At 40.9% G+C, this 144179-nt stretch overlaps 1 protein-coding gene across 1 annotated transcript; it reads left to right on the plus strand.

Annotated features, from left to right (window-relative positions):
* The first annotated feature begins 5621 nt into the window (after positions 1-5621).
* Positions 5622-103602, plus strand: LOC134214014 (homeobox protein 5). Its single transcript, XM_062693467.1, has 5 exons — positions 5622-6554; positions 53873-54364; positions 54442-54546; positions 67107-67210; positions 102376-103602. Exons 1-5 carry the CDS (start codon positions 5945-5947, stop codon positions 103018-103020), a joined length of 1956 nt encoding a protein of 651 aa, XP_062549451.1. The 5' UTR covers positions 5622-5944; the 3' UTR covers positions 103021-103602.
* Positions 103603-144179: the final 40577 nt, after the last annotated feature.

Raw genomic sequence — 144179 nt, forward strand, 5'->3', positions numbered from 1 at the left:
GACATAATGCCATTTGGCCGAATGCCGTTTGGCCGTATAGGTAAAATTGATTTTCTGATTAAGTGGAGTGATGAGTGAGATGTTCGAAATGAAAATTAAAAATTGAGAAGTGTGTTGTTCGGAATCAGCTCACCTTTACTTTACAATTAATTCCCTTCTTTTTTCTCAAGGGAAGCAGAAAGGATGGAGAAGGAAGAAATATCAAGTTAAAAAGTTTTAATTTTCACCTCCCTTCTTACTTCTCACTACTTGGTCCTCTCACTTCTCACTTCTCACTTCACTCTTATCATTTTTCACTTCACACTTCTCACTACTCACTTTGTACTTCTCATTTCTCATCATTCACTTCGCACTTCTCCCTCCTCACTTCTCCCATCACACTTTTCACTTATCACTTCGCGTTTCTCACTTCTTACTTTTCACTTCTCGCTCCGTACATCTCACTTTTCTATTCTCGTTTTTTACCTTTCACTACTTACTTTTCACCTCTCAGTTCTCAAACTTTTCACTCCTAATTTCTGACCTCTCACTTCTCACATCTCAATTCTTACTTTTTACTTCACACTTCTTCCTCCTAACTTTTCACTTTTTGCTTTTCTTTTCTCACTTCATTTCTCATATCTCACTTCCCAGTTCGTACTTCGAATTTATCACTTCTTATCTTCTACTTCTTACTTCTCACTTTTGGCTTCTTACTTTTTACTTCTCTTTTTCACTTTCACTTTCCACTTTCCATTTATCACTTTTTACCTCTCACTCCACAGTTCTCACTTCTTACTTCTCACTTTTTACTTCTCAATTCTCACTTCTCACTTCTAACTTTTCTAACACTTCTCACTTTTCAATTCTTACTTCATACTTCTAATTTTTCCCTTTTTACTTTTTTTTTCACGTATTATTTCTCACTTTGAATAAATCACTTTTCAATTCTTACGTCTTACTTCTCATTTTTCCCTTTCTTTTCTCACTTTTTATTTCTGATATCTCACTCCACAGTTCTCACTTCTTACTTCTCACTTTTTACTTCTCAATTCTCACTTTCAACTTTTAACTTCTCACTTTTCAATTCGTACTTCATACTTCTAATTTTTCCCATTTTAATTTTCTTTTCTCACGTATCATTTCTCACTTCGAATTAATCACTTCTCAATTCTTACGTCTTACTTCACACTTCTTTCTTCTCGCTTTGCCTTTCTTTTCTCACTTTTCATTTCTGATATCTCACTTCACAGTTCTCACTTCGAATTTGTCACTTCTCACTTCTTATCTTTAACTTCTTACTTCTCACTTCTGACTTCTTACTTTTCACTTCTCATTTTTCACTTTCACTTCCCACTGTTCACTTCTCACTTTTTCATTCTCACTCCACAGCTCTCACTTCTAACTTCTCACTTTTTACTTCTCAATTCTTACTTCTCACTTTTCAATTCTTACTTCATACTTCTCACTTTTCCCTTTTTATTTTTCTTTTCTCACGTTTCATTTCTCACTTCTCACTTCAAACTTCTCCGTTCGAATTGATCACTTTTCACTTCTTACGTTTCGCTTCTCACTTTTTACTTCTCACTTTTCACTTCTAATTTTTTACTTTTCACTTCTCACTTTCCACTTCCCTTCCCTCGACAGAGCCGCCTCGCAGCTTAGTGTTCATTAAGCACTTCCACAGTTATTAACTGCGAGGTTTCTAAGCCAAAGTTACCATTTTTGCATTCGTATATCATGAGGCTAGCACGATGATACTTTTATGCCCAGGGAAGTCGAGACAATTTCCTATCCGAAAATTGCCTAGACCGGAACCGGGAATCGAACCCAGCCACCCTCAGCATGGTCTTGCTTTGTAGCCGAGCGTCTTACTGCACGGCTAAGGAGGGCCCCTGTTCTCACTTCTTAAATTTCTCTTTTCTAACTTCTCACTTTTCTCTTCTCAATTCTTACTTCTCACTTCTCCCTTTTCCCTTATCACTTTTCACTATTCACTTCCTATTTCCTATTATGAGATGTGCGAAATGTCCCATTCCAAACCTCTTGCTGCACACTTCCTGTAATTCCTGTAATGTACGAAACACGTTGCTGATACCTGTTGCTTGTCATCTGGTGCAGCAGAACTACAATTTATCGAGAAATTTCAGTCGTCAAGGGGTTCATTACTAGCACTCACTCCCTACTCATTACTTATTGCTCACAATATAAGGCATTCGACCAAACGACATTCGGCCAAATGGCCCGACATCGTATATATTGTGAATGTGAACTGATTCTGACAACATCGAGTTAGCGAGGTGAAAATGCTTTGGAAAATTACTTCGAGTTAGAGAATATCGAGTAAGGGAGGTATCGACTTACGGAGGTAACGCAGTATGCAAAATTCAAGGGACTTCGAATTTCATCGAGTAAGAGAAAATATCGAGTTACAGAATATCGAGTTAGAGAGAGTTCACTGTATTCACTTCTTACTTCTCACTTTTCACATTTTTTACTCTGCACTATTCACTTTTACTTCTCACTTCTTCAAATTCCTCATTTATATTTTCGCACTTCTCACTTTTCACTACCCGCTTCTAATTCCTCAATTTTCACTTCTCCGTTCACTATTACTAATTGTTTTTCAACTATTCGGCCAAATGTTATTCGCACAAATGACCCGTTCGGCCGAATGGCGTTCGATATATTGTGCATGTGAAGTGAACTGATTCTGACAACATCGAGAGGCGGGTGCGTAGCGAGGTCGTTTAGCCGAAACTCATTCGGCCGAAAGCCATTTGGCCGAATGCCACTAGGCCGAACAAACCAATAGGCTGAAACCCATCTGGCCGAAAGTCATTTGGCCGTAAGGGTCATTTGGACGAAAGGGTCATTTGGTTGAAAAGGTTTTTCGACCGAAAGGGTCGTTTGGCCAAAAGAGTCCTTTGGCCGAAAGGGTGAGACGTCTCACTACTCACTTCACGCTCCTAATTTGTTTTACAGTGAGAAGTGAGAAATGAGGAATGATAATTGAGACGTCTCTCTTCTTACTCTTAATTTCTCACTTTTCAAATGACCTATTCGGACAAATGTCCTATTCAGCCAAATGTCATATTCGGACATTTTTTCAGACTAATGACATTTTCGGACTAATGAAATTTTGGGCCAAATGTCCTATTCGGTCAGACAACCCTTTCGACCAAATGGCCCTTTCGGCCAAATGACCCTTCCTGCCAAATGACCCTTTCGGCCAAACGACCTTTTCGGCCAAACTACCCTTTCGGCCCAATGACCCTTTCGGCCTAATGACCCTTTCGGCCAAACGACCCTTTCGACCAAACGAACCTTTCGACCAAACGAACCTTTCGACCAAACGAACCTTTCGACCAAACGAACATTTCGGCCAAACGACCTTATCGGCCAAAGACCCTTTCGGCCTAATGGTCTATTCGGCCAAACAACTTTCAGCCTAGTGGAATTCGGCCAAATGGCTTTCGGCCGAATGGGTTTTGGCCAAACGACCCTTTCTCTGATTATCTAAACAAAAATGCCATTTGGCCGAAAGGGTCGTTCGGTCGAACATATGATTTGGCTGAAATACCAGAAAATGTCGACTAATCAAACAGGCTGAAAATGACGTTAAGCCAAGCAATAGTGAATGGGAACAGTTTGAAGTGATTAAAATGATGATTGAAAAGTTAGAAATAAAAAAAATTAAATGGGAACTTGAATTAAGAAATTAGTTTCGCTTCTTATTTCGCCCTCCTCATCTCTCACTTTTCACTTTGAAAAGAGCGAAATGAGAAAAGAAAAGTGAAAAGTGAGAGACGTCTCACTTATAACATCTCATTCCTATATTTCTCTCTCCTAACTTCTTATTATAAAAATGAGAAAAAATGAGAAGTGACAAATGAGGAATGAGAAGGCGCCTTACTTTAGAAAAGGAGTGAGAACTGAAAAAAAAGAAGTGAGTAGTAAAAGTCTTTCTCATTTATCATTTCTTACTACTCATTTCTTAATTCCCATTAATCATTTCTTACTTTTCACATTCATAATTGTTTGGCCAAATGACATCATCAGTCATATGATCCGTACAACGAACGACATTTACGGTCGTATTACGCATTCAGTCAAACGGGATTTTCGGGTAAATGACCTATTCGATCAAACGACTCTTTCGGCCAAATGACCAGTTCCGACGAGCAACATTTTTGCCCGAATGTCCATTCCTGCTAAATGGGTTTCAATCCAATGGTTTGTTCAACCATATTACATATTCGGTTAAGCTACTTCAGGTCAAGCACGATGTCAAGGATGGATGAAACTATGGTTGATGAGAATATTGTTGGTGATTCGAAGTGGAGTCTTCTCTTGAGTCCGCATGCTCAGCATGATACTGCCATTCTTGTTGTTCTGGGAATTACAGCAAAGCGTGACTCGAATTTCGTTGAATGTCTGACTTCAGTCAGTCAACCTCCGGATGTCATTCTTCAGGCGCATGGTGTTACGGTTGGAAGAGTATTATGCCGGGCAGTATGTATCGGAGGCCAGCCAAACACCTTCAGCTTCGATCATGGCTAGTCGCAAGTTTGGCAGTACGCTGTACTTCAGACTTGGCGTAGACAGGTACCTGACCGCCTTTCGATGGAGTACTTTTGATATTTTTTTTGTAATTTTCTATTGCTTAGATTTCAAAAAGCTTTTAATGTTGATCAATAAAATAATCTTCAATGCATGATTTAATGTGATTTAAAGTTAATTTTACCGATTCAAACTTATTTAAAATTGAGTAATTTTATGATCCACCGTATTTTTGCTAGTATATCTAGTATATAGTATATATGAAGAGTATCCGCGAGAGTTGCTAAAACCACGGAGGAATGGTCGAAGGAATTCCGATAAAAAATTTCCAAAGAATTCCTGAAGATCTGTAGAAAAAACCTGAAGCAAATTTTGAAGAAATTCCAAGAGTTTCCAAAGGGATTTCTTTAGGGAGTGAGGCAGAATTATTAAAATAACTTCTGATTTTTTTGTAACGTAGCTGAGGTTGTCAAAGTATACTGCATTTCAAATAGATTTAGTGTGGAGACTACTATTTAGTACTCTGGAATTTTAAATTCGGACTAATTCTCAATACCATATGATTTTAGGTTACGATGAACCAATTAAATTAAATGTGGGTCAAGTTTCACAACCCGTTCTTTAGCTAATAATGAGCTATGAAATTAAAAGGACATCGTTCATGTGTACATGTTTATTGCACACTGGCAACTCGGTCGACAGTCTATTTTCGGTAAAGGATATGAATAAATCTCATTCTAGTTAGAACTCCTCGTCCTCCTCGACGATCGTTCCAACAACCCAATCCTGCATCATCGACATCATCATCATCATCATCATTATCATCAAACAAGGAGGAGGGTTTGAGCAATCGCACCCCTTTGCAACTTAACAAAGCCAAAATGCTTTTGCTTTTGTGTTGCTTCCTGCCGTTTATCCTGGCGGCGCCGTCCTCCTTATGTGTTTACGTTACCCTCCACAGCCAGCGGTGGCCGTGCTGTGATTTTGGGCAAGGAACCGTATGCTACTCCGATGAAGCTGCTGCTGCTGCTGCTCGACTTTCGACCCTTGCCAGTGGAATCGATGCAACCAGTGTGAGATCAGCGATTCCCGAGACTACAACAGAAGAGGTCGTATCCTGGTCGCTGGATTGAATTGCGTGCGTTATTCGCTCTTGCGATAGTTGTGTGCGGGTGCACCATCGTCGTTATCGGTTATGGTGTAAAGTGCCCGGTGCTTTGAATAACATTAAACGATTATCGTTCCTATTGATGAGTTGCGACCTGTTGAAATTGGGTTTCATCGTTTGAGCGGAAAGTCTACCGGAAGTATGATAATAGGTGAATTGTATCTTTTGAAACGTGCGGCAGGGAAATGCTGTTGATGTGAAGTGATTAAAGTGTTGAATCCCCCCTAAATCATAATGTCAACCGCCTTCATGGTCGACAGTATACTGAAGGAGAAAGACCTGGAGCGGTGTCCGATCCGGCATCACCACACCTCGAGTAGAATCAGCGCCGGCGGGGACTCTTCGGTGGCGTCCGTGTCCGGGTCGGATAGTGAGTTCGAAGAACATGCCTCCGACATGAAGGATTCTAACAGTTTGTGCGATTCGCCGAAGAGCTTCAACAGTTGTCACAATGTGAACAATTCGTCCTTTTCGGACGATGAGATGGGTCCAGCATCGGTCATCCGGTCCTACAACAATGGGGTAAACGATGAAAACAATGCCATGCTGATGGGTTATTGCTGCGGCAAGTGCGGTCACTATCAGTCGGAGGCGAATCCTTTGGAACAGCAGCGACGAACGAGGGCCGGCAGTGGGGTTCTCGGTGGGGACGTTGGTGACGTGGCGAACGAGAGGAACTTCTCCTCCGGTGAGGGTGAATATGAGTTTCGGTGTGAAAAGTGTGGTTTTAGTGAATTTATTGCTTCGAAACAAACGATACTGAAGGAGGTGACGAAGCCGGTGCTGAAGTTTAGTGTGTCAGCGATATTGGGAGATAAAAAAGAGTGCGTGAAAGTGAGAAATGGTAAGTAGTGCAACTTTTCGATTATCGTGGGAGGCAAGTGAATATATTTCATTTTATTTATAAAGTTAATTTTAAAAAATCGGTTCAGAATATTAGGACCACTAAGAGAACGGTGATCCATTATCGACCCATGTGAATGGAACATAAATGCTGTATAAGTAATTATTGTTTCAAAAGCTTCTAATGTCTATTACATACATAAAATTGTCCTTCCTCTTAGCTTTGAAATTAAAAATGGTGTAGAACGGTCATGTGATATAATGTTGACTAATCACTTCATCGGGAGCACACGCATACTCGCCGATGTGCTCAAGGACCGTGGATTCGGCATCGTAGCGCTGCAGGAGGTTTGTTGGAAGGGATCAATGGTGCGAACGTTTAGAGGTAATCATACCATCTACCAGAGCTGCGGCAACACACACGAGCTGGGAACAGCTTTCATAGTGATGGGCGATATGCAAAGGCGCGTGATCGGGTGGTGGCCGATCAATGAAAGAATGTGCAAGTTGAGGATCAAAGGCCGGTTCTTCAACTTCAGCATAATCAACGTCCATAGCCCACACTCCGGAAGCACTGATGATGATGATAAGGACGCATTCTACGCGCAGCTGGAACGTGAGTACGACAGCTGTCCAAGCCACGACGTCAAAATCATCATAGGAGACTTGAACGCTCAGGTTGGTCAAGAGGAGGAGTTTAGACCGACTATTGGAAAGTTCAGCGCTCACCGGCTGACGAACGAAAACGGCCTACGACTAATTGACTTCGCCGCCTCCAAGAATATGGCCATTCGCAGCACCTACTTCCAACACAGCCTCCCGTATCGGTACACCTGGAGATCACCACTGCAGACAGAATCACAAATCGACCACGTTCTGATTGATGGACGGCACTTCTCCGACATTATCGACGTCAGGACATATCGTGGCGCTAACATCGACTCTGACCACTATCTGGTGATGGTTAAACTGCGCCCAAAACTATCCGTCATCAACAATGTTCGGTACCGACGACCGCCGCGGTACGACCTAGAGCGACTGAAGCAACCTGATGTCGCCACTGCATACGCGCAGCATCTCGAGGCAGCGTTGCCGGAAGAGGGTGAGCTCGATGGGGCCCCTCTTGAGGACTGCTGGAATACAGTCAAAGCAGCCATTAACGACGCAGCGGAGAACAACGTCGGGTATATGGGTCGAAGTCGACGGAACGATTGGTTCGACGAAGAGTGCAGACAGATTCTGGAGGAGAAGGACGCAGCGCGGGCTGTCGCGCTGCAGCAAGGTACCCGGCAGAACGTGGAACGTTATAGACGGAAGCGGAGACAGCAGACCCGCCTTTTCAGGAGAAGAAACGCCGCCTGGAAGAAGCGGAGTGCGAGGAGATGGAACAGCTGTGCCGTTCTCAAGATACACGCAAGTTCTATCAGAAGCTCAACGCATCCCGCAAAGGCTTCGTGCCGCGAGCCGAAATGTGCCGGGATAAGGATGGGAGCATCTTGACGGACGAACGTGTAGTGATCGAAAGGTGGAAGCAGCACTACGAGGAACATCTGAATGGCGCTGAGAGTACAGGCAATGAAAGTCAAGGCAGCGGAGGAGATGACTACGTCAGTTCAGCGGACGATGGAAGCTAACCAGCCCCAACTTGAGGGAAGTTAAGGATGCCATTCAACAGCTAAAGACCAATAAAGCAGCTGGTAAGGATGGTATCGGAGCTGAGCTCATCAAGATGGGCCCGGAAAAAGCTGGCCACTTGCCTGCACAAACTGATAGTCAGAATCTGGGAAAACGAACAGCTACCGGAGGAGTGGAAGGAAGGGGTTATATGCCCCATTTACAAGAAAGGTGACAAACTGGAGTGTGAGAACTTTCGAGCGATCACCATCCTTAATGCCGCCTACAAAGTGATATCCCAGATTATCTTCCGTCGTCTGTCACCATTAGTGAACGAGTTCGTGGGAAGTTATCAAGCCGGCTTCGTTGACGGCCGCTCGACAACGGACCAGATCTTTACTGTACGGCGGCAAATCCTTCAAAAATGCCGTGAATACCAGGTCCCAACGCACCATCTGTTCGTTGATTTCAAGGCGGCATACGACAGTATAGACCGCGTAGAGCTATGGAAAATTATGGACGAGAACAGCTTCCCTGGAAAGCTTACCAGACTGATCAAAGCAACGGTGGATGGCGTGCAAAACTGTGTGAAGATCTCGGGCGAACACTCCAGTTCGCTCGAATCGCGCCGGGGACTAAGACAAGGTGATGGACTTTCGTGCCTGTTGTTCAACATTGCGCTAGAAGGCGTCATGCGGAGAGCCGGGTGTAACAGCCGGGGAACGATTTTCAACAGATCCAGTCAATTTATTTGCTTCGCGGATGACATGGACATTGTCGGCCGAACATTTGCAAAGGTGGCAGAACTGTACACCCGCCTGAAACGTGAAGCAACAAAAGTTGGACTGGTGGTGAATGCGTCAAAGACAAAGTACATGCTTGTGGGTGGAACCGAGCGCGACAGGGTCCGCCTGGGAAGCAGTGTTACGATAGACGGGGATACCTTCGAGGTGGTCGAGGAATCGTCTACCTCGGATCCTTGCTAACGGCTGACAACAACGTTAGTCGTGAAATACGAGCGCATCATCTGTGGAAGTCGGGCCTACTACGGGCTCCAGAAGAAACTGCGGTCGAAAAGATTCGCCACCGCACCAAATGTGTCATGTACAAGACGTTAATAAGACCGGTAGTCCTCTACGGACATGAAACATGGACAATGCTCGAGGAGGACTTGCAAGCACTCGGAGTATTCGAGAGACGGGTGCTTAGGACCATCTTTGGCGGTGTGCAAGAAGACGGTGTGTGGCGGCGAAGAATGAACCATGAGCTCGCCCAGCTCTACGGCGAACCAAGCGGCGAACCCAGTATCCAGAAGGTAGCTAAAGCCGGAAGGGTACGATGGGCAGGGCATGTTGCAAGAATGCCGGACAGCAACCCTGCAAAGATGGTGTTCGCTTCCGATCCGGCAGGTACGAGACGACGTGGAGCGCAGCGAGCGAGATGGGCAGACCAGGTGCAGAACGACTTGGCGAGCGTGGGGCGTATTCGAGGATGGAGAGATGCGGCCTCGAACCGTGTATTGTGGCGTCAAATTGTTGATTCAGTGTTATCTGTATAGATGTAGACTAAATAAATGAATGAAATGAATCACGATTATAGAACAATTCACAAGTTCTCATTAAAGTAAAACATAGGATAGTGGAGTTCAAGACTACGGATTAAGACAAATTCAATTATGAAGTATAGGTCTGTCGGTGGTTTTGAGGAGCTTCGGCGCATAACTGAGACAATGAAATTCAACCCTAAAGTGGGTTGGTCGATATGGTTGGGGTCACCATCGGACACAAAACGTCAACAGAATAAAAACAAATTTGTACTAATCTGGGTATGACTATTATAAAAAAGTAAGAAAAATCAGAAAAAAAATTCTTTTTAGCTCTTTTTAGTGGAATGTATTCAACCGTCTAAGACGAGTTTAGTACTCTCCATTAGTACTCCTCAACTGTGAGGTCGAAATACGTATCTGCAAAGATAACAAAACGTAGTGAAATTAAATGGAGAGTAAACTAAGTAAGAGTAAAGAAGAAATTAAATGGAGAGTAAACTTCAGAGAGTAAACTCGTCTTAGACGGTTGAAGAAAAATCAAACAAATTTACAAAGCAGATGCATTTGCATCTTTTTTTTTCTTTTAGCAAAATTTATCTTTCATTTTGCAAAATTGTCAAATGTGTAACATCATTCCAAATACGCTCCTCGTTTAAAGGTTATTGACTCTTGTAGACCCCAGCCAAAAATGTCAAAACTCGAATTACCGTTGCTCATCTTTGCTTTTCCACCATTGCACTGGTTCAAGTTTCTGGTTTGCTGGAATCGGGAATGTCTTAAGCAAACTACTAAGGAAAGCTGAATCATTTCAAATCAATGACATTGAGGGTAAATTGTCCTCACTGTTGCAATGCATTAAAGTTTCAGAAGCGTCTCGGTAACCGTAATAGTAAATGGAACTTATTCAGTCTGTGCACTATGGATATCAAACTTCATTATTTTTAAATAAGGTTTCGATACTTTTGAATTTTTTAAAACTGGCACCTTGTAACCGGCCCCGTAAATGGCTTAGCAACCCGAATGGATTTCAAAACTAAGACAAACCCATTGACATACCGATGTTGTAAAAACGAAATATTTTTTGTTTGTTCTAGATTATCCAACATCCCATCTATGGGATATCACTACCATAGACCTTTGAACTTCGAAGTCGATTTGTTAAGTATCGGAGGCCAACCCGGTCCACCGCTACGGCGCTGAATACATGCGCTAACACATTTAGCGTTTGAACAGTCACTTTAGGTTTCGAAGCAAATTTTTGCATTCATTAAATCAATTCTTATTTGCGCAAATTCTCCCTTTTTCCGGTGAATTTCATTCACAGATGACCATTATAATACAATCAAACAAATCACATCATCTCAATACGTTAAAGTGAGTCGATTAGTTTATAACACTGTAGGTCCCATTCTTTCTAAATGTAATCTTTGGGGCATATAGACTTTACATACACTTAGACCTATTCCCATAATCCAATGGAATTATTGAACAAACCGTTTTGATTTTGCAGTGGACTCTCCCCAACTCGATGTTCTATATCTCGATATTTTCCATTACACGCACCCTCCGTAGATCGATACCTCTCGAGAATACCTAGGGACACGGCAGGTATTTCCGTCCTTCGTCGTAGGGGCTAAAACGAACGAAAGCAACGTACATTTGCTAAAACTCCACTATAGTAGAACGTTGTTGTTCACTTGCACGATATACACGATCTCGGGCCATTTGGCCGAATACCGTTTGGCAGAATAGCTAAAAATATGTAAGTTTATTGTGAGTAGTAAAACGTGAGAAATGATAAGTTGGACTGAGAAATTCGAAGTGAACTGTGCGAAGTGAGAAGTAGAAAGTAACTGAAACGAAAAGTGTGTATTGAAAATGAAAAGTGAAAAGAATAAAGCTATACGTGAGAAGTAAGAAGTAAGATGTGAGAAGTAAGAATTAAAAAGTAAGAAGTGAGAATTGAGAAAAGAGAAGTGAGAAGTGCTAAGCGATAAGTGCATAATAAGGAAACAATTTTAGCTAAACGGCATTCGATCAAAAAACCCTTTTTCCCTCATTTGACACTTTTGGTCAAATGGCATTCGGCCACAAAATTGACTGTTTTTGATAGCCCATAATTATTGGTTGCATTCAGATTATTTGAACTGGTTTTACACTTATTTGAACATGAGCTATCGATTTTTCCTTCTCACTTCCCCTCATTGCACTATCATCGGAATCTATTTTCAGAAAAAAAAAATCTGTCTGTCTGACCCTTACAGACTCAGAAACTATTGAAACGATCGTTTTTTTTTAATGAATCGAGTGGTGTAAATAATGTTATACTGACCCCACATATATGGGTCCCTTTGTAACTATTATTAGTTACTTCATTTTGCACGTTGATCAAATGGAAATGACCCATATCAGTGTGTGACCCATGATTGTGGGGCCAGTGTATACAGGGTTTTTTGGGGCCGGCACAGTTTCCTATGAAGGTTAGAGACCCCTCCCGCAACACAAATTTCTGCATAACTTGAGAATTATTCAAACAAATGGTACCAAATTGGACAAGCAGGGCACCGTCTAAAATAAGTTGCACCAATTTTATTAATTCTTTTGGCCGACAAACAACATATTTCACAGCTAATCAAATTAATCGTTTTTTTTAGGATTAGAAAACTATTCTCACTGCACATACTTTGGAGTTTCATTAATTTAAGACCAATAACGATGCCGGTCACGTCCTCAAAATCAATTTGAGATTAGGTAAGGAAAATTGGAGGAATCTTCTGCATCTTTGTAAACAACACTAAATAGGAATAGTGGGTTAGTTGGGAAGGTAATATATTGGAAGTCTTGGCAAGCGACTGAATTCTTCTTTTCAACCATACATATTTCATTTCCCCATTTTTCAAACGCACTGGAGGGCCTGGCGATCTGCGAATTATTTTCCTCTGCTATGCAAAGCTGATTAAATCATCTTATTGTAAGCTCAATTTCAAAATTTTCTACCGCTGGTAATTTTCCATACAATTTTAGGGGGGGCAAACCGGCTATCATTCAAGATTTATATGGAGTTTGCACTAAAAACAGCGCAAAAAAATATGTTCTAAATCCCCCGACAGAAAATTTTATTCCATCAACGACATGAAAAAGCATATATTCAACGATGTTATCGATCATTTAGTAATCTGGATTCGATCATTTAGTAGTTTGTTAATAACTCATTTCAGAGGCTGAATTTCAAAACGTGGTGGACTTCTAGTGCGAACGTTTTTCTACTACTCTGTTCAATGGTTTGTTGTTTGAATTCCACCAATAACGTAGTTATAATGCTAGTTGAAGTGGCTTGGACTAAATGATTGAAATTTTGTTATCAATTCCCGATTAATAATGCGAAACAAAATTATAACAAGGGGAATTATTAATTTCAGGAAAATATTGTAACAAAATGTGTTATAAATTTGGCTGGTTAGTTGTTAAAATAACTAAAATTATAATCCCACTAGCCGTAACACAATTATTACAGAAGCTGATACCTTCATATCAACCTTATAACAAACGTTGATATAATTATTGGGTACAAAAATCTACATCAAAGGTAATTGTTACATTACTTATAAAAATCCGGTACGCTACAAAAGACTGATTGTTAAACATAATGTATGCAATAAACTTTGTTCCAGTTTTTTATATTGAACGTAGTTCAAGTAATAATGAAGGTGGTTACTTTCCATTTTTCCCCAATATCTACGAACAAAAAAATGTAGGTTACACCCGATTCTTTTTTTACACGGGGGATGCGTTCCGTGTAAAAAAAATTTCAGTTCAAAATTTGAAAATCCGTGTAAAAAAAGTTTTATGATTTCTCGACAAATCATGCAAAATGGAGAAACTTTGCAAAAAAAATTGTATGGGATTTTTTTACACGGCCTTGTAAAAAAAATCCGTTTAAAAACAGAATCGGGTGTATTTTGTTATAATTTTGATATGATTATTTCCTATCGAATCATCTAATTCAGTGGTCCTCATCATGCTTATTATTGAGGGCCGTATTGCAATTTTGAACTGTTGAAGCGGGCTGCAGTAGTGCAGTATGTTTGCAATATTGCTTTTTTTTTTATTTAAAACTAGCGAAAGAAGCCCAGCGTTGCCCGGGTGTTGCAAATGTCACAATGTGCTATTTGCAGCACCGCACTCTAGATCAATTTCCGTGCGTTTGTTTTGTTTTCCTCAACAGCTGACCCAAAATTGTATTCTAATGTTTTTTTTACATCGACGAAAGAAAAAAAATAATAATAGCATAATTACCCGGTGACATATCAAAACTATGAAGGATCGTGCTTTGGACGGTCGAAACGACGACGCGCAGCACTCTGTACTTACTTGCTCGATGGCTACTGCAAACTATTGAAGATCGCGCTGGTTACGACCACAACAGCGCAATACATGCGCATGAGCCACCGAACACCATAGGGTAAGACACCTAGAAATCGCCCTCCCCCCAGTTTTCGCCCACCTATTTTAAAACCTTCATTACTCGAAAACTAGTTGTTGGAAACAGTTAAAGTTCAGGTTTTTTCATAATTGACTGATGCTTGTATGGAAAAACTGTAACTGTTTTCAACAACTAGTTTACGAGAAATGAAGATTTTAAAATAGGTGGGCGAAAACTGGGGGGAGGGCGATTTCTTGGGTGTCTTACCCTATAGATAATCTACCATTTTTGCGACGACTCCAACTAATCATTAAGCAGGGTTGTAGAAAAACCTTCGCACTACACTCAACCAGCGGATGGCAGATTTTAATACAGTTCTGCATAAGAACCTAACAGAAACTGTATAATAATTGGGCATATACAATTTTTGGAAGATTTTAATACAATCGTTGTATTGAAATTATACAGATTTGACTCTCTGACCTTACAGATTTGTATATGCCACGTTTTTATACAATAATTGTAAGATCTGTTTTTTGGGTGTAGAAGTCCACCATACATCACATTTTGAAATCCAGGTTCTGGAAAGAGTTATTGATAAACTCCTAAATGATCAAACCCAAACATACTAAATGATGTCGGTAATTCTCTGGGAATGGTTCCCGACAACGATCGATCATGTCGAGGATGGTTTGCGGTCCCTCCGTAGACTGGGTGGTTGGCGACGACCAGTCGTCGACCGAGCTGAATGGAAAAGACTTTTATATAGGGGAAGGTGGGTAGACTTCATCCCCGGGGAGACTTGATCACCCCCTGTTTTATCGAGAACTAAAGTAGTTTTGTTCTAGCGTATTTTTAGTATAGATCCTCTAGACAAATGACCTTTATGTGGTGAGTTATTTTTTGGATTGACAGCCTTGTTCATTCTGCAGGGCGGTTTGTATGTTTTGACCTTCCTGAAGATTTTTTTATTGTCCACGCAATATTTGAATAACTTTTCATAACAATAACCAAATGCTTTCGATTTTTCACAGCACAAAGCCATAAATGTGCTTAATGATTTGTACTGATGAAAATGTCAACATTCCATCAAAGTTTTAGGATATTTGGATTTGAAGTTATTGCCTCAATATGGGGACACTTGATCCCCCATTAGTCACCCATACAAAAATTTGGCGAAAAAATTCAAAAAATATAAATCTGTTCTCAGGCTTCTAATTTTTTGTAGATTTGACAGATTTGATGAAGGGTTGGCAGGAAAAAATATTTATTGCGTAGATATCATAGAAAGGGGATCAAGTCTCCCCAAATTTTAAAATTGCATGTGCTGTCGAATTCAATAACAAAAATCGTTCATGTATACGCACAGCAATTCGAAAATTCCGCGTATTTTGAAGGAAAAATATTTTTAAAAATCTGAGGGCACCTTTCTAATTTTATCAAAGCAAGTTCTTCAATTTCCCCCGAATATTTTAAAAGTAGATTTTTGACAGCACTGCAAAAAATCGATTGTGTATCAATAACAACAATAATTTAAGGACTGTTATACTGTAACTGTAAAGTTAAAAACTATATTTCTTAGAGAGTCTGTGTGGAAATCGCGTATGAATAAATGAATAAACATTTTTGGCTGTGATACATCTGAAATCAGAAAAGGGGATCAAGTCTACCCAGTCTCCCCTACTGCATAAGCCACTCCGGCCTTAGTCTGAGCAAATAAAAATAATTGTATTTACGCGAATGTGCTCACAATGGCTCTGTAATACTACCCGAAATGAAAACTACCTTAAATCGGACACAATTTCGATGGTAAAAAGAGTTCAATAATAAAACTTTTGTTTAATATTTGTTTAATTGCGGAACAGCATTTAGTCAATACCATTTTGCAGGTGCATGTTTTTGAAGAATGAGCATAATTTCTCTGCTTGTTTTTGGAAAACAGATTCTTCAAAAAAATCATTTTCTGTTTTGCTCTATGGCTATGAACTGCACTTACACTACCGAAAAAAAAAAAACAAAAATAAGAAAGAAAACAAATTACGCTCCAATTTTTTGTTTCTGATTTTAATTGATATTGGTAGGGGGATGTCTCTGATTGAGAGCCACCCTGAATAATTTTTGACACTTGAATTTGAGCAATGTGAAACTTGTAGTTTGATAGCATATTCAATCAGAGTTTCTTGCCGCGAGCAAACAAAAAAAATCGTGAAAATTTGTTTGTGATTCACAGAAAAAAATAATGAAAAATAAACAGCGCGTAAAACTTTACATTCGAAAATTTACGCTATTCTACGCTGAAATGGTCCTCTTCCTAACAAGATTGCTTACAACTTGTATACAATATTGACGATTCACGTCAAATATTGTATACATTTAGGCTATATCCCGTGAGGAATTACGCTAATAATGGCGTTCCATTTATGTGCATGATTTTTAGCGTAAATTTCAGTGGATTTTTCTATCTGTGTTCAGAATTTTGTCATTGTTAAAGTGCGATAAATCGAAGCAATACATTGGAAAGAGTTTAGTGTTTTATAGTTTAGTACGTTACGTGTATTTTGTGATGTGATATCAAATTCCATTATTTTGTGGATTTTGGCCAATACATGAGCATTTTGCTTCATATTTTTTCCATTTTTAGTATAGATTTTTTGGCCAAATCAACACTTTATATAAGTAGCCGTAAACATTTTTCCATTTGGGTAACACAATATAGTTACTTCAATGAAAAGTTAGCTAAGGTCTGTAGCTTTCCATTATGATGTTAATATTACTGCATTATGTTAACTAGATAAAATCAGAAGGGTTATGTACAAGGCACTAGCGCAGGGTAGACGTTGGACAACGTAAGGATATTATTGTTACACAATACGAACTGTAGTTTATTATGGTGTTAACTAAAGTATTATTGTTTTGTTGGTTAAAATATGAGTATGGTTAAGTATCTGAGACAAATTTTGAACAAACATGTTGTAGATTGTGGAAACTTGAGAGAAAATTTTCTTGGCTGCCACTGATGCCATCCATGAGCATAAATATTTGTAGCACCTTCTTACGATGCGCGCTCCTGATTCTGCTACAGACGGACGTCGTACATTGAACAAATTTGTCTCGCCCAATCTTTCTTTGTATAGAATGGTAGCCCTGAGAAGAACCGATTATTTTTTAATAAAGCATCTTTCGAATCACTAACAGCTGTCGACGACGACCACACGACCCACGCCATGGGCTGGAATCAAATTTGCTTCAGCAACTCCGCCGATTCTGGGACCTAGCTATCTGCTCTGCGCGACATGTCAAATGAAATGCCATGCACGCGGCAGAAAACAGTTTTCTTATAACCAATAAAGAAGGCCCATTAGTCCTACCTCTTTATTAATCGGTATGAGTGCCAATATTATGTAACCGAAACACTCACCAAAGAGGCGTGGCTACAGGGTTAACTTTATTGATTACAAGAAACCAGCTTTTCAGCGTCTGCAAGCCATTTCGTTCGAGATGTCGCGAAAAACAGACCGCTATCCCACCATCGGCATCGGCTGAGCTCCTGCCGGAAATTTTATCCCCACCGATGGCCTTCAGACGCCACCGTTGCAGAAATGTGCTCCACCGCGCTGCTACCATAGTAGCGAAAAAGGCAAGAAAATTGTATCTGGGTGCTGCTGATGCCGACGTCAACGGTACCCACACCATCGGTGGGGATAAATTTTCCGGCAGGAGCTCAGCTGATGGCAGCTCTTAAGCCATAATTTAAAAAAATGATTCGCTCGGCGATGGATAATTATTTCCATCGGTAGCAGAATCACAAGGGCGCGTCAGAGAGAGACGCTGCAGAAAATTATCCGCATGGATAGCAGCAGTAGCAGTCAAGTAAAAATTCACCCTCTAGATTGTAATTTTAGTAGTCTGCTACTTGTTTCAGGTTTTATCTCTATTCATGCGAATACACTTTCTGCTGTTACCAAGCGATTATTATTTGCATTTCAAACAAAATTCGCGCTAAACCTTCGCTTCCATAAAATAGTTAAAATAACCGATTAATTTTCAATAATTCGCCTTCCCAATTACAATCAGTAACAAAATCAAATCAGAATCTTGAGAAAATTTCACTTGGCTGCCATTGATGCCATCCATGCAAATAAATATTTGTAGCATCTCCCTCCGACGCGCCTGATTCTGCTACCTTCCCTTGTATAAAATGGTGGTCCTGAAAAGAACCAATTTATTGGTCTTGTTACAGGACCAGATCTAGATCTAGAATCATGCAAGAAAATTTCACTGGGGTGCTACTGACGCCAACGATAGCCACTCGATAGTTTGTCGCTAAAACCGCTACAGATGCATAAACCAACGCCATCATTCTGTTCGCTCTCCGTGACCACTCACCGTGGATCATCGTACAGAAATGACGAGCAAGCGTGAATCATGGGCCTTTTTATACCCGGAAAAAAATAAACTGTGGGTCACAAGGTCCGGAACTTACATCATTCTGATGTCCGTGTTGGGAATGGATGAATGGGATTGATTGGTTCTGATATGTTTACTGGGTAGGACAAGAATTGAAATTTTCAATAGTTTATCGTAAATTATCAAAAGTTTCAATGAAAAAGACATATTTCTGGAGAGTTTCCTAGTCGATATATTAAGATAAAGGCTCTATTAACGTTCAAAATCTTACATGATTTCGTGACGGTCCCCAATTATAGATTCTGATTTGACACCCAGTACCTTCTGGTAAAACGTTTTTTTTATTCCTTTATTTATTTGGTAGGCACTCTGTGTTACTTAACCGCTACAACATCTTACCGATCGGGTAGAACGTTGTCCAACGCCAAACAAGTTGTGAGCGAAACACGCAACTAGGCCCACAACCAAAGACACTCCCTTACATGTTATAAATTGAAGGTACAATAACCCTATTTGCATGACGTAGTATTGTTTTGAATCAAGGTATCAGAAGTTATCAAGTGGGCAAATAGGGAGTGAGTGCTAGTAATGAACCCCTTAACGACTTAAATTTACTTCAGTCGCTCCGCTAGGGCGAGCCTCTTGACAAATTCTAGTTCGGTGCACCAGATGACAAGCAACAGGTACCAGCATCGTGTTACGTACATAAAACTAGCCTAAACATTTGTGTAATAAAGAAAATTAGAAAAAAAAGAAAGCATTTTATAATTATGTAGCTTGCATGCCTATTATGACCACCCCCGGGTCCATAATACGCAACGTCGAGTTTGTTTGTATACGTATTATGGTCCTCCCATTTGATTTACATGTTCCATTCCCACATGTTCCTTATGCCTATAATGGACTCTCCCATGTGTGCTAGTAGTGGACCCTTAAGCATATTTACATTTACAAATTAGTTAATATAACTAAATTTCTGTTGCTCTGTTCATAATAAATGTGTGGAACTGCTGTCCTGTTACATGAAGCTTCACTTCACCCGACGGAAGTTTGCAGAAAACAGTTGATTCAAGCGTTTAATTTGAGATTTGGCTCAGGGGGTCCATTATACGCACGGGGTCCCCTACTAGCACTCACTCCTGCGTATATGTGGATACACAGAATTATTAAGTAATGGAAGGAAGCGGAACAATCTCTAACATCCTAGAACTACAAAAAATACTATTGAAGTTTTCAGATCAAACATTCGTTATTATTTTTCCCAATGTTGGAGAAATAAATTGAATTGCAACAAGTGTGGAACAGTCCAGTTAAATGAGATTATTAATGATTTTTTTTTTCTATTCTATTCATTTTTTTCAATAAGTCGTATGAGGTCCGACAGTGAGTGCTTCATAAATCCATGCAGATGTTTCGACTTTCAACACTCTTTAAAATTTCTCGTTCTACCTCCGCCTAACTAAAACATCGAGAATCACGAACGATTTCTTCGGTAAAATATCACCACCCTACCAAAAAGAGGAACGTTTTGCATACAAGTGTAACACATTTCCGACGAATCAACCCTTTCCATTCAGAACGACACAAACGGCAACGACATCGTACATGGCTCCTTTTTATGAACCGTTGCTTTTCGGAAAATTTCGCTTCGCCCAAGAACATGTCCCAAACCCGAAGTGACAAAATGGGCCCCCGGACAGACGCCCATAATCATAAACGAGTTCACTTTTCTCCGTGGTTGGCTCCTCGTTTGGAAATTGAAAATTGCGCGCGCCATGAGGAAAACCATAACGTCGTCGCCGACTCTTTTTTTGTGCCATAGCTCCATTCGATCTTTTCGTAAGCGTCATCTGGGCGTTCCAAGAACTCCACTGAATTTGACGTGGCGGGTGATGGAAACGAATAATGAGAGAACGGCGAAGGTCGGGGAGGTGGAGGTGTACGAAACAGAAATCAAAACGATATAAATTGGATTTTCCCCCTCGTGGAGTTCGCAGCAAGCTGGCATCAGCCCGGTCGGATCGATTACCAAGTTGCTCGTTCTTCTGCTCCGGCCATGGCTGGATTATTGATTCCTTCCGATTTGACTTGCCAGCGAGGAGGAAAGTTTGTCCGGGGAAAAGTGATTTTTCTACGAGGTTCTAATAATCCCATTTGCCAGTGGGCAAAGTGTCGCATAAATTATCCCCCGGCCGATGGACCACCCGAACTGGCACATAATCAATTGAATCGTTTTCCGGACGGAAGCGTCGGGAGTGGGGCTAATAATCTGTGCAATGTGGGCAAGTGATTTTGTTCCGTTTTCCATCGGACTTTCATGGGCTATAAACTGGCGATTCATTGCAATTTGTGGAGTGTATTATTTTGGAATAACATAATTCAGCCGTCGCGAAGAAAAGGACGGTAACTTTTCAAATTATTGGGTACGCTTTATCACCTTAAATAAAATCGCTATCTGGCACGTCACTCAAATGGCCGGGGAACGGTAGAGTTGAGTTTGTTTAATCTTAATTGGGGAGAAACTTTTCGTAAGAAAGACGTCAGCAGAACACCTCATGTGTGATAAACTTCATCGTCTTGTCGTATTCGTAGGAAACGGAGGCTCACTTATGGCTTTTATTCATCGCTATAAACAGTGCTCGCTCGTTTTGCATAATATATGTTGATGGGTTTCTCACTTGTCTTATCATGCTTCGAAGTGCTTCATGACAAATCTTTGAAAACGTATTTTAAATGGAGCACTTAAAGCCCTTTCACGATTTAAACGTTGTCGTCTGCTTAATACTGGAATTCATTTGATCAGCAATGAAGAATAATTAAGGTCGACCATTCAAAAAACCAGGTTATTTATTGAACAAAAGATGTAAAATAAACAATAACATTATTTTAACTAAAAATCACTGAACAAAACAAGTTGTACGAGTTCCTAACATAGACGTGGGACATTAGCGTCGCAACTGCGACCTGAGGTTTAATTCGATGGTTTTCAACTGTAAGCATAATAAAATCATTATTTAAAATTTTTAAAACTATTGGCTCCTCTGCATGAAATGGATATTTTCCACTTTCACGGCATATTCAGTAGTACTCACCTATGCTGGAATGTATCTCGACTATAAATAAATACCCATAGAGGACAAAAGAGCACTGTGAGAACGAAGAAATTTGAACATACTTCGAACAAGCCACCATATGGTCACCGGACATGGTTTTGGGGGAAAACGATGCCGAAACACACATCCTCGTGTTCACCTATGTCCAGATACTCTCGCTGCCAGCTGGCGGTTGTCCTACATACTAATCACTAGTTCCGCAGGATCCAGCTCAACACAGTTGATAGTCTGAGCCATGCATAAACGCCCACATCATCTGCAGTTCGCCACCGTATCCATCCGTGACTTGCAATTATAATATGCGGTCTCCATCGTTCCTGATAGCGCATCGGACAAGCCCAGAGCTGGGATCGCCGTTCTTCATCGTCGTTGTCACAAACAAAACACACTCCAACATGCGACATGATGCTCGCAGTATGAATTATCGAGATAATCATATCACTGTACGGATTCTCGCTTCTTGCCATGATTACGACGACGACGCAGAGTGCGCTTGTGGCGGCGATGGCCACCCGGTCAATTGTTATACCATGTTGAATTATTATTATTATGATCCGATTTAACCCACCAATAAAGGCACTGGACTTCATCGAGTGCGCTCCCATGGCGTCCGCTGTTGCGTTGTGTGTGCTTTTGCTGGCATGAATCCGTTACGGAAGTGGAGTAAATTGTTACCAAGTGCAGAATGACGATAATTGTTGACAACACCGCGTCGTCGCATCACATCTCGAACCGAACAAATTGAAGTGCAATTATAAATACCTACCTTTGGTGTGGGGGATGAACCGAACCGGCGGCGATGATTGCTGGAGCCGTGCTGTGCAGTACACAAATATTTCACGTGCGATTAACACCTCGTTTAGTGCAAACAAATGGGCAACGTGTTCAATAAATCAATGCATTACGTGGGGGATTGGAAGAGCGCAGTGTTAATTACGTTGTACTTTGTGCAGTTCATCCAGTAGAATTGGTTACATGGAAAGTAACCAAAACAAGTTAAGAAAGAGAAAAAGCTTTCCAGCGTAGAATGTAATTTTTGCCGTTGATAAAGTGACAAAATTTTTTATCAAATTTTCAAAAGTAAACAACTGCAATTTAGCAGTGAACAAAGAGGATTTCCAGATCTGGATTGAAACGAAATAAATCAAAATGTGAACATAATATCCTTAATAATGGAAGTAACTTAAAAGACTAAAGTTCACTTGTCATAAGACGAGTTTGTACAATCCCATTGAATTCCACCACTTAATTGTTTCTTGACAGATACGTATTTCGACCTCAACAGTAAGGCCGTCTTCAGTGTTTCGTACTTGACTCGACTATGAAGACGGCCTTACTGTTGAGGTCGAAATACGTATCTGTAAAGATACAATTAAGTGATGGAATTCAATGGGATTGTACAAACTCGTCTTATGACAAGTGAAGACATTCCACTAAAAAGCTCAAAATAATTTTCTTAACAGACTAAAGTTGTCTATGATGCAGTGCAGTGCTCTTTGAACTATGTGTTAAATATGTGCGAGTTATTGTTTAGAATGTTTGCAATTTATGATGCTTCTGTTTGATTTAAACCTCGAACAGCAGTCGGCATTGAAATCACATATCGGACACTTGGTTACACAGGATCCAGCTTGCACAGTACCGGAATCAGTAGGAAAGGAAGAGAACTTACGGTGCTTAATTAATTACAATACTGATGTTCACATAGTTAACATCCTTGGCAATGTTTCACATCTGTAACGGGACAAACATTTTTGGGAGACATCAACGAAAGGAAGACATACGAATGAGATTTAACGGAAGACAACCAGAGGAAGAGATTAAGGGATTACGACAGCAAAAGGGATGGGTGGACGACGATCACAGTCTAACATCAGCAACTTTAAAACATTGGTGGACAAAGGACATGTATTCGATATCAAGACCCGCCAACGCTTCCCTAATAAGCTTTGGCTGCTTTCCTCGGACGCGGAGATATTCAGGTTGCGCAGATTTGGGGCCACTATGCTTCTCCCATGCCCACACGACATGGTCAATGACCTGATGATCTGCGCCGCAAACACATAATGAGAGCCCAACTCGAAAAGGGTGTGCATGTAAAGAGTAAAACTTGTTGGCGAATTGAATACAACCATCTACCCATTTCCCCATTTGTCCATTTTTGTTGGCAGCTGATCAAGGTTTCCTGACGAACTAAAGAAAAATTCATCAAAGGTGATTTGCCGATCTTAAATAACACCTTCCATAGCGCCCACCTGAGCCAAAGAGTCCACTTTCTCATTTCCCGGAATCGAGCAATGAAGAGGGACCCAAGCCATCACGATTGTGTAAGGTCGTTCTGGTATGCTTTCCGTATCCCATTCAGAAGAGCTTGAAGTAGGCGCTATTAAAAATAAGGGCATGCGATAACACACTTTTTCTTGGCGAAACGAAATGGAACGAAATTTGAAATGTCTATGTTGATTTGAAATAAAACAAAAAATAGATAATTTCCGTGACTTCAAAACGGGCCGAGATCAAGGCTCAAATTCCGATGAAAATCTTATATTACTTAAAAATAAAGATTATTATGCTAAAGCCCCAAGTAACAATGAAGGCTGAATAGCGTGAGAGATGACTGGATATTGATTGGTTAAAAGCGCCTCAAAGACAAGTATCCCGGAATCCAAAACAAAAACAATTTTTCAAGGGAACCCCACTCAATTTGGAAACAACGTACAACATGGTACAACGGTTATTTTTATTACTAGTTTTGCTGCGTCGCAGCATGTGTGGAATAATAAAAATGACAGCTGTCCGATACTTCCGTTTTGTATAAGGTGCCCTTTTTGTTTTGGATTCCGAGAGTCCTGTTCTTAAGCTGGTTAAGGTGGAAGCTAATTGCATGAGCAACAGGTTATTTCAGATCCTTTGTACGCTAATCCATTGATTGCTGTATGCTAAGCCTAATAGAAGTCTACCTTCTAATTCTAAAATCCTTAATATAGCTTGACTGTAAATAGTTGAATAAAGATTAGTGTATATTGTTATATTGAACGGCTCCTGGATTCCATCTCATGGCTCCGATATTCATCCCATCAAAAACAAAGCAATAATGGAAAGGTATTTGAATTGTTTCTTATTTTTGTGATTTTTTCAGCAGTGAGCATGCATGTTTACAAAAAGAAGTGACGAAATTGGTGCCGTATTCCTTTGTTTCGCGATGAGATGAATATATATGTTCAGTGAGATGGAGATCGGAACAGTTCCCCTTGTAATTGTTCGGGGAATGTTCTCAAGTTTGGGTAAAACGGTGGCTTAAGCGACACTCTCTAAGAGAGACCACCGGTCTTGTTTGGTTTGCCCGACTTTTGGAGACCAGGGAAAGGGAAACTTCTCCAACGGTTCGCGGAATAATAGGAATCATTTTCATAACGCATGCACTGTTTCTGACTCTCTCTTAACGAGACGAAACTTAGGGAACGTAGAAGGAGTGTTCACTCATTCGAGCAATAACGAAACGTAATTGGAATACAGTGTCGACCTGATATTGTCACTCCTCGATTTTGTCTGCCTCCGATTTTGTCTACCCCCGATTTTATCACGTTTTCGACCCGATTTTATCATGTCCCGATTTTGTCACGTTTTCAACCCGATTTTGTCACCCCAAAAATTTTAGTCGTTCTTTTTATTTTCGTAAATAAAACCGCAAACAACAAAGATTTTCAAGAAATAAATTTTTCCGCGTGGAATTTTCTATGAATAACTTTTCAGTACCTGCGAAGGATTTTGTAAGCATTTTCAACAAGAAATAACGAGTACCGTTCACGCATTTTGCCTTTCCTAGGAATAAACTAATTCATATTTTTTAAATAAATTAAAAAATCGAAAATAATTTTTTTCCCGATTTTGCCACATGCCCTATTTTATCACTCCAAAATTCACCAGGGGGGTGATAAAATCGGGATATAACTGTATTCGCTACGATGAGCTAGCGACCTCACTCACCTCCGTTTGGCTACCTGCTTGAGGCGGGTCTTCGCTGGACACACGGGTCGGACGGTCCTCGGACGGTCAACGGACGAAGACGTGGTAGAATACCACAAACGGAATCTCGATGAGACGATGAATGCCGCTGATTAGCGACAGAAAATCCAGCCGTACGAAAAAAAAAACGCAGGGCACATCTCGATGAGACGATGAAGGGCCGATGCCCACGTATCGTTTTTTTCAACGCTGCGTACACGTGGCGTTGAAAAAACGAAGGTGTGCATCGGTGTGGCGACGCTGCGTTACCGCTTTTTCCCGATGCACACATGCGTCCTTTTATCGCCGTGTGCACGCAGCGTTGAAAAGACGCTACGTGGGCATCGGGCCGAATGCCGCCGATTAGCGACAGAAAATCCAGCCGTACGAAAAAAAAAAACGCAGGGCACTTTTTTCGTTTTAATTTACTTTAATAAAACTATCTGAGTAGAAAACGGAATCCATAGGACCTCGGTCCACTAAGCTTCAAATTAAACTAAAATTACTCAAGCAAAATATTAAACTTTCAAGAACTGAACGTAAGTATTTAATCGCGCAGTTCTGCTCTCCAGCCGATTCGTAGAGGAAAATGAGCGAGTCTGAGTTGTACTTGCGCCAAGAAATTTTGAATCTTTTGAAATCATTTTACTATTCAACTATTCAAATCTGAGCTATCATTCAATTTGATTCTAAAGCATATTCAAATAAAATTACGCCAACCAATTAGCATGGCAATCGGAGGCATGGCGCCTGTTTGCCGTCTATTTGCAGCTCACATGCGTGCCATAATGAGTTGAGCTTTTACAAAAAATACTATAAACTTGAAATTGATACCGGAACGAACAGATTTTATGAACGCAAACGAAACACGACACACGATCACAAATTAAAACAAAATTCAAAATTAATTTTTGTTTAATTAGAACCGGTGTGGTAAAATTCAAGTTATATCTGAGCTCTGGTCAAATTTTCAGCAAAATTGGTTCACACGCAATCGAGATATAGATCTCCAAAGTTGACCATTTTGTATGAAAAACGGCAAGTGAGCTTTTTATTATGCAGGTCACTGTAGTTCAACGTGTCGATGTTTTTCCATTTCGGTAAAGCTTCACAATACTAATGCACATTGGTAAAGGAGTGCCTGAAAAGCGTGATATCATCATCTTAATATCTTTTTCTGTCATATTTTTGTCAATGTTTGATAGATATAAACTGAATTTGTTCCTTCCATTCTCGTTGGGGCCCTCATTGGCCGTGCAGTAAAATGCGCGGCTACAAAGCAAGATTATGCTGAGGGTGACTGGGTTCGATTCCCGGTGCCAGTCTAGGCAATTTTTGGATTGAAAATTGTCTCGACTTCCCTGGGCATAAAAGTATCATCGTGTTAGCCTCAGAATATACAAATGCAGAAATGGTAACTTGGCGTAGAAACCTCGCAGTTAATAACTGTGGAAGTGCTTAATGAATTTGCTCAACTATGTCACGTAGAATTCGACGTTCAAAACGGAGTGGCTAACAATACGGCAACTATAGCGGACAAGATTCAACAAATGTGTAAATCGTTTCAACCCGCAAACACTTAAATGAGACTACAAGCATCGTATTGATGTTACAGTGGTGGAACTATCTTAATAAACGTTTAATAAGTCAAATTCGCTGAAATTTTGAATGGTTGATTTGTCAACTATGAAATAGAAAGACAGGAACACCGTCTTAGACCAGAGGTCGTACAGACTGAACACTTAACAGCTAGCATTAGACAATGGACATGACACATAACACCCAGTGGACTAGTGGAGAATTTTTCGATCACGAAAAGTTTCCTCCTTACCGGGGCGGGAATTGAACCCGCACTCCCTAGCACATGCGTCTAGACGATTGACGTCGCTCACCACACGGCCGCGAAGCCTACATGGGCAGCACAGTCTTGCATCCGAATTTGGTTCTGTTTTCTGCAATAGATCACATCGAGTTTTAAAACATTGAAACGATGACCTTTTGAAAAATGGACATGTTTCCTTAGATATTGATGGGAGTACTGGGGTAACCTCCAGTCCCGAAAAAATGGCCACTTCTTGATCGACCCAGAAACACGACATCCGTCATGTAAAACATCATGATTTTTAAAGGTGTGCGCCACCGACATTTTTGCATCGGCGCGCCACCGTTTCACTCCGCTGATCTATAATTTTCCTCGCCGATTCAAATTTGCAGAAGTCCGTCGAATTTCCCGATTGATATCCCCAAAACATCCGGTTGACACTTCGGAGAATTTTTCGTGAATGTAATTCCTTCCAAATTCCACATCCCGTTGAAATTTCAAAAACTTTCCGTAAAAGTTGAGCCGAAGAATTTTTCGTTGAAATCCACAGATTTTATTTTTGGTATTCTAAAAATATTCCCGGTATGTCAACCCTGAAAAATTCCGTATTAATTTTGAAGAATTCTTTGTGTAGATTCTAAAAAAATTAAGTGTACATTCCAAAAAAAATCATGTAAATTCCAAAAAATTTCCCACGAAAATTACAAAAAAAAATCGAACCGCTTCTTCTGGAAACTCTAAAGAATTTCGTATGAAATTTACGAAGCTCCGCGAACTTTACCGAGGATTTTCTATTTAATTCTAAATTACTCGACGAAATCGAATTAACCAAACCAAACCCGAAAGTCATTTAGCTGAAGGCCACAAGTTCGAAAGTTGGATGGTTGAATAAAGTATAAGGTCGAAAGTCATTTGGCCGAAATTTCATACGGCTGAAATGAAACCGAAAGCCGGTGCCGAAATTTCATACGGCTGAAAAATTTTGCCGAAAAAGTCATTTGTTCGAATAATTCGGCTGAATAACAGTCAAACTCAGCTATATGACCAAGTCAAACGACGGAAATAGCCATCGGGCCGAAAGTTGTTTAGTCGAATATATTATTAGACCAAAACTCATCTGGCCAAAATTGTTACAGTCAAACCAATTGTCCCTTACTTTATACTTTTAACAAAATTAAACGGAATTTCGAAAAGATTTTCTAAAATTTTAAATTTTTATGTCATAAAAATGACGCTGAATAAAGGCTAACTCCATAGAAAAAAGCCATTTAACCATAACCAAAAAAAATGCTCGCCAACAGACCTCAGTAAAAAATTAGAAAAAGTCGAGTTTTCTACTGCAATCAACAGCTTTCATACTGTATACTTTCATATTTGTTGAAAAGACAATTATAGAAAGTTCTACAGGTTCAATATGTTGATTGGAATGGAGTGGTGGCACTTTGAATCTGTATTACTTTTCAAAATGGTGAACAGATCCAATCAATATTAGATCTGTTGATTGCATTCAAAGAATCGTTTATTTTTTATTTTTACTGATGTCTGTTGGAAATATTAAGCGATGAATATTTTTACGTTGTTTATGCTGAGGGGCATACTTTTGAAAACTGTGACCAGGTCCGAAACTGAGCTGTTACTTATGTCCTTTAGTAAAATTAAGCTAGATTCTCTTTATGGCATTTGGCTAACAATATTTTACTATAAAAATAATAAACAACATTAATTTTCCTCGCGGATTCTTTTTATTCGTCAAAACAAAACGTCGAACAGGACAAAAGGTCGAAAGGACAAAACGTCGAACGGGATAAAAGGTCGAAAGGGACATAAGTTTGAAATTGACAAGAAACTGAAACGGAGAGAATCAATCTCGCACCAGAGTTGCCCTACATAGTTAGCAAACACTCTGCCATTTTGTTTTTACAATTTTTAACAATTAAATGAAATTCATTCAATAAGTACCACTAATAGATGGATGTTTGAGTTTTCTAAATGTCACTTCGATCAAATACACCGGCGTGTACTATACGCCGGTGTATTTTCAATGCGTGCGCCTGCGTGGTATAGGACAACTCTGTCTCGCGAAATACAAGCTTTATTCATTTGTTATTAACAATCTTTTTTTTTATCTATTTCAGAACTATCTAGATATTCATAATATTGTCTTATAGTAATTACTCCTTCTTAGAAAATTGCTCATTCTTCAACTTTGATTGATTAGATGAGTGCGTTATTTCTGCTTAAAGTTATATGCATTTCATAAATTCTTTTGAAATACACCCAAATTGTCAAATGGTCGAAGGGTCAAAAGGTCGAAAGGACAAAAAGTCGAAAGAACAAAAGATTGAAAGGACTAAAGGTCGAAGGGTCAAAAGGTCGAAATAAAAAAAATCTGAGCCAAAAGGTCGAAGGTCAAAAGGTCGAAAAGACAAAAGGTCGAAAGGTAAAAAGGTCGAAACAAAAAAATCTGAGCCAAGAGGTCAAAAGGTCGAAAGATCAAATGTCGAAACAAAAACAATCTGAGCCAAAAGGTGAAAGGACAAAAGGTCGAATGTCAAAAGGTTGGAAGTAAAAACGTCGAAGGACAAAAGGTCGAAAGAAAAAATGTCGAAAGACAAAGGGTCGAAAGTGAAAAGGAAGAAAGACAAAAAGTTGAAAGAACAAAAGATAGAAATTGCGGTTGTTGGACAAAAGGTCGAAGATCAAAAAAAATGGGCAAAACGTCGAGTGTTGATCAACCATTCATTTGCACATTTATGTTTTACCTGATATATCATTGTTGATTTTTTCCTTCTTTTAGTCATAAGCCGTTCTTTCTTGATTCACATATTGATATTTATTTGTGTTTCGCCTAATTATATTTTATTGTTGAATTTTTCCTTCTTTTAATCAAAGGCTTGTCATTCGAGTTTCGCACATCAATTTTTTTTGTGTTTAACCTTATTTTCATTGTTGATTCTTTTAATTATTTTATTCATAACCTTTTCTTTCGAGTTTCGCATTTTTCTTCCGCATATGAAATACCAACACTTGAAAACATTTCATTCTAGAATTTTCTTTTTGTTGAAACATAGGGTATTCTTATTTTTATCAAAGTATTGCTAGGCTTTATTAACTTCAATTGAAGCTCATGAAAATAGTTCTTCACTTATTTTCATCAAAATGATTATTCAAAATATAGAATTTTAGCTTGACATACCATCTTCTATTGACAGAAATTCTATTTTTATGTGCTCAAAAGATTATACAAAAGAATGTACAAAATACATTTATTTTTATTATTAGAAACCGTTACGTTACGCTGTAAAGTTGTGAGGAGTATGGAATTGCCAAAATTTGCATTAAGGAAGATCCATTAATTACGTAACGCAAAAAAAGGGAATTTTCAACCCTCCCTCCCGCTCCCCCTATGTCTGACTTTTTGTAAGAAACATCTGAAAATTTTGTATAGATCGTCACACTTCGCTCAACCCCCTCCCTTACGTGATTTGTGAATGTTTGTGTTTCATTTTGAAGTCAACTAGTAACCCTCTAACGCCCAAGACCGCCTTCAGACGGGAAACTTTAATATTTTTTTGACCTGTTTTTCATTCAACCTTCTGTTATTTTTTCGACCCTCTTTTCCTTCGACATTTTGTCATTTTGACCTTTTGTACTTTCAATTTTTTGACTTTCGACCTTTATCTCTTCAATTTTTTGACTTTCGACGTTTTGACTATTCGACATTTTATCCTTTCGACCTTATGTTTTTGATCTTTTGTCCTTTCGAACTTTTATCCTTTCGACCTTCTATCCTTTCGGCCTTTTATCCTTTCGACCTTTTGTCCTTTTGATCTTTTGTCCTTTCGACCTTTTGTCCTTTCGACCTTTTGTTCTTTCGACCTTTTGTCCCTTCGACCTTTTGTCCTTTCGATCTTTTGTCCTTTCGACCATTTGTCCTTTCGACCTTTTGTCCTTTCGACCTTTTGTCTTTTCGACCTTTTGTCCTTTCGACCTTTTGTCCTCTCGACATTTTGTCCTTTCGACCTTTTGTCCTTTCGACCTTTTGTCCTTTCGACCTTTTGACCTTTCGACCTTTTGACCTTTTGACCTTTCGACCTTTTGTCCTTTCGACCTTTTGTCCTTCGACCTTATGACCTTCGACCTTTTGACACAGATTCGATTCCGGAGACTGGTTCGCCTCTTAATAGCTACATGAAAGGAGAGCAAGCAAGAATTCAATCATTGAAAAAGGGCAATCCATATCCATATCCTGTCAGTAAAATTATCACGTGACTCTTGTTTCACCGGCACCGAATTCGGACAAACTTTCTTTGCGAAGTCGAGTATCCACCGCGACGAGCTTTCACGATCTTCGTTTATGGACGACGCGTTGCGCATTCTTCTTCCGACGGTCCTCACAGTTTTCATAGAGGTCTCGTGCGATAAACTTTCAACAAAAGTGCGCCATTGTCCTCGATTCTTCACTTTGGCCAGCTACTTGAACTGGATTTCAAGTGCGATGTACAATTTGTGAAGTACGATCGAACCGTTTTTCCAAAATTCTTCAAACTCAATGGAAATCTATTGATAAAGTTGCGTACACTCGACATCTCACCAGGGACTAAGTACCGGAGCTCCTGGCACTGACCGGCGTTGTGCCTGAAGAGCGATGTCAAGGAACAACTGGGATAGAAATTTGTACTCTTCTCGCGGGGGGCATGCTTCTATCGATTGTACGCCATTATTGATGGCCTCCGCATATTTTTCCCAATCGATGTGCTTCGTGAGGTCATATGACAGGTCGATAGAAACAGATTGATTACGTCCATTCGGAATCGAGACTTCGATCGGCAAATGATCACTACCAAGGGGATCTCAGATAACGATAATGAGCTCGAACAAATGGAAAGATCCAGACGGCTATCTTTTGCTGGAGAAGACACTCGTGTAATTTCTCCTGTATTGGAAATTGATATATTAAAGACGTCGCAGAGGTCGTACCTATATAATTTTTGAACGGTTATCGTCGTACAGTTCCCCCAGCCTGTTCTGTGCTAGTTAAAGGCTCTCCCAAACCTAAACGATTTCATCACCGTGACGGCGACAACTAGTCGCCGCGATTCTATCGTTGGGTTGCTGCAGGCAATGTTCTATTTCATACCAACGGTGACAGAATCGCTGTCGCCAAGTGATAGAATCGCGTCGCTACTGTCGCGTCGCGTGTGTTTGGGGGAACCTTAAAATATCTCAAGAGCAACCGTGGCTAGGTCATAACCGAGCAGATGTGTGTCTGATCATCACCTCCTCATCAGCAAAAGTACGCCTGCGTACTGCGCGGATTCGTCGGCAGGAGCAGAGGGTTGGACGATGGTTCAACACACACCAGTTGGAAGATGCCACATTGAAGCAGAGAATAATCTCGGCGAACTGCGCACGCAGAGAATGCAATGGTTCTCGCCTACGAGACCTGGTGGAAGATGGAGGAGCGAAGAGAAGCCATAACCGCAACAAATTTTCAAATTACGGAAAATAATTTATAATTTCTATGAAAATCGCTTCCGACCTTCTTTATAAAATTTATTTGAATTTCTACGAGAAATTCTTTTAAGATTGTCAAAGAAAAATCATCTCAATACTGCTATCCTTGTATTTCTGTCGCTGTTCAAAACGCACCCAGAGTGCTTTCAGCGACAAGCGGACATCATTTAGCACACATCAAAACACAATTAATAAGCAATTAATTAAATGAACACGATACTGCGCCTGTAAAACATTCTCTGCATAAAAGCGCATTATGAACACGTAATTACACCCACTCCAAACTGCTCGCCCTTTCCTTTGATACCAAATGGTCCTCGTGGCAGCAACACTTTCGGAGTCATGCACACATTTTTTTATTCTTGTTGGGCACCCAACTACGCTCATTGTTCGCGAAAAAAAATTCTGCCAAAATTTATTGTTCACATCATAAACAGTTTCAGCGGACGTATAATAATTTTGGCCCTGCTCTCTCTCTTCCCTATAAAAACGATACAAAATACAAATATATTAAAACTGGTTGTTTTCGCAGTGTAACAATCTTCCGACATGAAATACCGAAATTAATTTGCAGAACCCCCACTCGAATACATTTATGCCAGCAAAAACATGCACTTTCTAATGGTGGGAAATATTACAACAACACCCATCAGCCCCGTCGAAAAAGTTTGAAGCAATTTATGATAACAATGCCGCAGCGAAAAACTACTCCTGTCGCTCCACTTCAACGCATTGCTTTCGGTTCATGAGTACAAAAATGACACAATTTGTTCGTTTTTATGCGCGCGGCAAATTGCTTCGGGTTTGGGGGTTTTTGATGCATTGTTACATGGCAAATAGGTTTGGGAAGTCGCAGCAAGCATTGCGCGTGGACGCATGCATCTTAAAGTTGCTGTCATTTTTTTCATTTTATGTTTCCGTTTTTCTTTTGATATGTTTTAGTTAATTTGAAAGTTTGTGTTAAATGTAGTTCGGCAAGTGAAGCAAAAAATAGTAGATTAGTAGGTTCAAGTGGTGCCGGTGAATATTTTTAAGTCATAAGTGTCGTGTGTGATTTGAAAAAAGAAGCCAAATTATATGAAGATCCCGTTACCAAGATAAGTTTTTACCTCTTAATATTTTCATTTTCTTTGCTCAATGAGATGCTTTGTATGAAATGATCAAAAATCCCATATTAATAACACCATAATGGAATACATTAGTTCACGAGATCCAAATTAAAAATATTACTACCTCTGAACTGTTGATCCGATTTTCTGCTTAATTATTACAAGCAGATACAATTCCATTTCCAGATAAAACATATGTATTCTGTTGAAATTTACTTCACAACAAATAAAGTAAATTCCATTTCACGATAAATCTATATCTATATGATTTTTTTAAAGTATAATTTAAAAAATTTCACATAGATTGATATAGGTTTGAAATTCACAACTTCTTAAATATTCCAAACTGTTTTCATGGCTTACAGTATTTTTATTTCTTAAGTGTTATCAACCTACAGTTTTATTTTAAAAAAAAGTTGAATACATTTCCTTTTGTAAAATTCACCTCATTTTTGTAAAATAAGGTGTTTCAAAAAGATAAGACATGGCGAACATAAAATTGAACGGTTAAGTAGAAAAACTACAACAAAATTTGGTATTGTATATTTTTATAATTCATTCAATAATACAAAATATTGAGGAATTCGGCAACACTGCAAAAATATCGTTGCATATACATACGAGTAATATTGTGCGGATTTTTTTGTAGAAAATAGTGTTATTAATATAGGTACAGGCATGGGATTAACTATTTTTTAATGTTATTAAAATATGTGCATGGTGGTGAAGGTGTTTTTTTTAGCTGAATTCTTAAAAAGTGTGAAATTAATGAAATTTTGGATGTCATAAAATGGTTTTCGATTCAAAATTAAGTTAGGTGAGCATAATTTTGTTCATGATTCTTGATGTTTGGGTGAGAAATCAATGTATTTCATGTACACATTGCCTTGTTACTGACATGGGAACAGATATAAGAACTGTGTTTGAACAATATTGGGCCATAAGATAACGAACAATATTTAGTGAGTTTGTATGAAATTCCATATTTTGTAATTTTAACGTCTAAAAGGCGTTTACAATAGATATATGTACAATAGGAAATTGGCGATCCATAATGAGCTGAGCAACATAACATCGTATGTTCAAGCCCAATCGTCAATCTATGTGTATCATTTAGTTAAAGGTTACCTATTATTGTACATTTTTACTAATAATTTTGAAATTGCATAACTCTAACGGGGATTTCATTTGCACAAAATGATCCACATTAACGCGTTGGAACTTTACGTAATCATTTTTAAACAACTGAATTATTGTTTGAATCAAGAATTCAATTCAAGCGTAGTGAATAGGTTTTTTGTAATCAGATTTAACCATTCAAAATTATATACTTATCATGAAACCTTATTGCTTATTAGACTATATTTATTAGAACTCAGTGGAATACGTATTACATTGATTGTGTTTATATTATACATTACATTTCACTGTTCCTATCTATGTGAGCTTTTATTGTAGCGGACTAAACTGGTCAATATACGTGTGATCCAACACATGCTGTCGATGTACATATTTAACAATTTTGTTATAGGAACCTTGTAGATAAGCTGAATCAGTAAATTAGGTTTATATGTTCCCTAGATCGGATTTTCTCGATGATCACCTATGTCAACCGTTACCGGTATACTCTATCGTCTCTCCTACTGAATTTTACATTCTGCAGCAATCTTCTACTGTTTTGTGCTATTTATAGAGTTAAAAATCATTATCATATCAGGGGGGAAGGGGAATTTAATTTCTTTTTGCTCTTTTTTCGTTTCAGAGAGCGAGCAAAGGCGCTTAAACCTAGGCTATTGGCCAGGGCAAGGCTAATACCTTCGCCCCATCCGAGGAAAATCATCGGCAAGGATAATGGAGTGACATAAATTTCTTAGCAAAGTCACTCCCAACGTATTTCCACAAATTTCCTATCATTTGCTTATAATGATACTCCTAAACCACATACCCTACCCACCATCCAATTCCTTGACATCTATGAGGGCGTCGGTGAGTCGCTGGCCTCTCGTTAAGTAGATGTCATATCATCATTTCCTTCCCTTTCCTAGTAACGGAGAAGATGGGCGTGGCCGGCAATGATAGCTTTCATGTTTTATCATTTTGGACCCCCAATTGGATTTCCATTGAATCCCAAATGGAAATCCATAAGCAATTGGGGTAAGAAAGGTAAAGAATATACATGACAACTATCAGTATGCAATCTACGAAATACTCCGTTACAACGCAACGCAACGCAACGCAACGCATTGTTACATGGCAAATAGGTTTGGTTTTTTGTGCTTCCGGGATGCGAGTAATATATGATCCGCCTGCCTTCTGCTGGGAAATCCATCGAACCGCGTAATAATTTCAATTTTTGGGCTGTTTTGTGCGCGCTCAAACCACGCCAGGACTCCTCGCCAGGAGCCGGCGAGATGCAACTGTGGAACGGGTAACCACGGATTGTGCGTGTGGCTGTGATTGTGTGCGGTTTGCGTTATTAAATATATGCAATGTTGTTCTTGCTTGCAAGTGGGTTGTTACACAAATTTGGATGAGTTTGTTTTCCGAACGTGCCGGGAAAGTGGGTTATAAATATTCATTTGTGAATATTTTTTACGAATGCTGTGGACTTTGGCTTTTGGTGGGGTTTTGGATATGCGAGAACTCGCGAGTGCGTTTATGCGAGAGCAGTGAAAACCGACGCCAATTATGGTTGACCAATGCGTGACAAATTGTACATAATTCATGGAAATAGGGCGCCCTATTCATTGAAATGATATTCCAACGCTATATGGACTTCAAATATTTTAATAGTACTACAGTTTACATATATACATATTAGAGTGGGGCGCAGTTGTATGGAAAAACGCAAACTTCGTCCGATCAAGTGAGATCAAGGTTTTTCTGAAACGTTTTGGGACCCCAATGCAAAATATGGGCTCGATTGGTTGCAACATCGCATGCCGCATCGCGTTTTAAATTTACATGGAGATTAGTATGGGAAAACGTACTTTTAAACATTTTTGCTCATAGCGGCTTCAATTTATCATCAATCACGTGACTCATTACGTTAGCATATAGTCTGGAAGATGCCGAAAGACTTTGCCGAAGAAGGTACGTAGCTGGAAGGTCTACAAAAAATGTTATTACGTTTCGAAAATTGATTGTTCAAACCATATGCAAGAAATCAATGTTTCTGCCAGCACTACCGGACAACCTATAATTATAGAAGGGCAACACTCATCTTCCTTCTTGTCGGATTTTTTTCTTTGTGAAATAATTCCGGATAGCTCCCATTAGCTCAATAGCCCTTGAAGATCAATTATTTTGAAGTAACACTCAGTTAAATTATTTGTCTACGTAGTACGGCAGTGCTGGCAGAATAAACGATTTTTTGCATATGGTTTGAAGACTCAATATTTGAAGCGTTATAACTTTTTTCGTAGACGTTCAAGCAACGCGCCTTCTTCAGCAAAGTTTTACTGCATCCTTTGGGTTATACTTCAACGTAATGTGCCTCTTGGTTTACGATGAACTGAAACCTCTAGTAGTAGAAATGCAAAAATACACGTTCTCCCATATTAATTTCAATACAAACTTCAAACGCGATGCGGAAAGCGAGGAAGCAACCAATCGGTCCCAAATTCAGCACAGTTGTTCAGGACCCAGAATGGCTTCGAAAAACCATTGATTTGAAAAAATGACCATGACGCCCCACTCTAATACATATGTGCTACCGTTTACTACGCTTGACACAAAATAACTCGAATTAGCAGATAGGGCCTTTAAAATCTTCAAAAAATACGGAGAATGAACAGAAAATTATTTAGGAAAAAACACTATTTCAGAAAAAAAAAATAATTTTTTTTCGGGAATAGCTACCCGATCAGGAATACATAACAAAATTATAACTCAATTCTATCAATAGTTGTTATTTAAAACAACGTGTGTTATAATTAGATAATTCGATACATTTTTATCGGCCAGTTTTATTTCATATCAAAATTATAACAACATTAGTTATGTATATTTACACAAAATAATTGCCTACATTTTTATATTGGAAAAAGCGTAGGTAAACACCTCAGTATAACTTGAATCTATGAATCGAAATAGCAAGTACAAAGTTAATTGCCTGCATTATGGATGGAAATTTTTAGGGCCCTCCTTAGCCGTACGGTAAGATGCGCGACTACAAAGGAAGACCATGCTGAGGGTGGCTGGGTTCGATTCCCAGTGCCGATCTAGACAATTTTGGAAATTGTCTCGACTTCCCTGGGCATAAAAGTATCATCGTGTTAGCCTCATGATATACGAATGCAAAAATGGTAACTTGGTTTAGAAATCTCGCAGTTAACAACTGTGGAAGTGTTAAATGAACACTAAGCTACGAGGCGGCAATGTCCCAGTGCGGATGTAATGGCAATAAGAAGAAGAAGATGGATGGAAATCCGGCGTTTTAGCATACCACATTTTCATACGTGATGTAGGTAATTACCATGAAAGTAGATTTTGTACCTCATAATCATATCAACGGTTGTTATAATGTTGAAATGAAGGTAACAACCTATGATATAATTATGTTACGGCTAGAAGGAATTTTGATATAATTTTTGTTATTTTAACAACTAACCAGCCAATTTTATAACACATTTTGTTACATTATTTTTCTGAAATAAATCACTCCCCTTGTTATAATTTTGTTATGCATCCTTGATCGGGTATCCTACCCTTGAAGTCTAGATTTTATTATAAGAGATCAAATTTCACTTTTGTAAGTGATACGACTTCAATTCAAAGTGATTTGGACTCATTTCCGTACATGGCTCTAAGTGAAAATTTATTTCACACTTTCAATTTGAATTAATATTTGCGATTGAAAGTAATTCAATTGATCCAGCATTAAAAACAATTTTCGGTTCCAGGACACTACTGTTAACATCTCTAAATTCTTTTATTTCTCTGTGATGATTGCTCAGATGCTCAGATATGATCGTCACCCTCGAACACATTGCTCGTCTAATGTATCTCCCTGTAATACCGTCGTTGTCGGAATGGTTGTTGTTGTCATCATCAATAGTGGTGACAATCTTTGCCTCTCACGTCCCATAACGGCTGTCGGGACTCCACTTCTAACACAAACACCATTTCTCTATCGATTACCGGTCCCCACCAACAAAACGGGTCTGACGTTTCTATCCTCGTTAGCCGTGCAAGAAACCGACTATATTTTTTGGCTATATACCAACAGAAATCGGCACCAAAAGAGATTCCCACCCAAAAATTTCACCCAGTCGCCGGATAGCCAAAATCGTGTCCCATGCCCTCGCAGATGAAGGTGGAAGTGGATGATTCTCTAAGTGAGCTGCCAGCTGACGCAAATTATATTATTTCCAAACCCAACAGCCGTCGTCGTAGTCGTCGGCTGATCCTGGCAAACGAAGGTGGAAACGAAATCGATTCCCTTTCTCCACCGCTGCCGGATTCAAATCTGCGTGACTCTGTGGTGTCGAAGAGAAAAGGAAAAAAGCGACTACGACCACGGCAGCGACGACGATGATGGTGAACGTTTTCTCACTATCCTCGGCGTCATCAGCGTCCCTTCGCTCCAGCCTCCTCAACAGAGCCAAAACCGACCCAACGTCTGGGTACTGCTTTTCCGAGAAAAGCTGGTAAATGATTCTTCCATTCCTGGCTGCCGTGATGTCGGAAGATGACGACGACATGCATACGTAGTCTGTCGTGCATTTTCGGCAGACCAGGCCCTACGCCCGATGGGCTCTATAGCAATATGGAACGACACTCTTCCAGCGACATTGGCTGCTCCTGGGCCTTCTCCGGAATATTTTGGCAACATCAGAAGCAGCAGTGCCAAGCCAGCACAGCCCCAAAATCGTGCTAAGTGTTTTTCCTCATTTAACTCAATTTAGGTGGTTCGTTGTTTTCGGGGAAAGTATGGTGACTCAAATGGGTCTGAGTCTGAGTTTCACCGGAGGGTGGCGGAGGGCACGGGTGGCGTGGAATGTAGGAACAGATTGAGATGGTTTTATGTGCCGGAAAAGTGTGCGTGAATGGAGAAAGATGAGCTGGAGGGTGAGTGAAAATTTTGGATCAGAAGCGAGAAAGTCCGTGACCAGGGAAATCGATATTTATGACAATTTGGCAGCATAATGCAAATAGCTAAAGTTTTGACTGTAAGCTATGTGTGAAAGACGTTTGTTCATCGTTTGAGAAGTTTTGAAATTCGATTGAGGTTTTGTTAAATAAATCCTCCTCGTGGTTGTAGAACTATAATTATCATGCTAGATTATTGACCAACGATTCCAGGGAATTTGAAAAAAACCTCCAGTTTATATATTTATGTTGCATTTATTACTGATTATCAATCCCTCATTTTACATCTCTTATCTTCCCACGGAAGTTTTACTCAATTTCCGTCAAAAGCAGAATTACTCATAGTTTTGAGTTACCCTGCTTTTAACGGAAATTGAGTAAAATTTCCGTGGGATAGAAGGAGAGAGCAATACAATTTTACTCAGTCACTGAGTAGGTGAAAGTTAGTGTGTATGCCATTTCGCGAAAAAAATATTTTTCAATCCAGCTTTCCACGGTTGCCAGCTTTTCTCCGTGGTGGTGGTACACAAATTTCTATAAATAATAAACAAGTCGTTAGATACACAAAATCATGGTGTGCTAGGAGTTACATTTCAGTTCAGTGTCTGGAAGCAGTTACTATCGAAAAAGTATTTATAGCAGACGCCATTATGGCAAGCGTGGAAATCTGGATAAAGAATAATATGAGTGATTTTTTCTTAGAATTCTGGCTGTTTGCCTTCCTTTGCGGGTGGTCGCCGAGCAACTTGATAATATCATCGAGTTCGCGAGCGCAAAGCAAAACATCTGTAAGGAACTGAAACAGAACCTTCGGATGCTCTGTCAGGTTGTTCGAGTCGCAAGACAAGAACAGAACGCTTTTATCAGGCGGGTGGTGGTAAGTGAGAAGACCGACAAAGATGCCCAAACCGAAAATACTGCGCTTAACCCGAAACGGCTCAGGCAGCAATCCAGCGAAGGCGCTCAGAGCAAAGTCAAACGACGTGCGGCCATAAAGGCCAAAACGTCGTCTGGACGAAACAGATCTGAGCAGCCCGAAGGCGACTTCTCGGCTCAAAAACAAAGGACCGGAAATCTCGAGCAGGTCAGTAGGGCAAAGCGGAAGTCGAGCGCATTTCGACCCGCAAAGAAAGCTCAGGACAGAGACGAGGCCTTGTTGGTGAAAGCTGACAAGGATAAGTACGCCGAATACCTTAACCCTTTCAGGTTTTTTTTACGAATATTTTACGTACAAATTTTGGTTTTTTTCACTGGATCCTGCCAGCGTTGAAATATTTTTTTTCGGATGTCCTAGGCCAAACTGTTCTGGAGTACATATCCTCAAATGTATCAGGAAATGTGTCTAGAAACAAAATGTTCTAGGCTGAAATATGTGTCCAAAAATATCCATGTGATCATAAGACATAAATTGATCGAGTTTTGAATAAACGTAAACTATTTCAGGGTCTTCAAAACGTCATGGTGTTCAGAATATGTGATCTACTCGACTATCCAAGTACTAGACGATGTATTCATGCATCGCTGAACATCCCAGTATATCCATTGAGCCGATAGGATTTCACTCATTATTTTTACAAGCTAGTAAGGGCCTGTTAGATCCTGCAAAACGTCCTGGAGTTCAGAACATCCGATTCACTCAATCAACCAAGTACTGAACGATGTATCCGTGCATCGCGGAACATCCCAGGCCTGTTTGGTTATCCAAAACGTCCTGAAGCTCAGAATATGCGATCAATCCGATCAACCAAGTCCTGAACATCCCAGCAGTTCCATTGAGCTAGTGAGATTTCACTGATTTCTTTTACAATCTACAGTGGACCCATGAGTCGATGTTCTCATGGAAACAAATGTGTCGACTCATGGAAACAAATGATGCCATACTAAAATATTTTCTCGTTCACTCTGATGCTCCTTCCGAACTATTTACCAAGGACTTCCGTTCATCATCTCAATATCGGTTGTATTACATCTCGAGGGTCGATTGTATTGCAGGCTTTTTTTGGTTTTTCGAAACGTCCTGGAGCTGAGATCATTTGACCTATCCAATGATCCAACTTATGAATGATGTTAGATATGATATTCTAAAAGATTCGTTGAGCTTATACGACTTCAGTCATCACTTGTCCTAGCCATTGCAGGCCTCAATGGTTGGCTTAAATATCCTTCTTAGCTATTGTACATATGGTAGATACCTCAATCTTAACTCAAGACGATTTTGGACATCTTATGTTCATGTAAATAAGGATCATAAGCTTTTTGAACTGAATTGGGTACATACTGACAAAAAGTACAGTGCAAAAGTCTTGATTGATCTGGTAGATACCTTGCGCTGAGCTCAAGAATGTTTTGGAGTACCTTGAATATCTCGATTTCAAGAAAATGATGTTTGCATGGTGCGCATATGCTTATGGAATCAGGTTGTGTCCATATCGATGTTGACGACATTGCAAAAATCTTGGTTGACTCGGTAGATATATTGGGCTGTACTTGAGAACGTTTTGGAATACTTTGAACATCTTGTTTTCAAGAAAATTGGGTTTACGTAATGTACATGTACCTATTGGACCAGATTGGGTGTATGCCGACGATGAGAACATTGCATAAGCCTTGGTTGATCTGGTAGATACCGTGGGGTGAACTCGAGAACGTTTTGGAGAGCCTTGAGCATCTCGTATTCCTGAAAATTGATCACTGTCTCAACTATCAAGATGACTAAACTGAATTGAGTGTTTATAATTATCAAACAATGTGGTATAGGATCCAAACATTTCAGATTCATCTGCATGCTCTCAGAAGCGAAATTATCCCGAGGTTTTGGATACCTGGGTCTTCAGTGTATAGTCAAACTTGAACTCCGATATTTTTCCTGTGAAGCCGACGTCCTGATGAACGTTTTTGCTGAAGAAAGTAGATACATTTTTTATCGCGATCCCGGTCCAGACAGTGTACTGTCTGGACCGGGATCGCGATAAAAAACTTTGGACAGGTTTGGAATTTCGTCGTTTCATACTAATAACTCGACAGTGATACCGAGGCTCAGTGGAGAGTTTCTCCAGACGAATGAGAGACGATCTCTCCTATTGCTCTACCTGACATCAGTGATAAGGAAAGGAATCTAAAGTGCCTCATCTGCGCCTGCAAAAAGCAAGCATTTAACCACGTTATGGGTGGACTGACGTAGCCCTTCTGTCCGACCCGTACTACGTCCCTGTCGATAACGGCAATTGGGTGTCGGACGGGTCTAGGATGGCGACTATTTGCATGACGGACCAGTGCCCGACCCAAGAAGCGGTACACTACTCCGCTGAGGGTGTCACGATAGCCAAGATCAATTATGTTTCCTACTGTAGCTGCTATGCCCCACCAAGGTGGCCATTAGAATAGTTCAACCAGATGATCGACAGACCTAGTGACGTTCAAGCTATTGCGTCGAATACCGTTAGTCATAGTAGGAGAATTTAACGCTTGGGCAGTGGAGTGGAGCGGCCGCTGCTCCAATCACAGGGGTCAAGCGTTATTAGAGGCGCTTGCGAAGCGTGACGCAGTGCTAGTCAATGATGGTTTCACTAGCACATTCCGTAGGAATGGGGTCGAGTCGTGTATTGACGTAACGTTTGTCAGTCCTGGTCTGGCAATAGACATGGACTGGATGGTGGATGAAGGCTGCACCCATAGTGACGCTCGCTTCGACAGCGAAGTTTTCACCGTAGCCTTGGGGCTGACAGCCAACACTAATAGTCTAAGCGGAATTGCGCTGGTAGCTGTCCTACCACAGGCGTTTGACGACACTATGCTGAGGAGCCCTCGCTTCTTTCTTTCTCACTTCGCACACTTAAGATGAAACTGTACAGAATTCGCAGGGACCAATTTCAGCAAAGAAGCAACGAACAACTGTCATCTTTTGACGTAAACTACATCTAAAGGGGAAGCTCGGATACAGGGTGCAAAATAAAAATTTTAAAATTAGGGAACCGTCACGAAATCATGTGAGATTTCAAACGTTAATAACGCCTTTATCTTTCGATATATTTTTGAAACTAATATATCAATTAATTCGCAAACTTCCTACCAATTTGCTTATTGTATTCAAGCTATTGATAATTAACGTAAAACTATTGGAAATATTAATTCTTTCACGCCCGGTAAAATTTTTAGAATTAACCAATCTCGTTCATGCATCCCCAACACGGACATCAAATTGATGTACGCACCTTTTGGCCCACCCCTTAACCCAAGCAACACCACTTGTTTCTCAGTGAGTAACAACAACAGTGGTGTGACTTACTAAAGGTCTAAGTTATGCACAACGCGTCGTATTTGGAACTCCTTTGTGACACAAAAAGCGCAAGAGGTGGAGCCTATTTGCAAAATCTTACGGCTACAATGAAAATAAAAACACAAAAACCATCCGGAAATCGAACCATAGACCTTGAGATTTGCAACTTTCTACTATAACCATCACATCATTGATTCTATTCGAAGATTCTGCTACAAGTGCACTACAGAATCAATAAAGTCATTTGTTACTTCATTGTACCTTATACGGAACATGCAGGGGACTGTTAAAAATAAAATACTGCTCAGCTGAGCTCAAAGCGTTTTGCAACATATCAGAAACATTATCGTAACAGCAATGAACCGAAGTGCTATTAATTCTGCTACTTATCTGTTTTGTTTCTGATATGAAACACATCGAATTTTTAACCACCCAAGAAGTCAGATGGGTAGAATATTGCGACGCCACTTAAACGGAAATGAAACATTGTGATTTTCTGAAACTGGGAAGTGGCTTTAATGTCACTCGATGTATTGCCAGTGTCTTCAGTGCAATTTATTAGGAACAAACACCTATTTGAAAGATGTTGCGCGTGCTGCTTGGGAATTTTCCTAATAGTACGCGCCTTTTGGCCCACCTCTTAATTTTCTCTGCGCATAAAAAGAACCGTGTCTTGCTCGCGCGCATCATTTTCGTTTAAGATTTCACGGCGAACGGACTGCTGCGCTGGAGCTGGACCGTTTGGTAGCGATCCCGGTGGCGTTGGCGGGAAGCGGTAGAAAATTTTTCGCTTCGGTGGCGTCTATGGCGGTCGTGGCAGCAGGAGCAGCGCGTCGTTTACGGTCGAGATTTCATGGAGCGTGCTCCAGCCGGCGTCCGTAGTAATGAATCATTGGATGGCGCTCGAGTGGTACAATTAAAATTAATCGATCCCTTTTCAGGACCACCATTATACACAGAAGAGGATTTCTTTTAATCGATTGAAATTTGCGCACATTGTAATTGCAAAGGCGCACAATTTTTAAAATCGGTTTTTTGTCAGGACCATTATTATATAAAGAAGAGGGTTTGATTTGCCGTATTTAAATTTGATGCTTGAATTTCAGAAAATATTTATGCTTATGCCGCTGAATGGCTACAGACGATAGAATGACAATTTTTTTTTGCTACAACCACCGCTGACGGACAGCTCTGATGCTAATAACACCGCTGCCGACGCTATAATCGCCACTTTCAATTTGAAGGAAATTGTCTCAAATTAACTATCTTCCGTTGAAAATAAGGGGCTAAGAAGGGAAGCGATATACGCGTTTTGATGCGCCTTCACAACCACTAACCACAACCTAACTAACCACTGAATGGCTGGAGAAAAAACTGCGGCTAATATATATTCTACATCAACCTTCACCGACGTCGACTGATTCTACCAAATTTTCTGATCATATAAAGAATATGCATCAAACATCCATTGTCTTCCATTTAAAATGCTGATCACATTCACTGACAGTTGTTTCCGATGGCCACTCGATGCTTCACCACGATTAACAGAAAACTTTACTTGAGTACTGCTGATGAAAGCCACTCGACGATGATTCTGCAGCAAATAATCTGTAAATAATCGTGCGGCAGTCGTCAGCAACATCATCAAGATTTCGAAATTCATTCAGGCTTCCGAGCCTCTTGAAAGGAGGCTTCCGAGCCTCTTGAAAGGAGGCTTCCGAGCCTCTTGAAGGGAGGCTTCCGAGCCTCTTGAAAGGAGGCTTCCGAGCCTCTTGAAAGGAGGCTTCGAGCCTCTTGAAAGGAGGCTTCTGAGCCTCTTGAAGGGAGGCTTCTGAGCCTCTTGAAGGGAGGCTTGAGCCTCTTGAAGGGAGGCTTCTGAGGCCTCTTGAAGGAGGCTTCTGAGCCTCTTGAAGGGAGGCTTCTGAGCCTCTTGAAAGGAGGCTTCTGAGGCCCCTTGAAAGGAGGCTTCCTGAGCCTCTTGAAGGGAGGCTCTGAGCCTCTTGAAGGGAGGCTTCTGAGCCTCTTGAAGGGAGGCTTCGAGGCCTCTTGAAGGGAGGCTTCTGAGCCTCTTGAAGGGAGGCTTCTGAGCCTCTTGAAAGAAGGCTTGAGCCTCTTGAAAGGAGGCTGAGGCCTCTTGAAAGGAGGCTTCTGAGGCCTCTTGAAAAGAGGCCTGAGCCTCTTGAAAGGAGGCTCTGAGCCTCTTGAAAGAAGGCTTCTGAGGCCTCTTGAAAGGAGGCTTCTGAGGCCTCTTGAAAGGAGGCTTCTGAGCCTCTTGAAAGGAGGCTTCAGCCTCTTGAAAGGAGGCTTCTGAGCCTCTTGAAAGGAGGCTTCCTGAGCCTCTTGAAAGGAGGCTGAGCCTCTTGAAAGGAGGCTTCTGAGCCTCTTGAAAGGAGGCTTCCTGAGCCTCTTGAAAGGAGGCTCTGAGCCTCTTGAAAGGAGGCTTCTGAGCCTCTTGAAAGGAGGCTTCTGAGCCTCTTGAAAGAAGGCTTGAGCCTCTTGAAGGGAGGCTTCTGAGCCTCTTGAAGGGAGGCTTCTGAGGCCTCTTGAAAGGAGGCTTCTGAGCCTCTTGAAAGGAGGCTCTGAGGCCTCTTGAAAGAGGCCTGAGCCTCTTGAAAGGAGGCTTCCGAGCCTCTTGAAAGGAGACTTGAGCCTCTTGAAGGAGGCTTGAGCCTCTTGAAAGGAGGCTTCCGAGCCTCTTGAAAGGAGGCCTGAGCCTCTTGAAAGGAGGCCTGAGCCTCTTGAAAGGAGGCTTCTGAGCCTCTTGAAAGGAGGCTTCTGAGCCTCTTGAAAGGAGGCTGAGCCTCTTGAAAGGAGGCTTCTGAGCCTCTTGAAAGGAGGCTTCTGAGCCTCTTGAAAGGAGGCTTCTGAGCCTCTTGAAAGGAGGCTGGAGCTCTTGAAAGGAGGCTTCTGAGCCTCTTGAAAGGAGGCTTCCGAGCCTCTTGAAAGGAGGCTTCTGAGCCTCTTGAAAGGAGGCTTGAGCCTCTTGAAAGGAGGCTTCTGAGCCTCTTGAAAGGAGGCTTGAGCTCTCTTGAAAGGAGGCTTCTGAGCCTCTTGAAGGAGGCTTCTGAGCCTCTTGAAAGGAGGCTCTGAGCCTCTTGAAAGGAGGCTTCTGAGCCTCTTGAAAGGAGGCTTCTGAGCCTCTTGAAGGAGGCTTCTGAGGCCTCTTGAAAGGAGGCCTGAGGCCTCTTGAAAGGGAGGCTTCTGAGCCTCTTGAAAGGAGGCTTCCAGGCCTCTTGAAAGGGAGGCCTGAGCCTCTTGAAAGGAGGGCTGAGCTCTTGAAAGGAGGCCTGAGCCTCTTGAAAGGAGGCCTGAGCCTCTTGAAAGGAGGCTTCCAGGCCTCTTGAAAGGAGGCTTCTGAGCCTCTTGAAAGGAGGCTTGAGCCTCTTGAAAGGAGGCTTCTGGAGCCTCTTGAAGGAGGCTTCTGAGGCCTCTTGAAGGAGGCTTCCTGAGGCCTCTTGAAAGGAGGCTGGGCCTCTTGAAAGGAGGCTTCTGAGCCTCTTGAAGGAGGCTCTGAGCCTCTTGAAAGGAGGCTTCTGAGGCCTCTTGAAGGAGGCTTGAGCCTCTTGAAAGGAGGCCTGAGCCTCTTGAAAGGAGGCTGGGAGCCTCTTGAAAGGAGGCTTCCGGGCCTCTTGAAAGGAGGCCTGAGCCTCTTGAAAGGAGGCTTGAGCCTCTTGAAAGGAGGCTTCTGAGCCTCTTGAAAGGAGGCCTGAGCCTCTTGAAAGGAGGCTTCTGAGCCTCTTGAAAGGAGGCTGGGCCTTGAGGCCTCTTGAAAGGAGGCTTCTGAGCCTCTTGAAAGGAGGCTTGAGCCTCTTGAAAGGAGGCTGGAGCCTCTTGAAAGGAGGCTTCCGTGCCTCTTGAAAGGAGGCTTCTGAGCCTCTTGAAAGGAGGCTTCCGGAGCCTCTTGAAAGGAGGCCTGAGCCTCTTGAAAGGAGGCTTCTGAGCCTCTTGAAAGGAGGCTTCTGAGCCTCTTGAAAGGAGGCTTCTGAGCCTCTTGAAAGGAGGCTCTGAGCCTCTTGAAGGAGGCTCTGAGCCTCTTGAAAGGAGGCTTCCGAGCCTCTTGAAAGGAGGCCTGAGCTCTTGAAAGGAGGCTTCTGAGCCTCTTGAAAGGAGGCTTCTGAGGCCTCTTGAAAGGAGGCTTCTGAGCCTCTTGAAAGGAGGCTTCTGAGCCTCTTGAAAGGAGGCTTCCGAGCCTCTTGAAAGGAGGCTGGAGCCTCTTGAAAGGAGGCTCTGAGCCTCTTGAAGGAGGCTGGAGCCTCTTGAAAGGAGGCTCGAGCCTCTTGAAAGGAGGCCTGAGCCTCTTGAAAGGAGGCTTCTGAGCCTCTTGAAAGGGAGGCTTCCTGAGCCTCTTGAAAGGAGGCTCTGAGGCCTCTTGAAAGGAGGCTTCTGAGCCTCTTGAAAGGAGGCTTCTGAGCCTTTGAAAGGAGGCTTCCTGAGCCTCTTGAAAGGAGGCTTCGAGCCTCTTGAAAGGAGGCCTGGAGCCTCTTGAAAGGAGGCTCTGAGCCTCTTGAAAGGAGGCTTCTGAGGATCTTGAAAGGAGGCTTCCTGAGCCTCTTGAAAGGAGGCTTCGAGCCTCTTGAAAGGAGGCCTGAGCCTCTTGAAAGGAGGCTTCTGAGCCTCTTGAAAGGAGGCTTGAGGCCTCTTGAAAGGAGGCTTCTGAGCCTCTTGAAGGAGGCTTCTGAGCCTCTTGAAAGGAGGCTTCTGAGCCTCTTGAAAGGAGGCTCTGAGGCCTCTTGGAAAGGAGGCTTCTGAGGCCTCTTGAAAGGAGGCTTCTGAGCCTCTTGAAGGAGGCTTCTGAGCCTCTTGAAAGGAGGCCTGAGCCTCTTGAAAGGAGGCTTCTGAGCCTCTTGAAAGGAGGCTTCTGAGCCTCTTGAAAGGAGGCTTCTGAGCCTCTTGAAAGGAGGCTTGAGCCTCTTGAAAGGGAGGCTGGAGCTCTTGAAAGGAGGCTTGAGCCTCTTGAAAGGAGGCTTGAGCCTCTTGAAAGGAGGCTTGAGCCTCTTGAAAGGAGGCTTCTGAGCCTCTTGAAAGGAGGCTTCTGGGCCTCTTGAAAGGAGGCTTCTGAGCCTCTTGAAAGGAGGCCTGAGCCTCTTGAAGGAGGCTTCCTGAGCCTCTTGAAAGGAGGCTTCTGAGCCTCTTGAAAGGAGGCTCTGAGCTCTTGAAAGGAGGCTTCTGAGGCCTCTTGAAAGGAGGCTGGAGCCTCTTGAAGGAGGCCTGAGCCTCTTGAAAGGAGGCTTCCTGAGCCTCTTGAAAGGAGGCTTCCGAGGCCTCTTGAAAGGAGGCTTTGAGGCCTCTTGAAAGGAGGCTCTGAGCCTCTTGAAAGGAGGCTTCTGAGCCTCTTGAAAGGAGGCTTCCTGAGCCTCTTGAAGGAGGCTCTGAGCCTCTTGAAAGGAGGCTTCCAGGCCTCTTGAAAGGAGGCTTCTGAGCCTCTTGAAAGGAGGCCTGAGCCTCTTGAAAGGAGGCTTCTGAGCCTCTTGAAAGGAGGCTTCTGAGGCCTCTTGAAGGGAGGCTTCTGAGCCTCTTGAAGGGAGGCTTCTGAGGCCTCTTGAAGGGAGGCTTCTGAGCCTCTTGAAAGGAGGCTTCTGAGCCTCTTGAAGGAGGCTTCTGAGCCTCTTGAAAGGAGGCTTCCTGAGCCTCTTGAAAGGAGGCTTCTGAGCCTCTTGAAAGGAGGCTTCTGAGCCTCTTGAAAGGAGGCTTGAGCCTCTTGAAAGGAGGCCTGAGCCTCTTGAAAGGAGGCCTGAGCCTCTTGAAAGGAGGCTTCTGAGCCTCTTGAAAGGAGGCCTGAGCCTCTTGAAAGGAGGCTTCCTGAGCCTCTTGAAAGGAGGCCTGAGCCCTTGAAAGGAAACTTCCGTGCCTATTGAAAGGAGGCTTCTGAGCCTCTTGAAAGGAGGCTTCTGAGCCTCTTGAAAGGAGGCTTCTGAGCCTCTTGAAAGGGAGGCCTGAGCCTCTTGAAAGGAGGCTTCTGAGCCTCTTGAAAGGAGGCTCTGAGGCCCTCTTGAAAGGAGGCTTCCGAGCCTCTTGAAAGGAGGCTTCCGAGCCTCTTGAAAGGAGGCTTCCGAGCCTCTTGAATGCAGGCTTCCGAGCCTCTTGAAAGAAGGCTTCCGAGCCTCTTAAAAGGAGGCTTCCGAGCCTCTTGAAAGGATGCTTCCGAGCCTCTTGAAAGAAGGCTTCCGAGCCACTTGAAAGAAGGCTTCCGAGCCTCTTAAAAGAAGCCTTTTGAAAAGAACCTTCCGAGCCTCTTGTAAGGAGGCTTCCAAACTTTTTGAAAGAAGGCTTCCGACTCTCTTAAAACGAGGCATCCGGGCCTCTTGCAAGTTGACACACTGACACAGGTCTCTATAAAGGAAACTTTCGAACCTTTCGAAAGAAGGCTTCTGAACATCTTGAAAGGAGGCATTCGTGCTGCTCTGAAGACGGCTTCCGTTAAGCGTAGAAAGATGCTTCTAAACCTCTTGCAACGAAGCAACTGAACTTTTCTGAAAAAAGCCTACATGCCTCTCAAACGGAGGCTTCCAAACCTTTAGATTCTAGATTTTAGTTCAAAAGCATGTTTCTAACATATTATTCAACATTTTGTTTAGATCAGATAGATTACATTAAAGATTTTTTAAATTTTCTCGTTCAACATTTATCCATTTGATCTATTGAAGAGACGAAGTTTTGAAATAAAAAAATTACAAATATCAAAACTTTATCAATAAGCTCCGATAAGAATTGTATTGTAACACGTCCGCCATTATACATTTTTATCCGAGGTACCCCCTAGGGCCAGCGAAGGTACCCCCAGGGGTACATGTACCCCAGGTTGAGAAACGCTGCCATAGGAGCACAAATCGAACCGATTTGGTTGCTGCAACTCAAATGTAACCGAATTTTGTTGTATATAGGTTGAAGAAACATCTTTACCACATGTGTGCTGCTTCGGTGAAAGTGGTGCCCTTGAAAACGCGAAGTGGATATTCATTGGATTCTGAAAAGTTCGTCCTTCATAAGGAAGCATGTTTCAACTAGAGGCCTGGATAAGAGAAACGCGGATAGAAAATATGACTCTGCCAACACTGCAGTCAATCTTCTTCATCAAAGAATAACACATGAAAAGGAAGAAATGGTTTATATAGATAACATCTTTCTAAAATTCTGTGCAGTGTACAACAAATTGCTAAATTCATAGATTTTATCTGGAGGGAAAATTCAATTTTAGATGCAAGTATTTTTAAAAATGTATTATTTATATTCAGTATAACTTAATTTTTGCTGTCTAACATTTTATGAAATTTCCTGAAATGTTTATCAAATATTTGTGATGATTTTACGCGTTCAGCTGAAACATTTGTGTGCTACTGCTACAGTAACTTTAATCCTGGTTACATACTGATTTTTTTTCAAGAACGCTGTGAAGACGAAGCTTGTTATTCGAGAACAGTGTTAATAGATGGTGCATCATGTTCATAACTAGGCCAGTTGAATCGAGCTTTGGATCATGTTGCCAAGTGTGTGGTGCACTTAATTGTAAATTGTGGCAGAATCTACAATGACCGTGGCAATGCATATCTCTGTAACTCCATTTACGATTTGTGCAAGAGTTCTATGATATGCTGTTCATATTTGGTGCATTAGTCAACTGATGTGCTGTATACATGAATCATATGCTATATTTTTCTCGTGAAAATGCAAAGAAAAGATGATGGATGTTACTGAACATATTTCCGTCAAAAATATTTCTTCAGCTGGCATCATGAAGCGCAAGTAAAAGCCCATTTCGCTGGCGGCGATTCAAGTACAAGTTCTCTAGCAAAAACAATTCGCCCGGAATTACCAAGCCAAACCTTCAACAGCCAGCGCCGCTCAATAAAACAGTTTATTAAATCTCCTAATCCCAAACAAAAATAAAAGGCGTTTCCTTTCGGTTGTGGTTACCGGGTTTTAAATGCTGCTGCACGCACAATACGCTTCGCTTGGAGGACCAAAAAATGGGGTGTTCAGCGTTTTGATAAGTCGGTTCTTGAATTGCAACCGAATGTAACAACATACGTCGCACACACAAAAAAAAACAAGAACCCAGGTCCTAAACCATAAGAAAAACTGCGACGGAGAAAATCCCCCAGGCTTGTAGAGGCCGCCGGATCGGGCTGTTGATGGCAGGCTGTAAAAACATCAATTTATAATCATGTTTAAATTATTGTTGCCGAAGCGGAGAGGGCTCTCAGAGATTTGTAAAATGCGCAACTGTTTGAATCCCTTTCCGGAGAAATTGACTGTTACTCTACTGCCGTTTGTTCCGATCGGATGAGGACGCTCTCCCTCCCCTAAATCGAACCGGTCCCGAACTCGGCGCAGCAGACAAGGTCGTAACTGAGCAACAACAGCGATCAAAATCGGTTGTTATTATTATTTTATTTTACGCTTTATTGAGAGTGATTAGGTCTATCTATTTTTTGCCAGTCCTGACGAGCGGCATTCAATCATCGAATATGTGCAAGTTTTTTTCTTTACGATCCTGGCTGGAGGTCCAACTTCGCCCTTTGTCCCTGCTCACAATGCATTCGATCGGTGGGATTGTCTATGTGGCGTGTCGAGGTGATTATCGGGCTCGGGTGAATCCCGGTCTTTTTTTTATTACCCATCCATTAAATGACAGATACTCTATTGAAAAGCTATAAAAGAACTGGGGAAAAAAGTGCCGGAAAGCGAAACCGAGGTGCATAAATTTTGTGACCCACTACACAGCAATCGATAAAAAGGCATTAAACACATCGTTCAGTATCAGTTGTTTGCCGTTTTGATGGGAGTGACCGGACACGACAGCGACAGAAGTGGGCAGAACTGGTCACACAATTGAATGACGATTCTCCTCTTTTTATTGCAGAATAGATTGCATATGTTTTATTGATTAGTGCAAATCTATGGGAATCGAAAATATTTGTTGAATTAATATTGGGATTAGTAGCGTGACGCGAGTCTTACGAATTCGTGAGCGTGGCATTTTGAAACGTTATTCCATGTGATATGCGAATAAATCTTGAAGGAATTAAGTATCAGCTGCAAATATATTTTCAATTTAAAAAAGAAAACAGTTAAAAGTAATCAGCTATTATTGAAGATCGCTTATCGTTTTGTTAAGGAAACGTATTCAAATGAAGGCAATAAATTGGCACATCTTTTTATAGTAATCGTAAGCCTTCCTAAATACACACATACCATGGCAAAAATATAAGAAAATCAAATTTTTAGATGCTATCAAGTTAAAGTTTCCTGCTGGTTCAAAATATTAGAATGTTGGTCATATGCTGTAACTATTTTTGCCACTCAAATATTTTTGTCGTTTACAAATTCAAGTTACCCTACTGATCCTGGAAATATTTATCTAATTCATCTTTTGTTTTCCTTCTATGCATTTCAGAGTTTATCCAACCTCAACATCTTTGGCCTTATATTCAACAAAATCTAATTCAACAAAACCACCTAGCGAATACAACTTTTCTCACAAATCACCATCCTCCCCATCATCACCATCACCATCAGCAACACCCCCAGCAGTCTCAATCCCCCCACCAACAACAGCCCCATCACCTAGTGCAAATAAATGGATCCTGCCAAACCACAGGAGCCAGCAACAACAACAACAACAACAGCAACAGCAATGGTAGTAATTGCAATGGCAATAATAGCTGTAGTAACAACACGAGCGAGGCTGGCAGTTTGCCAAACAGCCCGGACTTGCAAGACGACGGCACTCGTCTTCAGCAGCAGCAGCAGCAACAACAGCAGCCTCGAGATAATAAAATCATTGCAAAACCACTCCCAAGCCGGCCGATGCCTTTCCTGCAGCATGGACTTAATCACCCGCATCTGCACTCCCTACTGGCCCACTGTCGGAATCCTTATCTACCGGGTAAGTTGGTTTACGGTTAAGTAACTGCCATCACGATGGTCCACTGACGTCGACACTTATTTCGTTGTGCACCCTAGGCGGTCCCCAAGTGTTTCCTCTGCCGCCGGGGCAGGGCTTCCCATGGGCGCACTCGACGCGAGGGAAACCCCGACGGGGGATGATGCGGCGAGCCGTTTTCTCAGGTGAGTTTGAAATCTTTATATGTACATAATCATTAACAAACTTTGTAACGGTTCGTAAAATTGTACGAGGTTTTAAATCACTTTGGTGACTTAAGCACCGCCCTCGCCCAATTTTGTTGAGACAATATCTCAGGGGAAATCTTTGATTAGTCTAATCAAAACTCACTTATCGAAGAATAATAGAAGTTTGAAAACCAATCTACCAATGAAATGACTGAATACGAACAAGAACAGTGTATGAAAATTATTAAGCCCATTTTGTGGAATGTCTTCACCAATGGAATGCTACAAACCTTAGCTATTTTTTCCCACGTAACTATATTGTTTTACACAAACGGAAAAAAAATTACGAAACGGAAAAAATATGAAGTATGCCCAGCCCATGAATTGATGAAAAGAACGTTAATTTACTTTAGTAGCTTTCAGTGGCCAAACAAATTTTAAAATGATGGCCTTCAATGGCAAAATGAAAGAAAATCTTCCAGACATTTAGTTGTAAATACCTTGAATAATTTTTTTGTCAATATCCCCAGAAAATTAATTCCGTAAGCAGTCCAGAAATTTCTACATCCTTTAGGACTTAAAAAATCGAGATTATCTATAGTTATTCATTCTAAAAATCCTCAAGAAATTTCTCTAAAAAATACTCCTCCAATTAATCCAATAATTTATTTGGAAATTCCACCATGATTTTTTTCTTTTGATTTTTTTTTTCAAGATATTCTACGGAACTTCCTCCATGAGTTCCTTCAAACATTTTTTTAGGAAAACATTGGGAAATTCCTTTATGATTTTTTCCGGAACTTCCTTCAAATTTTTTTCTATGCATTCTTCTACAATCTCCTGCAGAAATTTCTTAGGAAACTATTTCATTACACCTGAAATTTCTACAGTTTTTTTTTTCAAGATTTGTTCCTTGAATTTCTACTAGATTCGATGATGAAATTTCAGGAATTTTCTTCAGGATTTCCGACCGATTTCCTAAACGAATATCTCGAAGAATTTGTTATAACTGTTCCTCAAGAATTCCTTCGGAAAATTCTTCGAAATTTACTTCACAGATAGATCCATTCCATTCTTTGGAAATTTCCTGAGATATTTATTTTTTTATTAAAAGAAATCTTAGAATGTCTTCGGAGTTTCCCTCAGGTACTCCGTTAAAACATCCTCCATCCTCATTCGGGAAAACTTTAGAAAATATTACAAAATATTACATATTCGAACTAAATATTAAACCTGTAAACCTGTTATTATTATTATAATTATTATAATTTTCATTTCAATAAAATATGTATCTTCAAGGACATTTCGTTATCGCCGTTGAAGTCTTTTATTCCTTAGTTCCCCTCCCTTTTGCAGTAGCGGACACCCGACACGAAACTTTACCAAAACATCTTTTCGGCTCAGTTGGCAGAAAATAGTTTAAGCTGTTTTCCAAATGATCATATGTCGATCGATTCTGTAATTTCGAGTCGTTGCAAATAACGAAGGGTTCTGAGAAACAATCCCATATGTGATTCTTAGCATCACCCGAGAAGCGTCCACTCAAGATTCTGAGAAAATTCGTTCGAGATTCTAAACAGAATACATCCGAAAATTTGAACAGAATCCGTTTGGAATTCCAAACAGAATCCGTTTGAGGTTCATGATTCAGAACAAAATTCCGATACACATTCGGAGCAGTATCCTTTCGGAATTCGATTAAAATTTTGAATAGAGTCCGATTGGTATTCTGTTTGAGATTCTGAACATAATCCGTTTGGGATTACGAACAGAATCCGTTTGAAGGTTCTGAACAGAATCTGTTTGTGATTCTGATAAGAATAATTCGAATTATTCGAATTATTCGAATAGTATTTTGAACAGAATGCATAGTTGATAGTCAATGTATTTTCTGGAAGTAAAAATCCAGCAAAATTTTAGTTGAATTTCGCTGAAACCTAATCTATTTTGAAAAATGAAAGCATTCTTATTACGGAGCAGTTTATGACCACATTAATTGAACCTGTAGTTCTTTAAAATCAGATTTTTGAGGGTGAGATATATTAGAAATTGGGCACTTCCAGCGTGCATTGATGATAGATAAGCAAATATAATCCGAATAACGGTTCCGCTGCCAGCATTGACTAGTGAGTAGCAGGTCATGACTTTTCCTCTTCCCTCGTCGGGCAACGAAGGGAGTTGCACGCTCGATAAGACAGTCACACAAGCGATCCATCAACGGGTACATCGTTCTGCGGAATAAGGCGACATTTGGCGATCCTGCCAGGTTGTTCCTGGTCGGACATTATTGTTATGTAAGTATCATGTTGGCGTGATTGGGACATTTTTTCATCGGTTTTGAGTTGTGATGTCGAAGGGAAGAGCGCCGGAATAAATGATTTTTTTTTTCTCTTATCGGTTTCGACTTGTGATGTCGAAGAAGCTCTGGAAGGCGTCGGATTGAATAATTTGCTCATCGGTTTCGACTTGGGATGTCGAAGGCGCTTTGAAAGAGCGTCGGATTGAATGATTTGCTCATCGGTTTTGGTTTGTGATGCCGAAGGCCTCTGGAAGAGCGCTAGATTGAAAAATGTGTTGTTTCTCAACGGGTTCGACTTAAAAGTTCGCAGGTGGCCTGGAAGAGTCCCAGCATAAATTATTTGTTTTCTAATTGGTTTTCTCCTGGTGTTGTCGAAGGTGCTCTGGAAGAGTATCGGACTGTTGCAGCTTTTGATGATGAAGGTTCTTCTACACAAGAGGGACGCCAAAGAAATGTTATTGCAGTGGACCAGCAGAACGCAACGATTCAAATTTGAATTTCGAAGGTGTTTGGTGAAAGTGCCGGACTGATTGGCATAAGCTTGCAGGGCCAATGCAGAGTATGTTTGGAGAGCCACCGATACCTACCTGGATACCTGGTTGGCTACAGCGTCGTTACACCTATGCCTGGCGTATTGTAGAGCTCCATAATCGTCAGTCAAACCGAACGTTCAGGTTCCCCAGGTCCGATTCCACCGCGTGCAGCCAGCGTGTTCGTGGCCTTCCACGAAGTCGCCGGCCCCTATCTGGTTCTCTGTTGAATATTTTTTTTGCTATTCTTTCTTCTGACATTCGCCTTAAGTGACCATCCCACTGAAGTCTGCCGTATTTTATACGATTCAAAATATTTTCTTTTTTGTATACTTGATACAGCTCGTGATTTATGCGTCTGCGCAACACACCATTTTCTAGTTTTCCTCCGAGTATTGTACGCAGCACTTTTCGCTCGAAAAAAAACCCGAAAACTCTCCGGTCGGCCTCTTTTAACGTCCATGATTTATGTCCATAAAGGGCCACTGGTAGAATCAAATCTTCGTACAGAGCAAATTTTGTTTCCGTCTGCATGGTGCTGGACCCAAGCTGGTTACGTAATCTGTTAAAGGCCCTATTGGCAGCAGCAGTACGTCTTTTTACTACAAGGAAACGTCATTGTCACATGTCACAAGCGTTCCAAGGTAAACAAATTCTTTAACAACTTCAAACACATCCCCATCAAGTCAATAGTTAAGCCTATCCTCGTCGTCTCTCTCTTCAGTGGGAAAAAAAGCTTCCACTACTGCTCTGCGATCGATTCCAATGAGGTCGATGTCGTCCGCAAATCCTAGGAGCATATGCGACCGTGTGATGATAGTGCCGTTCCTCTGCACGCCAGATCTCAATAGCGCCCTCGAGTGCAATGTTGAACAATGAATTCGAAAGTGCATCACCCTGCTTCAATCCGTCTAAGGTCACAAACGAGGTTGACACTTCGTCTGCGATCCGAATACTTGATTTCGAGCCATCCAGCGTTGCACGTATCAGTCTAATCAGTTTCGCCGGAAAACCATGATCGGACATTATCTGCCACAGCTCATTTCTTTTCACTGAATCGTACACACTTAACTCATTTCACAGTATTCGGTAAATTTTATCGAAATCTCAACAGCTGAACTGTTCGGTAATTATTTTATAATTATTTTTAATTCGGCGATTTATTTCAAGTGTGTACGCAGCTTTGAAATCAATAAACAAATGGTGAGTCTGCAAGTTGTACTCCCGGAGTTTATCAAGGATCATCATCCACAAGCTAAACATCTGATCCGTCGTTGATCGGCCCTCACGAAATCCTGCCTGGTATTCGCCGACGAAGGAATCCTCAAGCGATCTTAGTCTGTTAAACAGAATACGCGACAGGATTTTGTACGCCGAGTTCAGAAGGTTGATCCCTCTGTAATTGGCACACTCTAGTCTGTGCCCTTCATTATAGATTGGGCATATAAGGCCATCCAACCATCCGGCAGGCAGTTCTTCATCCTCCCATATTTGCTGGATAACGTGGTGGATTGATTGATGCAGCTGCTCAATTCCGTGTTTAAGAAGCTTTTAAAGTGCTCCTTCCACCTGGCTGTCACCATAGTCTTGTCTGTCAGCACATTCCCCTCTGGGTCATTGCACATGGCGGGCACTGGCGCAGTCTTATGCCGCGCGCCATTGACAGTTGCGTAAAACCTCCGCATATCGTTTCTATCTATGTTCTCCTGCGTTCTCCTCTCTCTATCCATGTTGCCTTTTTTTCTGCGGTGGATTCGTTTCTCTTCTGCCCTTGCTACACTGTACCGCTCTCTGTTGGAACGGGTACGAGCCACTAGCACTCGACTCCTAGCAACATTTTTCTCATCCGTCACCTCATTAAACCAACAATTTCGTTGGCGTCGCTGTGCACACTTCCTACGCTGTTGCTACAGCTTCGTCGCCAGATCCGGTGGCATCTCCTATCCGCTCGTCCAGCTTCTGGTGGTACTGTTCAGCAACTCCTTCAACGGACAAGCGTTGGATATTGAAACGCATCGTTTTGTTGTTTCGTGAATTCGTGACGCTGGAAAGTCGCGCCCGAATTCTTGCAACTACTAGGTAGTGATCCGAATCGATGTTTGGACCTCTGAAGTACCTTACATCTATAACATCCGAGAAATGTCGTCCGTCGATCAGCACGTGGTCTAGCTGTGAGCAAGTGTCTCCACTCGGATGTTGTCAGGTGTGCTTGCGGATATTCTTACGTGCGAAGTAGGTACTGCTGATTGCCATCCATCTAGCAGCAGCAAAGGTTACAGATGGCAGACCATTATCGTTGGTAGCGGAATGAAGGCTTTCCGTACCAATGATAGGGCGAAAGAAACTTTTTCGTCCGATCTGCGCATTGGCATCCTCGATGACAATCTTTACATCGTGCATCATCTAGCAGCACACATGTTCCACGTAGGTTACTGCAACTCATATATGATCAGATTTGGTCACAATCAAGTTGCTGCAACCATTTTCGGCTGACATGTGCTGCTCGGGTGTGTTGGGCATTCTCCGTAGGCCTTATCAAGGCTCTCATAGAACTCATCCTTCACATTATCAGGCTTATCGTTCGTTGGGGCATAGATGCTGATCGGGCTATAGTTGAAGAATGAGCCCTTCATTCTCAACACGCAAATCGGCTTCCACCGGATAACACGCTTCATCTGCTTCCCGATCAACATGAAGCCAACTCCTCGTTCTACTCTGTCACCACTGCTATAGTAGATGTGGTACTTGAATGAATTGTTCGCTATGGGATCCACCGCCCGGAATTCACGTTTTCACGTGCGGGTACATTCAAAGTTCTCACGTTCCAAGATCCGACTTTTCAATCGTTGTCCTTTATTCGTTGCCGGGTCTGTTGCCGTTAAATCAATCCGTTTGCTCTACTTTTGCCTTTCTTGGTAGCTGTAGAATCTTCGGTAGGCTACCTTTCCAGGGTTCCCAAGTAGCACACGCAACATCTTACAAAAAGATAGGTATTGGAAAAACATTAAAGCACGAAAAAGTTGCATCAAGATGTCAAAAACGTTCGAGTTATGATTAATGTTTCATTAACATTGCAATGCAGTACGTGTTTGACATTTGGAAACAAACAATCAAAGAATACTACACTTTATGTTGCAAACACGAAACAAAATCATCAAGTTGCATATTTTTTACCATGTAACTTTAATGCGCCTTTCAAAATTTATTTGTTTGTTTAAATTAAGTTGCAAATAAGTTGGGTGTGTCTTCATGTTTAATTTAGCATCGTTCAACGTTTTGACAACTCACAATCTTTTCCGGTGATGGTGCAATCAAGTAACAGAAAACTCGAGTACAAAACTTCATAACCGTATAGTTTTTATGGTGAGTCAACATGCAGTCCCTTCGAAGTGATGAATGGTGCTGTGGTAGAGTGAAGGACTATCAATCACAAGATCCGTAAATCGAATCCAGTTTTATATTTTTATTTTATTTTTTTCCGCTGTAGTATTTTGCAACATTATTGCAATTTTACTACATTCGAAGGATGTTTCCGTAGGCTCCACCTCTTGCGCTTTTTAGATTGCAAGAGAGTTATATTTGATGGCACATATGCAAAGACTATTTCTTACCGAATAGTTGCAACACAGTGAAATGTTCAGTAGTGAAACAAGTTGTGCTGCTTGGGTTGCGCTACCTACATCGCGTTGAAGGGGCTGCCTTGTCAATGCTGACACGACGATGTGCACAGTTTAATTTAGCACTCGGACGATGATCAGCCGCTCCTAACATAGGGAACAGACGCTGTTGTGAGCCGCTCCTAACATGGAGAACAGACGCTCGATCAGATTTGCACCTCCGGAGAGGAGCAAATCCCCCCTTCCCTGTCAGCATACGACCATAGTTCCCACCGGGGTTGGTTACCCGATCTTCCCTAAAGTTGCTCGTATCCCGGCCAGCGCCACGAGGAGGTAGGGATAGGAGTTGCTGGGTAAGAGACTAAGGACCTCGAATTGGGGTCTATTTTATTCCTTCAGGTACGCGAAGTGGTACGCAATGGTACGCTTTACCCACGCGTAACAATTTTTCGAAATACCCCGTCCCCTATATTTTGCGTAGCAAAAATTAAACAACCCCCACCCCTTATTGCGTTACGTAATATTCGAACAGACGCTAAGGGGGAATTAAGATTGGGAACATACCACTACATATATCTGTGTTTTTTGTATGAGTGTTTGTTATATTTGTTATATTGTTATATTGTTATATTGAGTGTTGTTATATAACACCATCACAATATTCCGATGAATGGAAGGATACAGACGAAACACTTCCGGTGGTGAATCATTCAGAAAGCTGTTTTTTGCCCAACTTTCCTTGAGCCTTAACTTTCAGACATTTTTGAGGCTCGTACCGATTCCCTACCAGGACGACTTGGGGAGTTCAGATCCCCTTAAGGATCAGATTTCATGCTTTTGGGTGCTTGTGATTCCTTAGAGCTCAATAAAAAGTTTCAGTCTTCTACAAAACTTTTACCCGTGGATTTTTAAAAATTCACTTTTAATTGATATAATTATGTTTGATGGCTAAAAATTTTGGAAATTTTTAAATAATCACACTTAAAGATTCATTCAACTACTTTTTACCTCTGTAAATCATAAGACATTTTTGAACGATTTTGAGATTGAAAAGTACTTCCCGGAGTCTTGAAGAACAGTCCGTAGACTATTTCTTCAAGATCCAAGAAACAATTTTGATTAACTTGGATATTCCTTTTTCTTAACAGACAGGTCTTCCCAGACAATGGCTTAAAAAACCACATATGTTAAAGTGTTCAAAGTTTGATATATTTGAAGATCTAGAAATCAGACCGACCAGACAGTATTGCAGCTAAAATAATTACCTAGATGATATAATCTAACTGATTTGCCGATTTGCCGTTTTGCCGAGTTGTACGTGACTTGCAGAGCTGAATGAATACTACGAATGCTGGAAAAATCAAACTTAACAATGATGAAAATGGCTGTTAACATCAGAAAAATGATTTTAAGCTCTTTTTAGTGGAACGTATTCAACCGTCTAAGACGAGTTAAGTACTCTCCATTTAATTCCACCAATTATTTCGATACCTTTGCAGATACGTATTTCGACCACAACTGTGTGGTCGTCTTCAGTGTCTTGTACTTGACTCGACTTCAGTCGTACAACATGATGACATGGCTGTTAACATGATGAATCAGGACCAAAATGGTTCAGTTTGATTAACGTAACACGATCGTTTTTGCCAATATGTGCAAAAAATAATCAGTTTCTATGCTACAGAACCAAATAGCTCAGCTCGAAGACTTTCGAACCCCTCTTTACTTCTTCCATTTGATTTTTGTATGGCGTGTCGTACTATATGGATGACTACACTAGAGGGTCTTGTTCGGGAAATCCCGGGATGTAATGCATCCCGGATCCCGGGATTTTACATGCAAATCCCGGGATATCCCGAAAATAAAAAATACATGATAACAAAAATATTTAAGATAAATTAATGAATGTATGTTCTGCATAATTACACCGATTCTAGTTTGTTAGCCCATCGGCTTTTATTTTCCCGCATGTCTTATGCACACCCATACATACAAACATACACAAACAAACAATCGCAGATATCTTCTCAATTCGTCGAGAGAGTGATGAGTAACAATATAGGTCTCCTAGCCTTCTGACTATTTTGTTTTTGGAGCAAACATACAGCTCATGAAAATAAGGAATCAGCTTTCCAGATTTCACAATAATCGAAGCGCCATCCGATGTGCGATCAACTGCGGCTACGAAATTGTGTTCAATGTCACAACTCGTTAACAGCTGTTCCACGGATTGCTTTATCTTCTCCGCCGGAAACGATCCGTAAAGCCGAAGTTGTCCCAAGTTGTCGCACATCGCTATTAATGACGTTCTTCATCGAAGTCCCCCAAGTCCAAAACGATTATGTCGGAATAAAAATGTTCAGATAATGATGACGACAATTGTTTCAACGACATCAATGGTAGTGAAAAATCAGATGACGAACTCAATTCGTTCTCATTTGGTAATATCTGAACTTATATTATATTGATTTTCTTAACCAATTGTTGAATTGAATTCAGATTATATAAAACCGATTTTGGAGAAACTTTCAAACGAATCCGAAACATTGTTCGAATTCCAGAGGAAGGATGGAAACCGGTTTAGGGAATAACTTCAACTCGTTCAGGATGTTCTGAAAACTAGTGAACTGTGAAATCGCTCCATAAGAATAAAAGTACGTACATAATCAAAAATTATCTGGATCTGGTTCAATCGATATTCGACGCTCCCCAACCTGTTGGGGTGATATCGGAGGCGCTGAAGGGTCGTGAAGTAATGTTGTTGACTAGACTTTTTGCTATCTGAACTGAATAGACAGCAAATCCCTTTAACTTCGAATTTGCACGATGCAATTCTAAAACGAGTAGATGAGCGTCGAGACATCAAGAGATGAGATGGCTTCAAAGTAAAGAAAGGTAATTTTCGAATTCTGCTGGGCTTTCGATCGCTTCCCGTCACCAGCTGATTAAGTTTGTTTAAGTTCCGATCCACACATCATTTTCTGAATCTGACGGGAACAAGGCTTCATCTCCATAGAAGAGTTGTAAGCTATGGACCAAAAACAGAGAAATGCGCCGTAGCTTGAATAATTTCATCAATAAGGAGCATGCTCTGTTTGAAGTAACTGATGAACTAGTATCGAGTCTGGAGAAGGTTTTCATGACATTGAAGTCCATTAAAACCACTTCGATTGATATACCCAACCAGCGACTGTTAGATTTTCATATACTTCTGTATAGAACTTACCAAAACCTGTATAAGAACTGGGCATATGCAACATTGTTAGATTCTTATACAATATAAGATTACAAACAAAAATTGTAAGAAAAGCTTGCTAAATTGTAAGGTTCATATAATATTTATAAAAGAATCTAGCGCTTTCGCATATGCCCAGTTCTTATACAGGTTTTGGTAGGATCTTATACAGAATTGTTTGAAAATCTACCAATCACCGGTTGAGCGAGTGGGTGTTCTCTGATTTTAATTCTGAAATAACTAATAAGAATTATTTATTGTCGGATTCAAGCATCAACGCCTTAACATTTATTAAACCGTATTACAAGCAGCCCGGTGGCATCCCGATCTCACACAGTAGGTTTGTTTTACAGTCAACATTGCGCGACCGTATCCCACCGACAGTTTTGTATCCTAAAGAGAATCATATGTGATGTTAGTAAACAAAACACATACTATCATGAATTTTACACTGAGATGTTGCAAATATGCAAAAACAAAAAAAAATATGGCTGCAAAAACATGGCGTCGTGCCACCCACCGGATAAGGCATTTTATAAGACGCTTCGCGGTGGCCCGTTTATTTACTTCTAATGTTTTGTTTTGGTATGATTCTGCGTGAACATTCCGTTAGGTCCGAACACAAAATAATGTTTGTAACGTTTTACTTTTCATTCGTGTTTTCTTCAGCATTTCATGCTTAGAATGCAATTATATGAATTATCTAACGATACATTTTAAGAATCATGTGAAAAACTATGTTCTAAAACCCTGGTAGACGAAAAGTAAAACAGGCAGAATTGATGATGGGACCCATCGGAATATTCGGCGCGAAATTACCAAACAAACGGGCTCCCACTAATTGTCAAAGTAGATAAACACGAGAAAAACAGCTGTTTCGATCTGTCTCATAAAATGCCTTATTGCAAGCGAGTAGACAAGGGGCGAGTCGTTAGTAAATTGACCTGATACATATTTTACCATTCTTAAAAATGTAATAAATATATGAAATTGAAATTTGCAAGAAAATTTTATCCCGGGATCCCGGGATATCCCGGGATAACGAAAAATTTAATCCCGGATCCCAGGATTTTTTATAGTCCGGGAAACAAGACCCTCTAGACTACACTACTGTAAAATTTGAAGCGTCATTGATAAAATATAATTGAAGTTCCTCCTACATCCATGTCATCTGCTACTGGCCAAGAGAATAATTTTAAAAATCCCTGCACAACCTTTTTTGGACGTCTCTAGAAATTCATCTCAACTTAGGGTCGATTTCGTCACCTCCGCTTAGGGCTTAAACCAGGTTTAAGCGTATGGGTAAGCACCGCTTAAGAGTTAAGCGGAGGTGAAGAAATCGGCCCTTAATGCTATAGCTACTGATAATGGATCTACTTGGGGTGAACATGTTTTGTTGTTTCAACAAAATCAAACACTTGTATCATCTTTTCGAACGTAATGTCTGGATTCTCTGGATTATTTTCCATCAAAGCTAAGGCTTGTTCGCGACAAAATCTGGAAACACAACATTGAGAATTAAAAAAAAAACAATGTAGTTAGTTTATTCGGCTTATTACTCACTTCAAATGACTTCATTCCTTCTCAATGCTTCGATGTATGCACTAAAGTTGGAAACATTTTAATTTCCCGAGAAACAGTTCGTGCCGGAAGATTTGTCCTCTTCTATTTGTTTCACCTTCCCATTCTTCTGGTGGTTCCCTAAATCAGTTTTTGTTCCAGTCCTTGGTATTCTCGTTGTTGTCAAAGAAGCATCAAACTAATTCAAGACTCTATGACCAGCGCTTACAAGGAAACAAGAGCTTTTAAACAAGATTTTGATCCAAATTTTAATAGCGGCTGTGAAAAAAATTGTACCGCGCATAAAAAAATTTACTCCTCCGCTTATTTTAAGTCGCAACAAAAAATAAACGCCAGATAGTCGCCTTGAAAAAGCATAGGGACACGGCAGGTATTTTCGTCTGTTCGTCATAGTCTCGAAAACCAATAAAAGAGACGCTTTTTTATAAAACTCATACGTACCAAATCGTAAGCTCAAGAGAAACGTTCTGCTATAGTGGAGTTCTAGCAAATGTACGTTGCTTTCGTTGGTTTTAGCCCCTACGAGGATGGACGGAAATACCTGCCGTGTCCCTACACGGAAGAAAAAAAGTACCCAAAATTGAGTACTTTAAAACTTACTTTTGAGTTATTTTTTCTCTTCGCTTTCATCCACTCTTTGTCTTCGTCAAAAACAAAAGAGCCAAACAATCCAACGACGCCAGTTCAATACGGGAAGCCAATTTTGAGTTTTATTACCTGAGGTCGAAATTGAGTGAATTAAACTTGAATTTGGGTCAATAAATTTTCCGTTGGGTACTTTTTTAACATGGGAGTAAAGGCAAACTACTTCGACCCTACTTACTCAATTTTGGCTTCCTGTACGGATGTTCGAGGTTGGGTGAATTAAACTCACTATTGGGTAGTTTATTTCTTCCGTGTACCTGCAGAAAAAAAGCTACTTTGATATTTTTTGAAAATTTGACCGCCACGTGGTGGATTGCGGCGATGAATGCTTTGATAGTACTTACGTGCTTTTTGTACTGCGAAGAAGTTTTTCACATCTATGCTGCCGCTAATCGCAAGTCGAGCACATCTGTATATGAAGGTCCATATACAGATGTGCTCGACTTGCGGTTAGCGGCAGTATGAGAGCCTTGGAAAATGATTACAAAAGTTTTCATTTTGTTGCAAGGCACAATATTCGAAAATGCAAAATCATGCTATTTATTATTTTATTTCAACACTTACATTAGATTTTGAAAAAACAGTTAAATATAATATATTGTTACAGCCGTCGGTATTGCATCACTAACCACTTTTTTCCTATTCCACAGACTCCCAGCGGAAAGGACTGGAAAAGCGATTCCAGCTACAGAAGTACATTAGCAAACCGGACAGGAAAAAGTTGGCCGAACGGCTGGGACTCAAGGACTCTCAGGTTTGTACCCATGGCAGCCAATATCTGCGCAAAACAGCGAGAAACATCGTCGTACCATCTTCCCATACTATTTTTTTTTTCTCAGTCGACCAAGCTCGCCTTCTGCTAATGATTTATTCATCTGTTTACACTGGTCTTGTTGTGATTTCTTTAGTTTGTCATTTAATTGAATTTCCGCTCTGCTCTTGTTCTGGTATTTATGTACCATCGGAACATAATCTCCATTCATCGAGAAGAAAAGTGGAAATCCCTCACGTGAAGTAGGGACCAAGTCACAAGAGGAGTAAAGAGATGAATTTATGGCTGCATTTATCAGCGCATTCTTCAAAGCCAACTCGGACATCCGTTTGCATGGCATGGGAGTGAAGAAGCTGAAAAAAAAACAAGTTTGAGTGCATGGCCACCTAAGACCGTTACAATGGGCGGCTTTCAACGGATCGGTTTCATCCTTACAGACGTCAGACACACATGCGGCGTTCTCTCGAAGGAAGCGGAGAGGAAAACCTCACATAAGAACGCAAGGACATAAAAGAATATGCTCCGCCTTGTCGTTACACATAAAACCGGCACTATGTGCCACACCGTCGTCATGAGTCATCATCAGATGATTGTGATGACGGCGATGATGATCATCATCATCGTCATCTCCCAGCTGGAAGACTATTTTTGGGTCGCTCAATGTTTTGGTGTAAAGAATAGTGGTGGAATTGCACTTATTTTCCTCAATAAATTAACTCTCCACATTTTAGTATTGCTTTTTATTTGTCAAGTTTTGAATAAAATGTTATTTTTGTTCTTACAATTGAAAAATGGAATCTTAAGACCCTATCCTCAAATTCCATACTTGGATAGGGATTATTTTGACATGTATTTTTACAACAAATAGCTTTAGCTGAAAAAAATATTTTTACAGGGGTGCATAATAGACCATCTTTTGTTATTTTTCGTCAGTCCCTACAAATGGTTTTGTTCGAAAAAAGAAAAACTAGAACACAAATCATCGACTCATGCCAACTCACAGTTCATCTTCTCTCGGATTCAAATCGTTTGAATAAATTGACCGCCATGGAATCGGAGGATTGCTTTTTCTCTTGCCACTACGAGTATATAATATTTAGTGTTGAAAGGAAAACGTCACGTCTTGAAGCATGAGAAGGTGGGTGGCATGGGACCGTATTGTTGAGCATTTTCGAGAGCTACGGAGAGTGAAAAAGTGTGAGCATTTCAGGAGGACTTCCATGTTGGAGCAAACAGTTCAATGCGCATGTCCTTGGTTCACGAGTGCGGGAACGGTCTGCTAAGGGCGAACGTGCCATCATAAAGAATTCATTCATGCAAATGATAAACTAACGGTGATTAGTGTTGCGATTACGGTCGGGAACAGATGCGGTTGATAAAAATGGTATGGTTTCTTGAGTAACCTTGGAAGGATCATTGAATTATTCATATGATTGAACACTTGTTTACCAGGCCATGGGCATCAGCAAAGAAGTGTATGGCATTATGGACGTAGCGGGTCTAGAAGAAGCTGGATGAAAATTTAGTTTTCTTTCTCATGGGTCATATCAGGGTAAAATCTATAGCATACCAATATTTTATAGTTGTCGGATTTTATTTTCTTAATTCAAAACATCTCAATTTTCAGATTCATAATTAGCGATCATTATATAACCAAGAATCTGCCGTAACCATATGAGAAGAATTTCTGTTGGCAAATTTACTTGTTCATGGCGCAATTTACCGGCATCAGCAGACAGGATTCCGTACCACAAAATTATCTGAGAGCAAATTTGTCATGCTTCATATCATCCTGCAACAAGTCAATGAATACCGTGACCCCCTTTACTTGGCATTCATTGACTACGAAAAAGCTTAGGATCGCATGAAACACAAGAACTTGTGGAGTACCCTGAAAAGCAAACATATTCCGGAAGAAATCGTCGGCCTCATCGAAACTCAGTACGAAGCTTTTGCGTGATTTATACGGGTAGTCGTTGGTCACCACCACTGTCTCTCATAGTAATCAACGAGATGTGCTTGACCGTGTACCAAACCGTGGGTTGATGATGATGCGCTACTAGTGCAAAGGCGCTCTGATATTTATGCTGAGTAAGCTCAACGAAGTAGCCGAACACTCCTCTGTAGAGGGTATCACCATCAACGGCAGTAAAACCAAATAGTTGCATGTTAAATCGAAAAACCCAAATTTACGGTAGACGGAAAAGCAGAGGAGAAGTTCAAAATGTTTTGGAAACCAGTAGGTGTCAGGCAGCGAAGCTAAAATCGACATTGGAGCAAGAGTCAAGAAGGCTTGAGCAACCTTTGCAAGTTTACTGAATATTTGGGGATCAAGTCAACTCATCTAAATATTCTACTCAAATGTGATTTCTGTGTTGTTGTACGCTAGTGAGAAGTGATGTGTTTTAAGTCTTCATCAACCGATGTGTAAGTTTCCTAGTTCAGGTCTGGAGATCTCGAATGCTTAGCTCCATCGACCGACAATGCTATTAAAAACCTTTCTTTTTTGGAAAAGCAACTTTTGAGATTAATTTTCAATGTATAATAAAATTTACCACATTTTTTCGCTGTTCATAATTTTTTTCAAACATCAAAACAATCGGAAAATCGTTTTTCCGTTATAACATTAAAAAATGTTCAAGTTAATTTTTCGTAGGCCCTTCTCAAATGACGAACCAATTGTTTGTGTAAATTATTTAGTTCATACAAAATTATGGGGAAGGGTCATTTTGGCGAAGTTAATTCGACCGAAAGCCATTTGGCGGAAATTTATTCGACTAAAATCCATTTAGCCAAATAAAGCGTAAGACCAAAAATCATTTGGTTCGATACCATTTGGCCAAATTGAACGTTAGGCCAAAAGCAGCTCGCAAATGTTGATCAATAACGGCGCCGGCCAAGTCCTTACAGTCAGTTGGGAAAGGGAGGGAATCTTGGTGTGTGGTTATTGTTGCTACTAGAGACCGAGAATACATCTGCATCTCCACAATTACCACGGGAAGGTAGTGTTGTTATTTGGGTGGGGTAATCAGTAACATAGATCGGGATTCACAATGGAAAGTGATGTGATCTATGCAACTTCTACACAACAGCATTTGATTTCCTTAATTTGTTCAATTGTTCATTCTTCGCGAGAATAAACAATCAATCGCTCAAAGTGAGCGATTGTTCATTTGAATTTCGGATTAGGCGCCCGCGTTATCATTTCATTAACGTAAGAAAAGTAAAAAAGAAACGGGATTGAAAATAATTGATAGCAATCGGAAAGCTAATGTTATTCAGCAACCCTTATTTTATCTCTATTTGACGTTAAGTAAGAATGTAAATTTACGTTCATTTTACATGTCGTTTATTTTGCATTACTTTCGCGCGCGCGTGTGTGTCACTTGCCTTGACCAGTATACCGTAATCAGGATCTCACTGGTATTAATCCTGATGTGCCGGTTGGCACTCGTGTTGGGCTTGTGCGCTTTGAGCGGCACACGGTCGCTTCCCAGTCTACATAAAATCGCACATGGTGCAATACAAGATGCTAAATTGGAGACGATATACATACATGTTGTGTGGAAAAGTACCTATCGCCTGCACTTCAGCATCCTACACGACACCATATACATTCATGTGTTGACTGGGTTTGATAGGGCCTGCTTATGGACACATGCAGCTTTTTGTAGAGGTTTAACAGAGCCCACTGTCAAACCCCACTACATCCTAGGCAGGCCCCCTAACTCGCAGTGGCCATGGGGAGGGGTCGTCAAGCCCTTGGACATAGTCCCTGCTGCCCCTTATTTGGCTGAAAATGTTGTATGGCAGAAAAAGTCGTTTGGCCGAATTGATCATTATGTCGAAAACGCCGTTTCGCCGAAAGTACCGTTTGGCCGTAATGGTCGTTTGGCTGAAAACGTCATTTGAATAAAAATGACATTTGGCCGAACGGTTCATACTATCGGAATTTTCGTCTGGTCGATAAGGTCATATGATCTAAAATGTCTTTTATTCGAATAATAGTAAATGTAAAACCGTTAAGTGATCCATGAAAAATAAGAAGTAAGAATTAGGAAATGAATTTTTCAAAAAAAAAGTTGAGCGGGATGTCTTACTTCTTATTTATCACTTTCTCACGTCTCACTGCGAAAAGTGCAAAGTGAGAAGTATGAAATGAGAAATAAGTAGAGGGAAGTAACAAGTAAGCAGTAAGATATGTCTCACTTATCACTTTCCGTATCTAAAATCCAACTTTTTTCTTATTACTTATCATTTTTCATTTCTCACAGTGAGAAGTAAGAATGACAAGTGGGAATTAAAAAGTGAGAGGATAGAAGTTGTTTTTTTATTTCTCACTTCTCATTTCTTCAATCTCACTTTTCGCTTTACAGTTCTTGCTTCTTTTTTCTCACTACTCATTTTACACTTCTGACTTTTCACAATGAAAAGTGAGAAGTGAGACGTCTTATTTTTCAATTCTCACTTTTTATCGCTTATATTTTTCCCAGTGAATTATGTGAAGTGAGTAGAGAGAAATGACGTTTGTAAAGTGAGAAATGGAACGTCATACTTCTCACTTCCCTTATTTATCTTTTCTTACTACAGTAAGCTACAGTAAGCTTACTACAGTAATCAGCTTACAAGCCACAATTTTCACTTCTCACTTTTCATCTATTGCTTCTCAAAAGACCGGGGAAGGGTAGCTTGGCCGAAACCCATTCGGCCGAAAGCCATTTGGCCGAAAGGGTAATTTAGCCGAAAAGGTAATTTGGTCGAATAGGTTAGTGAGAAGTTTGAAAAGTGAGAAATTAAGAATGAGAAGAAAGACGTTCCAATTTTCACTCTAAATTTTTCTCTTCTCACTGTAAAAAGTGAGAAGCACGAAATGAGTAGTGAGACGTCTCACTACCCACTTCGCACTACTCACTTTCTACAGTGAGAAATGAGGAGTGAAAAGTGAGAAGTTTCACATCTCACTACTCATTTCTCATTTCTCGCCGTAAAAAGTGAGTTATGCGAAGTGAGTAGTGAGACGTCTCACTACTCACTTCGCGCTTCTTACTTTTGACACCGAGAAGTGATAAATCAAGAGAGAGAAGTCAGACGATTCACTTCTCACTCCTTATTTATCACTTCTCGCTGTAAAAAGTGAGAAGCGCGAAGTGAGTAGTGAGACTTCTCACTACTAACTTCGCGCTCCTCATTTTTTTACAGTGAGAAGTGAGAAATGAGGAATGAAAATTGTCTCTCTTCTCACTCTTCAGTTTTCTCTTCTCACTTTTGACAGCCCTAATGACAATTTCGGTCAAACAACCCTTTCGGCCAAATTACCCTTTCGGCCAATTGACCCTTTCGGCTTAATGACCCTTTCGGCCAAATGACTCTTTCGACCAAATCACCCTTTCGGCCAAATAACCCTTCACGACTCTTCCGGCCAAACGAGCCATTCGGCCAAATGGACCATTCGCCTAAATGACTTTCGGCCTACTGGTCTGTTCGGCCAAATGATATATTCGGCCAAACAACTTTCGGCCTAGTGGCATTGTGTTTCGGCCAAACGACCGTTCCCCCAAAAGACCATTCCGATCAGACGGCATTTTATTACTGGGAAAAGTAAGAAGTGAAAATGAGAAGAGAAAAATGAGATGTCTCACTCCCCACTTTTCTCTCTTGATTTCTACGCAATCTACGGCTATGCAAACTTTGAAAATTGGAAAAACATTATTGTTTGTTAAACGTTTCGACACGGGGATGTTCTCTTATGAAGACACCATCCTCGTATCGAAACGTTGGACTAATAAAAATCTAGTTTTAATTTTCAAAGACTGCGTAGCTGTTTTGAGTTCAATTAACAATAAACAGCCGATCCTTCAATATTTTTTTGTTACTATGGAAAGTAAAAAGTGCGTAGTGGTAAGTCTAGACCAACATTTGCACATGCTTGTCTAGTATGATATGATGAGTGAGACGTGAGAAGTGGGACGTCCATTTATCACTCTACATCAATGTTGGAAAAATCAGTCACAAATCTCGAACGACATATTTAGCCATTTCGGCTTAATTACGTCCGGCCAGTTTGGTTTCGGCCCAATGATTTGTGTTACGATAGCAGAAAGGCGCCAATGGATCACATTTTTTTCAGTAGACAAGAAGACAAATGTAAGCCTAGATTGAGTTACACATCTAAAAACAAAACAAAATAAAATTATTACAAAAGTTAATCACAGGTAATCAAATTCGGAATCAGAATACAAGAAATTCTTGCATTCTCGAATATGTCCATTTCTTATACAGAGCTGTAAGAAAATTTAACATCCGCTGGTTGGGTGTTCAAATAAAATTAATTCAATCAAATAGCCACTTTTGCCAACAACTTCCTTCCTCGTTTCCTGCTGGATCTGACTACTTGAAAAAAAATCCACCCCGCAGCTCTTTATTGAAAATGAAAGCGGAAAATTATAACAAACTTTTCTATTTTAATTTTCCGCGCCTCGGAGCTCGTTAGCACATTTTTCGCCGGCTCCCTCCCACCGGGATCAAACCTCGAAAGCCCCTAATGGAGATCTAATAATAAAAGCGTGACGTCCACCCACGATGAGCTGCGCGCAACGAACCTACAGCAATGGGATGATAACTTAATTGAAGATTAATCGTTCCACCGAAGGCAAATCCATGAATTAATTCTTCTCTTCCAGAGCAGCCACGAGCCACGAACCATAAAAGAAATGATCCCTTTCGAGTGGCTGGTGATTTCACGGCTCATGAGCATCTCCCGCTCGCTTGCCCACAAGCGAAATACTCGTCGCAGACTGAAATAATCGATTCCACCAGCAGAGAAGCAACCGGAGCGCCGGAAAAGCGGGAAATATTCATTACGATCCCCGATAACATCAGATTAAATCAATTTCAAACTCCCGGGCCGTGGTGGCCCCAGAGAAAACATCAAAGTCGGAAAAATGTCAACTGCAGACCTTCGTTCCAAGCCATTCGTCGTCGTAGTCCTTGCGTTGGGCGGATTTTTTCTCCCCTATAAGCCGGTGGCTGGTGGCGGGAGAGCTTTTTTTTACTTCTTGGCAGCCCTTTTGAGGGAAGTTGGTCGATGGATGGATAGATGGTTGGGAATCGTTTCTTTATTTGTCATGTTGTACAATCTTGATTGTTTCGGCATTGGTGCTGCGGTGCTGCCGGTCCAAACTCGGACGGACGTTGGCAGAGAATGAATCGAATGGGAGAGCTCCTGCGGGAAAACTCCGATTACAACGACGATGGACGTCAGGAGATCGTTGTCCGTCCATCCATCCTCGAATTTTCCCGATTGTGGGAGGTTCTTTTTTTCCACTCTTTTGCTCGCAACCAAATCCATTGTAGTTGGATGACTCGACTCGATTCCGGATTCCAGTTCGGCTTTGTGTGCACTTAATGGCTTTTCCGCTTTTTCTTCCACATGATTGCTAATTGATTATGCACTTATGTCTGGTGTTCTCGGAATTGTTCAGTGAGTGGAGAAATTGCTTTCGAACTGTAATGATGATTGGATTGGGTTCAATTTACTTTTTTTTAGATTTTAAAACTCCTATTGTTGGTACTTAGATGAGAGTATATCAGTGCGTATGGTTTTCCATGTCTATTCTATTCGAAAATTTAAACAATTTTTGATTATTCATTAGCTTCCAGTTCAATGGTGTCCCGATGATCCGAAACCGGTCTCCGGATGTAGATCTAACCTACTTCAATACCTGATTTCCAGTGCCCTTTTGCCATTTAGCTCTCAGCTTGATCTTATTACCTTTGAGCTTCTGTCTCGATCGCGAATGACTCGGGTAGTCCTCGACCGTGTATCCATCCTACTCCGACATCGGGTGCTCCCCAGTGTTGGTAGAATCATACTCAAATCTCAAACATTGAGGCTTCATGCACGAGCTAACTCGCTTCCGATTCTGTATGAAGAGCATCGCGATCGTAAGACGCGTTTGTACCTTCCAAATAAATTCCACCACTTGATTGTACCGTCGAGTGGAGTCGACTCGAGTTACTAAAGACGATCTTACTGTTGAGGTCGAAATACGTATCTGTCAAGGTACAATCAAGTGGTGCAATTAAATGGGAAAGTACAAACTCGTCTTATAACAAGTGAAGACATTCCAAAGTAATTTTCTTATCGCTTCGCTCACTCACCGAAAAATATTTTCGCTCTTAAAAGCGTCAAAATGCAATCGAGGCGTATCTTTTCTTTACTTATGGGTTTATTAGCCATTGTTAGTTCAATGCATTCAACAATAAAAAACACGTAAAAATTATGCAATGATGCAAATCGCAAGCTTTGAACAACAAACTGTGTGAAGATTTCGGGGCGTCAAATTGTTGATTCAGTGTTATCTGTTTAGATGCAGACTAAATAAATGAAATGAATGCTCAGAACATTCATAATTGTTGGAAATAGTCACGTTTGAACCTACTTTTTGGGAGCAGATTCCATTTCGATCAGCTTTAAAGCAAAAACATAATTTATTTATTATTCGTTTGTTTCATAAAATCTTTCCTAATCTTACATTCTAGTATTATAATCTAGCGGACCTTTTTTCTCCAACATACGAGACTTTAATTTTTTTCGACTGTTTCAGAGTTGCCAGTTTAACCAACAATAAGTTGAATTTTCTCAACAATAATAATTATTCGATCGATTATCACTGAGTTGATGTTTCGTAACAAATCCTGCCATACAAGAACATGTTTTTTTATCACCACGATGGCCCTTTTTTTAGCAACTCTCTAAGCCTGCGATTCTCCACCTGGGGTACATGTACCACTTCGCCTTCGCTGGTCCCAGGAGGTACTTCGGACAAAAAAGCGTAATAGCGGAAGTATTACAATTCCAATCAAAACTTATTGATAAAGTTTTGATAATTAGATATTTCTTTAATTTCAACACTTTGTCTTGTACATCATATGCATGGCGATCAGAAAATCAAGTCCAATTGCAACCTGCCCTCTACAACCAGCACAGTGTATGAAGGGCTGCGGAACAAAAGTTTGAACGAACAAATCGTGAGAATGAGCAAATTTCAAAAATATTCGATGCAATATACCTGATTGAAACAAAATGTTTAATAATATATTTTCAAGAGGTTCGAAAGCGTTCTTACAAGAGGCGTGTAAGCCTTTTTTTCAAAAACTTCGGCATCCTACTTTCAAGAGGCCTGGAAGCCTCTTCCATGTAGTTCGGAAGCGTCCTCTGAAAAGACCCGGAAGCATTTTTCATGGAACCCGGAAGCCTCGTTGTAAGATGCGCGAGAGTCAGTTTTTAATAGGCTCTGAATCCTCCCTTCAAGAGGCCTGGAAGTCTTATTTCAAAAGGCCCGTAAGCAGGAAGAGTTTCGGAAGCCCCTTTTTGTGAGGCTCAGAAGCCTCCTTTCAAAGGGCTCGGAATTATTTATTTGAGAGGCTCGGAAGCCTACTTTCAAGAACCTCAGTTGTGTCCTTTCATAGCCACCGTTCAAGAGGTTCGGAAGCTTTGCTTCAAGAGGTTTGGCAGCCTGTTTTCAAGAAACGCGGAAGCCTATTTTCAGGAAACTCGGAGGCCTCCAATAGGCATCAAAGTCCTGTAGGAAGCTTGATGTATAAACTTAATGTGAATTGGAAAGTTTCACGGAGTAATGAAAATTTTGTCCAACTTTATAGAGATCCATATATTCCGTTATTTTTCAGGTCCATTTTTCATATATCTTATTAGTTACGTTTTTGTTTTCATTTACAGGAAAAAATTGTGGGTACAAAAATTAATGCAAAAGTTCGAAGAGGTACCTCTCAAGAAAAAGGTTGAGAACCGCTGCCCTATGCGATTTATGTTCTGTGTCCCATTTGGGTTTTCACTTTTAAGTTAACTCCATGAATAGCATATAATTTCCACTTAACATGACGGAAAGTGAGACTTTGTTTGGGAGAAAAAAAATACCAAACCAACCTTGTCCCATATTGAATGTAGCCGCGTACCAGTATTTAGTCCCATAAAAAATAAATAAACCGATTGCTTAGAGTCTAATTATTTTTCCATTGACCGTTTCACGTAAACTCATAGAATGAGGAACAACTTTACAAAATTTTAATTAGATCGCAGAATATTTGAACATTTTTAAAAAGTTTTGTATGGGAAATACGATTTGAAACTTCATCAGCTATTGTCTCAGTATGCGAAAATCCTATATGAGACTGATATGAAAGTACCGGCAGTGAAGGCTCCTTAAATGTTTGCGCATGAAGATTTGACAGTGCTTTAGTTACATTTTTATTATTTACACGTATTGATTATATGAATCTGTGTCAAAAGTTCGAAGGTCGAATGACAAAAAGTAGGATAGGACAAAAGATCAAAAGGACAAAATGTCGAAGGAAAAGACGGTCGATAAACTGACAAAAGGTTTAGGGAAAAGAAAGCTGAAAATAATTACTGGATCAAAAGGTCGAAAGGACAAAAGATCGAAGAGACAAAAGGTCGACAGAACAAGTAGTTGAATAGACAGAATTCGTAAGTTTCATTCTTTTAATCATAGGCTGTTCTTACGAGTTATGTCTGTCAAGTCAAGCTCTGTGAGATCTTTCAAGTCGCCTCTATGTACCACTAGGCGAGTACAGGACCAATAAGTAAACATACGCTAACTCTAACAACAATTTTTTTTTTGTATTTGCTCAAAATCACTATTTTACTTTCTAAAACTAGTTTGAGCACATTTTAGGCAAAAATTTTCAATTCGTGATATCATCAATTCAAAGTGTTCACATTTTGTTTTTCTAGCTCAGAATTAATTTAAAACCACATTTGAACAAGCATTGAAGCTTATACTATTGATCGACATCGTAAGCTTTTTGGAAATCTGAACCATTTTTTTTTTTTTTTTTTTTTTGTCTTTATTATCGAGACTTTCAGCCCGAGGCTGGCTCGTCTCGTAAATCTGAACAATTAAAAATTACAAAAAATATCAAAGAAGAGGGTTACTAGTTCATTCAATGAAACAATAATAAGGGTCCGTTTACAAATTACGAAACGCAAACTTAGGCAATTTCAGACCCCTACCTACTTTACGGTTTCTAATAATAAAACTAAATTTATTTTATTCGTTTATATTTATTTCAAAACCAAATTTTACTCCCGTTAAAACGTATCGTCTTTTGAGCATATAAAACTAAAATTATTATCACTAGAAGATGGTATGCTAAGCCAAAAATGATATGATTCAAATGATCAGTTTGATGAAATTGAGTGAAGAACTATGTTTGAACAAAGGGAAAATTCTAAAATGAAATATTATCAAGTGAAATACCAATAAATATATATATATATATATATATATATATATATATATATATATATATATATATATATATATATATATATATATGCGAAACTCGAAAAAAGAAAGCTGTTGATTAAAAGAAGGAGAAATTAAACAATTAAATATTATTAGGTGAAACTTGAATAAACATAGATGTGCAAAAGAATAGTTGATTAAAACTTGACGTTTAACTTAATTTTTGACCTTTCGACCTTTTTGTAATTGTAATTGTTTATTGCTAATATTGTAATTGTTTGTTGCTAATATTGATTTAAAAAATGTAATTGCTTATCGCTAATATTGATTTATTTTGTTTTTTTTTTCGTGGAAAATTTGATTTCTTTATGGTAAATTCTTCTTTTATAATTGCAATTTTTGCTTTTGAAAGTGCCAATTTATTTTTGTTCTGTGGAAAATTCTCAATTGTTTATTGACATTTTGCATTATTTGTGGAAATTTTATATTTGTCTATTGCTCATACCCTGATTTCTTTATTGGGAATTTCCTATTTTTTATGGAAAATTTCTAATTCTTTTTTATTTCATTAGAAATTCATTGAATTGTTCGTCATTATATGATGACGTACGTCAACGGGTAAGGGTCGTTTGGCCGAAACCCATTCGACCAAAATCCATTTAGCCGAATGCCACTAGGCCGAAAGTTGTTTGGCCGAATATACCATTTTTCCGAGAGAGTCATTTGGCTGAAAGGGCCATTTGGCCGAAAGGGTCATTAGGCAGAAAGGGTCTTATGGCCGAATGGGTCATTTGGCAAAAAGGGTCATTAGGCCGATAGGGTCTTTTGGCCGAAAAGGTCATTTGGCCGAAAGTGTCATATGGCCGAAAGGGTCGTTTGACCCAATAATAGATTTGGCCGAATAAGACATTTGGCCGAAAGGGTCATTTGGCCGAAAGGGCCGTTTGGCCGAAAAAGTCATTTAGCCGAAAAGGCCATTTAGCCGAAAGGCTCGTTTGACCAAAAGGGTCATTTGGCCGAATAGGTGAAAGTGAGAAAGTGAGAAATTAGGAGTAAGAAGAGAGACTCTCATTCCTCATTTCTCACTTCTCACTGTAAAATAAGAGGAGTGCGGAGTGGTGAGACGTCTCACTTCTCACTCCTCATTTCTCACTTCTCACTGTGAAAAGTGAATAGTGCGAAGTAGATAGTGAGACGTCTCACTAATCATTACGCACTTCTCACTTTTTACTGTGAAAAGAAAAAAATGAAGAGTGAGAAGTGATACGTCTCGCTTCTCATTCCTAATTTCTCACTTCTCAAATGACCTATTCGGCCAAATGACCCTTTCAGTCAAATTACCCTTTCGGACCAATGACCCATTTGGCCAAATGACGGAGTAGCAACTACGAATTGTGCGGTCATCAAGCTCAAGCATAAGCTGAACCATCAGGAATTCTTAAATGATTTGTCACGATTTTCTAAACTCCCTTCTCCATCTTCTTCTTCATTGGCATTACATCCCTGACTAGGACACTGCCGCCTCGCCGCTTGTTCATTAAGCACTTTCATAGTTATTAACTGCGAGGTTTCCGAGCCATGTTACCATTTTTGCATTTGTATATCATGAGGCTGACACGATGATACTTTTATGCCCAGGGAAGACGAGACAATTTCCTACACTAAAATTTGCTGAACTGGACCGGGAATCAAACCCAGCCACCCTCAGCATGATCTTGCTTTTTAGCCGCGCATCTTACCACATGGCTAAGGAGGCCCTGATCAATGATGTACATCGGAGTCGGTTCTTACACGATTTATATTTTCTCAATTTTGCACTCATCCGAAACGCGTAACGCGTATTAATTACCACGACCCATTTTTTTTTGAAGCATTTGCAAAGATTGGAAAATTGAAGTTACACGACCAAAGATACGAGCGAAAAAAAAAATCGTTTAAAAACAGAATCCTGTGTACTTTAAAGTACACCAGTTTCTTCAATTGAGCTCAAAACATAGCCGTTATCACAAAATATCATAACTTTTCAGGAAAAAACTGCCAAATACTTCTTACTTTTTGAAGCATCTTCAACCAACTAAACTTTTTATTTTTATTTTCAAGTGAGTTTCAAATAGTTATTGGAATGTAAATTATTGCCAAACAGATTTCGCCAAGAGCGCGAGGAATGTACGCTACGGCTCTGGTCGTACAGTTTTATTATTTCCCCATTGCAGCATGACAAAATTATTTGTGTGCATATTTTTTACACAGTTTATGATGACCGAAGACGTTACTATTATGTGTGAAAATCATTCATGATGCGTAAATAATGCGTAGTGTATTTAGATACAACCTAAAACCTATGAAGAACTTTACTTCTTTTCTTTTATTCTAATTTCAAAATCCGGATAGCTCAGATGTAAAACTACATACAGAACTGCTACCTACTGAGAAAAAATCAATGAACGCCAGACATTCTTCCACCCTCCCCTGGAGATGTAAGCAAATAAATCGCAAAGAATCCACAGGAAAAAGAAGCATAAACAATCCATGCTCAATGGACACATTTCCACACCAAGCCACACAACTTTGATTGAATCGTATCGGTTCAACTAAGTGAATGAAACTGAACCCAAATCAAACATTCAACTATTAACAGTCGATATTCCGTCAAGATTTGCTTTCCTGAACATAACACAGTAACAAATCGTCGTCGAACGAAACATGACCCGATCGCGAAAATCGCCAGCTGTGTCCAACCGAACAAATAATAGGCACGCATCATTTGTCGAAAAACTTGAAAGCCACGTGAATCACTTTTCAAAAGGCTTCGCTTCGTCTCTATAGGTTCAGCGGCCGAGCAGTAAGGTTTACCGTTCGAAGTGAAGTGAGTTTACTCACCAAGCAGCAAACATCATTAGATTGAATAGAACATGTTTGAGCAGATTTGAAAACCCAAGAACGTTTTTAACCGAGGTGAATAGCGTAGCGAAGAAGGCACATGTTCAATTATTTTAACGAAATTTGTCGACCTTCAGACGGGCGATGAGCAAGGTTTTTTTTTCTTCTGAGTCTTAGAGAAGAGGGACCACCCCTTGGTAAAAAAATCGTTAATATCTCCGGTAAACATTAGCTTATATCCGTCTGCTGTTGATTCAATCGACAGGTGGATGGAAGAAAATAAACAAAACAAATCCAAATTTGTCGTCTAATCTGGCTGTGACTTTGGTTCGAGTTCAAGATCATGGGAGTGACGAAAATTCTGGGACCCCCGGCTGCTGATCAAAGTACTGTTGGTAAAAAATGAATTTGCAAATTATCTTTGAGCGAGATTTACCAATTAAATGCATTTTATCAGATTTACGTTAAACATGAGGTGTTCCAACAACTTATTAACTGCAATTTATTTTTGATCGGTAACATCATAGATATGTCTAAAACTTTATGAATCCGCAGTTCTAAAGCACATGCTTCTCCATGATTTCGACGTCTTTTTATATTTTCTTAGCTGAATATTATCTACACTTGTTTTATTTTTTGCTTTGGCATTCGCGCTACGTGTACAGCCCTATGTAGTTCGTCATATTTTATGAGCTTACAATTTACGTTTCAAACGACGCTGCCACATGTCATAGATGAAATGAAAGTAGGTATGAATCGTATCGCAATCCAAGATGCATCCTGCCTATTTTCCCACTACTGTGTCTCACCCTGAATCACAAACTAAATGTGTGTATGCGGGATGTGTATAAAAGTCACCAAGCCGTCGCCGTCGTCGACGCTGTTGTCGTCGTTCCAGAGAGAGATCGATGTCTGTTTATGAGTAATTGCATCCAGAAGGTGACAATGGCAGACCGGCGACCAAGTGCGTACGCCTAATAGCATATTGCTTCCACTTCGGTTGTTGCCTTTACTGCTGCACGTCATCGTCCCTTTCTGCCCTAGTCACAAATGGCAACACGTATCCATCTTCAGGCCACGACGAATAAACCCCCTCTCGGTGCGGATTCGTGGGAGGCAGTATAGAATATAGATTGGAGGGTCATAACATTTATTCATCGCATTCGCAAGAAATATTTTGCAGCTCGACACTTTCCGAGCTGAAAGAGTTGCTATTTTGTGTCACATTTAAATCGTTACTGCTGCCTTGCTTGGAGAGTGTGAAATAGTTAACGGGAGAGGAAGGATGGTTCGCATGTCGGAATACAAGAATAACAGAGAAAAGGATATCATTGGAATATTTGAACGTCGGGTGGGTGGGAGTCAGCTTCCTTCGCAAAGGATAATGAATTAAATATAGCAAAGCCAGTGCTAGTGTTGCTGCCTTCTCGGAGCTCGGAGCGAATTCATTTTAGGTATGTTCGTATCATCCGTTTGTGTCTGGCAATGAGGTTGAAAATTTCATAAAACAGGATTAAGTTGTTATCTCGCAGACAGATATCCGAAACAGATTTTCCCAGTCCGTTTGAGCAAGCAATCAGAGTGCAGAGTAGTGGCTAAGCCGTGAACGGGTTTTGTTGGAACGGAACTTGCAATCATGAGTTCCAGTTGGGAAATACATGTGTTCTCTGCACGAATCATTTCAATCATTCGTACATTCGCCTGGGGCAACATGCATAGTTTTGTGTAGCAATGAGGGTTGGATTATTTGTGATTTGTGCTGAAATCTGCTGAATAAATGATTACTACAAATTTCTTCAAACAATATGGCTCAATGCTTGAAACTATCATTTTTGGCTTGCTGGAACACACATTTGTAGTACTAGACTAGTACAGCCTTCAGTATGTACCATTGAAATCGTCTAAATAATCCATAATAAAGAAAACCGCCCAAAAAGATACTGATTAATCAACCTAGCAGTAATGGGCACTTGTGCTTTATTAAAAAAAAGTTTTCTGGTTATACTGTTTGAGCCCAGGAGCCAGGATAGTACAGGATTGTTCGTCTATTGCTTCCTATTCCTATCAGTCTTAGGTCACGCCGTTCTAATCCCGCCGTCTAGCTTACCCAATCATTCCTTTCTGGCTCACACCGATCTGGCTCTGCACACCAAGATGTCAACTCCGTCATGGGCTCACTGCATCCGCAAAGATAACCTTGGGATTAAGGAGGCGACAATTCCAGCTGGGTTCGAGGGTAGCCTATTAGAACCTATTAGGACCTATTAGAAATTAATAAAGCGATCAACAAAGCAACTACGGTGGCAAAAAAAATCGTAAGGAGGGGTTTGATGTAGTTTACACTCAACGCATCGGGTGCGTGGGAGTAGGAGTTGAAAGAGGTGAATGGTGAAGCAGCCATCGAGGAAAACCGGAAAACGGTGGTGTAACAAGCTAGTCAGTCACCTTAGGCGGGAAGCCAACCCAATAAAGTTAACATGCGGTCGGACGGTCCCTATCAAACGGTAGCCATTAGGACGAAGATGGAGAAAGCGACAATCACGTGCCCGGCAAGAGCTAGGGAGAAGTACTGCTGAAAAATACAGAGAGAAAGTCGCTACGTCTACGTGCACAAGCTGGTGGAAATTGGTAAAGTGATTTGTATCATAAGGTGGACGAAAGGTGAAGTAACAGATCTGCATGATGAGGGGATCATTCAATGTAAGCAGCTGGACAAGATCACTACTGTGGAAATATCGTCTCAGTGATCTAGGGCCAGGTTGGAGTGGTGGTAGCACAGGTACCCATTCATTTGCAAAGAGGATCACAGAGCATGCAGATTTCCACGATCAAGCTACCGGCCACCGACACCGTTAAGATGAACATAGTTGGTAAGCTGAAGTTGGATGGTCAGAATGTCCTGCTGGCTTCTGCCAACCGCCGGTAGTTAACAAGTGCTTCCGCTGTATCGAAGCGGGTCACAAAGATCCGGACAGGAGGGTAAACAGTTCGGCGAAGAGGGCCATTGTGTACACTATTCGCGAGCAGGAAGTAGGTACACAACAATCGCACAAGTAAGACAAAAATGGTTGTATCAACTTGAGTTTGACTGCAGTTGCAATAATCAATGAGGAACTGAGTGCGTGTTTTCTCTTGTTTCGGACAGCAGAACGATCGCGCTGTACGTCGAAATGTTGTTCTGCATTGCGCAGCCGGTAATAAAGTTCATAATAAGTTCAGTGCGTGTTTTTTTTGGATTAGCCTTCGAGAAAGCGTTGTGCAGTGCGTGTTTTAGTCGTCGCGAAGTAGTTAAGATATCGAATCAGTCTTTGGGAAAATACGTAAGACACGCGTTGCTTTTTCGTTTTTGTATCATCATGAATATGGCGTCGTTCAAAAGAAATAATTAGTCGCTTACCAAGGCGATTTTCAATATATTTCCTTCCCAACTAACATACTATTCCTTTCCAGTGCTCTCATGGAGATACAGAGGATCTTCGGTCTCTTTTAGCAATTAGTGTTGAACTAATTTTCCTCGCCTTATCCTAATTAACAGTAAGGACGTGGCCGGCATCGTTATTGGTCTTGAATTAAAGAAACTCCGAAGCATGTACAGTACTATTCAATTGGTGGTGTACAGAAAACTATTCAATTGGTGAGCTGTGCATTATTTGTTGTTTCTCGGCCAATCACGACTAGCAACTACGATGGGTACAGTCAATCAAGCTAAGCTATTACAGAGGATCGCACACTTCTTTTGACAGAAGCGACACGTGTTACAAGTGCATGAGCTAATGAGTACCATTTATTCAGCTGCAACGTCCCGAGAACTGATGAAAATTATGCAATGCTCGACCGGTGGCTGCTGCATGCTTACCGTAAGTTGGTTAAAGAACTGCCCATGAAACAAAGAAGAAATCTCTGGAAAATGTTATAAGCCAGATTTTTTTTCGCAGCATGTTTCCAAATTTGTTTGTCTTGTGTTTTTTTTGTCCTTTCGACCTTTTGTCCCTTCGACCTTTTGTCTCGTTGACCTTTTGTCAATCGATCTTTGTCCCAAAGCCGATTTGAGAAGCTAGTGGAACTCGTCTCGAACTCGATTATTCTGGTCCTGGGGAAGGGCTCTCAGGCAAACGGTAACTCACATGAAGCGCTTGCTCAGAAAGTCTAGAATGAAAGTCTTGATGAGATGACCTTCTTATTTAAGCAGCTGGAAAAAAATAGTGGTAGAGATCGTCGCAGCCGTCAAGGGTCAGGTTGGAGTGGTGGTGCCCATCCTTCTGTAAAGAATGTGGATTTCCACGATCAAGCTACCGGGCATCGGCACCATTAAGATGACCAAAGTTGGTAAGCTGAAAGGTGGATAGTCAGTATATTCAGCTGACGCCTTTCAACCGCCCGTAGTCAACAAATTCTTCCGGTGTCTCTACCCGAGCAGCAGAAATCAGACCAAAATAGTTACAGCAACTTGATTGAAACTGAATCTGGTCATTGGTGACTTGCATTATCCTGTGTAGAACGTGTGTACTGTTAGGGTTTGTGGGTCACAAATCGTGGGCGTACAAAGGGCCGTACAGGAGGGTAAGCGGTGAAAAAGAAAAAAGCGTTTAATTAATAACTGAGGAAATGCTAATCGAATACTAAGTTGAAAAACAGGCCAAGCTTCAGTTGGAATGTGGAGCCATATAAGAAGAAAAAGAAGCAACTTGATTGTGACTAAATATAGACAGGGTTGCAATGCAGGGGCAGCAGGGACTATGTCCAAGGGCTTAACGACTCCTCCCCACGGCCTCTGCGAGTTAGGGGGCCTGTCTAGGACGTGGTGGGGATTGGAAGCGGCCTGTTTAAACTCTACGAAAAGCTGCATGTGTCCCCAAGTAGGCCCTATCAAAGCGACCGTGTGCCGCTCAAAGCGCACAGGAGCCCAAGGAGTACCAATTGGTAGGATTCGACGGCAGCTACAAGGGAGACCCAATTACAATGAGTGAAGAAAAAAATATTTCTTTTGACGATGCGTTATGCATGGAGGTGGTAGACTCCTTTGCCAAGGGGGGTTTGGTGAGGTCTCCTCCCAGGGAGGCAGAGAGCGGAGTGACGGAGGCTGCAACTAGCAGCACCGGAGTCTTCCCAGCAGTGACGGGGTATAGCCCTATCAGCACGCTCGGCGGGCCACTACCCGGGAACAGGATGCGTTTATCAGGCGGGTGATGGGAAGAGAGAAGGCCGACAAAGGTGCTCAATCCTATGCCTTCTCCTTCCTTGGAGGGGCGACCATGGCCTAAGTAGCGATTAAGTAGTCGACCCGAGAAGGTGACTTCTCGGCCCAAAAAAAACCAGCCTGTGCCATCGGCACAAAGGACCGAAAATCCCTGGCACCTGGCCAGTAGGGCAAAGCGGAAGTCGAACGCATCTCAACATGCAAAGAAAGCTAAGAACAGAGGCGAGCCCTTGTTGGTGAAAACTGATAATACAAAGTACGCTGAAGTTAGAAATGTGCGCTGCCGCGCCACGTCGCCGCCACCGACAGTTTTTAACACGCCGCCGCCGCCGACATTCTTGCATCGGCGCGCCGCCGTTTAAAATTTGTCACGCCGCTCATCTATAATTTTCCACGCCGATTCAAATTTGATGAAGTCCGCAGAATTTTCAGTGGAAATGCCGAAGCTTCAATGGAATTTTCGTAGAATTTCCTGATTGATCCCTACAACATCAAGTTGAAACTCCAGAAAATTTTTCGTGGAGATACCAATAATTTTCTTGAAAACTCCATACAATTTCTTATTTTAGTTTCTAAGAAAAACTCGTGTGGAAATGGCGAAGGATTTCCCATTAAAATCGAAAAAGGGTAATTCGGCAGGAAGCCACTTGGCCGAAGACCACAAGGCTGAAAGTTGTTTGACCGAACAGACCATTTGGTAGAAGACTAAGTAACCTAAAATTATTTGGTCGAAAATGTCATTTATTCGAACAGTTCATTTGATTTTTTTTTTAACTTGTGTGTGTGTTTTACAGTTCATTTGCTTAAAAATAACGGTTGGCCGACTAGCTTAATTGACCGAATATGCCCGTTGGCCGAAATGGTCGTTTGGCAGAAAGTGCCGAAATAGACATTCGACCGATTGTGTCATTCGGTTGAATTGATCATTTTGGATATTTTTAAGACATAAATGGAAGAATGTTTTGAGTTTCGCCGGAAGAATCCGATCAACTTCCTCAGAAAATATTCTCAGATTTTCCAATGGAGCTACTTTGAAGTTTCGAAAATTCTTTGGAATTATAAAGTGGAGCTCTTTGGATTTCCCAAGGGAAATTGTTTGAAGTTTCAGCGAAAAAATCTTCGGATTTTACATGAGACAAATTTCTACAGAAAAATATTCGGAATATCCGCGGAAAGTTCCTGTTGAATTTCTGTTGAGTACTCTTAAAAATGTACACAATAAAGCCCTCATAATTGTAGAAGCTGGAGTGACTGGAAGAAAGAATGCTTTAACGTTAACTTTCTCAATCTAGATTAATTAAGACTGCTAGTTAAGCATATGCGGTATTTCGAAAAATTTCGTTTTAGGTGGTTCGAAACGAAATTCCGCGGAATTTCGCGGAATTTAAGCATGGCGAAATCTGATTTCTTGATTTCGTTTCGTTTCGTTAAATTCCAAAAATTTCGCTAGAAAAAACTAGCTTCTAACGAAATTTTACGGAATTTCGCGGAATTTCGAAACAAATTTAAACTTATACCATACTTTATATTATCAAAAATTTCGGCTGCGCCGCTGAAAAAACTAAAAAACCTGTTTTCAAAACTTTATGTTCTACTAACGCCTACTACATAACCCCATTCTAAGTAGACAAATACATATTTAGATTCCTTCTATAAAACGTCTTCAGTGTTTTGTTGGAAATATTTGACAGAAAACAAAAAGTATCTTTTTCTTTGATGGCCCAGATGGGACCTGGCCTGATTAGTGTTCTATTAGCATTTCCTCAGTTATTAATTGAAAGCTTTCCTATGCCCGCCATTGCATGAGTATGTATCTTGTATGGCAAGTACAATGGATACACTATTCCCAGGGTGTTGAGAATGTTTCCAACCCGAAAGCATCCTAGACCGATAAATAATAAATGAGGAAAATTATTCAAAGTTATATGTTGTTCAAAATTGGCCCATTCTCACCCTTCACAGGGGGTGACATTGGGCCAAGTACAATAAAGTTCAGCGGTGACAATGTCTCGATTCAATCGTTCATTCAAAATAACTGCCTAATTTACGGCTCTTACCTACTATGTAAGGCAAATCAACTAAAAGCTTGGCCCAATCTCACCCCTTTTTAGCGTGCATTGCTCGTTGCTACGAAAAACCAGAACCGCTATGTAAAATATCCATAAAATTCGATAAAACAACAACAGATTATCGTAACATGATAACCAGGTATCCATCGATCTAAAAACTAGTTATGTAATAGATTTGTGGGGCATTACTGACACTATAATACGGGTTCATTCGATCAATAGTTTTACATTCAAATTCCAAGCATTATGGTACGAGCACATTTAGTTCTTGGAATTTGTTTTATGATTTGTGAATTTTAATATAATTTCGAACCAGTTTTCATCAAAATTCGTAACAGTTTCTGAGATATTAGGGGTGGACACATTTTTCGTTTTTGGCCCAATCTTACCCCCTAAGCCCAATGTCACCCCGAACGACGGTACGAAGTCTTTTTCTAGCGCCTCTTTCCTTTTAAAGGCCGATTTGTCCACCTCCGTTTAGGCCTCAAATCAGGTTTAAGTTAAGAAGGCTTTTAGGAAAACAAAAAGTAAATAAGAGTCAGCTGGCGCTTCAGCTTTGGTTCCAAGTTTTATAGTTTGGCTTTAAACACAATTTATTAATTTTCTAATATAACATTTTATCCTTAAGGAGGCATTGAGGCAAAAAATGATATGATGTTTCTTCATGCAAAAATCAAGATTGAAGTTGAGTAAATTATGAACAATTAAATTTAAGATTAGTATGGGCAGTTCATAACGCACATTTTCGAATACTATACAGGGCAACACCTGCTGGGTCAACTAGTAAGGTTTAGAAAAAATGTCATAAAGCGCGGTAGTATGCCAACAAAATACCAAGGATGTTATCAATCATTTAGTAATCTGCCTTCGATCATTTAGTAGTTTGTCAATAACTCATTCCAGAGGCCTTATTTCAAAATGTATTGTATGGTGGACTTTTAGTGCGAAGGTTTTTCTACAACTCTCCATAAGAGGTCGATGTTCGAATTCCACTATTAAAGGCGTTACGGTGCTAGTTGCTATACTTATACTAAATGATAACAAAATATGCAATCATTTAGTCTAAGTTACTGCTACTAGCGCTATAGCTCCGTTATTAGTGAAATTCAAACAACGAACTGTTAGGCAGAGTTGTAGATAAACCTTTGCACTAGAGGTCCACCATACAACACATTTTGAAATTTAGCCTCTGGAACGAGTTATTGACAAACTACTAAATGATCGAAGGCAGATTACTAAATGATCGATAACATCCTTGCAAAATACAACTATCGTAATCATCTTCCAAGGATCTCATAGATAATCAAAATTTATCCGCAGCACAAATATCACGTGCTATCAAAGCATTCACTGCCTCAATCAACCACGTGCCTGCCAAAGTATCAAATTAGGGAAACTAATTGTTGGAAACAGATAAAGTTCTAATTTTTTCCACACAATTATCAATCAATTATAATAAAACTTTTTTTTTGTCTTTATTATCGAGACTTTCAGCCCGAGGCTGGCTCGTCTCGTAAATAATAAAACTTGAACTTTAACTATTTCCAACAACTAGTTGTAGAGAAATGAATATTTCCAAATTGGTGGGCGAAAACTGGGGTGAGGCGATTTCTGGGTGTCTTACCTATGATTTTCAAAAATATCAAAGTGGCTTTTTCTGAAGGTATGTCCTTCTTAGGCGACTAACTGGCGCTGAAAATAAGCGCAGGAATAGATTTTTTACACGCGGTACAATATATGAAGGCTGGGTGGTGCGAATAGAATCGATTTGGTTGTCAAACTGGAGCCAAAGCTTTCAATTGTGTCGGAGCCAAACGTTTTAGGTCTTATATTGAGATTTTTTGTTATTATTTGAGGAAAAAATAAAAATAAACTTAGTTTGAGTTGTGTATTATTTCTAACAAATATTTTCACATTATATTTCGAGTAGGAAATTAGTAGGAATGCAACTAAAAATCACTCGTTACGAATTTTCACGAGATTCAGCAGCTGATTGGAGCAGGAATAGATTTGTGCGACCTCATGCAACATGGAAAGTGAAATTCTGCAAAATAATTTTGCTTATAGGAGTGATTTCAAAATATCCCTCTACTCGCTTGAGAGCAGAAAAGCGGCTCTATTTGCAGCACCCAATATGATTGATTGAGCATTGTTGTTTGGTCTCATATATATAGAAAATATGTCTCCTATAGAAAGTTTGAATTTAATGTAAAATAATTGCCTTTTGGTACATTTCTTTAATTACTTCTCAAAATTATTTCTCTATACCTGGCAAACTGCTGATGCTGCTATGAAACTTTGCTATCACATTTCTGAAATACGATCAGAAATTGTTATCTTTGTGCATTTTAGAAAGTTGCAGAGGATTTGTCAAGTGAGCAAATGTATGCTATTATCAATTATTTTTTAGTCATTACTTAATATTTTGAATGGAGGGGTTGGTATGTCCCCGTTCTATGGCTTGAATGTGAAATCAAATTATGAATTGATTTTCACTGAACTTCTCCGAATACGCTGCACAGTAGGACTGGCCGCTTTTATCTTTTAACTACATTCATGATGTGCTTCGAACATAAATATATAAGAAGAAAAAGAAAGAAAAAAGAATAGAAAAAAGAAAAATAATAAAAATAGCCGATTCTATCATTTTCCATGAGCTTTTTAAAGATAAGAAATGGTTATATAATGGTTCGATACTCTTTCCCGCTCTAAAAGTTTTGACGTTTGCTCTGTCTTTCTAATCGTAGAGCAAACATTCAAACTTATATCGTGAAAACAAAATAAAAGTTTGTACTAACTAATCCATTGTGGGCAAGGCGAAGTTCGACGGGTCTGCTAGTGATTTATAAACGGAAACACGGCGATTTATCACAACCTGCTTCTTCTGTTCCTATAACGCTATTGGTCACAAAACCGTTATTTAACTTCGAAAAAATGAAATCATATAATATATAACCAATTCAATAAAAATTCCGCGGAAAAAAATTTAAATTTCGTTTCGTTCCGTTAAATTTCGAATTAAATGGACCTTGATTTCGTATCGTTTCGAAGTCTCGAAAGTAAATCTATATTTCGTTTCGTTCCGTTTCGAATCAGCATAGATATTTTATATTTCGTTTCGTTTCGTTTCGTTAGATAAAAGTGTGTTATCGCATACCCTTACTGCTAGTGTAACCAACTTGGTTTGGACCCCCACAGTCCTGTGTGATAAATCACTTTATTCATTTGAAACGTGTTCAGATTTCATATAATTTATCAATTTGTAAAATGTGCATAAATATTCAATGACCAATATTCAACTGAATATTGACTGTCCAGAGCCGACTATGAATGTGTCTGGAAGTGAACTGACAAGCAGAGTGTAAAATAAACTAAAAAAATTTTTAAGTCCGCCTTTCTTCACTTGTCAGTTTACTTCCAGACACATTCATAGTCGGCTCTGGACAGTCAATATTCAGTTGAATATTGGTCATTGAATATTTATTCGGAGATGGCTTTTCAGTCTTGAGAAAATCAAAACACTGTTATTTAATCTTGCCAAGACAAGATTAAATAACAGTGTTTTGATTTTGTCAAGACTGAAAAGCCATCTACGAATCACTAAACTACAGTCGAAATTGATAGTTTATTGAATATTTATGCACATTTTACAAATTGATAAATTATCTGAAATCTGAACACGTTTCAAATGAGTAAAGTGATTTATCACACAGGACTGATCGATTTTCATCCGCGAGGCACTTTCAACGGTAAACATCAACATGAACAATGCTAATAATGTTTTTGCCTTTCTCGTACAACAAAGTTGTACCGAAAGGCTATAGGTCTACTCCAACAAACTTTTGATATAAGGCCCGGAGACCCATAGTGTTATATACCGATCGACTCAGTTCGACGAATCGAGGTGATGTCTGTATGTGCGTATGTATGTGTGTGTATGTGTGTATGTGTACAAATTTTGTAGACACACTTTTTGGAACTTAGCATTACCCGATTTACTCGCAGAAAGCTGCATTCGACGGGGAATGCGGTCCCATTGTTTGCTATTGAAAAGTAGCCCGATCGGACATTGCGTTTCGGAATTATTGAAAAATCATTGTTTTTTCCCAAGGAATGGTGGGAATGCATAGTAATTAATGCAAAAACATGAAAAATGATAGAAAATATGCGATCTATTCCCCTAAAGTGCTTTTTTGACCTTTCTTATGTGATTTTTGCAGTACATTTTACGATGCACGAGAAAGGCATCATCGCCGCTAGGTGGATTAATTTGAGTTTTTTTGCACACAGTAAGCACACTCAGTGACAGTCGAATAAATGAGTTGGTGGAGACTACTCCTATGTCTATGTCATTCTATGTTTTGAATATTCATGCGATAAGAAAATTATTTTGAGCTTTTTAGTGGAATGTCTTCACTTGTCATAAGACGAGTTAATACAATCCCATTGAATTCCACCACTTAATTGTATCTTGACAGATACGTATTTCGACCTCAACAGTAAGGCCGTCTTCAGTGTCTCGTAGTCGAGTCAAGTACGAAACACTGAAGACGGCCTTACTGTTGAGGTCGAAATACGTATCTGTCAAGATACAATTAAGTGGTGGAATTCAATGGGATTGTATAAACTCGTCTTATGACAGGTGATTCATGCGATGTTTGTCAAAATTCGGACCGAACTTGCTTCATGAAGATGAATATTTTAGGCTCTGCTGTGTAGTGAAGAAAGTCGGACTTCAAAAAAATGTTCGATTATTTAACACTCTGCTATCAAGTCGTGTGGTTGAAAGTGTTATTTGGTATACGGTATACGGTAACGTTTATCTGAAACTGTTATCAGGTCGAAAATGTGGTCTGGCCAGAAGCGACATACAGCCGAAAGGAACATTCGTCCGAACTGGTAATTTGACCGAAAAAGTTATTTGCCCTAACAGGTCATTTGACTGAAAATGTAATTTGGTAAGAATGGTCATTTGGCCCAAAATGTCCTTTCAACCAAACAACCATTTCGGGCGAATGTCATTTTCTGCGAAAAGGGTCGTTCGGCTGAATTGATCATTTTGCTACGAAGTCATTTAGCCGAATAGGTCATTTGGCAGAAAATGCTGTTTGGTCGAAATTGTTGTTTTGCAGAAAGGACATTTTCGGGCCAAATGGCTCTTTCTGCCAAATGAACAGTCCTACCTAGGGATCCTATAATGAGAGATATGCGAAAGCGGCCAGTGTGAGCCAATCGAGCATTTAGAACTGTCAAAACATGAGTCAAATGAACGTTGTTATTGTTGCAGATTGAGAGGTATTGAGATTGTTATGAAATAGATTTTAAGAAAAGTTTCATCGAATACACAATTTGTTTTACTTTCGCGAGTAGAAGTAATCTAGTTTATGTATCGTGTTTCACTCATTTGTATTGCACTTTTATTTTAGTGACAGTGCTTTTTTCGATTAAATTAAGGTACACTGGGGGAAGTGGAAAAGGAAAAATCGATAGTGCATGTTTAAATTAGTGTAAAACCAGTTTAAATGATCTAAATGCGTTCAATCAAAATGGGCTATCAAAAACAGTCAATTTTGCACTAACTGTGCGGAAATTCATACCATTTTGGCCGCTTGAAATTTATGGAAAGAGATTTTAAAATTGGGAGTTCTTTTTCCACTTACCCTAGTGGGATGGGGTAAGTGGAAAACGCATGTTACCTTGACCTTTAATAGTGATGAGTAGTTACATATAACTAAAATCAATATGATAATTGCTCTGAGTATCTTTTGTGGAATAATTTCATTACCTTAACGGAATATATCCTCAAGGAATTCTCGTAATAGCTAGGGGAGGGCTTGTTTTGCCTTCTCGAACACTAAGTGTACGTAAAGTCTATATGTTCGCCCCAAAGATGAAATTTTTAAAGGAAAAATGGGTCTTACAGGGTTATAAACTAATCAACTTAGTATAACGAATTGAGAGGATGTCTGTATGTGCGTATTTGTATGTATGTGTGTACGCAAAGCACGTACAAAATTATCAGCTATTCTTAAGCACTTGTCCTTAACGAATTTGTTCGCAAAAAAAATTGCATTCAACGGCGAAACTTGTTATGAATAAAAATTAATGTGAATTATAGAATATATTTACCTATCAGTGCTATTTTTAACTTTCTTATACATTTTTTATCATATGTAAAACATGTCAAAGGCATCAATACCGATAGGTGGATTAATCAGGCGTTTTCTACTTTATATTAGTACAATCATCACTGGAATCACAATGATAACAAAGAAGGATCATATTAAGATTCACAGCTATCCAAATAAACCCTAGAGAGAAGAAAAAAATTGCGTAATTAGAACATTATCCACTTCCCCCGCAGTGTTCGATACCTGGGGTAAGTGTAAAATCTTTGAATTATTTCCTTTCTTGGTACAAACCACTACCAATTGAATGGGATTAGTTTAATTGTATTATAATGGTCACCTGTGATATAAATTCACTCGAAAAAGGGACAATTGGTGCAAATAAGAATTGATTTTATCAATGCAAAAATCAACTTTTCGCGAAACCTAAAATTACAGTTCATGCGTTAACCGTGTTAGTGTATGTATTATACAAATTTCAACATAGTATTAGTGTGAGCATCAAAGTATATTCTTGCATAATGTTATGATGTGGTAAAAACTGTAAAGTATGTACAATTCCGGGAACCTTCTTACGAACGAGCGTGAGGTGATCCAAAGGTGGCGGCAGCACTACGAAGAACACCTGAATGGCGATGTGGCAGACGAAGATGGCGGTATGGTGATGGACCTGGGAGAACGCGCGCAGGACATAATCTTCCCGGCTCCGGATCTCCAGGAAATCCAGGAGGAGATTGGCCGGTTGAAGAACAACAAAGCCCCTGGGGTTGATCAACTACCAGGAGAGCTATTTAAACACGGTGGTGAGGCACTGGCTAGAGCGCTGCACTGGGTCATTACCAAGATTTGGGAGGAGGAAGTTTTGCCGCAGGAGTGGATGGAAGGTGTCGTGTGTCCCATCAACAAAAGGGCGATAAGCTGGATTGTAGCAACTACCGCGCAATCACATTGCTGAACGCCGCCTACAAGGTACTCTCCCAAATTTTATGCCGTCGACTAGCACCAACTGCAAGGGAGTTCGTGGGGCAGTACCAGGCGGGTTTTATGGGCGAACGCTCCACCACGGACCAGGTGTTCGCCATTCGCCAAGTACTGCAGAAATGCCGCGAATACAACGTGCCCACACATCATCTATTCATCGACTTCAAAGCCGCATATGATACAATCGATCGGGACCAGCTATGGCAGCTAATGCACGAACACGGTTTTCCGGATAAACTGATACGGTTGATCAAGGCGACGATGGATCGGGTGATGTGCGTAGTTCGAGTTTCAGGGCATTCTCGAGTCCCTTCGAAACCCGCAGAGGGTTACGGCAAGGTGATGGTCTTTCGTGTTTGCTATTCAACATCGCTTTGGAAGGGGTAATACGAAGAGCAGGGATTAACACGAGTGGTACAATTTTCAATAAGTCCGTCCAGCTATTTGGTTTCGCTGACGACATAGATATTATGGCACGTAACTTTGAGAAGATGGAGGAAGCCTACATCAGACTGAAGAGGGAAGCCAAGCGGATCGGACTAGTCATCAACACGTCGAAGACGAAGTACATGATGGGAAGAGGTTCAAGAGAAGACAATGTGAGCCACCCACCGCGAGTTTGCATCGGTGGTGACGAAATCGAGGTGGTAGAAGAATTTGTGTACTTGGGCTCACTGGTGACTGCCGAAAATGACACCAGCAGAGAAATTCGGAGACGCATAGTGGCTGGAAATCGTACGTACTTTGGACTCCGCAAGACGCTCCGATCGAATAGAGTTCGCCGCCGTACCAAACTGACAATCTACAAAACGCTCATTAGACCGGTAGTCCTCTACGGACACGAGACCTGGACGATGCTCGTGGAGGACCAACGCGCACTTGGAGTTTTCGAAAGGAAAGTGCTGCGTACCATCTATGGTGGGGTGCAGATGGCGGACGGTACGTGGAGGAGGCGAATGAACCACGAATTGCATCAGCTGTTGGGAGAACCATCCATCGTTCACACCGCGAAAATCGGACGACTGCGATGGGCCGGGCACGTAGCCAGAATGTCGGACAGTAACCCGGTGAAAATGGTTCTCGACAACGATCCGACGGGCACAAGAAGGCGAGGTGCGCAGCGGGCAAGGTGGATCGATCAGGTGGAAGATGACTTGCGGACCCTCCGTAGACTGCGTGGTTGGCGACGTGTAGCCATGGACCGAGCCGAATGGAGGAGACTCTTATATACCGCACAGGCCACTTCGGCCTTAGTCTGAATAAATAAATAATAAATGTACAATTCCAATTTTTCGAGTCGATTTTTACACTTACCCCCTTTTTCCACTTCCCCCAGTGTACCTTAACAATACGGTCTAACGATTTTTTCGGCCAAATTACCAGTTCGGTCGAATGTTCCTTTCGGCTATATGTCGCTTTCGACCAAACTACATTTAAAAACAAACCATTTTCGACCTGATAACAGTTTCGGATATACGTTCATTTCGGCCTCATGGGATTTGGTTAGATGACTTTTGACTTAAATCGAATCACAAAGTAGAGAGGTTACGAGATTTCGTTCAATGATCTTTTAACAATAAGGCCATTTCGTCGTTAACGTCATTTGGCCAAACGGGTGGATTTTTTTGACCATATTATCCTTTCAGCAATTGACATTTTCAGAAATTCCGGAAATATTCAAGAAGTTCCGGAAAATTTCTCGTGAAAATTTCAGAGAATTTCCCTTGAAAACTCCATTGAGTCTCCAACGGATATTCTGAAGTATATTCTGTTTTAACTATGTCCATTGGCCATGGCAAATTAACTGTCTTAATTATTCTAGACTGAGCAAGCCAAAGTTAAAACATCCATTCTACTAGCCGCACTCTTCTACAATTATAAAAAAAGAACCAACCTAATTCACCGAGTAGTGATACTGCCTTTCTCGCATTTAGCCAAGACACCAACCTTATATGGTGAATATGGTTCGATGTACCATTTTCTTTATAGATTTAAAATTCAAAAGTGATCAACTAGTCTTTGCCCCCTGTCGAATAAAACTTGTTGCGAGGAAATCGGTTAATGATTACTATATGCAAAGTTGTCTAATGTTTTTCTTAGCTTTTGTGCACACACATACACACACATACAAACACATACATACACACACACACACACACACGGACAGACAGACATTTGTTCAGCTCGTCGAGCTGAGTCGAATGGTATATAACACTATGGGTCTCCGAAGCTTCTATAAAAAGTTCGTTTTCGCAGTGAAATGATTGCCTTTCGATACAACGAGAAAGGCAAAAATGTGTAAATTTCGAAAAATATTCAACAGAAACTCAACAAGAACTTTCTGTGGATATTCCGAACATTTTCGTGTAGAAGAAATTTGACAATTTCTCATGTAAATTCCGAATAATCTCCTGTTGAAATTCAAAATAATTTTCTTTGGGTTTTTTTCAAGAGCTTCTGTTGGCAATTCATAAAAATTCTCGAAACTGCAAAGTAGCTCCCGTGGAAAATCCAAAAATAATTTCCGAATGAATGTTTTGGAAAAACTTTAATAATTTTTTGAAGAAATTCATTTCATGTTTTAGGCGAAATTCGAAAGATTCTTCCGTGAATATCTCGAAAATATCCCGATAAAAAGCAAACAAAAATCTTAAAGAAACGTAGTGAAAAACCCGTCACGCTGATTCACGCTACCGCCGCCGCCGGCTGAAATGGCTTCCGGCATCACGCCGAAAAGACCGCCGCCGCCGACCAAAATTCTGACCAACCAATGCCGCCGTCGCCGAATAACGGACCGGCGCACACCTCTACCTGAAGTCCTTAAATCGATGCGGGCGGCTGAAAATCTTTCGTCGCTGGGTCAGAACGTGCGAAGCGTCAGACGCACCAAGACCGGTGAAATGATCTTGGCTCTGAAACGCGGTGAAATGATCTTGGAGCGCAGGCTTCTTCTTCTTCTTCTGCATTGGCATTACATCCCCCACTGGGACAGAGCCGCCTCGCAGCTTAGTGTTCAATTAGCACTTCCACAGTTATTAACTGCGAGGTTTCTAAGCCAAGTTACCATTTCTGCATTCGTATATCATGAGGCTAACACGATGATACTTTTATGCCCAAGGAAGTCGAGACAATTTCCAATCCGAAAATTGTCTAGACCGGCACCGGGCATCGAACCCAGCCACCCACAGCATGGTCTTGCTTTGTAGCCACGCGTCTTACCGCACGGCTAAGTGGGACCGGAGCGCAGGCTAGTGGGACTGACTATAGGAAATTGGTCCAATAGGTCTTGGGTGACGACGCCGAAGTGAGGTCGTTGGGGGCGGAATTGACCCTCCAGTGCAAGCAACTGGACGAGGTACGAACGCGGACGACGTCATCTCTGCCGTCAGAGATCAGTGCGGTCGAGAAGAGCTCAGTACGCGTAAGAAGCGGTCCCTTTGGCACGCAGGTAGCCTACCTTAGGTTACCGGTTGCGGATTCCCAAAAGGTAATGGGACCAGGGGCGTTGAAGATCGGTGAGCAAACTCCAGCCGCCTTCAGTGGACAGGTGCTATCGGTGCTTAGAGTTGGGACACAAGTCCTTCAACTGTTAGGGCCCAGACTGTAGCAACCTGTGTCGTCGTTGTGGTGAGGAAGGGCACAAGGCGCAGGTATGTGATAAGGCACCAAAGTGCCTCATTTGCGCCAGCAAAAAGCAAGCTTGTAACCACGTTATGTGTGGATCTTCGTGTCCCATCGGAGAGAAAAATAAGAATAAGCCGTGCAAGTAGCACAGCTGAATCTTAACCACTGTGCAACTACTCAGCAGCTGCTGTGGCAGTCGGTCTCGGAGTCGAGGACCGTTTTCGCCCCCTGTCCGACCCGTACGACGTCCCTGTCGATAATGGCATTCGGGTGGCGGACTGGTCTAGGATGACGGCTATTTGTACGACGGGACGGTACCCGATCCAAGAGGTAGTACCATCCTCTGCTGAGGATATCACGATAGCCAGGATCAATGGTGTGTTCTATTGTAGCTGCTATACCCCATCAAGTTGACTATTCGAACAGTTTAACCAGATGATCGATGAAATTATAGTTATCACACTTTGTTATCACATAATGGCAATGAGTGATTGGCATTGATGATATGAAAAATCTGTATGAAAATGTATATGAAAAATCTTTGAAAAAATCATGACTTGCACTTGACGATACTTTGCCGAAAAATTGATCATAGAAAACATACGATGCAATAAGGAATGAGGAAATATATTTGTAATACCGTCGTTGGGGGTGACAATGGATCAAATGACAGAAATATAAAAGATTCGTTTCATTCACGTTTTGACCATGTTAAAGTGAGTTTCATGCTTTTAAGTGTATAAAAACTCTGTTTCCCCCAAAAGTCTTGTTTTACAAAATCCTTGATTTTTTACAAATAATTGTTAATCTATTATATTATAATTCTCTTTCTTCCCTAGATATTTGACCCTTAAAAATTTAAAAAATCAGAAGCTGAACATTTGTCGTAAATTTACGGGTTAGGATTTCTTTAAACAAGTTGTTCGAACCAAAAGATTCAGTTTAGAGGTTGTTGCGATGATTTTTGGCGTTTATATTTCTTGGTAGATTGTTTTCAAAATAAAAATAGCCAAAAAACATTAAATCGACTTAAGCCACCTCGAAATTTTATCCGAATTAGCTGAAAATTTGACAAAAGGCTTATTTTACCATAATTGTGCTTGTCATACTACTGTCCACTACTTTAGAGTAGTAAAATTAAATGGAATAGTACAAACTCGTCTTATGACAAGTAAATACATTCCACTAAAAGCTTAAAAAAATTTCGTAATAGAATTGTGATTCTGGGCTAACCGACTGAATTTTTGATACTTATTGAAAACATGAAGAGCTCTATTATGCATTCAATGTTTGATCTCTAATGATAACACATTATTTTCACGGTTCCGTAACCCCTTTTTTCTAATCACCCAACACCATCGCTCGAATCGCCAACATCAGTCGCCCAGCCTAATACACTGCACGCGACCACTCATTATCGTACCGACCGGGCGGATTGCAGTTCCAACCATTTTTTCAAAGCGAAAAGCCCACACCCTGCGGCGTGTTTCAATTGCACCGCGCGTCAATTCAATTCCACCTATCCATCTAACAAGCAACATATTTGTGCGGGCACCCTTCTTCTATTCCGGACGCCAAGCATTCTGAAAGAAAATCTCAAATATTTACTTGTCAGCGCCGTCGGGTTTTCCATTCTTTCGAGATGCGGTTTAACGCTGAGGCTGGGATCCGACTTTAGAATCTCTCCAACTGAACCACCCTCGTTGTTTTTCCCAAGCCTAGGATTTGCGAAGGAGGGTGGACTGTTCCCCGGGCGAGACTGGATTGACAACGTAGGCTTCCCGAAGTGTGTTTATTTATTTGTTTGCAAATGTAAATTAATGATCGTTGAGGGATTTCCGGCTTTGTTCGGCGGGGAGCAACAGCAGAGAAAGATGTTTTCCTTTGTGTGATTGGATTAGGTGCGATTATAGCCAAGTGGAATTAGCTCGAGTGGAACCAACGGCAAATGAAAATCATTGTGGGAAAATCTTTGACCTCGTTGGGTTGGTTGTCAATTGTGATTTTTCTGAATGATTTCTTATTTCATGGATGATCGAATACATTTGTCAAAGCATAATTTTTCAAACTCATTTCACGCGAGTATTTTCAATGATACACCTAAAACGAGTAACGTCACAAAAATCATTAGCACCGGTGCCTTTGGCACAGCTTCGATACTGGAACTAATTATAGCGTATTGTAAATTTCCGTGACAAATTGGTCTTAATTTTATAGAAATGATGATATTTGACCGTAAAAACGAAGCGAAAAAATCCATCAAATGCAGTCAGAGTTGTAAATTAATCAATCTCAGTTGCACCCAGACGACACCATCAATAATAATTGCTATCATCCCAGAGAAAACAACAACCCAAGACGACATCTTCAATCCTCTTTGGTGTCGGCACGGCGGCAGCTGGAAGGGCCCTTTTCCCACACATATGCCGCACGCGTGCCGACTCTGAGTCTGCTGCTGACAGGACCTCTTTCGCTCGGAATGTATAATCACCAAATACACACTTTGCTTTAAATTGTAGTTAAACGTCGACACACTTACGTCCTTCTCGATTTCACGTTCATCGTATGGACGCAACATTGGTGTGGTGAGGCGAAAAGTGTGTATGTCTCATGCATTCGCCCACTGCCTTTATCGTTGCCTTCGGCTAAATAAGGCACCGATGGCAAAGCGCATTGCTAATATTGCAGAGTTTAGAAGCACTTTCGTTTTCTCTTGATTACCCAAACGTATGATTGTGCAGATATATTTGCGATAATATTTATGACACGAGTGACAAAATTTAAAGTGTTGTGAGAGTTCGTGCAGTAGGAATATGTATAAAAGAAATGACATAAGCTTGAACTAGTGGAGATCTCATTAGCAGTAGGAAATTTAAATTTGCAACCTGTGGAAAAATGAAGGATTTATTTCTTTTTAGCTTGTTTTATTGACAAATTTGATAGACAAAAAAATTTTACGAACGTTCATTTCCAATTTCAGGTTAAAATATGGTTTCAAAACCGTCGCATGAAGTGGCGCAACTCGAAGGAACGCGAGCTCCTTGCCAGCGGAGGATCTCGCGACCAGACTCTTCCCAACAAAAACAATCCCAACCCGGACTTGTCGGACGCGCGCACCGATCGCCAGCAGTCGCTTTCGCCACCCCCATCACCAACGCCACCACCCACCATATCAGACCAACAGATGCAGCACCCGCAGCAGGCGCATTCTCCCCAGCAGCAGTCCTCACCGTCCCCTCAATCGTCCAAACCTCCCCTGCTGGTGGGAACAGGAATCCCGAAAACATCCGCTCTGATCAACTTCAAACCGAAATTCGAACTTTCCAAAGCGCCAATCGTGGGAGGCGTCGAGTTCAAGTACGAGTTCGATGACATCAGCGGTAACCCGGTCAACGTTCATCAGCAACCCCAACAGCAACAACCGCGGCCCTCTTTGATGAACAGTTTCTATGCTAATTCGGATCGTGACCGAGAGCTCCTGTTGGCAGCCGGTGCCGCAAGTGGAGCTGTTTTCAACGCCCGCTCCAACAGCTGCTCATCCTCCGACAATATGTCGTCCGGGATGTACTATGATGAGTACGAGTCCAACTCGGATGACTCGGACGAGGAGATCAATGTCACGTGACCTGACAGCGAGCTGGAATCGGAATAAATATAGGGCGAATAAAGTTGTCCCATTCAATCGATAATGTGTGTACAGATCTCTTTGCCTGTTTAGCAAAAAAAAAAAAAAAATAGAATCGTTTTCAATCATTCCTTAATTTTAAACAAAAATAAACTTGTTAGCTATAAGGCACCTTAGCATGTTAAGTCAAAAGATGTAAATTTGTACAAGCATCTCAAAACGGTTTTAAAGCAACCCTAAAAAATAGCGCATAGCCAAAGAAATTTGAGGCAGTTCCTTGACACTGTACATAAACGCTGTAGCTACCCTTTGAAGGTTTTAGACAAGTTCTTATCGTCTGTATAGAAGCGTATTCGAAGCCGATGTAACAAATATCGCTTCATCCTCGACTATTTACTGTATAAAGTTTTAAGTACGATCATCAGTGTAACTATATCGCATAATAACTTATTGAACAAATAAATAACAACTAAACCATATTTAATGGAACTGATCTATGAAAAATGCAAAGTACCCAAAGTTTAGAACTTTATTCGATTGTAGGTATGGAAGCCAAATAAATGTAATTCCGAAAATGATTAACCATTTTGAATTTGTTTTATTCATTGCTTCATCACTCTTGTATACGTGACACATGCTTTTGCTGGTTGGAAGAATACTTTTGCGCTGGAAACGAAACCACGAAATCTTCATCATCAAGTACTTTCGCAGAGTTATTAACTGCGCTGTGATTTTTTCATGTCTAGAAAATTCGAAATAATTTCCCTCTCGAAAATTTTCTTGACCGGGACCTCTCAAGCAGCACAAGTTAAGTGAATCTGGTTGCAGCAACTCAATGAATTATTGGCAGTGGCTGATTTGCTACTCGCCGCTTCCACTTCCAGGCGCTATCGTATATGCGAAAATAGCCAGCGAAAGTTAACCGCAAGAAATTTGTATGGCGAAAGACATCTAACGCGGGTTTTCTCAAAATTAGGAACTTTTCATGAAAAACTATTTGGTACCTTTTTGATAAAAAAAAAAAAAATTATTTTGAGCTTTTTAGTGGAATGTTTTCACCTGTCATAAGACGAGTTTAAACAATCCCATTGAATTCCACCACTTAATTGTATCCTGACAGATACGTATTTCGACCTCAACAGTAAGGCCGTCTTCAGTGTCTTGTACTTGACTCGACTTGAAGAAAATGATCGCAGCTTACACTATTTATACTATGCGTAGGTATAATAATTTAACTAGGTACTTATCTTACTACGGTGCTTATTTCTACTCGCTTGATGCGCTTAATGCTTAGGTATAAACTTGAAGAGCCAGGAGCTACCATTTCCTTGATCTTTATTCAACAACCGCGTTTGTACCTGTCGGTAGATTTCCAAGCTCTCAGCAACATCAAGTTTCCACGGAGAAGAGACATTTCTTAAAATTTTAATGTTTGATGTCGTAATTGAATGATTTTCCTGATATACATGTTCAGCTACCTTAGACCTAAACTCATAATTTAATCCCTTATCAGTTTCCCTCTTAGCCTTACTTACTTCTGCAATATGTTCTTTGAACCTTACATCTAACGATCTTTTTGTTTGACCTACATATACTTTATCACACTGTGAACAATTAATTTGATAAACCCCCGCCTTATTTAACATTTCTACTCTATCCTTTGTGGAGCCCAACAATGTCTTCAGTTGATTGCTTCTGCTGGAGAATACTAAATCGATGCCGAATTTCCTCAGTCGATGGCGTAGCTGGTGGGTGATGTGTCGATCATAGGGGACCGATACCCTCTTCAGCGGTTCATCGATCGGTGTTAGTGTTGTCAGTTCGTTTTTCCGTAGGTTCCTCTGCTTCTTGTTGATGATTGCTTGTATTGTTTTTTCCTTGTATCCATTTATCCTCGCTGTTTCCAAGATGTGTTGTAGCTCCTTCGTTTTTCCTTCTTCGCTCAGGGGGATCGTCTGGATCCTGTGGATCATGTGATAAAAAGCCGCCATTTTCTGCTGATACGAATAATTTGGTGTGTTTGGGATGACTCTCATTGTGTTGGTGGGTTTCCTGTAGATTTCGAAGTCTAATGTTGCATTTGTTCCCTTGTTAACCAGTAGATCCAAAAAAAGTAATTTACCTTCCATTTCCTCCTCGTGGGTGAATTTGATGTCTTTATGCACGTTGTTTATCGCTTCCAAAATCCTGGGTAGATCTTTCCGGTTGATGATGCTGAAAATGTCGTCCACGTATCTCCACCACTTCTCTGGTAGTACTCCTTGTTCCTCTAGGTTGTCCTCCAAATTCGCCATGAATAATTCGCACAAAAACGGTGATAGCGGATTTCCCATAGGTGCACCCTTCGTTTGTTTGTAGAAGCTTCCACGGAATGTAAAGTAGTTCTCATTCATGCATAATCTTGCAAGCTTGAGATACATCTTTACCTTTCCTCGCCATGTTGTATTCGTCCGTTGTCCTAGTAGCCAATCCTCCAAAAGGTTCAGAGCATCCTTCACTGGAACGCTTGGGAACAATGCCGCTACGTCGAATGATACCATGATGTCCTCTTCTCCGATGTTTCCTGATTCCAATATCCTCTTGGTGAACTCCTGGGTGTTTACAACTGATCTGCTGGGGAACGGCTTCGGCATACTCTGGAACTCCTTGACTAACCACTTGGCCAAGTTTTGTGTAGGGGATCCCACTGATGAAACTATTTCTCGCATCTCTGTACCTGGCTTATGTATCTTTGGTAGTCCTTTGATCCTTGGTAACACAGGGTTCGTCATTTTAACGCGGGCTTCTCCGATGATCGTCTTGCATTCCTTTATCGTTTTATCCGTAAGTCGGATTAGTCCGGGTAGTGGGTCCACTCTCAAATGCCTGTATGGTCCTCCGTTGATTTTTGTCGTCATCTGTTCATCGTAGTCCTCTTTGTCCATTATCACCACTGCGTTTCCTTTGTCCGCCTTCATGTAGTAAACTGGTTTCTCCTTTAACTCCTTTAAAATCCTCCTCTCGTCTTTGTTCGATGTCCCATGATGTCCTGCTTTGATGGCGTCTGCTACGATGTTTCTCACACTATTCTGGTCACGCTGATCAACATTTCGTGAAATCGCTGTCTCAGTATCCACGATTATCTGCTCTAGATCCGCTTTCTGGGTTGTCGCATACCCTAACCCCTTGTTGAGGTGTGCTAATTGTTCCTCCGTAAACTGCTGTGTCGAACGGTTAACAACGAATCCCTCAATCATTTGTACTGTGGGGTTAGTCGTTCTACCTTCCGTCGCTGATTTCCCTCGTAGAATAGTCAATTTCTTCCTGTGCAGTCTCCTCTTCCCGTCCGCTTCACACTCTTCAGCCCGCTGTACCTTATTTAGGAGTATGTCGAAAGAGTCTTGGTTCTCCTTTGCCAGCTTGGGGTGCAGGTTGTAGCACTCCAAGTTCAACCTCTCTAGCTCTCTAGATTTCACGAAATGTTGATCAGCGGGACCAGAATAGTGTGAGAAACATCGTAGCAGACGCCATCAAAGCAGGACATCATGGGACATCGAACAAAGACGAGAGGAGGATTTTAAAGGAGTTAAAGGAGAAACCAGTTTACTACATGAAGGCGGACAAAGGAAACGCAGTGGTGATAATGGACAAAGAGGACTACGATGAACAGATGACGACAAAAATCAACGGAGGACCATACAGGCATTTGAGAGTGGACCCACTACCCGGACTAATCCGACTTACGGATAAAACGATAAAGGAATGCAAGACGATCATCGGAGAAGCCCGCGTTAAAATGACGAACCCTGTGTTACCAAGGATCAAAGGACTACCAAAGATACATAAGCCAGGTACAGAGATGCGAGAAATAGTTTCATCAGTGGGATTCCTTACACAAAACTTGGCCAAGTGGTTAGTCAAGGAGTTCCAGAGTATGCCGAAGCCGTTCCCCAGCAGATCAGTTGTAAACACCCAGGAGTTCACCAAGAGGATATTGGAATCAGGAAACATCGGAGAAGAGGACATCATGGTATCATTCGACGTAGCGGCATTGTTCCCAAGCGTTCCAGTGAAGGATGCTCTGAACCTTTTGGAGGATTGGCTACTAGGACAACGGACGGATACAACATGGCGAGGAAAGGTAAAGATGTATCTCAAGCTTGCAAGATTATGCATGAATGAGAACTACTTTACATTCCGTGGAAGCTTCTACAAACAAACGAAGGGTGCACCTATGGAAATCCGCTATCACCGTTTTGTGCGAATTATTCATGGCGAATTTGGAGGACAACCTAGAGGAACAAGGAGTACTACCCGAGAAGTGGTGGAGATACGTGGACGACATTTTCAGCATCATCAACCGGAAAGATCTACCCAGGATTTTGGAAGCGATAAACAACGTGCATAAAGACATCAAATTCACCCACGAGGAGGAAAAGGAAGGTAAATTACCTTTCTTGGATCTACTGGTTATCAAGGGAACAAATGCAACATTAGACTTCGAAATCTACAGGAAGCCCACCAACACAATGAGAGTCATCCCATACACATCAAATCATTCGTATCAGCACAAAATGGCAGCTTTTCATCACATGATCCACAGGATGCAGACGATTCCCCTGAGCGAAGAAGGAAAAACGAAGGAGCTACAACACATCTTGGAAACAGCGAGGATAAATGGATACAAGGAAAAAACAATACAAGCAATCATCAACAAGAAGCAGAGGAACCTACGGGAAAACGAACTGACAACACTGACACCGATCGATGAACCGCTGAAGAGGGTATCGGTCCCCTATGATCGACACATCACCCACCAGCTACGCCATCGACTGAGGAAATTCGGCATCGATTTAGTATTCTCCAGCAGAAGCAATCAACTGAAGACATTGTTGGGCTCCACAAAGGATAGAGTAGAAATGTTAAATAAGGCCGGGGTTTATCAAATTAATTGTTCACAGTGTGATAAAGTATATGTAGGTCAAACAAAAAGATCGTTAGATGTAAGGTTCAAAGAACATATTGCAGAAGTAAGTAAGGCTAAGAGGGAAACTGATAAGGGATTAAATTATGAGTTTAGGTCTAAGGTAGCTGAACATCATTCAATCATTCAATTACGACATCAAACATTAAAATTTTAAGAAATGTCTCTTCTCCGTGGAAACTTGATGTTGCTGAGAGCTTGGAAATCTACCGACAGGTACAAACGCGGTTGTTGAATAAAGATCAAGGAAATGGTAGCTCCTGGCTCTTCAAGTTTATACCTAAGCATTAAGCGCATCAAGCGAGTAGAAATAAGCACCGTAGTAAGATAAGTACCTAGTTAAATTATTATACCTACGCATAGTATAAATAGTGTAAGCTGCGATCATTTTCTTCAAGTCGAGTCAAGTACAAGACACTGAAGACGGCCTTACTGTTGAGGTCGAAATACGTATCTGTCAGGATACAATTAAGTGGTGGAATTCAATGGGATTGTTTAAACTCGTCTTATGACAGGTATTTGGTACCGGTTATGTAGGAAGGTGTCCGCTACTACGCCTACCAAATATTTTTCCGATGGAGGTGCTTAATTTTGAGAAATCTAACCTTAGTTGCCTTTCGCCATACTGATTTCAGAATATTAACTCCTTGTGTGCCGCTGTAATCACGCTCAAAGCAGGCGATTCATTTTGACAAAATCTAGTCATACAAATACATATAAGTTGCTGTAATTTTTGTGAATCATGTGTTCTGCTCGGGCAGAAATCGAACGAAGCTACTCTCAGCATGATCTTGTTTTTTTGATGTCCATTGAGACCGCATTGTGCTCTTGTACTGTGCGGTTCTTTTCTCTCTTTGCTGAAGGAAGTTTTTTTTTTATTACTACCCGAAGCTATTTTAAATTCCACAGTGCTTCTCAGCGCTATTTGTACATACTGATGCAGTTACGATCTTTGCTTGGACCCGTGCCTTCGTTTTACATTGGATCCGTTTGCGCAAGTAAAATTCCGACAAGCGGTGGTAATCCGTGCTCCAACAAAATTTGTGCTTGATGTAGACCGGACCGAAATAGTCTATGCCAGTTTTGGAGAAGGGTCTCGAGACAGTTACTCTGGAAGATGGTAATTCACCCATTTGCTGTTCAATGTGAGATGGTTTAGCTCGAAAGCAACGTTGGCAGTGATGAACAACCTTCCTAGCGACTTTTCTACCGCCTAGTTGCCAAAAATGTTGTCGTACTGAAGCAAGCATAAGTTGAGGTCCAGCGTGAAGCAGCTTTGATAGAGAGCCTTCTCTGCATGCTGCACCACTGCTTTGTCTTGCAATTAGTCGTAGCCAGTAAGCCGTACAACGAATAGGCTTGTTGTAATCCGAAAACCTTTCTACGTAATCCGAATCAAAGGAAATTTTTGAGCAGTACATGCAACGGCTGTCATTCGCATCTCTTGAGGTGTTTGCGCTGATATTGGACTGGTTCTCCATTGTTCCTTGGGTGTTTTCAACCAACTCGGTCCATTCCACCAGAGCTCGTTATTCAGAATTTCGCTGGGAAGAATTCCCCGGGATATCAAATCTGCAGAATTTGTTTTTCCCGAAACATGAGCCCAGCTGTAGCCTTCTGTCAAGGACTGGATTTTAGCTCTGTTCGCCACAAAGGTTGTCCAAGTTGCAGGTGAAAATTTTATCCACTGCAGCACGCACGTTGAATCCGTCCAGAACGAAACATTTAGATTCAGTTTTACTGCCTTTGATATTCTTTCCCATAGTTGTGCGGCAAGAAGTGCTCCGCACAATTCCAAACGAGGCAGTGATTGAATTGCCAGTGGAGCAACCTTCGATTTCGACGTAAGTAGGTGAGCGGTAACCTGGCCATTTTACCCTTCGCTTCTCACGTAAACCGTAGCACCGTAAGCTACCATTGGTGCATCAGAGAAACAGTGAAATTCTACTTTTCGTGCTCCAGCTATGGTAACGCATCGAGGTACGTGAACCGTGTTTAACAACGGAAGTGTTTCGTGAAAGTTGCGCCACTTCTCACCCACCATTTGCGGTAGTCGTTTGTCCCAGCCTATCCTCTGAAAATTATTATTCTCTAGAGTCCAAAGGCGCTGCATAAAAACCTAGCAACCCCAAAGGATCGAACAATTTGGCGATGAGACTCCGCCGTTTCGTTTCGTGTAATGCTGATCGTTAGAAAATCGTGGAATATCGAACTGGAATCTAAAGCAATCAGCATTAGGAAGACAAGTCAGCCCCAAGGTTTCAACCTTTGCTGGTACCCAATGCGGCCAGCTTGTCTAGGAGAAACGATTTCACATCATAGAAGTTGGACTCAAAGTCTGCTTGATCCTTGAGAAAAGCTTTACTTTCCTCAAATGTTTTTTGTGCTTGTAGCTCCCAACTAGCTTCGTCGATAGACATGATTCATCGAGACGCGCAATAAGAACATTGATCTGACTGACTGTTGTTCCCTCCTTGAATTCGTTAACAAACCGTCGGATATTACCAAATGTGGTGCGAAGTCCTCTAAGCCTTGCCGAAAGTGTCTTCAACGTCTGCGAGTCCTTGGAAGTCATCGTGGAGTCTCACAAATGGTGTATTATTTGAAAAGCGAAGGAATACGAGGATGTAGTTTCAAGAATTTGGCCTGCTTCGGCTAAACATATACTGTTCAGCTCACCTATGAGAGAAACCAGCGTCACCTCCGAAGTTGATCAAGACCAAATAATCTGTTGTCACTCCACGTTTGTGATTTTCAGCAGAATCAGACTCCAGAACGATCCAGCGAAGAACAGAAAGGCAAAAAGGGCGAATGTAGTATACAACAACACTTTTTTTTTCCTGTTCGGGTGTGCCACTGCGACCAATTATTAGATCTATTGTAGCGTTACCCGTATCCTTAGTGTTAAAGTGCATGTCGAATTACTCCAGTGCTATTGAGAAGCAATGCAGTATCGGTTTCAATACAGTTGTTGTTTTGTTTTCTCAAGACCACCATAACAAGGTCCCGCTATTTAGACCCTTCATAGAGAGCAATCCCATTGAAGGCGCGCCCCTTATCAATAGGAAATCAATCCTTTCTTGAGGAAACAGAACCGTAATACTATTTTTGGCCATGCATCGGAGCCCTAGCCACATCCTTGCCTTACTTCTAGAATATCACCAGCGAAACTCTTAAAACCCGGGATTTAGCTCTGTCTTCAAGACCATTTCAAACAAGAGAATTTGTTTAGTTATAAGAACTTCCGTGTTTTCCTCTCTCTACCATTGTTCACCAGTTCAAGAAGAGTTAGTACGTATTTAAACCCCTAACTCGATTTTTCCAGCAGTCAGTTCAGCCTAGGACCGGGTACCGAGGTTTTTTTTAACTAATTGCTTGAAAAGTTGTTTCCGCTGCATACAGTTTAGCCTCAAACAAAAGGAATTCGAGTCTTTCAACTGTCTGCAAGGTAACATTAATTATGTTTTATTTCTGAGACTGCTGTTGGTAGCGAGGACTAAATACGATGAATCCTTAATTACCACAACTTATTGTCCTAGCTAGAAAAATGGATTAGGCTAGGGCTCTGTTTGGTAGATCTTACACCGCAACACACTACGTCAAAGTGATCTACCGTGTTACGGGAACAACAACACTTTACTTCGGCTGTACATATACTGTAAAGCTCACCTATAGAAATACAGATGACGATAACAGCCAGGATTGTCAGTCCACAATCGTAATTATTTTAACAGAAAATTAGCTCGTCTCGAAACCTCGATTTATTGTTGTGTAGCATCAACAGAAACCAGCTTCGGCTGGACATATATCTATAAGTCCAGTGACGGGAAATGTCATTTCGATGTCATGAGACTAATTTGCTAATTGCCATGACATTTTTTTGACATTTCCCATCACTGTCTGTGTCTATAATGTACTATCGAATGATCGACTGTTTATTGTTATTTTAACTTAAAACGGCTACGCAGTCTTTAATGATTAACCCTTATGCGGCCGACGGGGTACCCGTGTTCCTTTTTCAAATTCAAGTGGTGATATTTCATTGAATTTTTATAGCTGAAAGCTGAAACTCGGTGACATCTAAGAACTCCATAAAATGTAGCATCTGTGAAAAAAACACGTTGATACAGTGAGGAGGGACGTGGGGAGGGGCATCTGATTTTTTTTACCACGTGGATGGCCGACAGGGTACCCGTGTTCCCATAAATTGATATTTTCATAACTTTAACAATTTTCAACCGATTTAGATAATTTTGACAGTTTTGGAAACAGAAACTCATATGCTTTTTGCCCATTGTCAAGGTTTACATCTTTTGTCCATGGTTATACAAGAAATCTTTGAAGTAAGGCTTAAGAGTCTACACACGTAACCGAAGGACTATCAACCAGTTTCAAATATATTACATGCTCATTGCGCTTCTTAGAATAGTCGGTGTTCACAGTATATATTCTGGGTCTCTAAAAACCTCTGGAGTAAGGCCTAAGTCATCCAAAAAATCCCTGGAATAAGATCTTATGGTCTGCTAACGTAACCAAAGGTCTATCGTGTAAATTCAAAAACGGTACATGCTCTTTATGGTGCTTAGCATATAATGCTTTCACAGTATATGTTCCGGGTAATTCAATGACCTTTTCTTAAAACATGTTTGCATTCCAAGAAGTTCTTGTTGCTGTCATTGATTCCAGGTAGTCTACGAACTCCATACAGTCAAGGTCTTCGGATCAATCTCCGTAATGGAGGCAGTTAACGAAGAATAAACAAGTTGCGTGACCCCTTCTTGGTATATGTTTGTATTCTAAGTAGTTCTTGTTGTTGTCGTGGGCTTCAGGTAGTCTACGAACTCCATAGAGTCAAGATCTGTGGATCAACCTCAGTAACGGAGGCAGTTATTGAAGAATAAACAAGTTGTGTGACCCTTTCTTGGTATTTGTTTGTATTCCAAGTAATTATTGTTGTTGTAATTGGTTCCAGGTAGTCTACAAACTCCATAAATTCAAGGTCTGTGGATCAACCTCCGTAATGGAGGCAGTTAATGAAGAATAAACAAGTTGTGTGACCCCTTCTTGATATATATCTGTTTTTCATGTAGTTCTTGTTGTTGTCGTGAGTTCCAGGTAGTCTACGAACTCCATACAGTCAAGGTCTTCGGATCAATCTCCGTGATGGAGGCAGTTATCCAAGAATAAACAAGATGCATGACCCCTTCTTAGTATATGTTTGTATTCCAAGTAGTTCCTGTTGTTGTCGTGAGTTCCAGGTAGTCTACGAACTCCACACAGTCAAGGTCTTCGAATCAATCTCCGTAATGGAGGCAGTTATCGAAGAATAAACAAGTTGTGTGACCCCTTCTTGGCATATGTTTGTATACCAAGTAGTTCTTGTTGTTGTCGTGGGCTCTAGGTAGTCTACGAACTTCATAGATTCAAGGTCGGTGAATCAACCTCCGTAATGGAGGCAGTTATTGATGAATAAACATGTTTTGTGACCCCTTCTTGGCATATGTTTGTTTTTCATGTAGTTCTTGTTGTTGTCGTGAGTTCCAGGTAGTCTACGAACTCCATACAGTCAAGGTCTTCGGAACAATCTCCGTAATGGAGGCGTTTATCGAAGAATAAACCAGTTGCGTGACCTCTTCTTGGTATATGTTTGTATTTCATGTAGTTCTTGTTATTGTCGTGAGTTCCAGGTAGTCTACAAACTCCATACAGTCAAGATCTTCGGATCAATCTCCGTAATGGAGGCAGTTATCGAAGAATAAACAAGTTGCCTGACCCCTTCTTGGTATATGTGTGTATTCCAAGTGGTTCTTGTTGTTGTCGAGGCCTCCAGGTAGTCTACGAACTCCATAGAGTCAAGGTCTGGGGATCGACCTCGATAACGGAGGCAGCGTTTGAAGAATAAACAAGTTTTGTGACCCCTTCTTGATATATGTTTGTATTTCAAGTAGTTCTTGTTGTTGTCGTTGGCTCCAGGTAGTCTACGAACTCCATAGATTCAAGGTCGCTGGATCAACCTCCGTAATGGAAGCAGTTATTGAAGAATAAACAAGTTGTGTGACCCCTTCTTGGTATATGTTTGTATTTCATGTAGTTCTTGTTGTTGTCGTGAGTTCCAGGTAGTCTACGAACTCCATACAGTCAAGATCTTCGGATCTATCTCCGTAATGGAGGCAGTTATCGAAGAATAAACAAGTTGCGTGACCCCTTCTTGGTATATGTGTGTATTCCAAGTAGTTCTTGTTGTTGTCGAGGACTCCAGTTAGTCTACGAACTCCATAGAGTCAAGGTATGGGGTTCGACCTTGGTAACGGATGCAGTTATTGAAGAATAAACAAGTCGTGTGACGCTTTCATGGTATTTCTTTGTATTCTAAGTAGTTCTTGTTGTCATTGGTTACAGGGAGTCTAAGAACTCCATAGAGTCAAGGGCTGTGGATCAATCTTCGTAATGGAGGCAGTTATTGAAGAATAAACAAGTTTTGTTACCCCTTCTTGGTATATGTTTGTATTCCAAGTAGTTCTTGTTGTCGTGGGCTCCAGGTAGTCTACGAACTCCATAGATTCAAGGTCTGTGGATCAACCACCGTAATAGAGGCAATTATTGAATAATAAACAAGTTGTCTGACCCCTTCTTGGTATATGTGTGTATTCCAAGTAGTTCTTGTTGTTGTCGAGGACTCCAGGTAGTCTACGAACTCCATAGAGTCAAGGTCTGGGGATCGACCTCGGTAACGGAGGCAGCGTTTGAAGAATAAACAAGTTTTGTGACCCTTTCTTGATATATGTTTGTGTTCCACGTAGTTCTTGTAGTTGTCCTGAGTCCCAAGTAGTTTACGAACTCCATACAGTCAAGATCTTCGGATTATTCTCCGTAATGGAGGTAGTTATCGAAGAATAAACAAGTAGCGTGACCCTTTTTTGGTATATGTTTGTATTCCAAGTAGTTCTTGTTGTTGTCGTGGGCTCCAGGTAGTCTACGAACTCCATAGAGTCAAGGTCGGTGGATCAACCTCCGTAACGGATGCAATTATTGAAGAATAACTGGGAAGGACGGAAGGTAGATGTTTTCCTCCAATACTTTTTTCGAACTTAATCTATCACATGTTGTGCATATGCATAATCGAGTTTCAGACATAGTAATTAATTTCCACTCCGGGTGGTTCAATACCCGGAACATAGGCAATTAACTTTGAATGTACTGAACTCGAAAGGCGATCTCTCTTCGCTTATGTGGTCGGATTGGGATCTGACGACCAACTGGCACAATCTCACACAACCCTACTTCATCGAGCGCCGTTGGTGATGAAGCAAGTGTGTAGGAGCCGGACAATACTAAATACTCATCCTACTTGGTTGACATTGTGTACAAAAATACATTTGAGAGAGTTAGTTCTGAAAATGTATTGCGAGAGTTCGGCTACATGCCCGGTGCTGTGAATTTGGTTTCATCAGTACCCGCTAAGCTGCGGAGGACGACGGAGGTCCTTCGTAGCTTAGTAGAGAAAACACTTGTCTAGTGTACTGGTTTCGTGGGATCAAACCCCACCGAAGTTCTTTAGATCAATCTCCGTAATGGAGGCAGTTATCGAAGAATAAACAAGTTTTGTGACCCCATCTTGGTATATGTTTGTATTTTAAGTAGTTAATTCCATTGTCGTGGGCTCCGTAATGAAGGCAAGGCAAAATACGTGAATGGAATCCGTATTTTTTTGTCGAAATTGGGTCGAAAACGTGATAAAATCGGATTAGGCAAAATCAGGGGTAGACAAAATCTGGGAGTGACGAAATCGGGTCAACCTCATCTGAGTGAATGTACGCATTCCTAGTACAGTAGCTGTTTGATAACTGCAAAATGTTTACTTTTCAGTTATCGAATGCCGTTCGATAACTGCAACGCACTCTAGACGTCAAACGGTTGTCAGATGCAATAAAAGTGCATCTAAATGTGCAGCGCAATGCAGCTGTCATTGAGTCTGACATCGGTTTGAAGTTTAGCGGTCCGATAACTGTAAAACTGTTGCAAATATCGAATTGCAGTTAAAAAGCATTGCAGTTAAATGACTTGCAGTTATCGAACGTCTGCTGTAGTTTTTGTTTTCGCCATGGTACTAGGTAGTCTGTGAACTCCATATAGGAATGATTTCAAGTAGTTCAAGTTGTTGTCATTAGCTCTGGGCAGTTATTGAAGAATAAACAAGATGTGAAACCTTATCTTGATATATTAGCATTCCAAATAGTTATTGTTGTCTTGTTGTTGTTAGTCCCAGGTAGTATACAAACTTCTTTCATATCACTAATATAAAGTTGTCTATTCTTTGGAAATGCAAAATGTAAATTAATTGGAACGATACAACTTCACGCCGTGAACGCGAGGGAAAAAACGGGCTAATATCGCAAAGATCATGTACCATATTAAAATTAGATTAAGGACACTCCTCACGGAATCCAAGTTTCAAAATGCTCGCGTTTTCGGGGGCACACCAATCGATACGGAGGCGGCGCACAACTGTCATTTTTGTTGATTTAGCTTTGCTGCGTTACAGCATGCGTGAAATAATAAAAATGACAGTTGTGCGTTGCTTCCGTATCGAGTGGTGTCCCATCGAAAACTTAGAAGTCTTACTCCATAAATTTATAGGATGACCATTAGCATATGCCATGAACGCATTTTATTCATGGGCACCAAAGGCATGTACCAAATTTAAAACAGGCTGATATATCTCTGGTGTAGATCCTAATGCCTTACTTCAGGGTTTTCTTGGATGACCATGAACATTTGAAATGGATGCATTCTATTCTACGTACCATAAAAGGAATGTATAACTATTCAAATAGGGCGAAAGAACTCTGGTTACGCGTGAAGTTCTTGAGGATTGTTCAATTGTTCTCTTGGATACCCATGAACATATGCAATGAAAGCGGTATATTCTATGTACCTCAAAGGGCATATGTCACTTTTGAAACAACCCGAAAGGTATCTGGTTACGTGTGAAGATCCTGAGGCCTATTCTAGCATTTTCTCGGAACATCATAAACATATACAATGGACGTATTCTATTCTATGTAGCACAAAGGGCATGTACCACTTTTGAAACAAGCCAAAAGATCTCTGGGTACCCAAGCAGATTTAAAGGCCTATTCCAGGGTTTTCTTGGATGACCATGAACCTATGCAATGGACGCAATCTATTCTATGTACTACAAAGGGCGTGTAACACTTTTGAAAAAATCTGAAAGATCTTTGGTTACGCGTGTAGATCTTAAGGCCTTTTCCAGGATTTTCTTGGATGACCATCAACATATGCAATGAAAGCGCTCTTTTCTATGTACCACAAAGGGCATGTACCACTTTTGAAACAATCTAAAAGATCTCTGGTTACGCGTGTAGCCCTGAAGGCCTTTCCAGGATTTTCTTGGATGACCATCAACATATGCAATGAAGTAGCCAGAAGACTTGTCCGAGAGATTTCTTCGATAGCGCAGAACATATGTAGTGATCACATTTGATATCAAGATGCGCAAAGAGCATGTACCACTTTTGAGACAAGTCCATAGACCCATGGTTACAGTGTAGACCTTAAGGACTTACTCCAGAGATTTCTTGGATGACTCGGAACATATACTGTGAACGCATTCTATGCTAAGTACCACGAAGAGCATGTACCGTATTTGAATATGCATAATAGGCCTTTGGTTACGCGAGTAGATCTTTAGGCTTTACTCCAGAGATTTCTCGGATGACTAAGACCTCATTTCAGGGATTTTTGCATTACCCGAAGCATATACTGTGAACACGTTCAATTCTAAGAAGCGCAAAGAGCTTGTAGCATATTTGAAACTGGTTGAATGGCCTTTGGTTACGCGTGTAGACTCTTAAGCTTTACTTCAAAGATTTCTTGTATAACCATGGGCATAAGCTGTAAACCTTGACAATGAGCAAAAAGTATATGAGTTTCTGTTTCCAAAACTATCAAAATTATCCAAATCGGTTGAAAATTGTTGAAGTTATGATAATATCAATTTATGGGAACACGGGTACCCTGTCGGCCATCCACGTGTGTTTTTTTTGTTGGCCGCATAAGGGTTAAAACAAGATCTATATTTGTCCAACGTTTCGACACGGGGTTGGTGTCTTCATCAGGGGAAAATATTATGTTTGTTCCTTGTCTAATGTTTAGTCTTACAATAACTGTCAGGTTTGGAAATTTGTGGTACATTATTTTGGAAACACTTATTTTTAACATAGATGACACTGCTTGGTATTTCACCGAAGACAGGAAAATGTAGATCGAAAGGATTGTGTTAGACGGCTAAATGCAGGCTTTGGCCAGACATATACTAGTTACAACCTACCTGACCGGTGGTAGAACAGCACTCAAGCCGTCTACTAGCCCCCTAGATTTCTATTGTCCACAGTCGTTTGAGGTAGTTTGCTTGATTGACATCAATTGCGAAATGTGTCCTCTTCAATCGGTGAAAATAGTCTTCTTATGAATGGTTTGGCGCGAAAATTGCAAGCGGAGATGGCGATTGACTATTCATTCACTCCAGCGATGGCGCAGATCCTTTCGGTTGCATTGAAATGTCCTGCGATGGCGATGATCCTTTGATCAAGTTCCAATAGGATTCCTTGGCGCAAACATTTAGCACAATAGGGCCTCGACTTCGAAATGGCGATACAGATTTCAGGTTCACTATCCCAACCAATGACCAATTAATGTTGGGATACCTTCGAAAATCGTCGATCCTGCTGTATGTCGTTGACCCAGAGTTGACCTCCCGTAGGACTGTTCGGTGGTAGTTTACCCGTTCCAATTTCTGCACGAAGGAATCCAGTTGGGGTCTTTCAGGGTTGCGACACTCACAAAACACATTAAAAATTATGTTAATATACAAACTACACTTTATTTCAGAGAAACTACGGACAAACTATTTCTACATTTATTACTTAACTAAACGTAAACAATGCACACAAAATCGAACGGAGGTTTGCCCTCCAGTGACCGGTCGCGAGCAGTAGCAGTGGACAACTTATTCTCGCAATCTTCTTTCGATGATTCATGTCGTCTGGACATCGTCTTCCGTGAGATCCTTCCATCGATTGAGTTATGGATCGAGTGACCACTTCCATTTCGCTGCGTTCAAATTTCAGGGTAGATACCTGGTTCAGCAACAGTCAGACTAGAATTCGCTGCATCTTCCTCTCCTGGCTGAAAATCGACGTAGGGCTTGAATGAACCTGTCGGTGGTTAGGTCCAAAACAAGCTCCAGATGTACTTTACAGTCGGTCGCCTAGCTGCTGGCCGGACATGATATGGTCCACAATAATCCACACCGGTCTTAGAAAAGGGTCGGGACATAGTAACACGTGGTGCTGGTAGTTCTCACATGAACTGCTCAATCGATGATGGTTTAGAACGGAAGCATTTCAAACACTGATGGACTATGTTCCGAGCCATACTTCTACCTCCCAATGCCCAAAAACGCAATCGTACGGTTGCCAAAATCAACTGGGGACCAGCATGCAGGATTAATCTAGTCAGCTGATGGCTTGCTGGTAGAACCATGGGGTGCTTTGCATCCTCAGCTTCTTTTGAATGCGCTAGTCGTCCTCCGACTCTAATGACTTGATCTTTCGACATGTACGGGTTGTACCAATGCAGTGGCGATCTTCTTGATACCAAATCTCCCTTAGAGAGAGATTTCCGTTCATTCACGAAGAACTCTTACTGAACCCTACGCACCAGGCTAATTTCTGCTTCTCTCAGTTCCGCTGTCGTTAGAAATGTCGGTGGATTCCGCTGCTCTCGGGTTGTACGCAGTAAGTTTAGGTACCTGAGCGCGAGAAGATTAGAGTTTTTCCGGCTAAGTTATTAGCATTTCTCTGAAGTGGGGTTTGAGCAAGTTTCGTTTCTTTTACCTTTGAAAAGAAATAAATTCACCCCTACAACACTCCAGTAAAATGCTAATATCTTTGCGTAATAAACTCTAATCTTCTCGCGGTTTTCAGCATAACATTCTGTATTTAATTCTACAAGAACTGAATGAGTATCATTCTTGATCGTAAATTGTGCCTTCCAAGTGCAAATCACTGTTTTAGGATGTTTCTGCATACATTTTTCCATATAAACTTCCAACGAGTTTAGCACCGCCCAAACGTTGACTGATTTGGCTGAAATTTTGTCCAGAGCATCAGGGCATCAAAAAGAACCGAATAAGAGGGCGGCCCATCAAAAAATTTGAAAAAGTGTTTTTTGAGCCACCCTACTGAGCGTTTTGATTGATGGATCCGGGTCCAAGTTGATTCCGTCCCCCGCTCGAATCGCTAAACTGTCTTGAGACCTTGGGACTGTTGGATGCCCACTTCCGGAGCCTGAAACCACCTCTTCCCGTAATTTCACTTAACTGTTTTTGCAACTCACAAGCATATCCAACCGTGTTTGATCCTGTGACGACATCATCCATGGATGTGTCTTCGCTCAGCACACGTGATCCGAGGGGATATGCCGTTTCTTCATCCACCGCTAGCTGTTTGAGGGCCCTTGTAGCCAAATACGGCACCGGTTTGGTACCGTACGTAACGGTCTTGAGCTCATAGACGCCGATGTCCTGAGGATCTGAAGATATACTGCAGAGGCCTATCCTCCGGGTGAACCCAAATCTGCCGAAACATCTTCTCGACGTCAGACACGAGCATTATTTGCTTGGTTCGGCTTCGCATGATGATTGATCTGAGATCACCCTGTATTATCGGACCAGTCAGAAACACGTCGTTGAGCGATACGCCGGACAATGTTGCGCAGGAGGCATCGAACACCATCCTGGTTTTGGTAGTAGTGCTCTCCTTCTTGAAAACGGGATGATGTGGTAAGAAGCACCGCCGTTTTGTTGTTAGGGCCGCCCTTTCTCAGCCCATCGACTCGTATTCCTCCATAAAGTCGTGGTAGCTTTTGTGCAAGTTGGCATTCCTTGCCAGCTGTCGCTCCGTACATCGAAGTCGCCGGATCGCAATGTCCAAGGATTCACCCAACCGTTGACTACCCAGTCAACACAAGATCGTATATGATGTCACATAAGATGCTAAAGTGGAGGCCATTTACGTACTTCCCCATACAAAATATACGTATATCGCCTCCACTTTAGCATCTTATATGGCATCATATACGATTTTGTGTTGACTGGGTAGCGCCTTCCTCCTTCGGGATTGTAATCGGGTACCTGCCATCGGAATTCCGTTGGACTGTATTTCTGAATAAGTCCTCACATCGCGTTTTTCTTTCTGTGAGAGTACCTTGACCGAACCAACCTCTTCGCTAGACCAGAACCGCGAACTAGAGATTCCAGTTTCTCTGTTGCGGAAGCGCTGTAGGTGGTGTGCAGATCCTGATGAGAACTGGATAAACCTCCACATACTAACCATCCGAAAACCGATTCGTTCAGCGTCGGCAATTGGTTGCCTAGGTTAATTCTTTTAACGGTTTCGAAGAAATCGAAAAATTTTCACGAGGTGAACCGGTCCAGGGCCGAAAACCTCATTAATAAAGATAGGGGAGGAGGTTCGGTTATGGGCACCCCTATGTATCTTTTGACAGATAAGAGATGCTGTCATTCTGACAACCGTCATTTGTTTGCTATAATAGCATGATGTTTTGTGCTCAATATCACAACTGTGCTACTTTGAACTAGAAACAAATAAATTTTTCGTACAAGAAAAACAACACGAAAGTTTTTTTGGCCTTTTTCAAAGTGTCATAAATTAAAGGATTTAATTCAAAAAGTGAGTTCTAATGCGTATTTACACAGTAAATTTAATCTTTTTTGAGGCCCAATGTCGATTGCCATCAAAATTTTAGCGCGATTTTTTTTTCTTCTCGTTCCAAAAAGGCTGCGAAATTTGGTTGTGGGCACCTTTATTGGTTCGGTTATGGGCACCCTCATTTTATTGATAAATCATTCAATATCGTTTTACTTGTCCCTTAACTTATTTTTAATAACGTTTTAAGGCAGATTTTATAATTAGTTTCACATAATTGTTCGAAATAATGAGTTTATTTAATATTTTTGTTCTTTGGGCATGTCTAGTCATTATACACACACTTTTTGAAACAAAGTGTTGACCGATTTGCTTGCAACAAGTTGCATTCGACGGGGAATGCTTCCCATTGTTTCCTATTGAAAATTGGTCAGATCGGACTATGGGATCAAAATTTATGGCCAAAATATTATTTTTTGAAATGAACGAGGAAGGCACTTTTGCTGCTAGGGTGATTAATCAGGATTTTTTTGACTGTGATGCATACCAATAAAACGTAAATCAATGAAAAATTAAAACCCATTTACCTGAAGTGCTATTTTAGACCTTTCTTATGTGATTTTTTCAACATCCTCCTTAATGCACCGAGGGAGGCATCATCACTGCTAGGTGAATTGATTTGAGTTTTTTTAGCGTCTCCTGGCTTTTAGAATGAATAAACTATTCCTTGTCTTTAAATCTGGGTGGTTTTTATTCATGCTTCTTTATTTTTAGCTAAGTTTTCGAGGGTGCCCACAACCGAACCACGAAATGAAAATGTCCAAAAATGTCAAATTTTGTAAATTGTCAATATTTTTTTCTAAATCTATGAAATCATATTAATTTCTTTGCTAGTAGTAAGGTTATAAGTTTAGCTTTCGATTGCTATGCAAATGTCGACATAAGATCAACCAGGGCCAAAGTTATGGACCAAACACAAAAGGGTGCCCACAACCGAACCTCCTCCCCATTAATAATAATAAGTAGAAATCGAAAAATGATTCGATATCGAATACCAAGTCCACTCTACTGGACTCGAAGAAAGCGGGATCGGCCAGTTTGATTCCTGGGGGTATCGACCAACCATCCGTGCGCATTGTAGTAGTTAGAAGATTCACCGTTACGTTGGGCAGAACGAGGAAGTTCATTGCTTGCGAGAAAGTATAAACTCGCGATCGGACCTTCAATTCCACGAATCAAAATATTCCCCCTTTCTCGTTGGGTCTTCATCCGTTGACTCAGTCGCTCCGAGATGGAATTGCTCCCTGAGCACGAATCCAAGAGAGCGCGAGCAGGAAATCTTCCACCGTTATCATCTTCCACGACGACGACCGCAGTTGCTAGTAAAACTTGCGAAGAATATTGGTGAGCCGCACCAGAAACCGAAATTTCGGTGGCCACCATATTGACCACCTGAGAGGAACCCGAACCAGAAGCTTTGCTGACTCCGGAGGACTCCTTTGGAATTGAAGGATGGTTGCCCCTAGCAATCGCTGACTAACCTTCTCCGACCTGAAACACACCAAAGTGTGGTGACGACCCTTACAATGCTTGCAATTAAACTTGGACTGACACTCCATGGACAAATGACCCACTCGAAAACAATTCCTGCAGAGGAAGTGGGTTTTCATCAGGGCATCTCTGTCAGCCACCGACATCCGTTTGAACACGCCACATTGATGGAGGTAGTGGTTCTCCTTACATGCCACACATCGTGCTCCTGACGATGACTGTATCGTGCTGTAGCTGGCCTTCGCTGTGGACTGCTTCTGCCTCTGGGGTTGTTGCTGCCACGGTTGAGCACCCCTAGACTCAGCCGCCTCCGTTGGAAGCGGAGAAGAAGGAGTTAGAAGGAAGCTGAAGACTTCAGATATTCCTTCTCACTCTAGCGTTGACATCATTTCTTCAACTATAGAACCGATTTGATTATTGACGAATTTGAGCAAACCGAATCTACCTCTAGCCCAGGTGATTCGATTCATGCGAAGAAACACAGGATTCCGCCAATTGTGTATCTGTTGCCGAGTTTTCTGGCTTTCGGAATGAAATCTTGCGTAACCTTCAGGGGATCAAGGTTTCATTTCAGATTGTTAGGAAGGGTGACTGCCGCGTTTTGCCGGGATCCTTTGACGATCGCAAACGTCTTCTTCAGTCTTTGAAACTTCTCAATTACTTGGATTTGCGCCAGTCCAAGTAATTAAGATGAAAAATAAATCTCACTCTGGTACTTCCCAGAGGGGCATTTCTCAAGAGTTTTATTTAGTTCACTTTAACAAAAATCGTACGTACTTTGGACTCCGAAAGACGCTCCGATCGAATAGAGTTCGCCGCCGTACCAAACTGACTATCTACAAAACGCTTATTAGACCGGTAGTTCTCTACGGACACAAGACCTGGACGATGCTCGTGGAGTACCAACGCGCACTGGGAGTTTTCGAGAGGAAAGTGTTGCGTACCATCTATGGTGGGGTGCAGATGGCGGACGGTACGTGGAGGAGGCGAATGAACCACGAGTTGCATCAGCTGTTGGGAGAACCATCCATCGTTCACACCGCGAAAATCGGAAGACTGCGGTGGGCCAGGCACGTGGCCAGAATGTCGGACAGTAATCCGGTGAAAATGGTTCTCGACAACGATCCGACGGGAACAAGAAGGTGAGGTGCACAGCGGGCAAGGTGGATCGATCAGGTGGAGGATGATTTGCGGACCCTCCGCAGACTGCGTGGTTGGCGAAGTGCAGCCATAGAACGAGCTGAATGGAGAAGACTTTTATGTGCAGCACAGGCCACTCCGGCCTTAGTCTGGTGATAAATAAAATAAATAAACAAAAGTGAACTAAATAATATGAAAAGTTTGGAAAAGGCCTGTATTATGTCCCATGCCCGTGTAACATGGGAACATTTCCGCAGGCCTGGGGGAAATTTCCAAAACCCCACCCAGTGCCGTTCCAAAACTCAGCTTATAATTTTTCTACATAAGCCGAGAGCTTCTTATTTGAAACCTTCTAGCAGACATATTGTCACTATGAATGGAGTTCCAATTAATTGGTCTAGCGAAGCTAAATATTTAGGACTTCTGCTCGATCATAAATGTATTTTTAAAAATCACATTGTAGGCCTTCAAGCTAAATGTAACAAATATATTAAGTGTCTATATCCACTTATAAACAAAAAATCAAAACTTTGTCTTAAGAACAATTTTTTGATTTATAAACAAATTTTTAGACCAACCATGTTGTATGCTGTGCCAATATGGACTAGTTGCTGCAATACCAGAAAGAAGGCACTTCAGAGAATTCGAAATAAAATTTCAAAAATTATACTGAAGTTGACTCCGTAGTATACTACCAATGAACTTCAAAGAATTTCGAATATTGAGACATTGCAACAATTGTCCAATAAAATAATTTCCAATATTATACAAAAATCGTTGCAACAATTAACTCCTTGTACCCTTAGTATAACTTAGGATGAGTTTAGTTTAAGTTTAAATCATTGTAATTCCTACATGTTTCAATTCAAATAGAGGAAAAAATCCTAACTGCCAGATGCAATTGAATGAATTATTAAAAACTAAGAATTTAGAGCGCAACGGAACTAGATATGTGGTTGAAAGCACATTTGAAAATCCCTCTTTTATTTTTCATGGTTGTCTCTTGCTTGCTTTCGGAGATTTGAGAACCCGAAACCTTGATGAAGTTTTTAATTTTGATTCGAACTCGATTATCCCTGAACACGGGAGATATAAAGTGGTCTAAGATCGTAAAATGATTCGGTCAGGTTTCGTTTCAAAAATCAAACAAATACCTACCTAGTTTTGATTTTCCGCAATGTTATAAGCTGCCAACAGTGCTTCTTCATGAAAATTCAAAACTTTTTGTCGAATCGTAAATCAACCATAGTTCACTCTTCAAAAAGATGGTGGCGCACTAGGATGGAAGCGAAGGCTTGAATTGTGGTGCTTAATTTTATCGAATACCACAACCGTAGCGCAAAATAACCCGATTTATAGAATATCCTCAACTGAACATTCTGCATTGCTTGAAAAGTTCAACTATATAGTGACTTACCATCTTTTTGTGTGCAAGTGTTGCATGCAACTTATCCCAGAAAACATATGAAAGTTGTGTGCGAAAATCCATACCAGCACTCCAAGACACTGATACACGTTTGAAATAAACTACTGAAAATTGAATCGAAATCGACTCTCATATTAAAAATGTAACAACCCAAAATATGAGTAGAACTTACTATTCAGAGGGGAACTGTTCCATGCTCACTTTTCATTATTTCTTCGGTTCTTTGGGCTAATCTGTGGGATGCCCATTTATAGACGGTACCAGACTTTATTCAGTTTTGAATATCTGCCGTTTAGGGTGCTGGAATCCATGCTATGAAAATTGAATGCAACCTTCGCTGGCCTTTGAAGAATCGTTCGTTCTTCACACAAATTATTGACCGAAGAAGTTCATTTAAAAACTGGCTGGGCAGATTATATGTACAGGGGTTAGACAAAAAGGTTGAGATAGGTAAAATTATGTCGAATTTCAAATCATCATAACATTGCGTACAATAATCCGATTTCGATAAAATTAGGACCATCAGAACCGTACGCTTTTCTAGTATACTGTCCCCCTGCAAAACTTCGGATTGGGTCTTGGCCACCGGAGATGTTCCAGGTTTTCCGAAGGTATGCTCAAGATGCATTTTTTCCACTGCTTGGCATTTTATGTGACGTTTACTTTCATCATGTTTTATGCTTTTTCCAAAAACTAGAACTATGATGGCTGTAGATCAAGAATCCATCAAAACAACGAAGAGATATGGCCATTTCCGTAAAAACGGTTCCGGGAACATGATGGAATGATAGCAGATCGGAATAATGCAAATATGGGTATCTATCTTCATGGCTTTGCGAGACGATGATTACAGAAACATTTCCAGAATGATAGTGTCCACTGCCACCCTTATAGCAGGTTCCAAGGGCGTTCCAGGAGGTGCCGGTTTTGGAACCGTTTTGAACTATGCATATATGGGTGTCAAAATTCATGTTTTCCCAAGACGATGAATATAGGATCTTTATTAAAGATACATTATGATGACTGTAAGCCTCTCTGGCCAATTTGTAACAGGTTTCGGGTGTTCTGCGAAAGTGACATTTGTTTAGGGTATATGGCCAATCCCGTACGAAAATGGCTATATCTTTGCGTATACCTAACGGATTTTCAATCTGCAGCCAGCATTGGTCAGCATATTAGTTCTAGTTTCCAGAGAGAGTTATAAAACATGATGGCAGTAAACGTCAGATAAAACGACGAGCAGAAGAAAAAATTCATTTTCAACATATCCTCGGAAATCCCGGAACATCTCCGGTGGCCAAAGGTCAATCTGAGGTTTTGCATGTGGACAGTATACTAGAAGAGTTTCCGCGTCCGAGGGTCCTAGTTTCATCGAAATCGGATCATTCTACGCAACGTTATACTGATTTGAACTTCGACAAAATTTTGTCTATCTCAACCTTTTTGTCTAACCCCTGTAAATCGGTTCCTTACTGCTTTCCAAGCGGTGGCTAATGAACTTGGGGGCCGTACACATATTACGTAAGCACTTATGGGTGGAGGGGGGGTCCGTCATTTTCTTACGCACCATATAAATAAAAAATCATTTGTATGAAAAAAATCTTACAGGGGGGAGGGGGGTTCGAAAAACCCAGAAAAAAGGCTTACGTAATATGTGTACGATCCCTTGAAGGCGAGACGTTCTACGGTACTGTCGCAAATTGCATATTACATATATGCAAATTGCGACTCGCAATGGGCTTGGACTAGAAATACTATAGATACAGTAACCGTTCGATAACTGCAAAATGTTTACTTTTCAGTTAACGAATGCCGTTCGATAACTGCAACGCATTCTAGACGTCATATGGTTGTCAAGCGACGTCAGATGCAATAAAAGTGCATCTAAATGTGCAGCGCAATGCAGCTGTCATTGAGTTTGACATCAGTTTGAATTTTAGCGGCCCGATAACTGCAAAACTGTTGCAACTATCGAATTGCAGTTAAAAAGCATTGCAGTTAAATGACTTGCAGTTCTCGAACGTCTACTGTAGTAGAATCTATAGATGAGTGAAAGCATGGCTGAGTCGTTTTGTTTTACCCTTAACATTTCCATTGAAATCGTGACGTCATGCTCGTTTGGGGACAGAGGATTCATCTTCGCTCATCATATATTCATATATTCAAGGGCGTAGCCAGAGGGGGGCGGAGGGAGGGGGTTGCGCCGCCCCCCCCCAAATGTTGAAAAGATTGAACGGGTACTGAAATGAATTCGCTTAAACATGTGCACTAGAGTGATTCAAATTTTGACTTTTTTGCTCCCCTATGCTTAAACGATGGCATTTGCCATTTTAATAAACGTTCTAAATTTTCTAATTTGGATGTAATTTGACTGAGCACAAGCAGTTTGAAGCTTGTATAAAAATTACTATGAAAACAGTAACTTTTGTGAAAAACCGTTCCCCATCATTGCCATTAAGCCTTTAAAATGTATGAATACGTTAGCAACATAGAAAATTTAACAATGGAGAATATTGTCGTTGTTGCTAAACGATTTGATGCTGGCAACAAAAGTTATTAGGGAAATACTGAATTGTGGGAAATTCAATTTAACATGTAAAAGAATAACATCAATATCAATAATGAGCATTTCTGTTTTCTTTATAATTTTGCTCAGAAAAGTCAGATTGCTTCGCAACAGCAACTGACTTTCAGCTTATGATCTATTGTATGATGGCGATGCGTTAAATATATTCAAATAAATTCTGGGCTGCTTCACGGAACGATCCTTTACATAAGTGGCAATTTTCATATAACCTTCAAACGGCACGTGCACAACCAAATTACATCCAAATCAGCTAAAAAATTGGGAGGACTAATCAAATAGCAAAAACAATCGTTTAAGGATAGGGGAGCGAAAAGGTCAAAATTTGAATCACTCTAATGTGCACTTTACGATCCAATCATATTCAGAAATAGGTTTTTGAAATTTCAAAACAACTCGAAACATTTCGGGCTCAAGAATTCTCCTAGAAATCCTTCTAGAAGCTCCCCAGGGAACTTCTAAATTCCTCCGGCAAGTTATCCACAAATTCCTCTGAAAATCGTTTGAAAATCCTTCTCCTGTAATTGTAATTTCTCCTTATCTAGAAACCCCCATCTATTTTTTTTTTTAGGAAATTCATGTGGAAGTTTCTTGAAGATTTCTTTTCTTCCCTTCAAGTTTTACTTCTAGACATTTTTTCGGCTATTCTTCCAGGAAAATCTGCGACATTTCCTTCAGGAATGCGTTCTAGAGTTCCTTCAATAATACATACCGAATTTCCTCCCAAAATTCCACTAGAAGTTTCTTCAGTAATTTATGACGGAAATCCTTCGATTTCACTCCATAATTTCATCTGCTAATCTATAAGAAACTGCTCCGGGCATTCCTCCAGGAACTCTTCCTTAAATTCCTCCGGGATAACTTCCAGGACTTTTTCCGGGAATTTCTTCAGAACAAACAAAGAACAGCAATTCATCTGGGAATACTTTCTGGATTTCATCTGGTACATAATTTCTGCATTAATTCCTCCTGGTATTTTTTCGGGAATTCCTTCTGATATTTCTCCAGAAGTCGTGGGAAGTTATCAAGCCGGCTTCGTTGACGGCTGCTCGACAACGGACCAGATCTTTACTGTACGGCAAATCCTTCAAAAATGCCGTGAATACCAGGTCCCAACGCACCATCTGTTCGGACGAGAACAGCTTCCCTGGGAAGCTTACCAGACTGATCAAAGCAACGGTGGATGGTGTGCAAAACTGTGTGAAGATTTCGGGCGAACACTCCAGTTCGTTCGAAACGCGCCGGGGACTAAGACAAGGACTTGTCACAAGGTGATGGACTTTCGTGCCTGTTGTTCAACATTGCGCTAGAAGGTGTCATGCGGAGAGCCGGGTGTAACAGCCGAGGTACGATTTTCAACAGATCCAGTCAATTTATTTGCTTATTCGCGGATGACATGGACATTGTCGGCCGAACATTTGCAAAGGTGGCAGAACTGTACACCCGCCTGAAACTTGAAGCAACAAAAGTTGGACTGGTGGTGAATGCGTCAAAGACAAAGTACATGCTTGTGGGCGGAACCGAGCGCGACAGGGCCCGCCTGGGAAGCAGTGTTACGATAGACGGGGATACTTTCGAGGTGGTCGAGGAATTCGTCTACCTCGGATCCTTGCTAACGGCTGACAACAACGTTAGTCGTGAAATACGAAGGCGCATCATCTGTGGAAGTCGGGCCTACTACGGGCTCCAGAAGAAACTGCGGTCGAAAAAGATTCGCCACCGCACCAAATGTGTCATGTACAAGACGTTAATAAGACCGGTAGTCCTCTACGGACATGAAACATGGACAATGCTCGAGGAGGACTTGCAAGCACTCAGGTATTCGAGAGACGGGTGCTTAGGACCATCTTTGGCGGTGTGCAAGAAGACGGTGTGTGGCGGCGAAGAATGAACCATGAGCTTGCCCAACTCTACGGCGAACCCAGTATCCAGAAGGTGGCTAAAGCCGGAAGGGTACGATGGGCAGGACATGTTGCAAGAATGCCGGACAGCAACTCTGCAAAGATGGTGTTCGCTTCCGATCCGGCAGGTACGAGACGGCGTGGAGCGCAGCGAGCGAGATGGGCAGACCAGGTGCAGAACGACTTGGCGAGCGTGGGGCGTATTCGAGGATGGAGAGATGCGGCCTCGAACCGTGCATTGTGGCGTCAAATTGTTGATTCAGTGTTATCTGTTTAGATGTTAACTAAATAAATGAATGAAATGAATTTCTCCAGAAATTCCCTCATGAACTTCTCCAATAATTATTTCAGTACTACCTTGTGAGAATTCCTTTGGAAGTGCTTGTGGGAGTTCCTCCGGGAGCTCCCCCAGGAGTTTTTCCAAAAGTTCTTCTAGTAATCTCTCCAGGAACTTCACAGGAGATTCTTTGAGGATTTTTGGCAGGAATTTCAAGGGAAATGGGATTTCGGAAGTTCCTCTAGAAATTCAACTCTGGGTATTCCATCGGCTGTTCCTCTGAAAATTTCTCCGGGAGTTCCACTAGTAGTTCCTCCGAAAATTCATTTAGACTTTCTCTCAGGAGTTAAGGCTTTCTTTGGGAATTTATCAACAAATTCCTTCAGAAATTACTCGGAAAATTTCTCTGGGAGCTCCTCCGGGAGGTCCTTTAAGAATTCTTCCAGGAGTTTGTCCTGGAATTCATCCAGAAGTTCTTACGAGAGTTCCTCCAGGATTTCCTCCGGAAATTCTTTCTATAGTTCTTCAATAAATTCATCTAGAAGTACCTCTGGCAGTTCTTCCGAAAATTCCTCTGATACTTTTTCCGAGAATTCCTACAGAAATTCCTCTGGGTGTTCCTCCGGAAATTACTCCGGGAGTTCCTTCTCAAAGGAACTGCCGGTGAAACTCCCGGAGAAATGCTCAAAAAAACTGACGGTGGATCTCCCGGAGGAATTCACGTAGGAACTGCCGGAGGAGCTCCCGAAAGAACTCCCGGAGGAATTTCAGGAGAAACTCCTAGAAGACTTCCTAGAGGACCTCCCGGAAGAACTTCGGCAGGAATTTCCAGCTAATTTTCTGAAGAAAGCCTGAATGATTTCCTGAAAAAAGCATAAATGATCTCCTGGAAGAGCTACTGGTGGAACACCCGGAGGAATTTCTAAAGAAACTCCCGGGAGAATTTTTAAATGAACCTCCGGAGGAACTGCCAGTGAATCTACCTACCTACCTGAATCTACTTCTCGGAAAAAATCTTGGAGAATTCATCTTATAGACAAATCTCTTCTAGCTGAAACCTTTGTAGGGGTATGTAGCAGGACCATCATCATCATCAGAGGACCTCCCGGAGAATTCCTTGAAGAGCTCCCAGAGAAATTCTCGGAGGAGCTTCTGGAGGAATTTCTGTATAATTCTTGGAGGAAATTCTGGAGAAATTCTCGGAAGAATTTTCAGAGAGCCCCCGTCGGAACTGCCGATAGAATTACCGAAATAATTCTCGGAGGAATTCTTGGAGGATCTGCCGGTTGAACTCCTGGAAGAATTCCCGGAGGAATTTTCGAAGAAACTCCTGCAGGATGTCCAGTGGAAATCTTGAAGTTTCCGCCGGAATTCTTTCTGGATTTCTTTGGGAATTAATCTAGGAACTCCTCCAAAAATTACATTGTTGATTTTATTTTCGGTATAATTTCTGTATAAATTTCTGTATACATTCTGTATAAAAAATATGGAATTTACACAGGAAGTTCGAAGATTTTTCGCGAAATTCTCAGGAATGTTTATTGGCAATTCTGCGGAATTTTCACGGAATATTCTTAGGAATTCCACGGTGCAATTTTTCAGATTTTTTTATAAGAAACAGCACGAAAGAATTATCTGAAGACATTCCTGCAGAACTTATAAAAGAATTCGTGGAGTATTTCTTGGAGTAAATGATGGTGGAATTTTCGGTCAATTCCCGGCGAAATTGATGGTGGAATTCCTGAAGACATTGCCGAAAAAATTGCTGGAGGCATTCCTGAAGAATCTGGGCGTGAATGCGTCACGTTTATTGGCATTACGTTTTAGTACAAAACGCTGACGCGCAACGCGCTGTTGAGATTCAGCCTTTACTGTTGGTTGTGGATTTGGTTTCAAAGTGTTTGGAGCTTAGAAGGAAAAAGTACCAAGTACTAATATTCATGTGTTTTTATAAAACTACGATTCAGAAGACCTAACAACTTTGCCCCCCCCCCTAATCGAAATCCTGGCTACGCCCATGTATATATTCCACTATCTATAAGAAATACTAGTTATAGGGTTATATGATTGCTAGCTTAGACTACTTAGGACTAGAGATGTCGTAAAATCCATTTATTTTAAGTTTCTGCAACTAGCGCTATAACTCCGTTATTAGTTGAATTTAAACAATGAACCATTAGGCAGAGTTGTAGAACAACCTTTGCACTAGAAGTAGAGAGAGTGCTAGTCTAGTAATAAACCCTTTAACGACTAAAATTTACCTCAGTCGCTCCTCTAGAGCGAGCCTCTTGACAAATTGTAGTTCTGGTGAACCAGATGACAAGCAACAGGTACCAGCATCGTGTTTCGTACATAAAACTAGCCAAAACATTCATTTTTACCAATAAAGAAAACATTTTAGAATTTGAGTTGTATTCACCATAGTCTCGGGTGAGTGAAAATAACATAAATTTGAGTTGGTGAAACTTCACAGTTGGTGAAAATTTACCACGGGAGTAAAGGCAAAGTACTCACCGGTTTTTACTTATTTTTGGCTTCTTCCACGCAATGGCGGATTTGAGTGAAAGGAATCATAAAGTGAGTTGTTTCGCGGTTCCGTGTGCAATGTTCCGTTTACGCTTCCATATCAACAACGACAGAATCGCAGCCGGCAAGCGACAGCAACAATCGCTTCGCACGTGTCTGGGGGAACCTTCACTATCTTTCATACTGGGACATTGCCGCCTCGCAGCTTAGTGTTCATTAATCACTTTTACAGTTATCAACCATTTTTGCATTCGTATATCATGAGGCTAACAAGTTGATAATTTATGCCCAGGGAAGTCAAAACAATTTCCAAACCGAAAATTGCCTAGACCGGCATGGGAATCAAATCCAACCACCTTCAGCATGGTCTTGTTTTGTAGCCGTGCATCTTACCGCTTTACTGTTGCATATATAAAAATACACGCGAAAATCGTTACACCTAATGCATCAAATCAAATGACGATTAGATGGCTGTTTTGACATTCGAGATTCTAAAAATCTGCCACTAAGCTTTTTCTATACTATTAATATTAAAGGTTTGTTTAAATTCTATGTAAATATGAAACACACAACACGTGTTTCTAAGAAACATCAAGCCAAAGTTATTCATCACTTCATTAAATGTGAATAATGAACACTGTATTAGGTGGTTAGTCAACTGGAGCGAAATTTCTCTACTAAAACTGAAGACCATTTATCATGACACAGCACGTGAAAAGCATTTTTCAAAATATTATAAACACCTACAAAGTAAGATGATTCTCAGCCCCGTCTTTGCCACTACTCTCCGAAGCGAATGACAAACGATGTCTTGCTGAAACGAGATCAATTCGCGAAATCACCGCACAGCTACTGATTCTCTATAACAATCACTTCGACTTCCAACTGACAATTTACTTCCAACCCATCCCGAACGGAACGCACGGGAGATCCATCAGACAGACAGTATCTCAATGGCATTCGAGTCATTGTTGCTGTTGCTGTCGGTTGGTGGGCGAAACCTATAATTCGTTTCCCCTTTTCCGGAAGGGGGACCGTCTTTCCAGCCTGCGCTCTATTGTTTCAGCTGCCTTCCGAGCGTCCTTAGCCGGGGCTCGTTCGCCACCCATGACACATTCACATTCGCATTCGCACTGATCCTCGAGTGTATTTCAACTTTTCCAAATCTAGATTTATTACATTTGCCGGAGTGACGGGTGACTTCATTGCTTTGTTTTGCGCCATCCTCTCGCCTAGATGTTGCGCCGTTCTTATCTTTACAGAATGTACACAAACTGAACAAACTGTAGCATGTTGTGAACACTGACTGGGTGTTGTTTTTTGCTGAATTGATTTTTTTTCTCTCGTTGTTGCTTCGGATTGCTAAACCGTTAAGCTTTTTCCGTCACACTTACGAGCAGACACCATTTGCAGACGGCAGAGTTGCCGGGTGATTCGTATCGATCAATTCATAAGTCACAGAAATTCTGATGTCTAATCGCAAGGACATGAGGACTGAGGAGAGTTGAAGCTTTTCAAAGCTTTTTTCAATGCTGGTCCAATCGAATAAATCATTTGGGAACAATGCATCCTTTGCATTCCGGTAAAAAAGAAGACTTGGGTTATCTTACGTGATCTATCGTGAAATGTGACACTCCTAATGCGACATGATATAGCTGGTAACATTTAATGAAAATTCCGGAAGGTTTTTCTGCTTTGCTCTTCTTCCTGAATTTACCTTCGTTCAAACACCGGTGGGACCAGTTTACCGGCAAGCAATAGCACTGCTTATAAACATTTGTGTATTTTCGCATAGTTTCCACTATGGAACCGCAATATCAAGGAACTCGCACTTGCAAACAGCCAATGATGAGATGCAAACAGAGTGATGGAGCTGGCGTGACCGTTCTTTGATCCGACCCGAGGAATGTCCACCGCAACGGCAACAGGCAGTCGCTCGGTGGTTCATTTCGGGAACATTTCGCACTTGGCCACAACCGTTCGTTGTCTCACCGTTGATTAACGGCAAACTTCTCCAGTTGACCCATAATTAAATGGAATTTGCTTCATAAATATTCTTCTCGTCCTCTGATGGGTGAACGTATCACGAATCCGGTCTCTGCTGCCAGAGCGACGTCTGCTGGTTTCTTAGAAGCAGCAGGCACCAACATTTCCTCTTCGAGTAGAAGTACATTTGGTGGATGCGGTCAGTGGAATCGCACCCCGAATAGTACGATGAGAACGTTGACGACAACGACTTCGACAATGCAGTGAGTGCTCATTAAGTATAATGAAGTGTAGTGGCGGTCATTTTCATTTGAAGTAGTGTTTACGCATGTCACTGCAATCGACGTCATCGCCGTCGGATTATGACGACTGTCTGGCCGATGATGAAAATTAATTCACTATGACGAATGATTTTGCTAGAGTAAAACGACATAAAAAATAATTTAAACAAATTTGCAGTTTGTATACGCGGTGATGAAAATGATACAGTAACTAAAAATATAAGAACATGAAAAAAATAATTTAATGGGAAGAGTACAAAAAAAAGCAGATAACTGATCTGATGCTGATTCGTCACAGCCAGCCTCCCCCTCCAGATAGTCATTGATCGGTTAAAACGGACTGACCTCTATCTAATAGCTAAGAAAATAGTTCCTTATAAAAACCAAAACAGTTTGGCGTTGTATCCACGAAACGAGACATTGCCACCACACAGCTTAAACTTAAGCAAAATATTGCTCTTTTGAAAATTGCATGTTGCAATTAAAACCAATGAAGTTTCCGATGGCTCTTTATGTTACGGTTACCACTCTCTGGTGGTCATCACTATTCTATAGAAGCTTCCGTCTTTCTTTTTAGTTCCACTCAAATTTGATGTTATTTTCTAATTAGGCTTAAAGTTTGAGAAATCCATATTATTGCCATTCGGCACATAACGGTCACTCGGTGACAAACGTTTAATTATGAAACGCATTCTGAATTCCAATTAAAAATCATTCCGTTCACTCGAATGCAGCAACTGCAGACGAGGTCGCTTCCTCGCAGGCCAGCAGAGGGCCCCATCCTGAGTGTTCCGGGCGGAAAACTCTTTTCGTCCACAGTTGGGATTATCCGTTTGCTTGCACAACTTCAACCAAGTTGCGATCCGATTGCTTCACGCTCCGACTCTGAGGGGTAGCAACTTTAATTAAAACATTAAGGGGATGTCGGTGGTCTTCCGCTCGGTGGCCCGCCATCGCTGTCGTCGACTGCGGTGTGCTTCTTTGCAATTTGATCGTCTTACTGTGATGATCGTCGTTGTCCTGTCTTTGCACAGACTGGTTTTTGTTCGAATTAGATGGTCTGAATTAAAAGTATTGACATCATTATTATATTCGGTTCTCCAAATGTTATATCTTCTTCTTCTTATTGGCATTACATCCCCACACTGGGACAGAGCCGCCTCGCAGCTTATTGTTTATTAAGCACTTCCACAGTTATTAACTACGAGGTTTCTAAGCCAGGTTACCATTTTTGCATTCGTATATCGTGAGGCTAGCAGGATTATACTTTTATGCCCAGGGAATTGAGACAATTTCCAATCCGAAAATTGCCTAGACCGGCACCGGGAATTGAACCCAGCCACCCTCATAACCAAGTCGCATTTACGAAATTGATTTTTAGTAGAACGTTGGTTTCTGTAGGATGCTAATGATGAATCTAAACATAAAGAGTTTGGTTGGAATGCGGTTGACTATTAACTTCTTAAAAAAATATTACAGTCGCCTCTCCACATCTCGATATTGAAGGGACCATAGAGATAGGAAGAGATCAAGGTATGGAAAGAAAATTGAAATGGGTACTAGATCCAAAAACAGATCGTTGCTATGAAAAACGACAACAAAACAAATGTCATTTCTTATTGTTGATGTGTTTGTTTTTGTCCAGAGATGGTCTAGTATCCAAAAAATTTGATCATATCGTCATAAAGATAGTGAATTCTGAACAAAATATGATTAGAACACATCGAGATAAAGAAATATCGAGATAGGGAGGTTATCGAGATGTAGAAAGCCAAAATGTATGTGGATTGAAGGGACCGAGGAAACCATCGACATAGGGAGAGATATCGAGATATAGAGCATCGAGATGTAGAGACTCGACTGTATCATCTAGGAAAGAAATTCGAGATGACAAATAGAGTAAATTTTTTATCAAGATTATTGTTTTTTAATTAAATTGGTCGATCACAGAAGCGACCATTAAAGCTCAATCTCAGTCATGTTTATCATTTTCCATCAAATGTTTTATATGGTTTTATTTTTTTCTTAGATCGATAGATCGATTTTTCTTAACCTTCCCAGGGACAAAAAGTACACTTCAAGTACACTTAAACAATTGACATCCAGCACTCAATCAAGTCACCAGTCCATTACAAATTTAAATGTGCAAATGAACAGGACGGCATGTGCATGAACATCAGCAAGCGTCGACTCTCAGTGTCAGCATTGTTGTGTGCGGTGTCAAAATGGATCTTCAGCTTGGCATATTGATATTAAATTTGAAATCTTAAAATATAAATATCATTTCATACTGCAGTGCATGGATTTAACATTCTGAAGTCAGATTTCTAAAAGATTTGCATCTGTTTAGGATATAAAATAAAATAATCATCATTCATCGGTCAAATCAACAGCAATCCAAAACATTCATTTCAGCCCCGGTAGATATTCATTTTTTACGCCGATTATCAATCGGCTATTGATGATCAGGCAGCAAATTTGGTTTGGAAGTTTGATTACATGCTGCGAGATATTCATGTCTGCATTGCCGAGCGTCTGATCAAAACAAACACGAGTCAATGACGAAGCTGTCTTTTGAGTGTCGATGCAAGTGATAGTAAAACGAAGATTAACCTTACAGCTACAAAGCAAGACATACTCAAAGTAGCAGAGCTTGATTCCTGGACCGTGTTCCCAAGGTTATATAGATCTTCGGAAGACAGAAGACCAAGGCCAGGGAGCCATTAGGCCGAATAGTTAAAAAAAAATACAGTGAGAAGTAAGAAAGTAAAAATTGAAAAGAGACAAATGAGAAGTGAGGAGTGAAAAGTAATTAGTGAATAGTGAAAAGTTAGGAGTGAGGAGTGTGAAGCGAGAAGTGAAGAACAACACATTCAGAACGTGAGAGAAAATCGGAAGAGAGTTGAAGAGTGATGAGTAAAAAGAAAGATGCAAGAAGAAAAACGTGAAGTGTGGAGTGAAATCTGAGAGGAAAGAAAGTGATAAGAGAGAAATGAGCAGTGAGACGTGGAAAGTAGAAAGGGAAAGTGAATAGTAAAGTGGAATGAGAAGCGAAAAGTGAAAAGTGAGAAGCGAGTAGTGAGAAGTGATAAATGATAAGTGAGAAAAGATAAGTGATAAGTGAGGAAAGATAAGTGAAAAATGAGATGTGAGTAGTGAAATGGAAAGTGAGATGTGAGAAAAGATAAGCGAGAAGTGAAAAAAGATAAGTGAGAAGTTAGAAATGAGGCATGAGAAGTGAAGAGTGAGCAGTGAGAAATAAGAGTCAAGAAGCGAGAAGTGAAAAAAGAGAGATGAGAAATGAAAAGTGGGAAGAGAGATGTGAGAAGTCTGATGTGACATGTAAAATGTGAGATTTTGACTTTGAACAATTCTTCTTCCATTTCTTCTTCTTTCTTCCTTCTTTCTTCTTTCTGTATTTTTCCTTCTGCCTTTTCCCTTTCTTTTTCTTTTCTTATTTTTTATCATTTTTCTTTTTCCCTTTCTCATACAGCAAAGTTGTACCGAAAGGCTAGGTATTGAAAATTGGGAAGATCGGACTATGGAATCAGAAGTTATAATTAAAATACTATTTTCTATTTACATAATCATTTATATTTTTGTTTGCTTTTTGCACGAGAAAGACACCAACACCGCTAGGTGGATTAATCCGGGTTTCGTCTTCCTTTTTCTTTATTCCTTAAACCATTATACTAACTTCTTTCTTCTGTCTCTTCGTTCTTCCTTTTTCCTCCATCTATTTTTTTCTTCTTGTCTCTCCCTGCATCCTTGTTCTTCCTTCCTTCTTATTTCTTGTTCCTTCTTGCTTCTTTCTTCTTCCTTACTCGTTATTCCTGAATCCTGATTCTTTATTTTTTCTTCTCTCTCTCTTCTTTCATTTCCTAGATATTGTTTATTCATTAATTCATCTTAATTTTACCTTCTTCTTTTTTCTTCCTTCTTCCTTCTTTATTATACTCTTCTCTTTCTTCCTTTCAACTTCAATATTTTTCCCTATCTTTCCTGCTACGTCCTCCTTCTACCTTCTTCCTTCTTTATTATACTATCCTCCTTCTTCTTTCTAACTTTTATCTTCTTCCTTTTCCTTCTTCATTCCTTCGCTCTACCTCCTTCATTCTTCCTTTTTTCTTCCTTCCCTCCTTCTTCATCTTTCTTCCTTCTTACTTCTTCATTCCTCCTTTTTCCTTCTTCACTTTCCTTTTCTCTTTTTCTTATTGTAATTTCCTTTTTCCCTTCTTTCTTCTTCCTTCGTCTTTTTTCTTTCTTCTTATTTTTTCCTTTCCCTTCTTCCTCTTCATACTTCCTTTTTCTTTTCCCATCTTCATACTCGGTTTTTATTTTTTCTTATTCCTATTTCCTTTTTCCTTTTTTCTGATTTCTCTTTTTTCTGTCTCGTATATCATCACTCACTGCGCAACAATTCGCTTCTTATCATCTTTTATCTTTCACCTTTTGCTTCAGTTTTTCTCTCTACTTACCTCTTACTTCCTTCTTTGCATCTACCGTATTTATTCGTATTTGAATCGTTGCTTTCTCGCGATCCTAGATTATGTTATGACAGTAGATATTTTTCGTTGTGAACATTCCTAATAATATCCAAAATAATGGTTGATTGGCCTCTCGATTCCCCGATGCTAGTTTGGATCCAGAAGGCTTATCACGATTTAGTTTCGTGGTCGGTCGCATTGCCATTACTGCGGCATCTTTCTTCTCCGAAACTTCTTCGACATTATTAAAATCATCCTCAGTCACTATTTGATTGAGCACTGCAGGTTTCAAAGTTGATTTCGACAGAAATATATTATATTCAAGCGCATCGAATTGATAGCATAACTGAGTTAGATGACCCAAGGACTGCCAATTGGTTGCAAAGCCAATCTGCGCCTGTAGGTCATCTTCATGTTTTCCACCAAGTCGATTTTTTCTTCATCTGACATTTTACGGATCAGCCTTTGTGACATGGCTTCGATATCGGTCAAGTACGCATTAAAAAGTTCGCTAGGTGTTTGTTTTTTTGTTTCGCATCTCTTCCCGAATCGCTCTATCCCTGTTCGGGATATCGTATCGCATTTTTAGCATGGTGGTCAACATGATGGTCAGCCACGAGTCCAATTTGTCGTCATATGCGGTGAACCATACATAAGCTTTTCCTTTAAACAACATATGGGCATGCATTCGCAATTCTTCAGGTGATACTTAGTAAGCTCGGCTCAGTATCTCGATTTGGCGTAAAAAGTCCACCACGGGAACCGCGTTTGTGTCCCCAGAGAATTTGGGCCATTTCTCAATTATGTTACAGGTTTAATGAGGAAAACGCTGTCGCATATAAGGGTTCGCGTTTAAGCTATGTCCAGTCAAATTCCCTGTTCCATACGGCTGTCCCAATAATGTATGTAGACTGGCTTGTCGATTGAGGCACTTGCTGATTCGGTGAAATTTAATTCCTGCGACATAAATTCGAAAACGGCTTGAATTGAGGCGCTGAAGACCAAAAAAGCTTATTCGGTTGTTTCTGACCTGTACCGATTTGTGTGGCATCTACTTTGTAATTCGAATATGGCTGGGATCCTTGCTCTTTTCTGCAAGGTTCGGTGGGTTGTGTTATGTTAACTTCCGTCTTCTTCGGTTGACCTGTCTCAGCACCTGCTATTCCTGGACTTTCGCGTTCTTTCATTCCCACTTTAGCGAATCGGTCCACTACGTCAGCCACTATCTCTCGAGCCATAATTTGATTTATACAACTTTTGACGTTATGTCTCTATTTCCGAAACGTGGACATACTTATTCAACTTTACCTTATTAGCATCATGTGGATGATTTTTGGATGAAGCATCGTCCTACTGCGGTGAGTGTTTCCGTGGCGTATTGTTCACCATGTTTGCAGCATTTTGGTACTAGCTAATCGGTTCAACCTTCTTATCGTCTTCGGATTGTCGCTCAAACGGATTAACATCAAAGGACTTACCAGTAAGCTGGAATATTGACGGAGCAGAATTCCGCGTACGACGATTAAGCTGCACTTGAATCGAGCTTTTGTACTGTGGTGTTCCAGACGGATCCTGTCTCACCGGCTAGTGTGTTTTCTGAGGATGTGGCATCTTTGAGGTATCGTTTGACCAATGCTATCCAAGCTAACACCGAAATAGTTGATAGCCATTTGAGAAACTGCATTCGGTAACATTCCTTGCTTCTCTCGCTGGTCGAAGCTACTCACAGGATATCGACGAATACGTTTGTGCAAATGCACCAACTGTGACAAACATCCTGTCCCAACCTTATTTTTGATCGACACCTCAATTTGCTAAAGCTTCAGTGGGATGCCAACGTGTTCATCTTCTATCGAGTACCAGGTTGGTCTCACGTACCGTTCGACGCCATGCTTCCAATTCGTATTAAATCTCACCCTCTTCCAAACACTTTTAACTTTTGCATCCCCAACCTCTTTTGTGCATCAAAATTTTGGTGATGTTTTTGCTCTAATTCATTCAATTTTTGACCGATTTGTTTGAAATTCTCAGACATGAACCAGAATTAAGGAAGCGGTTTTGAAGTTTGTTTCATAAGTTGAAGTTTGTTACCAAAGCTGTTAGTTGTACGCACATTTCGACTTTTCGAAATCAGATCGAAAAAAAAATCATAGAAATCCCTCTAATATAATTTTGAACCTTATTGTTCATGTTTCAAGCACCCGGAACCGGTTCCGGGATAGACCTGTGCGCCGATAGCAATTTAATTGGCGGCGGCATGATGAACCATTTTGAGTAAGCGGTGGCGGTGTGCCGACGTCCCACCATTGGTGATCGGTGGAAGCGGTGCGGAATTTACTGCATCATTTCGTTCGGAAGTTTCTTCAAGAATTCCAACCGAAGTTCTTATAGGAAGTTCTTTCAGAAATTCCTCCGAAAGTTCTTTCAGACATTCCTCCGAAAGTTCTTTCATGAATTTCTCCGGAAGTTCCTTCAAAAATTTCTCCTGAAGCTCCTTCAGGAATTCCTCCGGATGTTCTTTCAGGAATTCTTTTGCAACTTCCTTCAGAAATTTCTCTAGAAGTTAATTTAGGAATTCCTTCGGAAGTTCCTCCAGGAATTCCTTCGGAAGTTCCTCCAGGAATTCCTTCGGAAGATCCTCCAGGAATTCCTTAGGAACCTCCTCCAGGAATTCCTTCGGAAGTTCCTCCAGGAATTCCTTCGGAAGTTCCTCCAGGAATTCCTTCGGAAGTTCCTCCAGGAATTCCTTCGGAAGTTCCTCCAGGAATTCCTTCGGAAGATCCTCCAGGAATTCCTTAGGAACCTCCTCCAGGAATTCCTTAGGAAGTTCCTCCAGGAGTTCCTTAGGAAGTTCCTGCAGGAATTCCTTCGAAAGTTCCTCCCGGATTTCCTTCGACAGTTCCTCCCGGAATTCCTTCGGAAGTACCTTCCGGAATTCCTTCGGAAGTTCCTCCGGAAGTTCCTCCAGGAATTCCTCCGGAAGTTCCTCCAGGAATTCCTCCGGAAGTTCCTCCAGGAATTCCTCCCCAAGTTCCTCCAGGAATTCCTCCGGAAGTTCCTCCAGGAATTCCTCCGGAAGTTCCTCCAGGAATTCCTCCGGAAGTTCCTCCAGGAATTCCTCCGGAAGTTCCTCCAGGAATTCCTCCGGAAGTTCCTCCAGGAATTCCTCCGGAAGTTCCTCCGGAAGTTCCTCCAGGAATTCCTCCGAAGCTCCTCCAGGAATTCCTCCGGAATCTCCTCCAGGAATTCCTCCGGAAGTTCCTCCAGGAATTCCTCCGGAAGCTCCTCCAGGAATTCCTCCGGAAGTTCCTCCTGGAATTCCTCCGGAAGTTCCTCCAGGAATTCCTCCGGAAGTTCCTCCAGGAATTCCTCCGGAAGTTCCTCCAGGAATTCCTCCGGAAGTTCCTCCAGGAATTCCTCCGGAAGTTCCTCCAGGAATTCCTCCGGAAGTTCCTCCAGGAATTCCTCCGGAAGTTCCTCCAGGAATTCCTCCGGAAGTTCCTCCAGGAATTCCTCCGGAAGCTCCCCCAGGAATTCCTCCGGAAGTTCCTCCAGGAATTCCTCCGGAAGTTCCTCCAGGAATTCCTCCGGAAGTTCCTCCAGGAATTCCTCCGGAAGTTCCTCCAGGAATTCCTCCGGAAGTTCCTCCAGGAATTCCTCCGGAAGTTCCTCCAGGAATTCCTCCGGAAGTTCCTCCAGGAATTCCTCCGGAAGTTCCTCCAGGAATTCCTCCGGAAGTTCCTCCAGGAATTCCTCCGGAAGTTCCTCCAGGAATTCCTCCGGAAGTTCCTCCAGGAATTCCTCCGGAAGTTCCTCAGGAATTCCTCCGGAAGTTCCTCCAGGAATTCCTCTGCGAAGTTCCTCCAGGAATTCCTCCGGAAGTTCCTCCAGGAATTCCTCCGGAAGTTCCTCCAGGAATTCCTCCGGAAGTTCCTCCAGGAATTCCTCCGGAAGTTCCTCCAGGAATTCCTCCGGAAGTTCCTCCAGGAATTCCTCCGGAAGTTCCTCCAGGAATTCCTCCGGAAGTTCCTCCAGGAATTCCTCCGGAAGTTTCTCCAGGAATTCCTCCGGAAGTTCCTCCAGGAATTCCTCCGGAAGTTCCTCCAGGAATTCCTCCGGAAGTTCCTCCAGGAATTCCCTCGGAAGTTCCTCTAGGAATTCCTCCGGAAGTTCCTCCAGGAATTCCTCCGGAAGTTCCTCCAGGAATTCCTCCGGAAGTTCCTCCAGGAATTCCTCCGCAAGTTCCTCCAGGAATTCCTCCGGAAGTTCCTCCAGGAATTCCTCCG

Source organism: Armigeres subalbatus, chromosome 2 (assembly GCF_024139115.2).
Source record: "Armigeres subalbatus isolate Guangzhou_Male chromosome 2, GZ_Asu_2, whole genome shotgun sequence".
Lineage (NCBI taxonomy): Eukaryota > Metazoa > Arthropoda > Insecta > Diptera > Culicidae > Armigeres > Armigeres subalbatus.

What these genes read in the sequence shown, in the direction of transcription:
- LOC134214014 (XM_062693467.1), top strand. Translation starts at nt 5,945, where the DNA reads ATGTCAACCGCCTTCATGGTCGACAGTATACTGAAGGAGAAAGACCTG. An exon ending in GCGGCGAGCCGTTTTCTCAG is followed by an intron (nt 54,547 to 67,106) that starts GTGAGTTTGAAA and finishes CCTATTCCACAG; the next exon opens with ACTCCCAGCGGAAAGGACTG. An exon ending in TGGGACTCAAGGACTCTCAG is followed by an intron (nt 67,211 to 102,375) that starts GTTTGTACCCAT and finishes TTCCAATTTCAG; the next exon opens with GTTAAAATATGGTTTCAAAA.